General features: G+C 36.1%; 1 protein-coding gene across 1 annotated transcript; it reads left to right on the forward strand.

Annotated features, from left to right (window-relative positions):
* Positions 1-11,432: 11,432 nt before the first annotated feature.
* Positions 11,433-117,377, forward strand: LOC149743814 (uncharacterized). The gene is made up of 4 exons (XM_089906131.1): positions 11,433-11,510; positions 12,868-13,378; positions 19,973-20,063; positions 103,347-117,377. Exons 1-4 carry the CDS (start codon positions 11,433-11,435, stop codon positions 103,492-103,494), a joined length of 828 nt encoding a protein of 275 aa, XP_089762257.1. The 3' UTR covers positions 103,495-117,377.
* The last annotated feature ends 26,802 nt before the right edge of the window (positions 117,378-144,179 follow it).

Here is a 144,179-nt window from a genome sequence, read left to right on the forward strand (position 1 = left end):
AGGTATCTGTTGGGACTGCTAGGCTGGTAGGATTCATGCTTGCAACTGCTGGGAGCCAGCTTTGCTATCATGTGGGGAGAGCTGCTTGAACTAGAAGCCAACACCACAGAGAGCAGACCTGTTTCATTTGAACAGGTGGATCCAGCTGTTCTTGAAGCTGGCCCGGTGGGTGGTAGAGGTCAGGGTGCTGATGGCCAGGAGGGATAATAATTTCCTACCCCTCAAATCTGGGAAATGAAAACAGCAGGGCTGAATGTGCCCACGGGGCATGGCTTCTGTTCAACTGGAAGAGTGGTGAATGGCTATTGGGTGACAAAAACAGTCGGTCTACTATATTCTTACTTTGTTTGCTAATTGTTTTGCTGCATGTAAACTCTTTGTTGCATTAGCTCTTGTTCATGACATCACGTCTGGAGACAGGGTCTGATAGACTTACATGTGGAATTGGAGACTTAAATTTCAAATCTGCCTCTGCCTGGTTGAGTGGTTTTAGGGTCCTCGTAACCTCTACAAAGTTGAGTTTCTGGGTCTGAAACCTAAGGACAGAGGTTATCGTAATCCATTTGGGCTGCTATAACAAAATACCAGAGCCTGGGTAGCTTATGAACAACAGAAATTTATTTCTCATAGTTCTGGAGGTTGGAAGTCTAAGGTCAGGGTGCGAGCAAATTCACAGTCCGGTGAGTATGCTCTACCTGGGTCACAGCTGGCGTGTTTTCTCTGTAACCTCCCATGGCAGAAAAGTCGAGGGACCTCTGTGGGGTCTCTTTTATGAGGGCACTAATTTTGTTCATGAGGGCTCTACCCTCATGACCTTATCACCTCCCAAATGCCACACCTCCTGATACCATCACTTTGGGGGTTAGGATTTCAACATATGAATTTTGGGGAAGGCAAATGTTAAATCTATAGCAGAGTACTTTCCCCATAGGATGGGGGAGAGGGAAAGTATGTAAGCACCTGTCATAGGGCCTGGTGTGGAGCAGGTGCCCCATACAGATGTTATTACAAAATATTGAGTATAGTTCCCTGTGCCACAGAGGAGATCCTTCTATCTATTCTATGCCTTCTTTGAATGACCATAGCACTTGTTGTCTGTATCATTATTATGTCTGTTGTTGCTTTGTGACTGAAAATGAAAAATTTCTATTTGTCCATGTCCTGGCCCTTACATAAAAATGTGTTCATCTATCTAATTCATATTTATTGACTACATCTTAGACACCGTGTTAGCTGCTTGTTCTAGATGTTAGTAAAACATAGACCTTCCTGCTCAAAGGGTCACAGTATTTGTGGGAAAACAAAAAAATGAACAACTTACGTCTCAAATAGCTTTGTACTTCCCAAAGAGAGCACACCTCGTAGGTACAATAAATATATGTATTATACATAAATGTATAAAGAGTTAATGGCATTAAAAACGTGAGATAACTGCTTTTCTATTCTGAGGAAATGAGGATTACATTTCACCAGGAGCTCAATACCACTCTGAGAATGAGGGCTTAACCCCCGACTTGACTCACTGCATCGCTTTCCTATATAAAAATACACAAGTCTGTACATACGCTCTAGAAAAAGGCTTCTCTGGCATGAATTTCAGATAGCAAGAAGAAAACTTCAAGAGGTTCAGAGAAGCATCCAGAAGCTCAGATGACTGTCTGGCACTAATACAACTTGCTTGACAGGAAAATAGAGCTGTAAATCTCACAAAATTAGATGATCTTTTAAGAATTTCAAAACCTCCTGCTATTAATTGGAAATCCTAGAAGAATAGCTTCTTTTAAAATGTACTGATAATATGCTTTACAGCTTACTATTCAGAAGCCTATGTTTTGGCTAAGTGAGCTTCAGGAAGGAAGGAAATTTGTGGTTGACCTCCACTTACTTTGGAACCGCTGGTTCCGAACATCTACTTCTATGCAGAGTCATCTTATCATCTGTAAAATGGAGGCAACTCTAAGACAACAGAGTTACAGAGATGTTGCACAGCTCCATGTGTCATTGTCTTCATTTGTTTCAGAATACCAATGACATCTAAGCTACTACTGAAAGAGTGCTATATTATTTGGGGTCATCTAGTGCAGCTCTGTCAAAGTAAAGAAAAGGGACCTAGAATGACTATAATTTTCCCAAGAGGACACAATTATTTTATGGTAAATCTGGGACAAGAACCCTGATCTCTTTGATCCCATTCCATCGTTCTTTCATTGGGTTCTGAACAACCCAGAGAAATAAAGAGAAATAAAACTCCTGTGTGCTGTGTCACTGGTACAGGACATGGCGAGATTGGAATTGGAGCACTACATATTAAGAGGTATCTGAGAAATTCTTCAAACTAATTGAGATATATACCAGGTACATAGAAAACAGTATGTTTTATGAAGATGATTCTGTGCAATGAACAGAACTGGTAGCACACACTGGAAGGTGAATTCTCGTTTTCTGGCACCTTGAAAACTCCACCTCAACATACACGCTAAAATAAACATTTGAACTGGGTCATATTTAATTCTGCATGCTCTTGTAAGTCAGCAAAATATTCCATATATCATTTAAGTTGTCACTCACTTTTTAACTTGACTTTCAATTTCTAAAAGTCTTTCCAAACATAAAACAGAGGTAGGAAAATGGTATATGGGAAGCTGCAGAGATGAAATAAGCTTATTTCATTAGGCATAAAGATGAATATCCAAACAACTTCTTCATGGCTGAAAGTGTCCAAATCTACTATCTTCATTTTGTAGTCAAGGCTTCCGGAAAAATATGCTAATGGATTCCTAATTACCCAAATGCCCCATATCAGTTTCAGTAGGTATCATTATATATTATGGAAATTTTTCTCAGTGACAGTGAAAGACATCCTGGCTGAGCATCCCCCTGCCCATGACACAGAGATGATGGTCTCAAGCTATCTTGAAGGCATTGGAGCCCACACTATCCGTTACTAATATTAATGGAGGATAAAACTTCATATTCTGTTTGCTCTGTATTTGTTCAATCACTTCTTCCCTTCATTAAACTGGATGGCCCATAATTGAGTCTGTAGTGTGTCTATCATTGGAAACTGAACAAAGTTTTGTTGGTTTTATTAATGTCATACATTTCTAGGGAGGGTCTATTCAATAACTAAGTCTAGTTTCACAGTTACAAATAAATTATGATGTAACTTTGAATAAATTAAGCTCATCATAAAGGAAGGATACTGAGAGTTGCTACTATCCCTTCCTTGAGGGGCTCTTGTAAAGCACTAAGTAAAGTAACAGAGGTGTATATGTATGCATATATTTTCAATGATATTTGTACAGACTTAAAAAGAACTCTACAGAATGCATTATAAAAACCTTAATGCTGTGTGTCCCTAGTTCCCAGCTCTCTCATTAAAACTACTTAAATGAACACAATCTTATCTGTTAGGATAGCTATCAGAGTACTCCACATACTACTTCTTGCAGTACCCTGTCCCAACCACTTGCCATCCTCTTCCCATTAGTCCTCAAGTCAGAAGCTCCGAAGATCTGTTCATTAATTTATGAACACATTTCTTCATCCAGCCAAGAAAATTGATGGATCCCTTAGCAAATTTCAGGCACCATTCTTCAGTATGATTTATAGGCATGTTCAGGAAACACAGCAGTGATGAACACAGATGAATATAGTCTCTCTTGAGCTGAGGGGGGAGACAAAAGTAAATAAGCAAATATAAAATCATAAGTATAGTGCTTCCGTGGTGGCGCAGTGGTTGAAAGTCCCCCTGCCAATGCAGGGGACACGGGTTTGTGCCCCAGTCCGGGAAGATGCCACATGCCGCGGAGCGGCTGGGCCCGTGAGCCATGGCCGCTGAGCCTGCGCGTCCGGAGCCTGTGCTCCGCGTCGGGAGAGGCCACAACAGTGAGAGGCCCGCGTACCGCCAAAAAAAAAAAAAAGCTATGAAAACAAAACCTATGGATGGAGACCTACATGAAAGATGGAAGCGTTTAATAATGGCCAGAGTACATTACTGTGGCAGAAGCAGCAGCCCTTAAGGAGGACAACTTTATAAATTACAAATTGGATTTAAATAGACAGGGAATTGAAAGTGGAGACATTATTTTCTGCAGAAGATGATGGACGGGGAGAACAAAGAAAATAAAACTGAGATTGTTAACAAAATACAATGCTAAGCATATAAGTTAGGACTGAGTCCTTAACTTTCAGTTTTATTAATGAGTGGCTGAGTACAGATTACTGACTACACAGAACCAAGCCTGGGAACACATTTTATATTTATGATCTTTGTGCCTAAAACTAGATTCTCCTGCAATTTAATATGACACTAGGACAATGACTGGCCAAGTTTTAGATTAATCACTCTTACACAAAGATTTTTCATTCATATAATCTCAAACAAATACTGCGTCACCGATTAAGTTCCAGATCCTGTGCACTCTGGCTGAAGATATAAATATCTTGCAAGCCCAGTGTCACTTTCCTCTTTCTCTGGTAATAAATCACACTTTCTATTATGACAATGGCCCCAGTTATCGGCCCAGGAATAAACACTTGACTCAGGAAGAGCCAATTAAAGCCTTCCTTTAGAGTTGATCGAGAGCTTTAAGGTTAGAGTATTTCAATCTTATGAAATTTTTGTAAAACAAAATTATTTCAAAATCTACTAATTATTCTTTAAGTTCTAGAAACTGCATTCTGTGACTAAGAGGACAATTTATTTGCCGTCGTTTCTGCTCTGCCCACTTTATGTTTCTGTTATTGTGAGATAAAGGCAGTGGGGAATGGCAAACCATTTCTGATTCATTCAACACATGAGTGCTTCTTAGGTACAAAACACCATTCTGAACATTGTCCGAGGTAAAAAGATAAATAATACCTAGCCGCTTACCCTCAAGGATCTTCCAGCTTAGCAAGGGAAATAAAATAGGCACACAGATGACTGCAACAAAAAGAAGATAACGATTGCTGCCAGATATTTGGGGAGAATGAGTAGAGCAAAGAGAGAACACAGAATAAGGCAACATTCAACAGTCAGCCAAGAACTATTTGTTGAGCAATTGCAAGCTGTGACCTGGAAATGGAAGAGGAGAACATAGATCTTCACGTGGGCAGGTGAAAAATCAAGTGTTATTACTTGTAACACAGCTCTTCAAATATATTTTTTGGCACCAAGTGCCTACTAAACAGCCTTAAATTAAAAACTAAATAAGGATACAGTCTCTATCAAATATAGCCTGAGGTACTGATGCCTAAATACTAGGATCACAGTATTTGTGTTCCCAAGGATGCCTTTCTATTGCTTTGCTTCTTTCCCCCTTTCCAAATTAGCTAATGCTGCCTTAACAGGATATCTATTTCACTTGTTCCAGCCTTTTTGATCCAATGTATTGAATAGCAGAATAGGTGAGTTACAAGAGGATATTTTGACTTCAAACAACAGAAGTAAAATACTATATAATTGAAAAAAAAGAGGCAATCTTTCAGGCACATGTGGATCCAGGAGTTCACATGTTTTAACCAGGTCCCTTTCTCTCTTCCCCACCCCTTCTTCTCTCTGCCTTTTCTCCTCTCTGGTATCTCTCATTATGGGATTCAAATATTTCCCTGTTTATGTGGGAGCTTCTGGCACAGCTGCGGGCTTATACGCTCGCAGCTCCAGGGCTGGCTGGAAGGGGCGGGCGCATCACAGCATAAGGTTGCACGAGGTGTGCACTTATATAGCAGGGCATCACATCTATGAGTGATGGATGATCACATTGTATACAGGGGTAGCTTCGCATAGCTTTTACATCACTTTTCTTGAAGATGGCAGTAAAATGGTATGTGTTTACAAAATCAAATAGTGTAACATTGTCGAAAGATATACATAAAGCATTTAGAGGAAGGAGGCTCCTTTTTCTTTTAACTCCGGCACGGATTGTCTATTGGACAGTGGTAAGCCTATGTCATCAACCTCGTTACTCCAGCAGAAGTCCAGGGATTAGCCCTGCCTAGCTCTTGTTAGCCTCTATTCCCTTCCTTGAACACTGTAGCCAGAAGGTTTTTTTCCTCCTCAAACCTTAAGTATTGAAACCTGGAGGAGGGGCATGTCTGAAAAGAAAATGATGGACTGGACTCTCCCTAGAAGGAAGATAAATGGGTGGTCAACAAGAAAAAAAAAAAATCCTCTGTACCAGGAAATGTTTGAAGTGTTGTTTGGGTATCAAAAAACGGGTGCCCTACACATAAAGCAACAAAGGATATTGGTCTAAAAAGAACACCATGGCCAAAGGTGCATGGCCTATTTCAACAGAAGATTTGAAAGTTAAAAGTTAACCTGTAAAACATTCAATTCAATTTCATCATTTTACAGATGGGCAAAGTAAAACTCAGGCACAGGAACAGAAGTGCCAAGGTCATACAGGTGGTTGGTGGAAGAGACAACCAACTTCCCAACTTCTGACGTTTTAGGTGTGTGTGTGTGTGTTGTTTTGTTTACGTGCAAGGACATTTTTCTTTAGTACACTAACATTACAACAGAAAGTATAGTCTTGTTTTGGTTTTCTCTGCGCCCTCAATTCTGTATAAGACAGTTTCGCTGCACTCCAACAGAAAGGCTCAGCAAGAGTAGAGACCACCATAAGCAGTACACGTGGGCACCAAGGGCAGATACATTGCCCTTCCTTGTGTAGGAACTAGGGCCACTTGTTGCTTTAATGGGCCAAGTTTGGGCTGGACCTGCAGGAGGGGACACCTTTGAAAAACAGCTTCCTAACTGCACTACAACCTGCTCTGGCATCCTGATTCCACTCCCCAACCCCCCCCAAATCTTCAGCCAGAAAAAAAAAAAAAGAATGGATCACTGGATCGATGGGGAGATTTCTGTCTGCTCCTCCTACTGTCACCTCTTTCTTGCTATTTCCTGCCCGAGGAAACCTGACATCAGCCCAAAAGCATCTCTGGAAATGGGTAGGAGGGAGCCTTACACCTGTCAGCGCCAGAGAAGAAAGTGCGCTCTGCAGAGTTCTCAGTTGTTCCATCTCTTGCGATGAAAGGAAGAAAAGGAGCGAATCCGCCACAGATTTACTGGAGACCAGGGTTACTTCATACGGCTCCGGCCACAGTAACCCCTGAAGACCAAAGATGCATTTCCATTCCCAGCATTTCCTGTTGGCGTCTTTCCCTACAGGCTAGCCCTGTGCCTGGCCCCGGAGAAGTCTCTGCGTAAAGGTTCTTTAGGTCATAGATCAGGCTCCTGTGTGTATGTGTGTTTTTCTTAGGAAAAACTGGCACAGACGAATTAGCAGTAGAGACTGGGGTCTCCCTACTACCCTTCATGCTTGGCGGCATCACCTTCGACTACCTCGCATTCTCCCGGCGCTGACAGCCCCGGCTCCGGACCTCAGGGTTGGAAGCAGTCAGCCCCAGCTAGAACCGCCCTGTCCGGGGCTGATGCCACCCTGTGCCTAGAATGTGCGTGTGGGTGCAGGCGGGCGAGCGAGCGGCTTCTACAGTGAGACCGAAGCAGGAGCTCAGCCTTCGACTGCGACCTGCAATCCCCAGATTCCCTGGGGACCTCGAAACTCCCAATCGGAGTTACTACCCCCCCCCACAGCCGCCCACCCTTTCCCTCCCCCTTTACCTCAGCACGCAGCCCCTCCCTGCGTGATGATGCAAAACCGTGGGAAGGGTGGGCGCTGGGAAGGGTGGGGAGAGCCTGAGAGCGAGCGAGGGTGGGAGGGAGTGGGCCGAGGAGGAGAGGGAGCCGAACGCGCGTTTAAAGCGATAGCCATCCTCGCTCTCTCCCCAGCGCTGGGCTGTTGGAGAGCTCGAGCTGCAAGCCACCGAGCGCGAGCTTGAGCGCGGCGCGCTGGCCGGGGAACCCAAGAGCGCACGGCGCCCCAAGCTGGCAGGCGCCGCGGGGCCCCCCACCCTCGCCGGCTGCCCTTCCCCGGGTGCCCCTACCCTCCTCGCCCGCAGGAGACCCTGGGCTTCCCCGGAGGAGCTCACCCCAAGGGGCCAGGACTCCGGCGAGCCCGCCACCGTCCCCTCGAGTGCCGCCGCCACCACCGCAGCCGCGGGAGCAGCATGGTCCAGCTGGGGAAGCTGCTCCGCGCCCTGACTTTGATGAACTTTCCCTGCTGCGCGCTGGAGGTGCTTCTGTGCGCGCTGGCGGCGGCGGCGCGCGGCCAGGAGATGTACGCCCCGCACTCCATTCGGATCGAGGGGGACGTCACCCTCGGGGGGCTGTTCACGGTGCACGCGAAGGGTCCCAGCGGAGTGCCCTGTGGCGACATCAAGAGGGAGAACGGGATCCACAGGCTGGAAGCGATGCTCTACGCCCTGGACCAGATCAACAGGGATCCCAACCTGCTGCCCAACGTGACGCTGGGAGCGCGGATCCTGGACACTTGTTCCAGGGACACTTATGCGCTCGAACAGTCGCTCACTTTCGTCCAGGCGCTCATCCAGAAGGACACCTCCGAAGTGCGCTGCACCAACGGCGAGCCTCCGGTTTTCGTCAAGTCCGAGAAAGTAGTTGGAGTGATTGGGGCTTCGGGGAGTTCGGTCTCCATCATGGTAGCCAACATCCTGAGGCTTTTCCAGGTAGGGGGGCGCTCCCTCCGGGGCAGAGCGCGCCGTAGCTCCCCGCGCTCTTTTTCCTGAAGGCTGGCTTGGACTCCAGGGGTGCGGGGTCTGGTCAGCCTTCGCTCATTTCCACCCTGGAGATCCTGCCGAATCCCTCCCACCTCACCCGAGGAGGTACTTTCCCTGTTTGATTCATTTCCCTTCCACCTCTCCCCTGTCCGCGCTCCACTCCATCCGGCTTGACTTTCTGGATTTATGGCCCCATTGACAAGAAACAGTCTCCGAAAAACAAGGGGATGATTTAAATGGGTTTGCATTAGAGTGAAATATGGTTCCAAAACAGGCTTGTAAAAGTGCCGGACTCCTATGAGAGCCACTTAGGCGCAAGGAATATGAAAGATGAGAAGACGCCCAGAAACTAGGCATTTCTCAACTCCCCAGCTTCCCTGCCCCAAGCCGCCCGACAAGCTGCAGCTCCCTTGGAAAATTTCGAGAAGAGCTTAGGGAGGCAGTTCTTAAACCGAAGGCTAGTTCTTCACCTACATTTGGACGTGAATTGCCCATTTCGCTCGGGTTGGATTTCCCGACCTGTAACCTGTCTCTGCGAGGGCATGGGGCGGAAGGCGTGGGGACTGTCCTCAAGCGGGGAGAAGCCACCCGCAGACGTGCCCCCAGGTGATTTGCTCTGGGCAGTTGTTTGCACCGTCTAAACTGCCTTTGCGATCCGGCCACTGGCAGGAGCCGGGCGATCAGCTTTCTACTCCTGCCAGCTCAGAGCCCGGAGGTGAGCTCATGCTAACTGCGAAACACAGTCGCTTTTTCTGCACCCACCCTGTGCCCATCCTTTCCCACGACCTCCCTAACGCAGCCCCCAACCCCAGTCCTGGGTTTTGAGGGCGATTCTCAGAGCCAGACAAGAAGGCGCCTGGAGGGAGGCAGTAGGGTGCGCTGAGCAAGGCCGGGCGGTCCTCTAGCTCCGGGTGCAGGCGGGCAACGGCGGAAGATGCGAGGTCGGCGGATCGAGCCAGCTGAGCCGTGGGCGGTGCTGCAGTGCTCTCTCACCGCCTGCTCCCGCAGCCTCGGCCCCACGGCTCCTGTGCCGCCCTAGGTATAGATGGATGGCTTCTGTATGAAGAAATTGAGTTTCAGGGTATGCGTGACTATGGGTTCTCTTGTTTCTCTGTCTTTCTTCCTGTGTGTCTCTCTCCTTGTGTCTCTTTCTCCCTGCTTTTTTTTTTTTTTTTGTCTCTCTGTTTTTATGTTCTCCCTTTCAATTTCTGCCTCTCTTTTCCTTCTCTACCCCTATCTCCAAGTTTTTTGTTCATCTCTGTCTTGAAGTGATCCTTTCCTAATGCACAGCTCTCTCCCTGCCTGGTAGGACCCAAGCTCAGTTAGTCCCTTCTCCAGATGTTCTGGCTGACCCTTATGCTCCCCGTAGCTAAAAAGTTGGCTCCCTCTCAAGTGCCTTTCCTGAAGCATGTTGGGTTTCTGGAGGGGACTCCTTGTGAGATTCAAGCTGTCACTACATCAGCACCCAGGGGTATGAAGTTTGTGTTTGTGCCAGAAGGAGGGGTGTCTGTCTAAAGCTGCAGCCTGGTATGGCCCCTCTGAGCCTCTGAGCATCCCTAGCACCTGTTGAGTATGTCACCTCTAGATGTTTGCAAGGCCAAAAGTGCTTCTGGGCAGCCTTCACTTTGAGGTAATGCTTTCAGGAAGAGCCTGGGTTGTTGTAAGCAAAACCCAGAAGCACTTCCTTTACCTCTGAGCTTAACCTAGAGAACCTGAGGAGGCAGCGCTGCAGGGAGGATGAGGCCAGAAGTCACCTGAGAACCACAGGCGCAACTCACCGTGTTTTTACTGGAGCTCTGGGGGTTGAAGGCACATTTGCTGTTTGACATTTTAAAAATTATTTTGGTGCCTTCACTTGGAGCTTGGGAGCTTGCAGATGGGCCTGCCTGTCGAAAAAAGAGTGAAATCTTAAAGTCAAGAGAGAGCTTGCAGACTAGGCTGAAGGATTGTGTTTGCTGAAAAAGATTCCAGGGGGAGCTGATTCCTTCTCTGGTGTGTGGATCTGAGGCACTTGCAAGAAAAGAGAACGCTTGCCTTATGCTTAGTTTCCCCGTTCCCTGGGCTGGGAAGGAAAGGAACTGAATGCCAGCATTAGCAGTGTGGGTTGGGACCAAAACCATTCAGAGAAAACTCTGTCATTTTCCTCTAATTTGCAAATTGCAGCTATTCATGTTGGATTGAACAGCTGAGGGAAAAGAGCCCCCAGTTTTCACCTGCATTTATTGAGAAGAGGCTGGTAGTAGGAGGGATGCACCAACTTGTAGCTTGTGCTGCAAGCTGGATATAAGCTTGGTGTGAGCATCCTGGTTAACCACTGCCCATGTTCAAATATACAGAGATAGATTCCAACAATCTCTTCCCGCAGCCTTATTTTTGCGTGTGATCTTAGAAGCTCCTGGCATGTAAGTCCAGTCCCCAGTTTCCCAGCCTCTGTAAACCTGCAAAATGAATAGAGAGAATAGTGGAACACAGACCCATTGTTCAAAGACACAGTCACTTTAGGGAAAGAGGAAAAGAACGGGTAGGTGAATCTTCTCTGGGATTGCAGGGTTCAGCTCAATGAAGACGGTCCTGTATAAAAGAAACTTCTCTAAATGGTTGAATTCTTAGCTCTCCAGAGATCTGAGTTTTCTTTTCCCCAGTCCCTGTGGGTTGCTGTGGGGAATGTGCCAAACCTATCATTTGAGATAAAAAGTTATGGTGAGGTAAGCTTCTAGGCTGGGGGAAGGAAGACTTAGTGACTGAAATGGGGGATGCTAAGCACTGGGGGGCAGGAAGGAAGAAGGAGCTAGTAATGGATGTAACAAATGCTGCAGCTGCCGGCAAAGCCTGGATTGAAGTTCCTTCCTGAAAATGAGGACCCGGGCAAGAATGACCACTCAGATGTAAACAGTGTCTCTGACTGGGAATTCTCATCTGCCTGCCGGTGGGCCAGAGCTGAGCAAGTCCTTTCTCTCCTCTGTATGCACACTGAATTGGTTAGTAAGTGACGTGTCAGAGGACAGGAATCATATTCAGTGGATCTTTCAAATCCAGGAGTTTGAGGCTAATGAAATTAGTGTGTGGCCAGGGCTCTGCCAACTAGAATTAAGTCACTGCAGCCACACTGCAATGCATTTTCAGCCTGAAGGGAGCATCAGGGAGGAATTTCGGGAGATTTGTTTCTGAGCCTGTACAAAATAATACTCATAATGCTAAGAAAGATTAAATGTAAATTAATATTGACTACGAGTAACATATTTAAAAAATAATCGCCGAGTGGGGGATGGCTTAAAGTGGAGAGATTATATAATATGGTGTCCAAAGAATAAATCTCCCCTGACCACTGTTTCATGGGCTATAAGTAAGATATATTACAATGGAAAGTAATGGGAACGTTTTTAGTCAAGGCTTCTCTGCTATTGACTTGAGAGCAAATACTCTGAGAGTATAAATTACTCTTGCTATGTGCTGACTCTGAATGAACAATATTTCGTGTGCAGTGACATGGTCTAAGCTATAGACTTGGAATTGAATGGCATCTGTTTCAATTGTTTTGTTCTCTCAAGAGCAACTAGATAGAAAAAAGTGGTCAATTTGACCCTTGTGGGAGCGTGTTGCAAATCTAAACCTGTGTCCCTCATACCATAAATGAAATACATTTGTAAATTTGTAAGTGTTTTCTTTCTGTTCATTGATGCTTGAGTATAATCTCAAACTTTGGGAGCAACATTTTATACATAAGTAGTTGGTTTTCTTCCTTTCTTCTTTCTCTTTCTCCTCTCTCTCCCTCTCTCTGTTTCTATCTCTCTCTCTTTCTCCATCTTATGTAGTTGGATAGAACTGGGCACCTAGGATGATGTGGTGTTACTATAGTGGGATTTTTTTTTTTAAAAAAACAACTCTAACTTACCCTTTTAAAAATTTCATAAATACAGGTGTCAGTGCCATTTGGAATAGTCTCTATAACAATTTCTGTCTCCACATTTACTGTGTTTCAGCAAATTTACCTAATAGATGGTGAGTGAGCAATTTTTAAAGGGGCATTTTTTAGAAGAGCGGAGAGGGAAGGAATAGAGACAGGCACATACTGTATTTGAAGTTACCTCCACGTGTATTTTATGTATGTATACCCATACAATTAAGAAGTCTTTGGATGTTTTATCTTCAAGAATAATTCAGATAATGGATTACTTGAATATCATAAACATTTAGGGTTTAACAGATTTGTTACATATAGACGTTGTATCATGGATTTAAAAGACCATAGCCAGCGGGCAGCGGCGGGCGGAGCGACCGAGGGGCGGCGCGGGCTGGGCGGCGGGTGCGGGGGTCCGTGCTTCCTCGCGGTGGAGGGCTGGGGTTCGCCGAAGACGCCGGGTTGCGCCGCGTTGCCAGGTTACCGAGCGCGTGCCCCGCGCCCGCTCTTCCGCCCGGGCCGCCCTCGGCGCCGCCTTAGCCGCGGTGCGGGCTGCGCGGGGCGCCGGTTCCGCGGAAGCCTGGGTCGGGCGCTGCGTGCGGGACTCTCGTCGCTCGTGGACGGGGCGCGAGCGCGCGGGGGACGTAGGGCGCCGACCTGGGCCTCCCCGGCGCTCCGGCTCCGCTCAGGGCGCCCGCTCAGGGGCCTCCGGCGCGAGGCCCCCTTTGTGGTCAAGATGGCGGCGCCCAGGCGGGCGGCGCCGAGGTGAGCTGGAGTCGGGCCCGGAGAGGGGCGAGTCTGCCACGCCCAGGACTTGGACCCCGGGCAGGTCTCCCGTCTCCCGCGGAGCGGCAGGTGAGTGGGCGCGGCCGCGCGTAGGTCCCTCTCGTGGGGTGGTCAGCTCTCCGTGCGTCCGCAGACTTCTGTCGTCTGATAGTCAGATCTGGGGTGGCCCAGGTTGGAGGCGAGGGTGCTTGATTGGGGAAACCTGAGGGGTTTAAGGACTCTATTGGGATCGTTTCAGACCCCAGCAAGAAGCTGAGCAAGTTTCCTCCTGACTCTCTTCCCGGCTAAGTTTTCTCCCTTCTCTGAAGGCGCCAGCTTTTCTGAATCACCTTGTTACCCGGGGGGATACAGTTGGTGGTTCTGACCGTGGAACGGAGGACCTGGCGCGGGGAAGCCTGAGCTGGTTCTAGTTACTTTGTTTGCAAAGCACTTGTTTTGTCTTTGGAATCTTTGTGTATGTTAACCAACGTTGGGAAGAGCCAGCGTTTTCTCCTCCAAAACACTGTGAGGGGTAACCTTATACGTAAGAAACAAGATGGCGTTCACATCCGTCTCTTTTCCAACCACTGAGTTTTGGTTGTGTTTCCTTTCTTTAAGTTTGTCTCGTTCTGAAGTGATAACAAACAAACAAAAAGACCATAGCCAATTACACAAAGTATACTCTAGTCTCAGTCCTGCCATTAATTAGCTTAAGTCATTTAATTTTTCTAGGCCTCATTTTTCTCGTGTGATGTTTTTTCTTTGAAAAAGTATAGTTTCTAGAAGTCTCTAATCTCTGTGTCATAGTTCAGCTTGGAGAAAACCTGTTCTTATCCAAACTCCATGACATTGTATTTCCAGCTCCAACTTTGGACTTTGAGTGAGTTGGGGGCAACTTTTTCAGGATATTTTCACACAGCTTTTTTAGTTAATACCAGTCTAGCTGACTTGTCATACTCAGACTTTCTTCCATATTCTTTTACCAGTGTGTTCCTTAGTCATATATATAAAGACTGTTGTGGGCAAAATGACCTCCTGGGTCAGCTTACTGCATGGTCATCGACACAGGGCAGGGAGTAAGATTCTGTGGATTTTACAGAAGCAGATACAGGTTTCATTATCCATGTCCTCTCCCCTTTCATCTTACAAAAACAGCAGGCTTTTCTTGGAGAACTGCCAGATAATGCCATCCTGCCTCCTCACGGGCCCCGGGGATGAACTCCAGTAAAGCAGGTGATTGGCTCATGGGTAGGCATCTGACCTCGGCTGAGTCTATCAGACTCCTCCCCAGGACTTTTCTCTCAGAGAAAAATGGAAGAATTGTCTTTTCTCTCTGGAATTTCTAAGCTGGGGAGATATGACTCTGGGACTCCCAGTGACCATCCAGCACAAGAAGAGACTTTCTGTAAAATAAAGTCTTGCAGAGGTAAGCAGGGCTGAGCGATGGAGAGAGAGCTGGAACCCTGCTGATACTCTGGAACTTGCAGATCCAACTGTATCTGAATATGGCTGCATCCCTGAATTTCTAGTACTTGTTTGTTGAGGTGGTTGTTGTTGTTTGGTTTTTGTTTTTAAATTTCCTTTGACTATTTTGAATTTGTTTTCAGTAATGTGCATTTGAAAGCATCATAGCTAAAAGAGCTAATTTCCTACATTAATGTCAGGTTTGCTGAGTGGCATTCCTTAAGTGAAAAATAATATCCGCTATTTTCTTTAAATAAAATCCTTCTAGCTCAGGTTTGAGATACTCAAAACTCTGCCTCCTACCCCCCTCTTTTCCAACATTTACTATATCACCTTGAAGCATTTGTGACCACATCTTTCCCATCTAGACGCAGTTGAGAGAGAGAGCAAAGACTTGTGATATAAACTGCAACCTATATGCCTCCTACCTGGAAGCTTTAGAACATACTTGATTCTTGTCATTAAAGCAAATCTTTTGTTGTTGTCTCCAGGACACAGAAGCATTTTCATGGCATAATGGAGTACAAAGTACATTAAGCCTAACTCTACTTCTCACCCTCTTTTACTTTAAATAGGCAGAAAAGAACAATCTCAAACACATTTTCCCAACAAATAAAATACATATACGATTATGTTTAGAAGACGTTTATGCAACACATAGTTAGACTGATTAATTAATGGACCTTTCGCCAACTGGCACAGTAAATATATATGTTCAATGTGCTTAATTAAAAAGAAGACAATAACATATTTTTACAGGTTAATTATCTGAGAAGAGTATTGTGCCAGCACACTTGATGCTACAGTATTTCATGTTTGACAGGTAATCTTCTTTCAATTATATTTACTGCTAAATGTTTCTTGGATCAAGCTATTAAATTATAAGGTCAAAAGTAAAATGATACGAAATTACAATGATAAAGGGACACATATCCCACTTTATGAGAATAGAAGTTCTAATTTCTTTTCAATACTACTAGTAGTGACCACAGTACTAATTTGAGCCCTTACTATGAGCCACTGTGCCCATATGCATTTAGTTCTTACAGTAGTTCTGCAAAGGGCATATAATAATCCACACTGCAAAGCTGAAGAAAGTGATTCTCATAGCTGAAAGTCACATAGCTGGTGAGTGGCAAAGTCTAGATTCAAACTTAGAGTCGTCTGACAATGCCCAGGTTGTTGACCACTATGTACACTGCTCAATTGTTGCACCAATAAAGAAGTGCTTGAAATAATTATAGATTTGCCTACCCTGAAACTGCAGTGATTTAAAGACATCAAAGTTGCCAGTTGCTTAACCACATCTACTTACAGTAAGAAATTACATTTTATTTCATTTCTAAAACAAGATTAATTCTGCAGGCCCATAGAAACTTGAGCACACAAATCCTACCTCCAAATGAAAGATGCTTGTTTTCCACTATTCAACAGATGGCCCTGTACAGAGGCAATAAATATATAGTAGAATTTTCATTCAAATAAATGAGAAGAGAGGTTTCTTCTTGTCCTGATTCAGTGCCCATCATTATGGATTATGATGGCTCTTCCCAAACTTTACTTCATTCACTCCACTCTTTCTACAAAACTCCAGTAATGGAATCCATCATTCAGATATATGTGCAAAGCGAAAGGACTGTATTAATACAGTTGCTGAAAGTCAAGTTGATAGAGCACGGGAAATACATCCTAATAAATGCAACATTAATGTTTGTGTGGGCCTTGGAGTTAGCGGTAGAAAACTTTTCAGTTTAATGGAATATTTTGCCTCTTGCTGTGGAAGTGTGGCTTAATAGTCTTGTAATTGGTCATTTACAGAATCCTCCATCTCTGGGTTTCATGCTTTCTTTACTCTGCAGCTGTTGATTCCTTCTCTTGTTCTGGATGGAAGATAGCAACGAAGCCACTTCAAAGGGCTCAGCCTGCCTTTTTGTGTTATTGTTTAGATGAAGATATTTCCATTTATTAAAGCACACTATTTAAACATTTTTATCATGTTTCAAAGTTGACTGTGTTCTGAAGGTATGAGCACAGGCAGACATAATGGGGGATGTTTTCCAGGAGAGAACATACCCTTATCAAAGGAATTATCAGAATTTTCATGTATGGATTGAGAATCAAATTCTGGAGTTAGACCTGAATTTAAATTCATACTCACAACTTATTACCAGTCTCATCTTGATCAAACGGTTACCACACTTCTCATCAATTTCCTTATCTTTGAAAGCGGAATAAGAGAAGTATGCCTGGTGGAGTTACACATAAAGCTCATCTGATAGAATATTCATAAGGATTTTGCACAAAATATACATGGATATATTTTAGCACCGAGTTTAGCATGCGATTCGTCTTCAATACATTTAAGAGCTATTATTTTATTATTATTATGCTATCGTTAAATATCACTATTACTTAAATGTCATTATTGCTAAAATTGCTGTAAAACTACCGCAATAACCCATGATGAATTCCCCTCTTCTGTTTCCTTTGTTTAAATGGAAAATATATATATAAATCTAGACAGAGAACACTTTAGTGATCCTATTCAGTGGAGTGAGAATTTCCATGGCACTGATTAAAACAAATCCTGAATTGCATGGACTTAAGATAGCAGAGAGGGGCTTCCCTGGTGGCGCAGTGGTTGAGAGTTTGTGACCCGATCCGGGAAGATCCCACATGCTGCGGAGCGGCTGGGCCTGTGAGCCATGGCTGCTGAGCCTGCGCGTCCGGAGCCTGTGCTCCGCAACGGGAGAGGCTGCAACAGTGAGAGGCCCGCGTACCGCAAAGAAGAAAAAAAAAAAGATAGCAGAGAGGCTAAGAGATTTGAAGTTAGACATCCCCAGGTGTGAATTCTACTGTGACCCTCTTCTAGCTCTAGAACCTTGAGGAAGTTACTTAAACTTTCTGAGCTTCACTACTAGTTTCCTCATCTGTATCTTTTTCAGGACTATTTATCAAGCATCTTCCTGTTCTCTATGCTTGGACGTATCAATGAATAAATCAGACAAGAGCCTTTGCCTGCGTGCTCCTTCTTGCATGCTTTCTCCCTCCTTACACTCTCGTGTGGAAACGGATGTTATAAATAAATTCTGTGCTTTGTCACAAGTTGACGGGCGCTGGGGGATAAGGAAAAGGATGTGAAGCTCACTGAAGAGGCTTGGGTTGGGAGTGCTGGAGGAGTGTACAGGTAGGTTCCGATTTTAAATAGGGTAGTCAGGGTGGATTTTATAAGTTGACATTTGAGCAAAGACTTGAAGTGAGGGAGTTGTCAGAATGTATGATGGGGAGACCACTCCCTGGGAGCAAGAATAACCAGTCCCCAAACTCTAAGGCAGAAATATGCCGGGCAGCTTGGAGGAATATCAAGGAGGCCACCCTGGCTGACTTAGTCAGTGGGGAGGAAGAGACAGCAGGAGGGCTGGAGGTCGGATATGTGATGGGTTGGATTGGGTAAGTCCTGGGAGGCCATCACATGCATTGTGTCTTTTACTCTAAATGTAGGCAGCCAGGGGCAGGATTTTAGCCGAGGTGTGGTATGAACTGTCTCTTGTTTGAAAAGCATAACTCTATCTGTGGCCTTGAGGATGTGGGGAGAGAGTGGAGTCAGGGAGAATCTCGGGAGGCAACTACAGGATCCTCGAGGTCTATGCTGGTGGCCTGCACCAAGCTGCTAGCGGCTGGTAATTCTCAGAAGTGGCACATTGGGAAGGTTGTGACAGCATTTCGTGGTAGATTGAATGCAAGAATGGAAAGGAAGAGGGAGTCAAGGGTGAATTCGAGATTTAGGGCCTGGGAAACTGGAAAGGTGTGGTTACTGTCACCCAAGATGGAAAAAGTTTGGGGTAGAGCATGTTTGGGGGATTAAAGACCAGTTTTGGAGGTATAAGATTTGAGATGTTTTCGTGACGTCCAAGTAGAGATGCTGAGTACACAGTTGGATACACAAGTCTGCAGTTCTGAAGAAAGGTCTGAACTAGAGATACACTTTAATACAATGGAGATATTAAGAATAATGACATGGAAGCGCTATTTTAAAGATAAAATGAAGTCATGCAATTAGCACTCTGTCTTCTCAAAACATTGAATAACTGTTAGCTAAAATAATTACCTGAAATGAAAAAATACCTATAGTTTGTTGTTTGCAGTAAAAGTGAATAAAATGTCACAATTATTTTAATAGTATTTGTGACACAGTAGTTTTAGTTAAGACACCATGACTACAAACATTTACAAGAAACCTTTCCGTCTCCTACTTTTCACTCTGATAGGGTACTTGGAACCATATTTTGTAAGGTTTAAGTTAGTTGCCATAGGGTACCTCTTTAATTAGAAGTAATTCTGAACTTTCTAGTTCCATGCAGTTTTGTATACATATATGTATAATTATTATTTTATGATTTATCAAACTCAGTTGAAAATTTGCATCACTGATATACATTAGAATTTAAGCATTTACCCAGGTATTCAAGGGAAAAAATGTACTTGTCTTGTAATTTCCATAGGGGAAATTACACATCTTCCCTTCACTTTGCAATTGAAAACATGGCAGGGGAAATACTTGTAATTTCCTTAGGGGAAATTACACATCTTCCCTTCACTTTGCAATTGAATTTGCAATTGAATGCAGGGGAAATACTATCTTACTGGTCTTTGAGTTCCCCTTAGCTATCTGCAAGTCCTTAAACAGCCTTTGTGGCTTAACCAAAATTCTCTTCCATCTTCATTCCGCTAACAGATATTGGTCTAAGCATGTGCTTATACTAAAAAATGCATGACCACGTTGTCTCTACACATCTATAATTTTATGTTAACACTATCATTATGTAAGCTATACTTGAATTGTAATTATAACAGATTTTATGTCAACACACATCCATTTCTAGTGTTCATCTGGTGTTCAGGGGGAGAGCAGCATGTCGTAAATTTTATCAAAATATAACATCTGAAGAATAGAACAGAGGGTAATTGTGTAATTCTGTATTCACTCTAATTAAGTTCAGTGGAGTTGGCATAATAGAATTAAGGTGAAAAAAAAAAAAGACATTGAGGTACCATGGCTCCCTCTCCTAACACACCCTTTTTATATCCGAGAGCAGAGACTCAGCACCTTTCTGTACAGAAATGGAGACAGGAAGAGGCCAGAGGATGAATGACAGGCACGAATGAGGTGGAACTTTGAAGAGCAACATGGAAATGAAATAATTCTTTTGTATTTGGTAGGTGGGGAAAATGTACCAGCGTGTATGCCTACTGGGACCACGTTTTCCAGAACAGTTAATCCCAGTGTCAACTATGCTGTCCCACCTTCCTCGTAAGTAGGAACATACTGTTACTTGAATCTTTGCTTCCTGTTTCTTGATACCTGGTTGAGAAGATTATCACAAGAACTGCATCTTGTTAGCAAATACACTGTTTTGAAATGATTGACACTCACTGAAGAGTGGCAACTCCAAGCTTGCTCTCTCTTGATCTTGGAGTATTTAAGTCTGGAGTGCAGGAGTGGGTTATGGGGAAAGACCATTGGAATTCTTATGTCTTCAGCATAATGGTTATAGCATAATGGTTAGGAGTGTAGGTGCTGGTTCCAATCTCTGCTTTCCACTTGCTAACCATATGAGCTTGGGCAATTTACCTGATTACCTGAACCTCAATACTCCTGCCTATAAAATGATGTTAATAATATTTCATCCCCATAGACTTGTTTTCAATGTTAAAATGAAGTCACTTACACCAAGCACTTAATACAATGCCTAGAGCATAGTAAAGTCTATTATTATTACTATTACTACTACTACTATTATTATTATTACTATCACGATGCCAGGTGCTATTTTTCCTATGCCTTATTCCATTATCTTCTGCCCTGTTCCCCCATTTCTGTCTTGTTTCTGTACAAGGGTAGGTTTGTCACAGAGCATTTTCTTTCCCTAGTGTCTGACTCTTAGTCATCAAGGTGACTGGTCCACGACCCCGGCATTCATTGCTGCTCGTTGAAGCAACCCATTTTGAGAAGGGGAGTTGGATATTGATGCCAAGTTGGGTCAAGGAGAGAGAATTTTCTCTCTTCTGCACTCAGAGAGCTAAGTGAAATATTCAGGCCTCAGAAGGAGAATCAGGCAAAGGGCAACATGCTTAATTTCATACCTTAGTGATTAAGAACAAGTCAGACAGGCTGGATTTGAACTCATTTCCGTCATGTACTGACAACGGGATCTTAGGTGCTTTTGTAACCCGTCTGAGGCTCAGTCAACATCTGAAAGAGACGAATAACATTATCAGAACCTAGTGTATAGCCTCGTTGTAATAAGTGAGTAAATCCTTTTAAAACGTTCAGCACGTTGTTTGGCATATAAACACTTAATAAAATTTAGCTTCTTTGACTACTACCGCTGCTAATATTATTAAGTAGCTGAGCAGATCCGAGGCCCATTTTTTTCTTAGATTGCACATAATCATTTGGACAACCAGCTCACATTGATCAACCGTTGCTTATATATAAACCCCCATGAACCCAAAGGTGCTTTAACTCTCTCCCAGTCAGAGCCTGTTCTGGGGGCAGAAGCAACACCGGCACTACCCCCGTCATCTTTGCCTTTATTGTCACTACACTCGCCTGCCGTACTGAGCACTTTCTGTTTGCCAGGCACCAAATTTAGCCCTGCGTATGCACTATATTATGTAGTTCTCACACTCCACTCAGGTGGGAGACATTATCATCATCCCCAGTTTTCAGGTAAAGACGCTGAGGTGTTGGAAAGGTAAGAAACTTGACCCACAGCAAGAGATGGAGCCGGAGTATTCAAACCCTTCTCTCTGACCTCAAGAACCCTTAAATATTAGCATACTACTACATCCTGGTAAGAAAATCTGCTTCCAGCCACTCTGGTGAGAGTAGAAATGATTCTCAGTCCCCACATTCCTCTATTGCCCATGCCACCCTAGCCTCAGGACTAGGGGGGAAAGGAAGTGATCTCTTCAAAGAGCAGCCAAAGGGAACCTACTCCCTTCTGCCTTTTCGTAATCAACTAACCAATATTTTATTTCCTTCTTAAGAGTCCCCACATGTTCCTTTTGGTACTTAGCTTGGCCTTTTAGAATTCTGACATTCTGTACGTGACTCATCCACTGTATTTCATGTTAATTTATTGAGGTCAAGTATAGGGTCTTACTCATCCTGAAGTCCAGTTATCCCCTGTCACATCTAACTCTGTTCTCTTCTTCTTGTAGGACATCTGCAGGTATTTATTTGAATTTTGTTGAATTGTTCTCATCAATAGTACATTAAAAGTTATACAGAAAGTGCTTTCTTATAAGGAAAACCATCTAAATAGATTTCTAGCTCTTTACTTTTTATAGCACTATTGTAGAGATTTTAGATCTCCAGGTAATACTTTTTAGATTGAGTTCTTCATATCATCTTATTTTTACATATAATGATAAATCTGAATTTTCTCTATCAAACCTCCGAGACTTCACTGGCTTGTAACTTAGCTTGTTGATTATGTGTTGTTGACTTTTCCATTTACAATGATATTTGATCCTGGTAAGGATGGGGCTGGGTGGGAAGGTACATCTTAGGGCCATAAATTGGTTTTGTAGAGAACTAACATAAAGATCTAAAGCCTCATCATATTTCTGCAGAACTCATGAATCATTTTATTATAATTCCATTCATTCAGGGAGTATAAAACCATTTTCCAATTGTTATTCCTAATTTGTTCATCTTCTCTTCCTTAGTCTTAGTGAGAAGAGAGCAGGCTGAATGGAAGAAAGTCATTATGACCACTGGGGCCCCTAGGGTAGGCATCAGTCCCAGAGTTTTGTTTTCATCTCTCCGCTATTAATATTGGCTAATGTCTTGAGTGCTTACTTGGTGCAAATTACTTAGCCGACCATGGCAAATGGATTGTGTCATTTCATCCCCTGCTAGTCATACAATTAATGTATGTATTATTATGATATCCCATAATGCATACATGGAACAGAGCCTCAGAAGTAGTTATTTGCTCACCAAAATATGGTAGATGTGGAATTTGGACTCAGGTCTGATAGACTCCTAAATCACTCCTAGTGATTTTTACCACTAAATTAAAGTTGTATACCTCTGGAGAGTAGATAGTTTCTAAAATTTCCTCAGCTCTAACGTTTTATAATTAAATTTTTGTCTGATGGCAAGCTTAACAGTTAAGATGGGTAGGAAGGAATGCCAGCCTGTTGAATGGAATTTCCCTGAAATAAGCCTGTTTTATGACACCAGTTCACTCATTCATTCACTCAGCATGTATTGAATGTTTGCTCTGTGCAAAGGCATTTTAGGCATCACAGTGGAGTGAGCGCCCCTTCCATAGACTCTCCTGCAGCACTCAGAGAAGTCTTGGACTGGTTTGCCTGTTATGGAATGGGGCTTGGTGATAGAAGCCTGGTTTGTCCTCCACTGATATAACTAAGACATACTCATATGAGTTTATAGGCATCTTGAAGCCGTGGGATAGTAACACACATGAATCTTACCATTTTTGCCTGGGATTAATGATATAAAGGCTTTGGATTTGGGTATGGAAAATGGGTGCAGTTATGGGCGTGTTGGTTCTACATATATATGGACATCACGTGTCATCAGCCTGCAGCTACCTGCCATTCCTCACTACTTCTTTTCACAAACCAAACAAGTACCTTCTTATCTCTCCTGTGGATAAGCTCTTGACAGTGGCACTAGGGCCTCCCTCAATAAGTACATCATTGGCTAAACCAGTGCTTTCTCAGATATGCTCATTGAACAGCCCTTAAGGTGGATTGACATTCCACTGCCTAGAATAGAATATGGTGTTCTTTAGAAATCGGGGGGAAAAAATAGGCCACCAGATGTACTTTCTTTACTTTAAATTGTTTATATATATATATATATATATATATATATATGAACAATTGTTATATATGTGTATGTATACTTGTTCATATATATGAATGATTTAAAATTGAAGATATATATATATACACACACATATATATATGTATATTTAAATTTTGGCTTCTGTTAGCAAGTAGTAAATTAAATGATTAGCAGATCCATACTGCAGGGAAATAACCAATCAGATTTCATTCAATAGCTTGCTTTTTTGTAGATTTATGGTTGTGATTTTATATCTGCAGGTATGTTTGCTGAAGAAAATATTTCTACCACTTTACGCAAAATTAAATTCATTTAATACCAATGCGGCATGTCTCAAATGTCTTAATACAGTTTTAATCTTTAATCGCATCAGAAGTATGGAATTAGAAACATACCCCAAAATCATTTGAAGATATAATTACTTTCATTTCCCTTATACTTTTGAGACTTTTGAAAAATAAGTATTTAGTTGTACTTATCTGTTTCTGTCTCTCTAAGGATAGCAAACACTGAAACACAATTATTTTTAAAAGTCAATATTAAAAGTATATTGTCCAAGATGATCAAAACTAAGGAAGTGGCAAAGAAATTCAAAAATTTAAACTTTCAAAGGGTGCTTTTTTTGTGAATGTGTAGTACTTGTTCTTCTGAAGGAATTAATCTTTTTAAAAATTTAATTAACTTATTTTTTATTGAAGTATACTTGGTTTACAGCATTGTGTTAATTACTGCTGTCCAGCAAAGTGACTCTGTTATACATATGTATATACATTCTTTTTCATATTCTTTTCCATTATGGTTTATCACAGGATATTGAATATAGTTCCCTGTGCTATATAGTAGGACCTTGTTGTTTAGCCAATCTATATATACCAGTTTGCATCTGCTAATCCCAAACTCCCAGTTCATCCCTCTCCCACCTGCTTCCCCCTTGGCAGCCACCAGTCTATTCTCTATGTCTCTGATTCTGTTTCTGTTTCATAGATAGGTTCATTTGTGTCATATTTTAGATTCCACATATAAGTGGTATCATGGCATTTGTCTTTCTCTTTCTGACTTACTTTGCTTAGTATGATAATCTCTAGTTGCATCCATGTTGCTGCTGCAAACGGCGTTATTTCATTCTTTTTTTTATGGCTGAGTAGTATTTCATTGTATATATGTACCACATCGTCTTTATCCATTCATCTGTTGATGGACATTTAGGTTGTTTCCATGTCTTGGCTATTGTGAATATTGCTGCTGTGAAGATCAGGGTGAATGTGTCTTTTTGAATTATAGTTTGGTCTGGATATACGCCCAGGAGTGGGATTGCTGGATCATGTGGTAGGTCTATTTTTAGTTTTCTGAGGAACCTCCATACTGTTTTCCACAGTGGCTGCACCAACTTACATTCCCACCAACAGTGTTGTAGGAGGGTTCCCTTTTCTCCACACCCTCTCCAGCATATGTTATTTGTAGACTTTTTAATGATGGCCATTCTGACTGGTGTGAGGTGGTACCTCATGGTAGTTTTGATTTGCATTTCTTTAATAATTGGCAGTGTTGAGCATCTTTTCATGTGCCTATTGGCCATCTGTATTTCTTCTTTGGAGAAATGTCTCTTTAAGTCTTCTGCCTATTTTTTTGATTGGGTTGTTTGCTTCTGTTGTCATCAAGTTGTATGAGCTGTTTGTGTATTTTGGAAATTAAGCCCTTGCTGGTCGCATCATTTGCAAATATTTTCTCCCATTCTGTAGGTAGTCTTTTCATTTTGTTTATGGTTTCCTTTGCTGTGCAAAAGCTTGTAAGTTTGATTCTGTCCCCTTTGTTTATTTTCATTTTTATTTCTATTGTCTTGGGAGACTGACCTAAGAAAACATCGGTATGATTTATGTCAGAGAATATTTTGCCTGTGTTCTCTTCTAGAAGTTTTATGGTGTCATGTCTTATGTTTAAGTCTTTAAGACATTTTGAGTTTATTTTCGTGTGTAGATAGGTTCATTTGTGAAAGGATGTGTTCTAACTTCACTGGTTTATATAAGGCTGTCCAACTTTACCAACACCACTTGCGGAAGAGACTGTCTCTTTCCCATTATATATTCTTGCCTCCTTTGTCAAAGATTAATTGTCAAAGATTAAGTGAGGTGTGTGGGTTTATTTCTGGGCTCTGTATTCTGTTCCATTGATCCATATGTCTGTTTTTGTGCCAATACCACGCTGTTTTGATTACTGTGACTTTGGAGTACTGTCTGAGTCTGGGGTGGCTATGCCTCCAACGTTGTTCTTTTTCTTCAGGATTGCTTTGGCAATTCTGGGTCTTTTATGGTTCTGTATGAATTTTAGGATTATTTGTTCTAATTGTGTGAAAAATGTCATGGGTAATTTGATAGGGATCGCGTTAAATCTGTAGATTGCTTTGGGTAGTATGAGCATTTTAACAATATTAGTTCCTCCAACCCAAGAACATGAGATGTCTTTCCATTTCTTTGAATCATCTTCACTTTCCTTTATTAATGTCTTACAGTTCTCAGCGTATAAGTCTTTTGCCTTCTTGGTGAGGTTTATTCCTAAGTATTTATTTTGGGGGTTGTGATTTTAAAAGGCATTGTTTTTTTACGTTCCCTTTCCGATATTTCATTGTTGCCATAAAGAAATGCCACCAATTTCTGTATGTTAATCTTGTATTCTGCTACCTTGCTGAATTCGTTTATCAGTTGTAGTAGTTTTCATGTAGAGTCTTTAGGGTTCTCTATATATAGAATCATATCATCTGCATCTAATGACAATTTTACCTCTTCCTGAAGGAATTAATCTTGACGTTCTACTAAGACTTTTGGGATACCTGTTTTAATGAGCCATTACTTCCTGCCTGAGATTGCACTATGCACCAGAGATTCTAGAATTAGCATAATAAAACTAATAATGCAAACAACAGCAACAAATCTTCACAAACCTTCCTTGCAAGGAGGTAAAGTCCACTGGAAAAACAGACAAGTGAAACACACATTCAAAATGGCAGTGATTCTCAAACATTTATGTGCTGAAAAATCATGACAAGCATGATAACCAGGGCAATTACTAGACCCCCTTCTCCAGCTGGTCAGGTGTAAGGTCCTGTAACTCAATTTTTGGTGAATGCCTCCAGGAGAGTCTGAGACAGATGTTCTCAGTTGTCGTCAACCTTTAGTGTGCATCAGTGTGCATATCTAACTTTTCTTGGTTGACACTGGGGTCACCCTTCTCCCTGCCAGCCTGTAGCTCTCACTTCAAGGAGCTCAGCTGGTGGTCCACTCTATTGCAGGCTATTCTACAAGTTCCGGACGCCAAGGGAGATTGTCCTCTTGCTGACCCTTCTTCATGGCCCTCCAACCCAGACTTACTTATCCAAGAGCCATATTTAACTCCTTTCAGCAGCCACTCTTCCAAGAAAAGGAGCAGCAAAAGTCCACAGTTCCCAGGCAGAGACCTGTGAGGAGAAGACTTGAAGGTAGGGGAGGGGCAGAGGGGTGAAGATAGAGGATATTTCCCTTGAACTCCTGCAAGTCATGACTAAAGTAGCTCTTTGTGGCATTGGATTTGCTTTAAACAATTAAAAATCAGACTATTGACTAGCACACAAATATTTATAAAATATACAAATAAAACTATTGATATCTTTGAAGCCCATTTTTAAACAAAAGGAACATTTTTAAATGTGCCAGGATATAAATTATGGGTACCTCAGGATTATTATAACTTTTCTATAACATTTTATTAGATCTTTATGGTGTTTTTAAAAATGTTGGCCACTGATACTTGAAATTTGATAGGTATTTATAAAGTTTCCTCAAAGGATTCTTATGACAGCTAAATTTTTTGACTATTTAGACAGACACTTTTGGCTGGCTACTCGGTAAAGTACCACGTGCTGTGATTATTACTTTTTGTGCTTTCCAAGTCAACACCCAGATGCCTGTGAACCTGACCTGCACAGAGTAGTTATTTTGGTTCTTTAAACTGCCTGCCAGACGGTTGCAGTAGCTTTTTCATATGGGCAGATGGCCACTCCAGAACAAATCAAAATATAATATTTGGTCTCTGAACTTACTTCTGAATTCAAATCTTTGAATATGAATGCTAACTCAGATTGAATTTTGGGTTTGACTAATTGTTTTGATGTTCTTAGGCAGTTTTCATGAAACATATTTGATCAAATAACTTAATATGGACTTCACTTCTTATTAGTTGTATAATGTCCCTTCTGGTGTGTTAAATGCAATAAAAATTTGAGCATATATACTAATATGTAGCTCCTACCCAGCATATGATGAACAAAATATGTATTAACAAGAGACATCAATCCATTTCTGAGGTTATGCACGTAGTTTACTGTTGAAATGCGGTAAAACTTTAAAATTTGTAATTTCTGGTCAGAGTTTATGAGAAACATGAATATGAGCAAGATAGGTAAATTTAGTGTTTTTTTAACAAGGTAGGTATGGCACAGACTTCAAACTATAACACAGATTTCAAGCAAACAAGGGTAATTACATTGATTTAAGCAGTTCTTTCCCATTTATTCATATATTTTTTGTCTTAATTCAGACCTAGCTTAATTCACCCCTCCCTCCCTCCCTCCCTCCCTCCTTTCCTCCCTCTCTCCCTTCCTTCCTTCCTTCCTTCCTTCCTTCCTTCCTTCCTTCCTTCCTTCCTTCCTTCCTTCCATCTTTCCTTCCCTTTCTTCTGTTCTGCCTTTCTTTCTCCTATCTCTTTAAACTGCAGTCCTGAGTAAAATGGATGGTTTCAGATTAACCTAATTAATTACAACTAAATAGCCACTTATGTCATTAACCCAGGATACTTCCCTGGGCTACTCAGATCGAAATGTAGGTTTCATATTTTCAATGGAACAATGTTTGTTAGAAAATATATTTCCTATTATAATCTTTATAATGAGAAAAATGCTAATTAAAACCAAAACCATTAGTCACCTGTAAGATTTGAAATATATGAAAAGTTTGATAACACTCTGTTGGTGAGGCTAAGGAGGAAAAAGCAGTCTAATATCTTGTTTTTCAAAATGTAAAATGGGACAACATCCATGGAGAAGATTTTATCAATATCTAACAAAATCATAGCTGTATTTGGCCTTTGATCTATCAATCCCTCTTCCAGGAATCTGTTCCAAAGATCCAAAAAATGACATGTATCAAATGTTCTTCAATGTAACATTATTGGTACTAGTAACAAAATTGAAATCACCCTCAAAATCCAAAATTCTAACACCAAAATCCAACAGTTATATAAACTGCAATATATCTACACAGTGGATTACTATGTACTTGCGCAAAGCAGTTGGGAAGATCTCTACAAAATGGATTAAATGGATTATATATTGTATATTTTGGAGTATAAATTGTTAAGTGATAAAAGGAAGTTGCAGAAAACTGTGTATAGTATGTCACCTTTTGTGTAAGATACCCTCCCTTCCTTCCTTCCTTCTTTCCATCCTTCCTTCCACCCCTTTCTCTCTCTTTCATCTCTGTTTCTTTTCTTTATTATTTCACAGTTTGTGCTTTTTTTTTATATTTGCAAAAATAAATAAGGGAAGGAGAGAAGAAAAACTCATAAAAATTGTTCCCTATAAGGTAACTGTCTCTCCATTCTTAAAAGTGAGACGTTGAAATCGTCTACTATTATTGCACTTCTGTCTATTTTTCTAGTCAATTCTGCCAGTGTTTGTTTTATATATTTAGGTGCTCTGATGTTGCATGAATATATATTTGTAATTGTTATATCTTCCTGGTGATTTGACCTTTTATCATTATATAATGTCCTACTTTGTTTTTGTGATAGTTTTTTGTTCAAATTGACAGTAAATTTTAAGCATAATTAACTGTCATTAGCACAAATTCATGAACTGTATCTTCGCTTTTCTCATTTTTTGAAACCTTATATTTATAATCATAGTTATTTATATTTGATAAATAAAATTATTTATAAAGAATTCAAGTTATAAGTAAATGGAAATGTATCATTCAATTTTTGTTTTCTTGCTAGTGGAGGACATTAAGGAAAACTAAGATTTTTAATTCATAAATATGGTAATAAAATTGAACATGTATTTAAAGTATTGAAATAGTATAACTGAAGAATAAAAGAAACATTATAATAAATGCTTTATTATCATTAATGTTAAATTCTTTTGATTACTGATTTTAATTGAAGATTTTAAAAATACACTAAAAAAATAAAAATACATTATAAATATATTTGCATTATAAATCTATATTTAAAACTTGTAAATGTTGATAGAACTAATTGTCCTGTTGAATAATGGAACAGAGTTCCTCATCTAATTATTTAATTTTTATGATCCTTGTGAAATAACAGTTAACTATTTGAAACGTGCTATTCATTTTTGTATGTGTTTTACAGAAAGAAATTGTATTCTGTCATAGCTTACATTTCTAAATTCAAAAAGGCAAATATTTCAAGGCCTTTATTATCTTGATCATTTTGACACATTTAAAAATCATCCAATTTTAACAAAGATGTCCTTACCAGGAAATGGTAAGTTCTACTGACAAGTTAAAACAAATGATCAATTATTATTTTTAATTATATTTGTTGCTGGGAAAAAGAAATTGTAGAAAACTAGTCAGAGAAGAAGGATTATATCCTTTAATTTGTAATAAATTGATTTGTAAAGACGGGTGATGTGATGCCTAGCTGTGAAAATAAGTAACATGACAAGTAAATATTAAAGCCATGGAAGTGATCTAAAAATACCTGGATAATTATTGCAGATTATATAAATGTGGGTTTCTGGGGTAGGATTGGAGGTACCAGCCACTTTCCACTGGAAACAAAGCTTCAGTGACTTATATTCTATTGCCAGAAGAACTGGGGAATTTAAACATAGAAATAGAGTAATTGGATGATTTATTTCATAAGCATACATTTTTAAATGTTGCTGATGACTTTTCTTGAAAGTAAAGCCAGAAGGATTTTAAGATTCTTAACTGTAAATATTAGAAATGATTATTATAATACTTTCCATGATAAAATTATTTGAAACTTACTCTTGTATATTCCCAATGAAAGGTGATTCTTATTTTTTATTGTGGCTAATTTAATGAAATAATATTTTATACAAAACACAATTTTCCTAACTTGGAAATTATAATTAAGAACACATTTGAGTTTTGAGTGTTGTCATTTAGACTGTGGGCATTATCAGGGCACAATAATCCACTTGGTGAAAATTTAGTCTAGTTGAAGGCCAATTATTTTACTTCCTTGTAATTCACATGATATGTCCTTGCAAATAGAAGCAGCCGCTAGCCAAGTAACTAGGGAGAAACGAAGAGCCTTGGGTGGGTGATATTTCAAATTCAACAGTATAAAGCAAAGAAAAATAACACATTTTAACACATAAAAAATGCTAGAAAAAATGTTTACATGCATGATTCTAGTTTGGTAATTGCTTCTATTCTAAATTTTTTCATATCAATTCAACAATAAGCACCTTCGTATCATGTAAATCACTATCACTTATAAGTAAGTAGGTTGTAGTTTTAAAGTATTTGGTTTTATCAAGTAATATATGCTCATTAAAAAAAATCACATGTTAAAGAATGTTTTATATTAAATATCAACAGAGTCAGATCACTTCTTCACTTCTAAGTCTACTCTCCAGACAAGTTCTTTACAATTGTTTATATTTTGGTTATTTCCCTTCTCAAACAATATATATTTTCTGAATTTATTAATATCAGATAACATTTATTATTCCCCCAATATCAAATATAAATATTTAACTCACTCAGGTCCTCTTCTCCAACTGTTTTAGTCAATTATGTTATTGTTTTGGTTTTTCTGTCAATTATCTTTAGTATAAACAATGTAATTAAACTCAATCATTTTTCTATAGTCCTTTAATTCAGTTTTCATACTTTATATGACAATTTTAATGCCCTTGTTTCTCTACCCAATATTCTTCACAATCTGCTTTGTGTAAGTTACATTTTTATCATAGCTCTTGGATTTTCATTCCATCCTTAAACATAGCATCTTCTTTCCGTGGCCTGAAGATTGACTCAAAATTGAAAGTAAATAAACAATATTTTCATCATTATGGTTGCAATTGAGCAATAAAATACCAATTATCTTCCCATCTTTAGGAGTTCAAATCCAAATGCCCCTTGAGGGAGAATGTTAGGCTGAAAGGATTTCCTCAGTTGGTAAAAAATCATTTAAAATTATATTTGGAAAATAATTTCCATCCTCAGTTTCTGTCATTTTTGGAGGTTATATTGGCCATTTAAAAATTGCATGTACTGCTTTTATTCTCAACATTTTTCAGTTCTAAATCATGCTTATCATTATGTTCTACTACCTTTATTTCTAAAAAGTACCTGTAATGATCTCCACTGGAATTTTATTACCTTCTCTGTTGGGTTTTCTCTTTGTTTTTCTTTTATCATAACTTTCTTTTGCTTAATTTACATATTAGTTTCTTTTCTTCCCTTAAGCTCATAATGAAAGATCTTCATAAACTCTGAAGTTAGCAAATAACATTCTGAGTCCTAAGCACTATAGTTTTGATTTTATAGCTTAGGAATTTCTTTAATCTCCTAAAAATGAAATATTTACATATATATAGACAGTATGTGTTCCCCCAGCTGATTGGTAAATAGGACTCTCTTCTATTTAGGTCTGAACTCAAGTGGGGTATTATAGGATGAGAGGCTACACACAGTAATCTCTTTTTTTCACCTGATCATAGCAGTCTGCCTTGCTGTTGATAGCACAAGCACCAAACTGACAAAGGCTTTACTATGAATCAACATTCAGACTATTGATCTTATTTAGGATTTAAATGTTTTATTTAAATTTTTAAAAAAGTTTCATTTTGAAGTAATTGTAGATTCATTAGCAGTAATAAGAAATAATGCAGAGGGGTCTCATGTACTCATTTCCCAGTTTCTCTCAATGGCGACATCTTAGATTATAGTACAATATCACAACCAGAATACTAATTTTTATGTAAGATGTGTGACAAGTCAAGGCCCAGTTTTTTTTAACCTATCAGATTACTCTAGTACCATTGGTTTAAAAGGCTATCTTTTCTCCATTGAATTGTTCCTTTCACTTTTGTCAAAACTCATTTGGGCATATTTGTGAGTTTATTTCTGAATTTTCTGTTCTCTTCTATTGGCCTATGTGTCTATTCCTCCACTCACACCACACAGTCTTGATTACTAAATATAGTATAAGGATGAATTGGGAGATTGGGATTGACATATATACACTATTGATACTACATATAAAATGGATAACTAATGAGAACCTACTGTATAGCACAGGGAAGTCTACTCAGTGCTCTGTGGTGACCTAAATGGGAAGGAAATCCAAAAAAGAGAGGATATATGTATACGTATAGCTGATTCACTTTGCTGTACAGTAGAAACTAACAAAATATTGTAAAGTGACGATACTCCAAAATAAATAAATAAAGCAGTAATTTAAAAAAGATAAAGATAAAAAATAAGGCTTAAAATTGGGTAGACTGGCTTCTTCTACTATATTCTTCATTTTCCAAATTCTTTTTGTTCTTCTAGTTCCTTTGTTCTTTTCCATATATATTTTTAAATAATCTGGTCTATACAAAAATTCTTGCTGATGTTTTGATGAGAATAGTTTTAAAGTTATATATCAATTTTGGCATAATTGAAATCCTTACTGTTATGAGCTAAATTGACTCTCCCCAAAATTTATGTGTAGAAGTCTTAACCCCCCAGACTTAACAATATGATAATGTGACTATATTTGGGATATGGTCTTTAAAGAGGTATTTAAATTAAAATGAGGTAATTAAGATGGGCTCTAATCCAACCTGATTTGCAATTAGGACAGACACACATAGAGGAAGACTCTGAAGGTACAGAGAAGAGATGGCCATTTAGGAGAAAAGAAGAGAAGCCTTAGGCAAAATAAAACCCTGCTGACATCTTGATCATGGACTTTAATAAGCCTCCAGGATTGTGAGAAAATATATTTATTTTATTTATGCTACCCAGCCTTTGATATTTTGTTATGATGGCCCTTGCAAAACTAACAGTTACCAAGCTGAAGCTTCCAATCTATAAACACTGAATGTCTTCCATTTATTTAGAACCTCTTTGATTTTTTTCATGAGCATTTTATAGTTTTTGATGACAAGTCTTGTAAATATTTGATTATTTGGATATATTTCTATATTTCATTTTTGAGTGATTATAAAAATCTCACTGCCCATAGTTAATTCCTAGCAAATAGGTTTACAATTAATATTTTATGTTTGTTTTATATCCTGTATCCTTGCTTAACTTATTAATTCTAAAAGGGTATTTTTTGAGTATATGTGTATTCCTAGACTTCAGTTTGTATATAATCATATCATCTGCGAATAGAGACAATTTTATTTCTTTCTTACCTACATATCTGTCTTTTAATTGTTTTTCTTGCCTTACTGAACTTGCTAGAACACCTCATACTATGTGAAATGAGTGCGGTGAGAGTGAATATCCTTGCCTTGTTCCTGATCTTGAGGAGGGAAATAATTCAGTCTTTCATCATTAAGTATAAGTTAACTTTGGGATTTTTGGTTTTGGTTTTCTTTTTGTTTTTGATTTCCATAGGTGCTGTTTATCAAGTGGAAGAAGTTATTCTCTATTCCTATTTTTCTGAGAGCTTTTTGTTCGTTTGTTGTTTTTACAACATGAATGGTTGTGAAATTTGTCAAACCCTTTTTCTGCATTGAATTATATGACCATGCAATTTTTTTTTCTTTAGGATTGGGTAAATTACATTGATAATTCTTGAATATTGAACAGGCTTTACATGCTGAGAATGAATATCAATTGGTAATGGTGTATAATTATTTTTATATATTGCTAATTCTATTATTAATATTTTGCTAAGGATTTCTACATTTATTTTATGATGGAAATTGGTGTGTAGTTTTCTTTTTGTGTATTGTGTTTTTCTTGTTTTGGTATTACTATAATAATACCGTCATAGCAATAGAAATAAAAATCCAGTATTTTACTTCAAAAACTGTGATCCTCATGAACAAGATCTGTGATTTCTGTCATTAAAGATGGGGGGATAGGGAACTAACAAGCCATTATTTTTAAGTTTAACACTTGTAATTTATTGTCTGGAATCATATGATCATTTATCATATGTGATTGCCAATAGGTGAATTTTACAACTACAGTAAGGGGTGGTGGGGAAGTACAAAGAGATTCTTCTAATACCAGACACAAAACTGAATTTCTGTGTAATTTAGAACAAATTGATTTAACCTAATGGAATTGAAATCTCTATGCTGTAAAATGGGAATTATGATGCCAACTATTAACAGTATTGGGGAAATCAAATGAAATAATATAAGTAACATCTTGTAAGAACATAGATTTTTTAATAAGCTCGGTGAGAAATTAACTGTATCTCTATTCTCTATCTATCATCTATAGAAATAGAAAAAAATAGAAAGATCGGTGTGGGCTGGGGATAAACAGGATTTCCACTTCCAACATCCATCATGTCCTTAAAAGAGAATGTAGACTAGGCTTTGGTGGGTTTGACAGGAAAGTCAGAATCCAAGTTGCTCATAAATATTTCACAGGAAGGACATAGATGCTGCTTAAAGTTCTTTCTGAATGGTGTTAGGTGACTTGATTCTGAAAAAGCTTTGAGCTTAGAAAAAATGAGCTTTGCGTATTGACAAGAGTCCTCACATGGGAACAGAGTCAAAATTAACAGACTCTGCAACCCAAAGGAGGCTGGCTGAATATTCCCGCTACCTTTGCTCTGATCATGTGACCATCTCACGCTTCTGTCACTTTCATTAAATAAAAATTAATCTTAACATATTTGGGCAGGAGTGGGGGTGGGTTGGCATGGGTGTCTACTCTGTCAATTTAAAAAATATCCTTTAGTTCTCATCACCTAATCAGTTGATTTCAGCTCCATTTTCTCCCTTTTCTTTCTTTATCACTGCCTAACCTTGTCCCCTAGGAGTTTCAGACCTTGTTATTCATAAATGGCATAACTTCGTGCACCCTTTTCCTTTTTACTCAAAAGTTTTCTTTAAAATCAAAGGATTACCTGGCTGATTATAAAATTCTTGCATCACATATTCTTCCTCTTAGTATATTTTAGATACTGATCAAACTGTCTCCTTGCATGAATATTACTGTGAAGATGTCGAATCCATCTTGATATTTCACACTAGTAGGGGGCATGATTTTTTCCCCTCCTACTCCTAGGATTCTTTCTTTGTACCTGAATTTTAACATCCTTACCAGAATATGCTTTGATTTGGAATGGTAGGTATGAATGTTAGGTTTCATTATTTCTTGGAAATCTATGAGCCCCTTCAGTCTACACATTCAACTTGTTTTTATTTCAGAAAAATGTTGAAAAAATTATACTTTAGACTCTTTCTATATTTTCATTTGCTTAGTTCTTCTTAAAAATATCAATAATGCATGTTAGATATACCTTTTTAAAGTCTAGCTTTCCTTCTGTGATCATGTTTACATTCCCCTTTCTCTCTCCCTGCTCCACCTCCCTCCCTCCCGCTCTTTCTTTCTCTCGGAGTCACCCTCATAACTACTTATAAACATCTAACTTTTTCCACCTATAACGGGCATTATTCTCTACACTGGCTTTTCATTTTTTGTCATATTGTGACATTTTGCAACTCAATTCTATATTCTTTGGACATCCTATAAAGTCTCTTTGGAATACTTTTTTCTCATTGTTCAAATTTCACTTATTACTTATAAAGATGGTATTATCTATACATTCTGTGAGAATAATGAGAAGCATTTCTTTCATTCCTTTGTTTTACTGTAACCATCTTTTTATCAGAAATGACCGTTTACTGATTTAAAGAAAAATGTTTTGTGCATAGAGCACATATCATTTCCTTTCTAAGTATGATCCATCTTTGAATTATTTTTGCTGCTTGCCAGAGATGTTGACAACTATGGTAACTGGGACTATCTGGGGCGTGGATTCAGAGGTGTTGACTCCAAACTTTTCCTCAACAAATTGCTTGGGTGACAGAAAAATCTTCTTTGGTATTCAGCGTACATTTGGCAGATGTGAAAACCATTCAGTATTTAAGGATGGGGAAATTTATAGCTGATCACGGGTGACTAGAGTGATGGAATGGCTAAAGGCGTTAAGGGAAGAGGAGGGTTGTTCTTCATAGATCAAGAAACTGTCACTGCCTTAGGCTACAGCTCATGTGACCATTTTCGCCCCAGAGCTGCTGACAGTATGAGGGGTAAGCTCTCTGTCTGTGTCTGCTACTGTTAGAAATGTATTTTGCTATTAAGCAAAAACTCTACCATTGCTGCTAAATTACTCTCAAAGTTGCTGACATTCACTGCTGCCTAAAATCACCTTTAAAAAAACGGCTTTATAAAATATAGGTTAAATATTATAAAATTCACCCATTTCGCGAGCATTTAATTCAATAAATTTTTGTATATTGTAGAGCTGGTCTGCCTTTCTTTGCCTCCACCCCTGCATGCTCTTCTCCTAGAATGGAGGTTCCATGCCAAGAAGACCATGAGCAAGATGCCTTCTTTTGTCATTATGGTCCTGCTACTGTCACAGCCCCTAGGTGCTGAAAGAAACTGAAATAGCAAAGTAATATTCTGTTTCTTCTTTCTTCCTTCTAAATTCCATCTAGTGCCTCCAATTGGCAGAAACCAGAAAGCTAGGTTGTCTGAAATATGTGGCTTGCATGTTTATCCCTCAAAAGTACAGAAGAAAGTGCAGAAAGGAAAGTGTAATATTGAGAGCCCATCATGTTGAAAGCTAGAGTATCCAGAGCACCCCTCAACTTATAAAATCATGGATTGCCTCCTCTATTCCTGTCTTAGCCCATTCAGGCTGCTATAACAAATTACCGTAGACTGGGTGACTTATAAACAACAGAAACTTATTTCTCACACTTCTGGAGGCTGGGAAATTCAAGATCAGGTGCCAGCAGGTTTGGTGTCATTCATTCATGAGGGATCTGCCCTTATGACCTGATCACCAACCAAAGGCCCCACCTTCAAATGACATCCCACTGTAAATTAAGTTTTAACATATGAATGGGGGCACTAACATTTAGTCTATGGCAATGCTTTTCCTTCTCTCCTCTATTCAGCTCTCAGTGAAGTAACTTTCAGGCTAGGAAAGAAAGTGTACAGATGGTTTTATTTATTTTTATTATTTATTTGTTTTTTATTTGCCAGGTATCTGCTTTTCTGTCGCAAATATCTGGGTCCCAACAGGATATATTCCACAGTACCCAGAGCCTTCCTATAACTCTTGATGTCTTAACTGTCATTTTGTAGAGATTATGCAGAATAAGATACTTAATTTTTTTTTTGGAAATGTACAAATATCTTGGAGACTGAGGAAGTTTGTGAAAATAAATATCATGCACTCTTGTTTAGGTTAATATTTCACATTTTTTAGCTAGTATAATTCTATTTGTATATTGAAGGGTTTTTTTTCTATTATATTAAATCTTGAATTTTCTACTATTCTTTTGTTCTTTTAGGCATTTGACAGGGGTCAAAAAGATGAGATTGAAATAAAATGCTTTTATTCCACTGATTTTTAACAGAAAATTTGCATTCTCTACTTCCAGCCTGTCTGAAACCAGTTTCTAATTGTCTCTCAGGAGAAACAATACTGTTCTTTCACCCAGTACTTTTTGTTTGTTGTTGTTGTTCCAAAGTTAATATCATGGGTCTGTCACATAAACAAAATTATAAATTGCAAGTCATTAAGGTATGGTGAATGCCCATCTGTGTAAGAACATATCAAAGAAATGTTTACCCAGTTGGAATATCACTGGCCAATCTACTATCTACTACTGTATATAGTATGTGTATTAATATCCTAGCGCTGCTATAGCAAAATACTACAAGTATATGACTTAAAGCAACAGAAATTTATTTTCTCACAGTTCTGGTGGCTAGAAGTCTGGAATTGATGTGTCAGCAGTGCCAGGCTCCCTCTGGAGACTCTTGGGAAGAATCCTTCATTGCATCTCCCTAACTTCTGATGATCATTGGCAAATACTTGGCATGCCTTGACTCGAAGTTTCATCCCTCCAACCTCTGTCTCCACCATCATATGGCCCTTTACCCTGCGTGTCTACCTCTCTGTGTCTCTTTCTCCTTATAAGGACACTAGTCATTGGACTTAGGGCCCACCTCAGTCCAATATGACCTTACCTTAAGTTGGTTAAATCGCAGAGACCCCGTTTCCAAATAAGGTCACATTCACAGGTGCCTGGGTTCAGGACTTCAATATATCTTTTGGGGGGACACAATTCAGCTCACAACAGTACTAGATATTATTAGTAGCATGGAGCTGGAAGATCTGGTAGATTTTTAGACCAATGGCAGCCAACATATAGTATATTGATATTTATATCAAACTGACTAAAATTACCTTAAAATTTCCAAAAATGAATAAATCTTCAACTTTGAAACTACTCACCTGCTTATTCCATTTTCTATTCAAAATAAATATACAAAGTATGATGTGTGTGTGTGTGTGTGCACATGCTATATGTATCTACATGGATTTATGTGTAGGACTTTTCAGAATCCTCATTTCTAATTTACAATTGTAAAACTGAATTCTGAAGCTTAGACTAGACAGAAATCAGGGCTTCACGTTGAGGTGGTAAAGTTACACATACATCAATTCTGATAACTAAATTATTCAACCAATTACTTTTTTTTCTTTTTTAAATTGAGATACTATTGACATATAACACTGTGTAATTTTAAGGTGTACAATGTGTTGATTTGATGCATTTATATATTGCAATATGATTACCACCATAGTGTTACCTAATACTTTTAATGTGTCATATAATTATCACTTCTTTCTTTGTGATGAGAAGAATGAAGATCTAGTCTCTTGGTAAATTTGAAGTTCATAATACAGTATTGGTGACTATAATTACTATGCTCTACATTAGAACTTCAGGATTTATTTATCTACTAGTTTTAAGTTTGTATCCTTAAATAACATCTCTCCAATCCCCCAACCTTCAGCCCCTGGTAATCACTATTCTACTCTCTGTTTTTACAAGTTTATCTTTGTTAGAATCCACAAATAAGTAATATCATACAGCATTTAATCTTCCTCTGTCTGACTTAGCTCATTTAGCATAATAAATCAGGGTCCATCCATGTTGTTGTAAATGGCAGAATTTCATTTTTTTTATGGCTGAATTATATATATATATTATAATATTAATTATAATATAATATAAATATATATATACATACATATATATTTTACATCTTATTTATTCATCCATTGATGGACACTTCAGTTTTTTCATATCTTGGTTATTCTGAGTAAAGTTGCAATAATGACAGAAGTGCTGATACCTCTTTGATACCTTATTTTGCTGGGAAAAGAATACTCTCTTCGACAAATGGTGTCTGGAAAACTGGATAACCACATGGAGAAAAATGAAATTGTACCTCTATCTTATACTCCTCATAAAAATTAACTCAAAATGGATTAAACACTTCAACATATGACCTGACTATAAAACGTCTGGAAGAAAACATGTAGGGAAAGCTCCTTAACATTGATCTTGGCAATGATTTTTTGGATTTGACACCAAAAACACAAGCAACAAAAGCAGAAATCAACAAGTGGGACTATATCAAACTAAAAAGCTTCTTCACAGCTAAAGAAACAATCAACAAAATGAAAAGGCTACCTACAGAATGGGAGAAAATTTTTGCAAACCATATACAGAGTAAAGGGTTAATGTCCAAAATATATAAGGAACTCATACAACTCAATACAAAATAATCCAACTAAAAAATGGGTAGAAGAACTAAGTAGACATTTTCCTAAGAAGACACCCAAGTGGCCAACAGGTACATGAAAAGATGCTCAACATTCAATCTGGAACAATTCTTGAGTGTACAAATCCTTCACCTCCTTGAACAAACTTATTACCAAGTATTTTATTCTTTTTAATGCAATTGTAAATGAGATCGTTTTCTTAATTTCTCTTTCTGATAGGTATTATTAGTGTATAGAAACACAACTGACCTTTGTATATTGATTTTGTTATCTTGCAACTTTACTGAAACTGTTTATTAGTTATAACAGTCTTTTGGTGAAGTCTATTATAAATATTATATCATATCATCTGCAAGCAGAGACAATTTAAATTATTATTTTCTGATTTGAATGCTTTTTATTTCTTTTTCTTGACTAATTGCTCTGACTAGGACTGCCAGTACTGTGTTAAATAATAGTGAGAACAGGCATTCTTGTCATGTTCCTGATCTTAGAGCAATAGCTTTCGGCTTTTCATCACTGATTGTGATGTTAGCTGTGGGCTTGTTATATAGGGCCTTTATTATGTTGAGATAAATTTCTTCTATATCCACTTTGTTAAGAGTTTTTTATTAGGAAAAGATGTTGAATTTGTCAAATGCTTTTTCTGCATCTATTAAGATAATCACAGGATTTTATCCTTTATTTTGTAATGTGGTGAATCACATTGATTAATTTGCAAGTGTTGACCCATCCTTGCATCCCAGAAGCAAAGCCCACTTCATCATGGTGTATGATCCTTTTAATGTACTGTTGAATTTGATTTACTAATATTTTATTGGGTAATTTTGCATTTATGTTCATCACATATATTGACCTGTAATTTAATTTTTTTGTATATCCTTGTCTGGCTTTGGTATCAGGTAATGATGGCCTTGTAAGATGAATTTCAAAGTGTTCTTTCCTCATCTATGTTTTGGAGAAGTTTGAGAGGGAATGGTATGACTTCTTATAATATCTGGTAGAATTCACCAGTGAAACCATCTGGTCCTATAACCAAAGATAGGAAATCTGAGAGGAATGAAATATTATGATAAAACATCATAGCCTAATTGAAGTTGGGGGACAAAGTCTTGGTTGCTGTGACAGTAAATTACTCTTAGTTTGAGTAAGAGCTTCTCACATACCACTATGTTCTATTTAAACATGACTAGGATTTCGGGTGATCCTATGACCAGAGCTACTCATCATCAACTGGGCATAATCATATCATTAAGCCATAAAGTCACAGCAGAAGTTGACTATATAATGAAAATGATACCTTCAGGATTAGGCCAAACAGTTTGAATTTGACTTCCTATCTTCTAACTGTATTTTTTTTTTCTTTTCTGTCATTATCCAAGATAATTTTCTTTCTCATGAGTAGTCCTAAATGGTTTCTTTACAAATCTATCATGGTAGTTTTGATATTAATTTGGGGGATGGAAATAGCAATAATAATAAATGTATGTAGGGCATTCCAGTGACTTCTGGAGAGACATGTTCTCCTGATCTGAAAGGCAACAGGAAAAGGAGAGAGAGGGCACAGCCTCTGAATGTTTTTATGCTTTTGCAGAAATGCGGTTACCATAGAAATTCAATGCAGAGTCATGTTAAGGGGTTAAAATATACAAGCAACCCATCTTAAACATACTACATAAGGAAAAATCTGAATTTTGTTATATCTAGTGTAACACATTTAAATTAACATTACTATCAAACACTCAGTAATTTGGCATTGTAAATCTCTTAAAAACAAAATTATCATCAACTTCAAACAAATAAGTCTCTCACAGCTTAAAAACAAACAAACAAACAAAAAATGGGGCCTCACGTTAAGATTCAATGTGACTTTTTTCAATTTTGAAAAACTTATGAGTTTAATAGGAGTTAAGAAGAGGAAGGACAGGGGAGAGATTGCTAAAGGATTTCTTCCTGGGGTGATGCAAATATTCCAAAATGAGATAGTGGCGATGCTTGCAGAACTCTGTGAATATACCAAACAATGAACACTTAAGCACTAATGCTAAACATTGCACACTTTAAAGTGGTAAAATGTATGGTAAGTAAACTATATTTCCATAAAGCTGTTACTTTGAGAAAAAACAACTTATAATAGGCAGTCTCTTCCTGGGTGCTGGCATTGTATATAAAGATCGTATATTACCTAGTTCCTGAAATGTGACCACTTTTCTCTCTAATCAAACTCAGGAGTATATTTTTTCTCTTTGAGTAAAATTAAAACAAAATTTTAAAAAGTAAATGATTCAAAACACAATTTAATTTATACCAGAACATGAATTTTATTAATTTGTAATTAATTTAAAAAACTGATTAAGACTGTAACTCTTAAATTTTTACCTATATTTACTTATTCTGTTTCCTTATCCATAAAATGGGGGCATTTATCATATAATAAAAAAAATGGAAAGCAATTAGAACTTTTCCTAGTGCCTAGAAGGTGCTTTGTAAATATTTATTATTATTAATAAGTAATGCACAGGCCATATTCACTTCTCCAATAGAATATTTTTATACTTTACCAAATAAATTTCTTATTTTCCAGTAAGTATTATTTTTTCCTCAATTTTTTTCACAAGCTGTCCACTCGAGAACACAAGAATTTTAAACACCAATCTTCAGCTCAATTAGTTTATAAAGTAGGTGTGAAGTCACAAAACTTCAAGATATTGTTTATTTTTTTCAGAAGTCACAGGTCTTTTCAAGAATTAGGAGGTTCCCATCACATATGAAAACAAAGTAACATTGTTAAAAGAATACCATTCAACTGGCATAAACATTGAAACATTCTTCAGTTTTATAATTTAGTGAATTCTAAGCTCCTATTTACCATTTCCACACCTAAAATCTTGATATTAATCCAATTCCTCATGCTCAGTTCAGTAATGATTATGCATTCTCATTATGAAATTTGGAACTTACCCAGTTGTACCTGTGAGTGGATGGATGCAGCAACCCCAGCCAGACAGAGGGGTGATTACAAGGTCTCAGTCCCTTTAGAAATTTAAGTTTGGGCCACAACAGGGCCAGATTCATGGGCATTTGACCTGGGCAGTCCCACAGGTCAAATGAAGGGCCCCATACTTAAAAGAACCTCATGCTTGGTCTATTGCTCTGCTGTCACTGTTTTGAAATTCTTAGTAATTTTTGAACAAGGAGGCCTACATTTCATTTTGCACTGAACACAGAAAATTATATAGCTAATCCTGGGTCATAAAGCCAGGTAAGCTACCAAATCCTGTGGTAATAATTAAGGGTAGGAGGAAGTTAGTATAGGTGTTTGAGGAGGGAGAGGATGAGTATTAATGGTACCCTGAACCTACCTGCAGCAATGGTGTCTGTACCTCTTCTCACTAACCTCTCATAAGTTTCTCCTCAGAAACACGGACAAGAACTACGGAGGAGGGACTTCCCTGGTGGCACAGTGGTTAAGAATCTGCCAGCCAATGCAGGGTAAACGGGTTTGAGCCCTGGTCCGGAAAGATCCCACGTGCCGCGGAGCAACTAAGCCCGTGTGCCACAACTACTGAGCCTGCACTCTAGAGCCCGTGAGCGACAGCTACTGAGCCCTCATGCCTCAACTACTGAAGTCCGTGTGCCTAGAGTCTGTGCTCCACAACAAGAGAAGCCACTGCAATGAGAAGCCCGCTCATCACAATGAAGAGCAGCCCCCACTCGCCGCATCTAGAGAAAGCCTGCACACAGCAACAAAGACTGGACACGGCCAAAAATTAAAAAAAAATTAATTAAAAAAATGATTCTGGTTCAAAAGAAAAATGCGTATACAAAGCTTAAAAAGAAAATGATGAAGGAGCTGTTTTCCAAACCTCATGCACAGAGAAGAGAATCTGTATGAAGCAAGGGATGGATGGGAGGTGTCTTGCTTACATCTCTATTCAAGGAAGACTTCTGCAGGAAGGATAGCTGGTTGACAGCCTCCAGCTGCCCCAAGATTGGCCAATGTGTTCTTGCCAGACTGCTTCCCCAGTGACTAAGCACTATGACGTACTAGAATCACTATATTCCTGCCCACCCCTAGATTCCTAGAATCCCTGTAATGGTAGACTTTGCTTAGGGAGTCTGATTACCTAGTCAGTTAGCTAGCATCCTCTCTCTCTCTCTCTTTCAAATATATATATAATCGCTATTGGGATCATGGGTAAATTTTTATTTCTTTCACCCTGCTTTGCTTATGTGTATATTATTTTTTTCTGCAAATACATGTGCTACTTCAAGGACTTATAATATTGTTGGAAATCATCAAGAATAACACATTTTGTGATCTGTTTGAAAGGAATAAATGATTTCACCCACCTACATTTACTGACTACTCATGAAATGTAAAGCTTCACCTTACTTTACCGTATCATCAGAAAAATGATTCCAGTTTTGGTACAAAAGGATACTTCCAAGTATCCTTTCTGCAAGGTTGTAGAAAAGCAGCCTCATGTATATTACATGATAGCTTTTACATGAATTACTGCTGCTGCAAATCAATGGGCAATGTATGTGGACAAATACTCAATGTTTTAATGTTTTTTTAAGTATAGGTTGCACTTTTGCATTTCATGGTGCCTTTTAGAATTAACTATATCTTTTTTATTTTTTCTTTAATGTCACAAACTATGTTTTGAAATATTCAAACACATGAGAAAAAGGCTTATTGAAGTAAATATTCTGCAATTAGTATTTCTCATGCCACTTATACCATGATTACATGAAATGTAAAATCACTGCTTTTGAGTATTAGGAAAAAAATAGAAGGAATCATAATTATAGGCAAGTTTTATTAGGAAATGTTTAGGTTAACTCTGAAATTCAAGTATAAATAAGATTTTTTTAAATCTCAGTTTATAGTTATCACAAGTATGTGTGATAAGTTAAGTTTTGCTAACCAGTAAATTGGGGTGGTCCTTGAATCTTCCTTTGGCAGTTCCTCCCCTTCATTTCAGATCAATCAGAAAGTCTTACAGACTCTACGTCCTAAACCTATCTTGAAGCCCTCTCCTCCACCCTATTTCTGCTGGCATTGGGCTCATGCTCATTTTTTCTTCATTTGAGTGCTCACATTCTGGCCTCCCTTCTGACTCTCCACATTGTTGCCAGTGTGATTGTTCTGAAATGGAAATATGGTCATTCCTCTGCAATTCACATCTGTCATTGAGTTCCCAGAGCCTAGCTTGAAGTCAAATAATTGTTGGCAATATATTTGAGAACTTTTTTGATCTTACTCCTGCTTGCTTCTCAGACTCCCTGTCTGCCTACAAGACCTCTCTGCTCTGGCTCTGAATTCCCTGTCATCATTCAAAAGTTCCATGAGTTTTCACAGCCCTGCAAGTTGCATCTTCCGTTGCCACTGCCTGGAATATATTCCCCTCAGCCCAATCCTGAAAAATATAACTCATTTCTCTTTTTTCACCTATATTTTTTCTTAAGTTCATGATTAACATTGCCATTTTAAAAAACCTCAATGCAAAGAATTTAATTTGCACACCATAAAATAATTTAATATTTCTGTATAAAATATTCTTTTATTTCCCATTTCAGAATAACTAAACCATAATATCACATGACAGTTTTTCTCAGCTATTTCACTGATTTTCCCCCAGCAGATAAACAACTTACCTTGAGTTAAACACTTTCTCCTCTGCCCTTTGCTGCATGCCGAATAAAGCTCTAATAAACATCTTCAGGTATTGCATGTGGCAAACATTCTAACATGTCCAGGAAATTCTTAAAGCCAGAGACTCTCTTTGCTCGTTTCCATTCCCTAAATGTCTTGGATACTTGCTACATGGCAAGTACTCATGTAATATTTGTTTAGAGAATGAAAGATAGCAAATAATTGAGAATAAAACTTGATTTTTTAGTGTTATTTTGAAATTTTTTATCAAAATGACAGAACATAACTATTCAGTTATACATTTATCCTTGGTCATGTTCTTGCTTAAATAGTGTAACTATTAACATACAGTTCACTCCAACAGCATTTTTATTTTCCTACGTATTAGGTATTTTGTTGTTTGCTTGGGAAACTCAGATAAATACAACGCTGACTCTCTATTCAATGTTTTCTTATTATAAGTGAGTGATGAAATAATAGTTGGTACTATTCACCGTACTCTGTGCCACCTACTATTTAATCACCTAATAAGATACTTCGAGGTGAAATTTAATCATCAGCAGTCTTATTTTGTGTATGTGTGTAAAATAATTTAAATGCATTCAAAATATGCATTGTGTTGTGGCAATGTAGGTAAATTTATGTATAAAAATCATTGGATATAATGGTTATTCAATTAATATTTTGGATTGATTGAATATATCACTAACATGAATGAGTAATTCATACTACTATAATCCTTTCATTTCAGTTGAGCTCTCTATATTTTTTTCTTTTCTGAAGAGAATGGCACTTCAGTATAATCACAGAAAGAGTGAATAGATGGGATTGCATAGTCTCAATCAACCTACTTTTTACATGCAAAAAATTTAAAAACACATAATTATAAATTTCCTATATTTCACAGTAAACATTATTGTTCAAATCTTAGAGTTACAACAATATAAAATGTTAGTAAAATCAATGTTTTGTTGAAATTATAGTAATTCATGTAAGATTTTTTAGAAACTGACACTAGTGGAAACTCTGAAGTAGTGTAGTTTTTTGGCATTTATTTTTCAAACTTCCAATTGGAAGCTCAATCACAAAGGACCATCCACAGAGCCACACACTATCTACCCTGATTGCATCTCATGATCCTTACTTCCCTGCCTCCACTAAAACACTGAGTTCTTAGTAGTAATTTTTCAGGGTTTTGATCTCTGATCTGTGCCTTATAATTTGATGAAAGTAATTTTTGAAAGGTTAATATGTCAAGACATTTTTTGCAAATGTTCTAAACAGGTTCTCTTGTATTACTATGATTATTAGTTTCATAATGTTGCCATAACAAATTGCCACAAATTCAGAGACTTAACACAGGCATTATCTCACAGTGCCTTCACAGTCTGAAGTCTAGCTTCCTTGGGTCTCAGAAGGCTAAAATCAAGGTGTCTACATGGCTGTGTTCCTTTCTTGATGCTTTAAGGCAGAATCCACATCCTGGCTTGTGTGAGTGATTGGCAGGATTCACTTCCTTGTGGTTGTAGGGCTAAGGTCCCTGTTTTCTTGCTGGTATTGCCAGTTGGCTAGACATCAGGGATCTTTCTCAGCTTCTAGAGGCTGCTAGCCTTCCTTGGCTCCTGGCCCCATTCCTCCATCTTCAAACCAACAAGAGTGGGTCAAGTCCCTTTCATGCCTCAAGTCACTCAAGCTTCATCTCTTTGACTGATGATTCTGTCTTCCTCTTTAGCTTTTAAGGGCTCATATGATTACATTAGGTCCACTCAGGTAATCCAGGATAACCTTCCTAATAGAAAGCAACTGATTAGTAACCTTAATTCCATGTGAAAGACTCTTCTCAGCAGTATCTGTATCAGTGCTTTACTGAACAGCTAGGAAACAAAAAATCTTGGGGAGATATTTTTACAGTTCTGTCAACCACTTCATGTAATGATTTTTTTTTTCCTTCTGGAAAGCATATTGAATAAGTTAACTAAGTAAATATTGAGCATTTTTTTAGCACTTTATCCTATGATGGTTTTCTTTTTCAAAGAAAGAGTACAAACAAGGGAGAAAAACATAAAAGAACATTCTTCATTCTAAGTCTCTCTCTCTCTCTCTCTCTCTCTCTCATTCTCTCTCATCCTCCTCTTCTCTCTTAGTTGTTTTGTTGCTGTTATAAGTTTTTCTTAAACATGCAGCTTCTGACCAATGCCATTGAAGGCCCAGGTACATTCTATCTTCCTGCTTCGCCATTTTTAGCATGTGGATTCCATTCTCCCATTCATAGTATGGTTGATAATCTTCTAACAACCTGCCATTATTCCAAGCATAAAGAAGAAGAAAGGGTGGAAAAAACATAAAGTGCCTAAGGGCAAAAACATAACTGCCTGCCTATGGAGCCTCACCATTCTTCAAAACATTCCCAAAAGCTCAACTCAGTGACTTGTTTCCATCTAATTGTTGGAACCATGCTACATTGCTTTCCTTAGATGAAAGAAGACTAGGAAAACAGTGGGGCTGAATAGACTGGGTTGATGAACACCATTGTATCTGACACACTATCATCAGACAGAAGATAGCATGGTTTATATTTGAATATTTCTTGTCTAACATTGAACAGAGAAAATAAGGAAATTTGTGCTCATCTGACTGAACTGTGCCTTGGTGTCCTGAAATTAATTTTATGTGGATTGAAGAAATCAATAATCACTAAATTTCAGAATGGAATTTCAATTTTCATTTAGTAAATCCTAAACCATATGTAATATTTGTTTAAATTGTTAATCTTTCTCAAAAACTATTGAAGTTTTTAATGTTAACTTTATGGGATTAAGCCAAAGATATCAAGAGTGTTAGAAATTCCATACCCTATATATTGTGAAGTGTGGAATGGTATGAATATATGATCTTTTGTCTTATCACAAATTATAATAAATAAGCTTTTAACTTGACTATCTGTTAAGTTCTGTAGCTTTTCTAAAATTAGGATTAAGTTAAATTTGAGCTAATATATTCTAATCCATGTAAAATTTACATATCTGGTTTTGTGACTTTTTGTGACTATCCTTCAAATCAGCATTTCTATAGCAGAGCCTATCTACCAGAAACAACAAAATTTAAGGCATGTTATTTTGTACTTTCAGTGATCTTAGTCCTTGCACTTAAAAAAACTCCATATCAATATACGTTAATGGGAAGACTTTGTAATGTAACAAAATAATCAACAATGTTTTTTTACTTCACTATTCTCTTGTCTGGGTGGCATAGTGTAGATGATGGGTAATAAAAAAAAAATGAGATTCAAAGCAATTATTTTCCAAACTGCTGGCATTGAAAAAATTGTAGTCATTTGGAAACATTTAGGGCTCTGAGCCAAATGAACTTACTATTATATAAAATGCAAGAATCAAAATACATAACAGTAATCCCTGAATGTCAAGGGCAAATCACTTAGCTATAATAATTTTAAGTCCTTGAGCATTTATTATAAAGCATACTGACAATGTGAATATACACCTGGCTATATATCTCCCAATAACACATTGATTTTCAGCTATTTCAATAATGGAATAGATCTCAGCATAGGACTGTTCTATGATAGAAACAATCATTCTAAGTAAGGTATGTATTTAAGGTTATGTCAAGTTGTGAGAAACTTACTAAGTACTTCTGTTTAAAAAGTTCCCTGTTTAATATGTTAAAACTTTGTTTACAATATTCCAAGGGTATTTTATTCCAAAGGTCTGTCATCATAAAATATTTTCAGTGTAACATTTACTATTATGTGACAATTCAAGCAGGTAATACATACTTAAGAATTTACAGTTTGTCAGAGTCAGATGTGAAGTTGTCTTTCTTAGAAAGTGACATCTAAGAGAAGACTAATGTTCCAAATAATACAATAGTACTGCTATATACAGAAAAAAACACGTTCTTAAAACAACACAAAACAAAACAGAATTGGTAGGATGCTAGAAGAGCAGACACTTGAAGAAGGGTGATTGCAGGCTGGCAATGCCATGTGAAACAACACTGCACTGAAGAAACTGGAGGAGTCTGCATGCCCTGAAGGACTCTTTCATGAACCCCATTGGCCTCTCACAGCAAAGGGTCTGAAAAATCTACTAAGAAGTGCCTATGGTGATACAGACTGGAGAGGGGAACACAGTCATGTGGGTGGGACAAGTATATGCATCCTGATGCTTCCTCCTTATTTCCACCACAAGACAAAAGCTTTAATCAGAAAGAACAGTGACATTACTGGCCTTAGGGTATATTAAGGCCAGTTTTAACGAGCTTATATGATAGGTGAAACAATCATTTGAGGGTACAACCTGATTAATTAAAGGTATATTCATTAAAAATATAACAATGTATATTTTAAATTAGCAGGAAATTACTACAAACTTTATAAGAGATGTATAAGTAATAAGTCAATAGTGGAGGTAAAATGATATACTATATAATGTTTATTTAATGCAAAAGAAGGCAAAGCAAGAGTATATAATAAATTAAATAAATACAAAACAGCTAGCAATTTAGTAAAGTTTTTATCCAATGATATCCATAATCACGTTACTTATGAATGGCTTAAATATAACTTTCTTAAGAATGCAATTGTCAGATTGGATCAGACAGCAAGATCCAATTCTACTGTGTCTATTAGAAATGCAGTTAATATATACTGATAAAGATAAGGTAAAAGTAAAAAGATGGAGAAAGATATGCCATGAAAATATCCCCCAAAACCTTGAATAGCTATGTTAATATCAGAAAAAGCCATCTTCGGAACAAGGAATACTATCCAGAATAAAATGGGACAGTATATCATCATTAAGGGTCAATTCTCCAATAAGACATAATGACCATAAATATATATATATATTACTGATAACAGAGCATCAAAATAAATGAGACAAAAATGGAAGTTAGTAAAACAAGTTGGCAGTTCTAAAATTATAATTGAGACATCAAAAATCCTTTCCCAGTAACTGATAGAACAAATAGGCAGAAAGACAGTAAGAGTATAGAAGATTTGAACACTATCAACCAAATAGTCCTAATTGACATTTATAGAACAATTCACCCAACAGTAGAATACACATTATTTTCAAAGACATATGAATATTCAACAAGATAGACCATATAATAAGCCAATAAAAATATCTCAAACAATTTAAAAGAGTAGAAATCATAGCTACATTTTAATAGCATAATAGAATTTAGCTATAAATCAAACAGGAATAAATCTAAAAAATTCTCAAATCTTTAGATATTAAACATCCCATTTCTAAATAACCCAGGGTTAAAGGGGAAGTCTAAAACCAATGAAAAAATAGTCTGTATGAAATACAGATAAAAATACAACACATCAAAATATGAGGGATACAGCTATAGCAGTGCTTTCAGGGTCATTTATAGTATTGAATACTTATATTAGGAAAGAAGAAATGACTCAGATCAATAATTTAATTTTTCATCTTAAGAAATTTTTTTTTTGTGTGTGTGTGTTACACGGGCCTCTCACTGTTGTGGCCTCTCGCGTTGCGGAGCACAGGCTCTGGACGCGCAGGCTCAGTGGCCATGGCTCACGGGCCCAGCCGCTCCGCGGCATGTGGGATCTTCCCGGACCGGGGCACGAACCCATGTCCCCTGCACCGGCAGGCAGACTCTCAACCACTGCGCCACCAGGGAAGCCCCATCTTAAGAAATTTTTAAAGAAAAATAGAGAAAACTAAACCCAAAGCAAGTAGAAAGAAGTAATAAAGAATGGAGAAGAAATTAATGAAATTGAAAATAGAAAAATTAAAAAAAATCAATGCAAATAAAAGCATATTCTTTGAAAAGTTCAATAAAATCGACAAACTTCTAGTTACAGTGACCAAGAAAAAGGGAGAAGAGCTTCCTATAAGAATGAAAAATTTCAATATCAAGAATGGAAAATAAAGGGACATTGTTACTGGCAACATCGGCTCTAAGAGGAGTCCGGTAGATAGCCTGTGACCTCAGTGTTATCACAGAGTTGGATTTCAGAGTGGTGGATTTGGAGCCCTTAGTCAAGTTCATTCCTGGTATTTGGAAGTAAGTGAAGAAAATTCTCAGTCACAACTGTGAAAACGTCGTTATAAAAATAAAAGGAATATGGGTTGTTCTAGATGACCAGAAAATTCAATATGTGATCTTTTATTAGATCTTGGATCAGAACTAAGAAATAAAAACAACTAGGAAAATATTCAGTGGCATATTTGGAGAAAATTGTTATATTGAACACGTGACATAAATATTAAAGAACATTTTGTATATCAGGCTTAAATTTTCTGGATGTGATAATTACATTACAATTAGATAAAATATCTTAAAAAAATGAAATACAAGCTAAAATATTTGTGTGAAGTATCAGAAACTTAGTTTTAAATAATTGATAAATATGTAATCAAAATGTGTATTGTTGTGAGTGTATGTTTAGGTAGACCGAGGGTGACAGATAAAGGATATATAGCAAATAATGAAACCTGGAAACTCTAGGTAAGGGATATAGGAATGCAAACTTCTAATTTTTGAAGGTCACATATTTTTATACTAAAATTTGGGTTAAAAATAACAACGGTTTACAGTACATTCTTATGGTTAGCAGTTTATAAAAAGCCAACCCACTTCACAGTTCTTATAATTATTTTTTGCTGTCATACTGCTCAAGTGCCTTAGCCATTATAAATCTGAACTCTTCACCTTCCACCTATATCTCATCCAAATGACACATAAAATCTTTAGTGATTGTGCTGTTACATGGTGTTCTTATTGCTTTCAGTTGAGGGTAAAATTCAGTTCCGAAATTCCACCTTGAAGATTAGCATTCTAAGTACACACTGGTAGCTTAGTCTTCCCAGAAAGCTGAGCCTGAGGCAGAGGAGTTATGTTCATTTCTAGGGAGCAGAAGTGAAAGACAAAGTGGCAAGGAGGAAGGGAGAGATGATACAAGTATAGATTATTGAACTGCCTACCACTAAGTAAGACAAATTGCAGAATACCATGATTACTCTCAAAAATCCATACTAGCTTCATTTTGGGTCCTTCTATTGGAAGGGATAAATAGGACTGAATTTACCCACAAATTACTGAATCCTACTGTTCAAAGTTTATCCCTTGGGACATTAACTCCCACATACTTTCAGGTTGTGCAAAGGAATGTGCCAAAAGAGGTCCTGTAACGGCTCAAACAAAGAAGTCGTCAGACAGGGAGTAAGAGGGGCACAGTATGGGCATTTTGCAAAGCACTGTCAGCTTGTGCGTACGTGAAGATTTTTATGGTTCAGCCACAGCTTATGGTCACCCTGGGAACATAGACAGTGAGATGGAGAAGATCGGAAGGATGGAGTGTGCATGTGTGTGTGTGGTGGTGTGGGTCGCGGAGGGAGGGGCTGTGGGTGGTGGAGGCTGGACTTATGGAGTCCTTTGTAACATAGAATAGCAGAAGGGGTGACTTGTCATTTCCAAGATTAGGCTGTAAAAAGACTGGCTTCCATCTTGGCTGCTTTCTCTCATGCTTTCTTGGATTTGATCACCATGTTAGGCCACCTTGTCGAGCAGCCCTGTAGGAGGCTCATGTGTCAAGGGACAGAGACTTGCCAACAACCACATGAATGGACTTGTAACTGGATTTATCCCTCCTCACTTTGAGTCTATAGGTGTGACCAGAGCCCCAGGTGGCCTATGGACTATAATTTCAGTATTGATCTTAGACAAAGGCACTTAACTAAGTCACACTCTGATCCCTGACTCCCAAAAACTGTTAGAAAATACATTTTTATTGTTAGAAACCATTAAAATTAGGTAATTTCTTACACAGCAGTAGGTAATACACTCTCCTGTCTCATTCCCCTTTGTGATCTCTGCCTCAGTCACCAGGCCTTAGGCTCTCCACTGTGCCCTGTTTTCCCTCATGCCTGGAGCTTTCAAATAGTGCCACCCATGTAAAATAATATTCCGTAACACTTCTCGTTAACTGCAGCATTTCTCTAAAATCTGAACTGCTAATCACATGCCCCGTGGCATACATTAAAAGCTTTCTGTATTTTCTTGGGCTTCCCTGGTGGCGCAGTGGTTAAGAGTCTGCCTGCCAATACAGGGGACACGGGTTTGAGCCCTGGTTCGGGAAGATCCCACATGCGGAGCAAATAAACCTGTGGACCACAACTACTGAGCCTGCGTTCTAGAGCCCGCAAGCCACAACTACTGAAGCCCGCGTTCCTAGAGCCTGTGCTCCACAACAAGAGAAGCCACTGCAATGAGAAGCCCTCGCACCGCAACAAAGAGTAGTCCCCGCTCGCCACAACTACAGAAGGCCTGCGTGCAACTAGAGAAAGCCTGTGTGCAGCAACGAATACCCAATGCAGCCAAAAATAAATAAATAAAATAATAAATTTATTGAAAAAAAATCTTTCTGTATTTTCTTAATGGAACCTATCCAATTTGGAATTATATTTCTGTATGATTATTTGGCAAATGCCTGAGATTACCAGTAAATTGTAAGTTTAATGAAGCAAGGTTTTGCTTTTTGTTTTTTTCACTCCAACACTCAATGCAGTGCTTGACACAGCTCTTGATTAATATACATTTTTTCAATTATATGATTATATGAGAGGCATAAGTGGTATAAAATTTTAACAATTTACAGATACATTACCTAGAAAATTTTAGTAATGTAACAAAAAATTAAAATAAGCAATGTGTTAAATTGGTGATCTAATCATATACCAAAATTACTTCTCCTAATAAAAATTGATAAGAAACATCATAGAAAGAAAAAAAAAAACTCTGTTGCAATAGAACAAAAATTTACATATTTAGAAATAACTCATTCAATACATTTTAGAAATTCAATAGATAAAATAGTGAAGCATTATGGAGAGTCTTCAAAAAAGATATGACTAATGGAAGTAAATACCTTGTTCTTGTATGGGAAGAATCAACATCAGAAAGGTGTCTTTCTATTAGTCATGTGATACATTAACATGGTACATAGTAATTATATAAATATATGTTGTTTTCAACTTGCACTATTAAAATTATGATTTTAAATAGAAGTGTCTAGCAGGGAGGATTATGGGAGAAGTCTCTGCTGTCAGAGAGTGCTGATGCTTGCTACTTACAGGACATAGACAAATAGCTTCTCTTTTCTTAGACTAAATTCTTTATCAGAAGTATAAACTTAATTTGTAGGAACTCAGATTTTTATAAGGATTAGTGGAAACCATTAAAAGAAAGTTCATAGCAGACTGACACCTATAAAGCTATTAATTTGTTTGCTCTTGTAATTGTTATTATTACTATTACTCTCATAGTTAGCATTGCTGCAGCATTATCAAATCTGATTAACTATTTCTGTTGAGCTCTTTTATTGAGTGGTAAAATGAGTACATACTCTCTTGGAACAGTGTCTCTCATTAGAATTACCTGGGGATTCTTGTTAGGAATTTAGTTTCTTGTGAATCTCATTAGGATATTTGGAAATGAGGACCAGGAATGCACACTTTAAAAAGAAACCGAGGGCTTCCCTGGTGGCGCAGTGGTTGAGAGCCCGCCTGCCGATGCAGGGGACACAGGTTCGTGCCCCGGTCCGGGAAGATCCCACATGCCGCGGAGCTGCTGGGCCCGTGAGCCATGGCCGCTGAGCCTGCATGTCCAGAGCCTGTGCTCCGCAACGGGAGAGGCCACAACAGTGAGAGGCCCGTGTACTGCAAAAAAAGAACAAAAACAAAAAGAAACTGAGGTGATTTTCCACCCACACTCAAGTTATGATTTGTAAAACTCACTGTATTACCTTTTGAATTAAAGTTACATTCTCTGTGGAATTTCTATTCTACACCCAATTTAAATCTAGGATATGTCTATTTCTAATTATTTCAAACCAATTAACTTTCCTTATTTACTAATAAAATTCACATTTACTTTATTAGTGTATTTTTTTCTTGCTTAATTTTTAAAAACACTTTTAATGTGGATGTATTAATCATACCTTTCATTTTAATTAATGATAAACTGGATTCCAGAAAACTGTATGCAATTTTATTAAAATTAATCATAATGAAGTTAAAATAATCACATTTAAGAATGTGCATTTCCTTCTAATAGGGATTAGATTTCAACTGCTGTTTATATGTCCATGTATAACTCATAGAACCGTACTCTGTATTAAACTCTGATTGTTAACTGTTTTTTCTGTTCCCTCACTGTGATAATATTACCTAAAAAAAAAGAGAGACTTGGGGTTTCAAAATGGCTGACTAAGGCCATGTTTTAATCTCTTCTTCCTTCAAAAATCCCATTGAGATTATAGAAATCACAAAATATAGTAAATAAACAGTTAAAGACTTGGAGGTCCTGAAAAACCAAGAGAAGTCCCTAGTAAGAATCAATTATTCAGTTATTTCTGAAGGATACAGAGCCAATAAGATCAGATTGCCTTGAGAGGATAAACCTAATCTGAAACTTCCACAACCCAATATAAGCAAAATTAAGACACTTCAAAATAATGTGATTTCAAACGTCCTTAAATGCATCAGGTCAAGAAATATATGGGAAACTAGAGAAGACTGTCTTGTAGCCAAGTATGAAAGCTGTTAATTCTGTGCCAGTTACCTCTTAACATTTGCTGTATCTAGAGGATTTGTCCCAGAATACCTCTCCAAAGAGATCAAGTATGGCAGGTTCCCAGAGTGTTGAAGCTGGAAGGAGAAGCTGAGAGGTGTGCTGAGGAAAACTTTTGGTCATCACCATAGAAAAGGCTATTTCTTCCTGTTCAACAGAAAAACCAGACCAGACTCAAGTTCATAATTACAACCACAGCTAGAAATCACATAAAGTAAAAGTGCATCTGCTGTTTGGAAAAGAAAAATATTTAGTGTTGTGCTGAGTGAATAAAAAGAAGCCACTTAAACAACTACTATTGATCAATGCTAACTACTGTTATAAATTTACACAGAAAAATCCATAATGACCAAATATCTGAGGGGAACATAGAAGAGGAACACTGGCTGGAGCTAATGAAAGAACTATCTATTAAGGAAAGAAATTAATGGAAAAATAAACACAAATAACTTAATAAATATGCTTAGTAATGTTTGAGAAGGTAGCATTCCTGCAAAATACGAAACTTTTCTTTAAGGGAGCTTAGGAATTTAAAATAAATGCGTATGCAACCTCAGTAACATATATCCTACTAAGGGATAGAGAGAATATAAGAGCAAAAGGTATTTAGATAAATAAATAGTACAACGTATCACTGAATTAAAAACAACCCCAAAAACCCTGTTAAGATTGATGGTGCTTTCATCTGAAACATTCAGACAAAATTAATGAACAAACAAAATAATAATAAATTGCTACAAACTCCTAGGGAAAAGGAATATTTACACTTTAAAACAGTCACATTTTCTTTATTATCTGATGAGGTAATAAAACATGTATTGAGAGATGAGCCCATTCTCCAAAACAATATAGCGACTTGTGCAAGTGTGGTCAAAAAAAAGATATTGCAAAAACAACTCTGTAACAAATTATGCAAGTATAAAAAAACAAATATATTGAAGAAATATAAAAATTAAAAAATAAAGTACATACATTTTTTTTCAGAAAAAGAAAATTAATCACATAGATAAGGTCAGTAAAACTGATAATAAATTTATATATAAAAAAACTATATATGTATGTACATATATATGTAAATAGCAAAACACAGCTTATGCTAAATTGTGATAGATAATTTTATGTGTCAACTTGCTTGACTGGGCTGAGGGATGCCCAGATACCTTGTGAAACATTATTTCTGGGTATGTCTGTGAGGGTGTTTCTGGAAGAGATTAGCATCTGAATCAGTAGACTGAGTCAAGAAGATGGCCCTCACCAATGGAGGGGGGCATCACGCAATCCACTGAGGGCCTGAATAGAACAAGAAGGCAGAGGAAGGGTGAATTTACTCTCTGTTGGAGCCAGGAGGTCCCTCTTCTGCCCTTAGATATCAATGATTTCGGTTCTCAGGCCTTCAGACTCAGACTGGGACCTACGCCATTGGCTCCCCTCCACTTAGCCTTTGGGTTTGAAGAGGAACTACGTCACCAGTGTTCTGGGCCTCCAGCAAGCCAACTGCAGATCGCGGAACTTCTCAGCCTCCATAATCACGTCACCTTCATAAAAAAATTCTCTCTGCATATCTTTATATCTGCTGCAGGCTCTGTTTTTCTGGAGAAAACTGACTAAAACATAAATACTTTTTGACAACACTACTTTGGAATGTAATGCAATTTAAGTACTAAATATTTGTATTGCAAAATAATACAAGTTCAATGCAATCACAGAAATAAAACATTTTCTAGCTCCTTCAAGCAATGAGTTTTTTAATATATATATATATAACTTATTACATCTTTCCTCATGAATTTAAAAAGATACTGAAACCCAGCAGGACCCTATGGGGCTCCTGGGCACAAAAGCCTTTCTGTATCCCCTTCTCTGAGTTCCAAAGGCCAGGTTCAAACAGTTGCTAATCAGGAGAGGGGGTGGGGGATGCAGAGACAAGGGAGGAGCAGTCTAGAAACAATAGTACAGCCTTGAGGGCAGGGTCCTGGTCCCCCCCCACCCCACCCCCGCAAAGGATATTCATAACAATACCTTTGAGCTCTTCTGCAGAACTAAAACCCTCACCAAATGGAAGATGTTAACTACTTGACGAAGCACTCTTCATTCCAGAGAAGGTAACAGTTTGCCCATCACCACCTGACGCCAGATGATATTTGGATTGAAGGAATGCACAGCCCGATCCTTATCAGCAACCCTGCCCCCTTGACTATAAGACTCTTCACAACCCCCCCTCCCTTTTTGGACACACAGTTTTGAGGACATTATACCGCTGTGTCCCCCTTTGCCTGGCAAAGTAATAAAGCTATTCTTTTCTACTTCACCCAAAGCTCTGTCTCTGAGATTCAATTCCGTGTCAGGGTACAGAGGCTGGATTCGGCTTCAATACCATGCACCCATACGAAAACATACATACACACAAACACATATGTAGATGTGTTTGCTGTTTACTTCTATAAAGAACGGAAGCAAACTATGCACAGTACTCTGAAACCCGCATTTCCCACTTAAACATCAATCAAGATATCATGTGAGGACGGACATACAAGTCACATATAAAAACGGTAATATTTCTGTATTTATATGTACTATCATTTATTCAGCATTTTTACCATTTAAGAACGTTCATGTTGTTTGCTGGTTTTGTTTGTATATATAAAAACTTATAAACAAGAAGAGATATTTTAGATGGTAGGACCAACCCTTGGGTTTAGAGGTAGGGAGGGGAGAAGGATCAAGAAATTCCATGCAAAATGTATTGCTATGTTATAGGAGAAGTTATGCATAGTGATATTTTTGTTATTTGTTTGTTTTACCAGGGATATATACATAGTTGTTTATGCTGCAGTTAAAGTTGTTTTACATTTAGATACGGTCATTTCAGTTACCTGTGATGTCGAAAGCTCAGCTTCTCTGTACACCAGTGCCGAATCGAACCTCGGAGACAGAGCTTTGGATGAGATAGAAGAGGATAGCTTTATAACTTTGCCAGGCAAAGGGGGACACAGGGGGCTTCTGCCTCAAAAAACTGTGTGTCCCCACCCAGGAGGATTTGATAAGGAGTTTTATAACAATGCTTCCCAAGGGTGGGGTTGCTGACAAGATTAGGGTGTGTGCAGGGTCTCAGTGGCGGGTCTCCTAATCTAGATGAGCTTCTCTGCTCCCTTTAATCTTGCCTCAAGTGGTTTTTTGGCTCCTCCTCCCTTGATTAGCAACTGTTTGAATCTGCCCTTTGGAACTCAGGGAAGGTCAAGGAGGCTGGAATCTCGCCGACTAGAAGCAGGGGACAAAAAAGAGACCTCCGTGCCCGGGAGCCTCAAAAGGGCCCTGCTCGGTTTCACATGTACCATTTATAAAGAGAGGATAGACATTTTTAAGTGTTAGAGAAAAATAAGAACCACAAATATAAAATACAAACTATTTCTAGAAAAGTTTTTAAATTGGAATACAAGAAAATGCAGAAACAAGGGAAAAAGCAAAAGAATTTCAATGAAAACCAGATATAAGAGGAAGTATATTATGGATCATAATAATTGTGAATTGATATAAAGCTTGCATTAAAAGACAAATTTTCCTAGACTGACTACTTAAAATTCTATCACTATATTATTTATAGTAGACAAATCAAAACCAAAATTTAAGACATTTAAAAGTATCTCCATTTATAGACCTGGAAATTTTAAGCAAGATTAAAACAAGATTTTCAATGTAAATCTCAGTCAAAATAGAATTTACGGTAAAAATGCTTTAAAAATCAAGGGGTTTGCTTTATATCAGTAAAAATTATGATAAACAAGAACAGAGAAACATCACAAGTGTGTAAAACTTGCACAATATAACACACATGTGAATGAGGGAAATACTCTAAAAAGTGGAATAAGAAATAGAAAATTCTAGCAGTTAAGACATACTTAAGAATTTACAATTTGTTAGAGTCAGATGTGATGCTGTCTTTCTTAGAAAATGACATCTAAGAGGTAACTAATGTTCCAAATAATGCAATAGTGTTACCGAGTCCAAGCTCACTCTGTTCGCCGCACGACAGGCCAATAAATCGGGACAGGAAGTGGTGAGGCAAGGGTTCCCAAAAAAACATCTTATCGGGGTCTGGATGCCAGTTTCTTTTACAGAACAGAGAGGGAGAGAAGGTGAAGAAGTAAAGTAAACAAGGCCATTTATCTTGCAAAATAGGAGGAGATGTGTTAATTTCTTCTTAACTGCAGCCATTCACAAGTGGGCAGGGTCAGATCGGCTCCCTGTGAGCTGAACAAAGGCAGTTTAGTTTAACATTCAGGCAGAGGGGCAGTGTTCCTTGAGGCAGGCCATTATGTATGATATAATAATAAAAGCAATGAAAAGCAAAGGTTAAATTCAAAGAAACAGATCTAACCTGCAGTCCAATTTAGCTCTTCACTGTTACAATAGTACTGTTACATACAGATAAAACAAGTTCTTAAAACAACACAAAAGTAAACAAAATTGGTAGACACAGCAGGAAGCTGGTAAGAAGAATTTAGTTAGAAGGACAGACATTTGAGGAAGGTTAATTGCAGGCTGGGAATGCCATGTGAAACAACCCTGCACTGAAGAAACTGGGGGAGTCTGCATGTCCTGGAGGACTCTTTCTTCATTAAATCCATTGGTCTCTCACAGTAAAGGTCTGAAAGATCAACTAGAAATGCTTATTAGTGATGCAGATTGGAGAGGGGAACACAGCCATGTGGGTGGGACAAGTATATGCATCCTGATGCTTCCCCTTTATTTCCACCACAAGAGAAAAGTCTTTAGCTAAAAAAACAGTGACAATGTTGGCCTTAGGGCATTTTAAGGCCAGTTTTAAAGACTTTATATGACAGGTGAAACAACATATCACCTATAGGTAGAAACTGGTTAACTAAAGGTCTACTAATTAAAGATATAACAATGTATATTTTAAATTCACAGGAAGTCATTACAAACTGTATGACATGTGTAAGTAATAAGTCAATAGGAAACAGTTTTGTTCAAATATAGCAAAGCAAGCAAAAAACTAAGAGGAAAAAACAAAGAAGGGATTATATCATAATAAAACTTGTTTTACTTGATATTAAAAAGTATCTATCCATACCCCTCTATATACTAACCTATAATATATGTGTCTACGATATGAATAACATTCAATCTATTCAAACATCTATAATGTTTTACAGACATAGAATATGGGCACTAAGAAAAATCTCACTAAATTTGCTTAAATGGCAACCATATGGACTATGGGCTGATGAATATATAATATGATAAAAATAGTTCTCAGAAAGACATTGATGTTTCAAGAATTAACTAAAAACCAAGAAATAAATTAGCTAAGCCCTCAATCAAGAAGATAACATAAGAATAATTTTTCCAAGTCATAAAAAGTTTCTGTAACAATTCAGCAGATACTTGGCTTAAAACAAGCAAAATGTGTTCCATTTATTCTCTCACAGTTCTGTCAGTATTACTTAATCTGAGTCATAGTGGCGGCAGGGCCATGGCCCCCCCAGAGGCTCTTAGGAGAATTTTTTCCTTGACTTTTCCAGTTTCTGGTGGCTGCAGGCATCCCGTCAAATGTGGCCCCATCATTCCAGTGTCTTTAAGTATCTCTCTGCTCCATCTTCACGTTGCCTTCTCCCCCATCTGTGTAAAATCTGAGTCCCTTTTATAGGGATACATGTGATGGCATTTAGGATAATCCAACATAATTTTCTGTCTTAAGATCTCAATTTAATCACATCTGCAAATACCCCTGTTTTTTTGCAATATAAGGTAACATTCACAGGCTCCAGGGATTAGGTTGTGAATATTTTGGGGGGAGACATATTTCAGCTTACTACGATGCAATTACAATATTAATAGATACACAGAGATATAATACTTTAATTTTAACTGGTATTGAAAATATTTAATATTTACTTTCAAAATATTTTCAATGACCATAGGAAAGGATTAGAAAAATGTTTCCTTCAGCTGAGAATGTGTATTTATAGAAACCATCACCATCATTCTTCACTCAGGCACTGTGATAAGACAGATGATGCAAATGAATGAACTCTAAATCTCTGAACAAATAATAAATGTTGCTAAAAATCTACTGATTCTACTAGAGAGTCAAGGATGTCAAAATATCATCAGGATAGTATTGGTCATATTTTAAAGTCTACATGTTACCCTGAATCAGGCCTGAGGAACTAGAATTCACTGGTTATGGAGCAGAATTCCATGAGTAGTGGTCATAAATAAGTAAACAAATAAGTTTTTCAAATATCAAACTAAGCTTTCATACTGTTCATTAATCTCACTGAACTAGCATCTGATCCTCAGAGAAATGGTCTCAATCTCATTAAGTTGAGGCAGCTGCCATTCCAAAGAAAATAAACAGAGAGGAAGAATATATTCTATCTATAGGAGTATTTTAAAAGAATGCCCATCAGAAGCTCTGTGGTTTGAACAAGTACAAAAATACATCTATTACATTTAACTGGAATAGGGCAGAGTGAATCAGTTTCCCAGTTCTGAAATGTTAAAGGGCAGACATTTCATTTTATTTCTTCCTGGCTTCTCTACATTAAAAAAAAGATTCCATTCTTGACAGACGGCAGCAGTAGAAGGCCTTGTTACAATGCACGGTCATTCTGGTGAATGACTTTGATTACCCCGGGTCCTGGTGCTGTGAAAATCCGGTAAAACATATAAGAATAGTTTCTTTTTAGTAAAAAAAGGAAAATGCCAGGAAATTCTCTCTTGAAAGAAGAAATATCCCTTCCTATGGAAGTGAGAGAAAAAGCTGAAGCATCCTTATTTTACACAAGGTAAATGCTTTAATGAGAAATGGATAATTTTGTTTTTGAAATTTGAAAGATATACTTTCTCTCTCTTGTTTTTTTTTTCTTAACTTAAATCAACCTGAAATTTTATATGAGTATATAATTTATCTTTAATTCTTTGAATTGAGTCTGTTTTAGAAACAACAACAAAAGTTCTTTACAAAAGACTTTTTAATATAATTAAGATTTATAAGACTGAGCTCCATGAGTTTAGGACTGATGTCTTTTGGAAACTTACAGAAATTCCATAGCTTGGAGAAGGACCTGCCCCTAAATCAGTGCTCCATAAATATTGTTGAATGAATTAATGATAATTTATATTTAGTTTGGACTAAATGACCCTTAAGTAAATGAAAATTAATAAAATAGGTTGTTTTATTGCTAGCTCAAGTCTGTTTCACAGTGAGCCCAGTGAATATTAGATAATATATATTCTGCAACTATTGTGATGCATTTCTAAGTGGTATCCTATTTCTCAATAAAGGATGTCCTTGTGGTTAAGTGGCTTTCGTTGCTTTAAACAACAAAATCCAGTATGTAAAAATGATCGGTGTTGAATTAGTTCATGGTACACCATTATTAGAAACATTTGGGCTTCCCTGGTGGCGCAGTGGTTAAGAATCTTCCTGCCAATGCAGGAGACACGGGTTCATGCCCTGGTCCGGGAAGATCCCACATGCCGTGGAGCAACTAAGCCCGTGGCCACAACTACTGAGCCTGTGCTGTAGAGACCACGAGCCACGACTACTGAAGCTCGCGTGCCTAGAGCCCGTGCTCCGCAACAAGAGAAGCCACCACAATGAGAAGCCCGCGCACCACAAGGAAGAGCAGTCCCCGCTCCTCAAAACTGGAGAAAGCCCGCGCACGGTAACGAAGACCCAATGCAGCCAAAAATAAATAAATTAAATAAATGAAATTTTAAAAAAAAAGAAAGAAACATTCAAAAATATGCTGAAGTTCATAGGCTAAAAACCTAACTTGGAAAATAAAAAGTTAGATTGTTTCAGGAAATATACCAGGACTAACATTTATTTGGTGAAGGGAAATTCTTCTTTCAAAACTGCAATACTGGCAGTACTTTGAGCTATCGGCTATTCACTTAAAAGTGAATGCATGTTGTATTTTGTTTATTAACAAAATGCACATAAAATATTGCCCCCCACACCTAATCACTTATTAATAAGATTTTATTATGATCGTATCTAAAATATTAATTTTATTGATTGTAGCTTTTGAATATGTCTGTTACCCAGTGGAATAATTTCCAAGTCACTGCTAATGTGAAAATGGGCCCAGTCTCACGGTTATCCAAAAATAAGCCCCCAAACCCTTAAAGTATAACACCAGTGACCTTAATTCTTGCATTCAAACTGAAGTATACAAAAGTCTGAAAAACGAGACCCATATTAGAGAGACACATCACGCCATTTTAATTATTTCCAAATAAAAATCTAAAACTTTTTCAAATACACACACATATACAGATGGAGGTGGGGATAAGGTGGTACCAGAGAACCTCTTTAAAGGGATAGATCATGAGATTGAAATCATTTCATTGAAATTTTTCTATAAATAAAGAAGACTCACATTGAACTCGCTGCTGCTTTTACATTTTTACTATATATAATATTGCCAACTTTTTCCATAAAATGAGGCATATGATTATATGTATGTTGAAAATGGTATATAGTAAATATATAAGATTTTTTGATAGTTGCTGATTTTAAGAATTTCTTTTTCTCTTTCATTTCATGTATACCTATTTCTTACATCTTATAGTTGCAGTTATTTTAACTTTCTCTTGAGATTAACTTAGAAATAAATAACTATATTTCAAATTTTTAAAAATCCTATAAGATTTTTTAAGATAAAATCATTAAAAAACATTTGTGTATGAGAGTCTCTTCCACTGAATATCAGAATGTATGAAAAACCCACTCTGGTACAATTATTTGGAAAAACAGAAAGTAACTTCTTAAAAATAAAATAAAGAGAAAAGGCATAAAAGGCAAAATTTTTCAGCCCCAAAGTAACATATTTGTTAACAAAATTATTGCACAAAACAGAAAAGTATAAGGAGAAATAATCACATGTAATAGCACTAGAAATAGTCAGTGTTAAGCTTTTGTTTGCCATCATATAGATGCATTAGTAAAGTTCTTAAATTGTGTGATAAATAGTAGGAACTATAGGAATGTTTGTCTTTGCTATTGTTTTTGTTATTATGTATTTTATCTAAATTATAAGGTTTTTTAGATTTATCTTGTGTTTAAGGCCCAAAGGTTTAGAATATATCATATAGTTATATAATTAGAGAGGTCTTACTAATTTGTATGACATTTTTATTATTCACTATTATCCATTTTCAGAAGGTTTGTAAATTATTCAAATAGAAAACTAATTGGACAGTATACTTCTTGAAATATATTCTTGTTAACAAACTAAGTTACAGCAACTTAGTCATATTAATGCAATACCCAATGTTTGTAATATTATGGATGAGCACTATGTGAGAAAAATACATTTTAAAATATTGTAAAACCACTAGTAAATACAGAGGAAAAGTACTACCTTTTCTTAAAGTTAAAATTAGAAAACAGAGCAAAGGCAAATGTTTATATAGATACCCACAAATAAAAGCATTTGGAAAATAATTGAATCTTAATTCTAACTATACATTACATAAGGTATTACATATACATATAAAGTATTAAGTTACATTGAATATTCTAAAGTCATTACTTTTATAACTTAAAAATTACCTATGAAATAACAACGAAAAAGCTCAAGTTATACATGTGATGGAGAATGATTCAACTCAAAGCTCATAGATAAGTTATTTAAGATCTGGATGAGGATGAAAAAACGTCAAAGCAGAATACAATCTTTGCTACAACCGAGGTGATAATTATTATGGGACTTAAGATGGAGAGATGATCATTTATATCAGGGGATTTAGTTGGGCTTTAGGATGAAGGAGGGAATGTCTGAAATGAAATTTGAGAGGACAATATCATCAGGGAGAAATTTCGGTAAAGTAGGTTAAACAACTATAGAATGTAGATCAATCAAGGGGGAAACACATACATACGGAAAGCATGTTGCGGAAGTGAAAATAATTGTGTTGAGAACTTTTTTGTTTTTATTGTGGTTTCCAGTTGTTATAAAATGCCCCTAGGAAATTAAATGTGAAATGAAAATTTTTATCACTGGATAGGAAAATAGACTAAATATAATCACTAACACACAGTACTTTAATGTAGATAAGGCTGCATTTGAAGTGTTTCTCGTGTATTTATTTATTCTTGACAACAGATATGAATATATTATCTCCATTTTACAGATGAAGAACAAAGACCCAGAGACATTAAATAGCTTGCTCAAGTAAACACAGCCAATAAAAGGCAGATGTATTTATTTTACCCAAATAGTCTGACCTCAAATCTGTGCTCTTAACAATTACACTAAATACTGTTTCTCAAATTTTTAAGAGTAATGTCCTTGAACAAATATAACAACACTTCAAATTCTCATTGTTCTTCCACTTATGAATTCAAGCTATGCCATCTGCATATAATGACAAGTTTACCTCTTCCCTGCCAATTTGAATACAGTTTATTTCTTTTTCTTGTCTGATTGCTGTGCTTAGGACTTCCAATACTATGTTGAAGAGAAGTGGTGAGAGTGGGCATCCTTGTCTTGTTCCAGATGTTAGCAAGAAGGTTTTCAGCTTTTCAGCATTGAGTATTATATTGGCTGTGGGTTTATCATAAATAGCTTTTATTATGTTGAGATATGTTCCCTCTATATCTACTTTCATAAGGGTTTTTATCATGAACTGATGTTGAATTTTATCAAATGATTTTTCTGCATCTATTGAGATGATCATATGGTTTTTATCTTTTCATGATGTGGTGTATCACATTGTTTGATTTGCGTATGTTGAACCATCCTTGTGACCCTGGGGTAAATCCAGCTTGGTTGCAGTATATGATCATTTTTATGTGTTGTTGGATTTGGTTTGCTAATATTCAGTTGAAAATATTTGCATCTATATTCATCAAAGTTATTGGCCTGTAATTTTGTTTTTTGGTAGTGTCTTTGGTTTTGGTATCAGGGTGATGATGGCTTCAAAGAATGTCTTTGGGAGTGTTCCTTCCTCTTTAATATTTTGGAAGAGTTTCAGAAGGATCAGCATAAGTTCTTCTTTGTATGTTTCGTAGAATTTACCTATGACTCCATCTGGCCCTGGACTTTTATTTGTAGGGATTTTTTTTTTAAATCACAGATTCTTTTTCACTTCTAGTGATCTGTCTGTTCAAATTATCTATTTCTTCTTGATTCTGTTTTGGTGGGCTCTATATTTCTCAAAAGTTGTCCATTTCTTCTAGGTTGTCAAATATGTTGGCATACAATTGTTCATAGTGTTCTCTTATGGCTTTTGGTATTTCTGTGATATCAGTTGTGATTTCTCCTCTTTCATTTCTTATTTTGTTTATTTGGGACTTCTCTCTTCTTGGTGAGACTGACCAGAGGTTTGTCAATTTTGTTTACCCTTTCAAAGAACCAGCTCTTGCTTTCATTGATTTTTTTTCTATTTTTTAATCTTTATTTTATTTTTTCCTCTCTTATTATCTCCTTCCTTCTGTTGACTTTAGGTTTTGTTTGTTCTACTTTTTCTACTGCTTTTAAGTGGTAGGTTAGATTGTTTGAGATTTTTCTTGTTTCTTAAAGAAGGTCTGAATTGCTATGAACGTCCCTCTATGCAGTGCTTTTGCTGCATCCTATAGATTTTGCATGATTATGTTTTCATTGTCATTTGCCTCAAGGTGGTTTTTTTTACTTTTTTCTTTGATTTCATTGTTGACCCACTGTTTTTTTAGTAGCATGTTGTTTAGTGGTTTAATTTCCATATAATTGTTTTTTTTCTCATTTCTTTTTCTGTGGTTGACTTCTAGTTTCATTCCATTTTGGTCAGAAAAGATGGTTGAAATGATTTCTATACTCTTAAATTTGTTGAGGCTTGTTTCTCTGCCCTAGTATGTGGTCAATCCTAGACAATGTTCCATGTGCACTTGAAAAGAATGTATATTCTTTTTTTGGATGTAATGTCCTGAAATTTCAATTACATTACTGTTCTATTGTATCATTTATGTTCTCTGTTGCCTTACTGATTTTCTGTCTCAAAAATCTGTCCATTGATGTGAGTGGGGTGTTAAAGTATCCTACTATTATTGTATTCCTGTCAGTTTCTCCCTTTATGTCTGTTAGTATTTGTTTTATGTATTTTGGTGCTCCTATATTGGGTGTATATATGTTGATGAGTGTAATATCCTCTCCTTGTATTGATCCTTTGGGCATTATAGTGTCCTTTATCTTTCTTTATAGCCTTTGTTTTAATGCCTGTTTTGTTTGATATGAGTATTATGACTCCCACTTTCTTTTCATTTCTGTTTGCATGAAATATCTTTCTCCATTCCCTCACTTTCAGTCTATGTGTGTCCTTTGCCCTAAAGTGGGTCTCTTGTAGGGAGTATATTGTAGGCTCTTGTTTTTTTTATCCACTCTGCCACTCTGTGTCTTTTGATTGGAGCATTGATTCTATTGGCATTTAAGGTAATTGTTGATAGATATATATTTATTTCCCCTTTAATCTTGTTTTTCCATTGATTTTATATTTCTTCTTTGCCCCTTCTTGTTTTTCCTTTTGTGCTTCAATTTGTATTATAATTATGTTCTCTTCTTTTTGGTTTCTGTAAATCTATTGTATGTTTTTGATTTGTGCTTACCCTATTTTTCAAGTATAGTATTCCCTTCCTACATCTACTTGCCTTAGACTGGTAGTCATATAGACTCAAACATATTCTAGAAAAAAAATCTATATTTTGTTACTCTTCTCCCCCACACTTTATAATTTTGATGTCTTCTTTTACATCTTCTTGTATATCCTTTTGCTGTTCATTGTGGTTATCATTGCTTTCACAGAATTTTTTTGATATTTTTTAATCTGTGTACTGGCTTATTTAAGTTACTTACTTTTCAATTGTGATTTTCTCTTTCCTATAGATTCCTACTTCTTTTCTATTTAGAGAAGACCTTTCAATATTTCCTTTAGGATAGGTTTAATATTGCTGTATTCTTTTACTTTTTGCTTGTCTGAAAAATTCTTTATCTCTCCTTCTATTCTAAATGATAATCTTGCTGGGTAGAACATCCTAGGTTGCAGATTTTTCCCTTTCAGTACTTTGAATATATCTTGCCACTCCCTTCTGGCCTGCAACATTTCTGTAGAGAAATCAGCTGATAGCTTTATGGTTCTCTTGTAATTAACTCTTTTTCTCTTGCTGCCTTAGAATCCTCTTTAAATTTTGCCATTTTTATTATAATATGTCTTGGTGTAGGTCTGTTTGGGTTTACCTTGTATGGGACCCTCTGTGCTTCCTGTACTTGGATAGCTGTTTCCTTCTTTAGGTTTGGGAAGTTTTCAGCCATAATTTCTTCAAATACATTTTCAATCCCCTTTTCTCTTTCTTCTCCTTCTGGGATCCCTATTATCAGTAGATTGTCCTGCTTTATATTATCCCAAAAGTCTCTTATATTGCTTTCATTTTTTATCATTTGGCTTTCTGTCTGCTGTTCTGATTGGGTGATTTCCATTATTCTATCTTCCAGGTCACTTATTCCTTCTTCTGCATTATTCATTCTGCATTCATTGCCTTTAGTTCAGCTTTCATCTCTGGAAATAAATTTTCTAACTTTTCTTGACTCGTCCTTATAGTTTATAGTTCCTTTTTACAGTAATTTGCATTTCTGTTAATAGCCTTTCTAAATTCCTTCAGTATTTTTATTATCTCCTTTTTGAAATCAATGTCTATTAGACTGAAGAGGTCTGTTTCATTGTTTATTTTTTCAAGAGAATTCTCTTGATGTTTTAATTGAGAATCGTTCCTCTGATTCTTCATTTTACTTTTTTTCTCTTGCTCTATGAGTTTAGGAGAAACAGTTATCTACTGTGATCTTGGGGGACTATTTTTATGTGGGAACATCCCTGTGTCACCTGCATGGGTTTAATATATTTGGTGTGAAGGCCGTTTTTAATATAGATGCCTTGCCACCTCTTTCCTCAGTATATGCTGGCCATTATCCCCTTGATAGGAGGTGTGACTGGTGTTGTGGTGACCAGGTCCTGCACTGGAGGTTGAGCAGGTCCTCCCCTTAGCTCTGTGGTTGTCACTGCCTTGTCAGGGGCAGGATCTGTTCCCGAGGTGTTGGAGTAGAAACCCCAGATCTGTTTCTGAGCTGTGTTTGTGAGCTGCAGTGCGAGGTAGGCAGGATTGGATCACACAATGCCTCATGTCTCTCAGGCACTGTTTCCACAAGGCCACCAGTGCAGTGCGCTGAAGTCAGGTCCATGGACTGCAGTAGTTACGAACCTGGACCCACTCTGGGAGCTATGGAGGCAACTCAGACCCAGGCCCAGGCCAGCCCCCCGTGTGCATGCACCCACAAAGCCCACAGCTGCTAAGGCCAGATCTGTCCCAGCTGCAGGAGCACCCATTGTCTATTTGGTTGTCCCACAGGTGATGAATTTACAAAGCCAGAGGCGGAGGTGTAAATCCATAGTGCACGCAGCCATGTTGAGAGATTTCAGCCCTGCTTCCTGAGTCACACAGCCCCTGGGGCTCAGCTGTGGTTTCAACCCCACCTCTGTGAGTGGGCAACCCACTGATGCCTGCTCCCAGGGCCCGCTGAGGTGGTGGTTGGAACAGGAACCCTCCTAGGAGGCAGCTGGGGTGCACAGGGCAGTGACACGTGCATCCACGTAGGTCTCTCTCTTTTCTGCCTGCCATAGATAGTGGGCTGCATTCTGCAGAAGGAGCAAAAGGAGCCTCTGAAGCTCCTTTTCTGTCCTGGCTGATCTCCCTGCCAGTGAGGGGGCTTCCCAGAGTGTGGTAACCTTCCCTCTTTTTCAGCTCCCTCCCAAGTGTGCAGGTCCCGTCCTGCTTCCTCTTTTTTTTCCTGTCATCCTACCTGGTTACGTAGAGATCTTTCTTGTCCTTTCAGGTATTTGAGGTCTTCTGCTGGTGTTCAGTAGGTGTTCTGTGAGAATTGTTCCATTTGTAGGTGTATTTTTGATGTATCTGTGGGAGGAGGTGAGTTCCACGTCCTACGACTCCACTGTCTTGAGTGGAGCACTACCTTTCAATTTGATAAGTCATTTATGAAAAACCTAGAACTAGTATATATTTAATGTTGAAGGACTGAACAATTTCATTCTAAGTTTTGCAACAGGGCAAAGATGCCCCACTCTAAAACTGTCTTCAAACCATATGATAATCTTTGTAAAAAAAAAAAAAAAACACCAAAATCAAACTGAAAGAAATCTAAATATATACAATAAAGTAAAGTGATCATGGCAAGATTCAAAATAAAAGAGCAATAGATATTTTTTAATCGCAGTTTTAGACACCATGGACAAAATATTTCAATATAAAATTAACATAATGACATCATTTACAGTAGTATGAAAATCAAAATACTTAGGAATGAATTTGACAAAATAACTAAACTATAAATTACAGCTAGCTATGAACTACTTACTACTCAATAGACGAGTAACCTTGAAAAATTAAAATTTAAATAAACAGATTATTGAACTACATACATAGCTTGGAAGACTTTATAGCTTCGTTTCTATCCCAGTCATAATCTCAGCAAGAAATTTTGTAAACTTGACAAACTTTACAATTTATTGGAAATGCCATTTACCTAGAATAGCCAGAAGTATTTTGAAAAATAATTTAAAGGTGGTCGGACACTTACCTTTTCACTTTCAAGACTTACTATAAAACTGTAGTAATCATGGCATTGGCATGAGAGCATTTTATTGTATTTGACTTATATTAAAATATTTAATTAAAAATCTAAAGAATATGGGCTTCCCTGGTGGCGCAGTGGTTGAGAGTCCACCTGCCAATGCAGGGGACACGGGTTCGTGCCCCGGTCCGGGAAGATCCCACATGCCGCGGAGCAGCTGGGCCCGTGAGCCATGGCCGCTGAGCCTGTGCGTCCGGAGCCTGTGCTCCACAACGTGAGAGGCCACAACAGTGAGAGGCCCGCGTACCTCAAAAAAAAAAAAAAATCTAAAGAATAGTGATGTGTAATTACAGTGACAGCTTCTCTCTCCTATAATCTAGCAAAGTATCATTCCTTACATTTAAAACATGTCAGAAATATTATGTTTCATCTGAAAGGCATATTCTTGCTGGGATGGGTAAATTTTGATGTTTCCCTTTAATAACTATTTTCCCACCATTGTATTGTGCTTCTCGAATAACACTAAAAATGAGGCTGACAGAGACTCTTGCCTTCCTGTCCTCCAAACATTCATTTGCAGTTCATACTTCCTTGTGTCCTCATCCACCAATGATATACCTGTTGGACAAAGAATTAATGATCCTCAGCACTACAAGCTGTAAACAGCATATGGAGACTGAAGAGAGCAAAATATTTTGATAACAGGGCGACTTAAAGAACGCGCTGAAACTGTGGCCAGAGCAATAACCAACTCTTTTCTCTGTAGCCCGAGGGGGGGAAAAATTCACTTTTTAAAGTAAAATTTTAAATTTTACTGTAACTTGTATGTTATATCAAGATGAAGTAGAAACAGCCAACCTCTCAGGCCATAGAAGATGATTTAATCAGGAAAAGACTGAATTGTGAAATGAGTCTACTTTCAGTTCTTATCTAACTCATGTACTTTGTGAAGTTTTTCTCCCATACCCTTAGACCCGGTCTCTCAGGTTTCCAAATGTTGCTGCTACCAGATTGCTACAGAGACTGTTTTTTTGCCCCAGGTCCCTTCATACTGTCCTCATTCCACAGCTGCAGGTTCTGACCATCTGGCAGGCTCCTTCTAAATAGTATCAGTGTGTCATCTGTTACATCTCACATCCCCTGAGGATATCTTGAACAATTGCTCATCCTAAGCAATAATCACACCTCTTAAGGCCAAGAACAAGTTGTTTATATATCTGCACTGCCCCCAGCATTATCTAGGCATTTAAATTGAAAACTTAAATAAGCATTCTACAGCTAGCTATTAACTGCTACTCAATAGACCAGTAACCTCTAGGTGTGTCGGCCAGATAATATTAATGCAAACTACAAGAAACCATCCCAGGTTATTTTGTTCTGGTGGGCATTAATCAAGAAAAGTGATATATCGCTTCGGGTACAGAGATGAATTATGTGGAAATGTTAGGACATCTTTGTATAACAGGCTTCCCCTTCAAGTGACGTCTTCTTTTGAGCAATGAAAGTGTTGAGTAATGAGCACAGATTTCATGGAATTTTAAGAGAGAAAATTAAACTTAGAAGCCAATCGTGTCCAAATGTCCTCACCTAGTTCTCTCCTGTATAATCGAGCAAACCATTAAATCTGACCTCGTGTGACCTTCTAAGAACTTTATAAATATAATGTTGTATTGAGAATGAAAAGGTGTTCTAGCAAATCTATGAATAAAGAGAATAAGTTCTTAAACACCCCCAGATAATACCGATGACATTTTGCACAGGGTTGATATGGAAGCAGAGGTGTGAGGTTTGAGAAACCACTGGTGATAGCAGTAAAGCATCTAACCTAAAAGCTCTGACCCCCTTGGTAGAATGAATGTCGTATCAGAACAGAAAAAGTAAATATGTGTGTACATATATGATTACATATGTCTACATGTTGTGCTTTAACAGAAATGGTACTTTTCAACAATGGATTCTTTTCCACCAGAATTACTCATATTTGATTTTAAAACTAAATGCCAACAATTTGCTACTTGGTTTGCATCCCCTTGCCAAATTCATTGCCTATAAAATGAGTTGCAGGCTGCACAGAGGGGGCGCTTTCCAGTTGTGTCTTCCTTTGCCACAGCCACAGCCATCACACACATACACACAGGCCCACACCAATGTATCTTCCATCTCCCTAGCCGACAAAACCTTCTTCAGGGTAGATTCTCCAATTGCTGAGTCTGAATTGAGCACGGTAGAGACAGTGGTGCAGGCGGTGGAAATGTCTTCATCATGAGATGACAGGAGTAAAAATATTTTCTGTGTATAAAACGCTTTTTTTAACAGAAGGCAGAATATCTATAATTGTAATCCATTTACTCATTATAAAATATTTTGTAATTAGGAATTGAGTAACAAAATATTTTTAATTTTGCCAATGAATGTAGGTATCATTAGCCAGATTATGGGAAAGGAGAATTACATGTCGAAGCTATTTTGCAGCATTAAAATCCTCCCTTTGGAGGTCAATCCAAATTGAATATTATACTTGATTTTATAACTCCCCATCAGTGATATGATCCGAGGTCTTGGTGATAGCATTAGGCAATATGGCTTTGTGTGTAGCCACATTACCACAATTATGCAAAGACTACATTGTCTAATCTTCCAGTTTCCTAAGTCAGTTCATCTTGAGTGATCTTTTATGTAGCTATGAGTGTGGTCACTTTAGTCACTGAAAAATGTCTCCTATTTTCAGGAACTTTGTTGAAATATTATTTGCAATATTATTCAGACTTGATATAAAACACAAGTAAATTATTCATAAAAAATAACAAAAACAAAAAAGCAACACTATCCATATGCATATGTCTGCAATCAGTTTGACCTATGAAAGTAGAGGTCAGAAAACTGAAAGTAGAGTTGGCTGTCATTCACATAAAGTGTTGTACTATTTGGACTCTTGGAGCCACTCTTTTATTTATTAGATAGAATCCATAGATAGAAGAAAGAAATGGTGGAATACAGTTCTAGTAAAGAATATGTGTATTTACTGGAAGATAGAATAGAAATAAAAAAAATAAAGAAATGAGGGAAATAGTTTTCAGAAGAAATAGAAGAGGGGTCAATCATAAACCTAGGCAAGTAAGCATTTAAAAAAAAAAAAAACCAAAAATATATGGTTCATGGGGTGGAATACCAGGTTGAAAGTGAAGTGATAGGACTTGAAAAATGTCATTATCGTTGGTGTCTGTTTTCAGTTGTCCTTCATAAACCATAGAATAAATTCACCACTGAATGTTAATAACACCTTACCATCTACCTTCTGGTAACACCAAACACAAATCTAGGTAATTGCATTTCCTTAACGGTGCACTTATTGGTTTTTCAAAGTCATGTTCTTAAGTGCTATACTATGTTGGAATTTCCTGTTGAACAGAGCCATAGCCTTTTGAAACAAATTGTTTCATGAGAGCAGAGACGTAGACTGGAACCAAAATAACAGTTTACTGATGGTGATAAAAATTGAAAACAGGTTGCAAGAAATAAATTTGGACACCTAAAGATATATTTCTATACTCTTACCCAAATCCTCATAATGAAACTGGAAAACATGGGGCAAATACACATTATTTCCTATGGAGAATAAAGAATTATTTTACATACATACCTGTGTACATACACAAATATGAAAATATATATACATAGTATAAATTGAAAATGTCATAAATATATTAATTTTATAAACATAATGAGGGATCTTAAGGACAAGGCAAATGGAAAAAGCTATTCACTAATTCATAATAAAATATTATTAAATATTGTATCCTTCTGCAATATTAATTACATATTTCCTCAATTGTAAGATGCACATTTTCCCATATCTTTATGTATCTGTAGGTAGGACACATCTTAAGTTCAACGGCATATTAAAATTGTCATTGGCAGGTGATAGTCACAATGACACCAGTGTCACAGCCTGCATATGGGGGAACCTTACTATTTTTGTTAGTGTGACTAGACACCCTCAGCCATTTGAAATTTCAATCAACAATAATTTAAGGATTATTTGAAGAGAAACCATGAGTCTTGCCTACTGTCCTGCAAACATTTCATTGTCACATTTAGAGGAGGTAAAAAATCAGGATCTCAAAAATTGGGGGACAGATATAAATGTATTGGGGAGAAAAAATCTCAGCTATTATAAAACATTTTTTTTAATGCCATACCACTAACAGTACTGACAGCACAGAGGAGGATATGGAATGGAAAACAGACGTTAAAAACTTTAGGAGAAAAATTATTTGGAAGAGTTGGATTCTATAAGTGAAAAAATATATGAGTTGATTATATTATAGAAATCTATGTCTAAATATAAATGAGTTATTTTGTAAATAAGTCATAAGAAAGCACCATGTTATAGATAATTGTCATTTTTGTCTCTTTTTTCAATAATATTAGCCCTACATAAAATAATTGTGTATTTTAAAATGATGGTATCTAAGATTTGATAAAACGTGTCTAACAGCCTAGAATTTTTCACTCAGGACAAAAGGGTGTTTTAAACTCATAAGTACAAATGTAGTAGTCAAAAAGCAAGAAGAAGAGTATCAACTGAAGAGAAAACACAACCTAAAAGTTGCATATTAAGTTTTATTTGGATGTCTTACTGAATACTATAGCCTGGGAGACAGGCCTCTCAGGTATCTCTTTGGAGCAGTTCCTTAGAGTTAAGGGAGGAGCCAGGAGTTTTTTGCTGGGGGGAAAAAAACATGTAGTTGAAGATCAAAAGATTACTGCTAATCACAAAGAACAGACATCTCAAGTTAATAATTTTAGTGCTTTTCTATGTAGAGGAAGATGCAAGATTCTGGATTCATTGGAACTATTCCTTAGATATGAAGCTTAACTATCTAGGGCCAGTATCCAAAGTCCAGAATGCTTCCTGTTTGTCTCTATCCTGAATTCCTTTCAGGGCATACCATGGGTGGAAGGGAGCAGCTGTAGTGGCTGATGGCTTGATCCTTGTAGAAGAAAGATAGGCAACATTCTTTCTTTACTGGAATGGCAGGCAACAATCCCTGTCTGCAAGAGAAGTCAGAAAACTATTATCCTGCACTAAAATGTTTCCAGTTTTTAAGTAAAGTTAAAAGTTGTGAAGTTTGAAATGGATAACATTTTATGTTGTATTTTAAACAGTTATATTGTAATATGGGTATGAGAATTTCTTGTACTAATTATATTGAATTATGGTTATTTTCATCAATTACCCATTTTTCAGGGGCATTGGGAGACTACCTGTTAAAAAATTTAATTTTTGTTACACCACCTGAAGTTTAATTACAGCTAGCCAGCTCAATAACCTGTTGTTTTATTACAATGTTTGCAAATTTCATTTTAAGAAATTAATACATCCGAGTCTCAGAATCAGCAAATAGTATTGCAATACAATTCACATGTTAATGTAATATTTATATAGTAATATAAGAACAGATTTAACATAATTTATAGATATAACTCCAAGAAGCTAATGATATTTGAATCATCTAAAATAATTATATATGCACATGTATGTCTTCAGGTGGAACTTCATTTTATTTTGTCATTTTAACTAATATTTTTAAAGTTTTTTACTGGTTCATATTTAATCCCAATTAATTAATGTTTATTTTTAAATCACTGTAAGAAGAAACACTGCTTTTTGCATATAGTTTAAGTCTAACATCTGCCAATTATTTATATATATACACTTAATTTTAGCTCCAATTATGCCAACTTCTTGAGAAAATTGCTTGTAAAAGGTATCACTGGCACTTGAAAATCAAGGGAAGACTCAACCCTAAAATATTCATTAACCTACTGGTTAAATTTCAGAGAATAGTTATCTCTTTTGTTTGAAAACTTTTACTAGATCAATTTGTTATTTTCAGAATAACCTAGGTAATTACTATAGCGGAGAAAATTTGGCACCCCAAAATGTCTGTTTGGCATGTGAATTATTTTGAGCTGAAAACAAGGCCAAACAGACTCAGGAAGAGACTTTGACCTTTCCCCTAACTGCCTAAAGAATGTAGATAGAGGACTTGTTCCAGGAAGGGAGCTAACACCGTACATAAGTATAGGATGAGCTAGGTGTTTAGACAGGGAAGAGTCTATCAAAATTTATTTAAAATTCCTATGTCCCATTGTCTTTGTATGGCCCACTAAACGCTTATTTATGGAACACTTGCTTATGAAATATTTGCTTTTCCATCTCCTTGTGAATTCCCTTCCTTCCCAAACCACTACCCCCAACATCTTTTGTCTTTAGCTCAAGATGGTATTTAAGGTATTTCAGTCATTTTGGTGAGTTACTCTGGAATTTTTCTGGGTCTCTCCAAAGTATGTATGTTATTAAGCTTTTGTTTGACTTTCTCCTGTTAAACTCTGTCACATCAATTTAAGTCTTAGACCTGCCAGAAGAATCCAGAAGGGTAAAAGAAAATTTCTTTCTCCCCAACATTACCTTTCTAGAAATTTTTGAAGGATTTTGAAGGGCAAGACTAACGGCAGGTCAAGCTGAAAGTAATCGGAGTTCCCTGTCTGTGTTTCTGTTACTGAACTCAGGTTCAGCTGCTCACTGCTTGAAAGCCAATACTCGGAAAGACAAGTGTTGGTTGGAAACAAAAGTTTGCTTTGTTCAGGAGGCTGGCAACCTGGAGAGAAGGCAGACTCATGTCCAAAAATCAACTCCATGAGCTGTTTGTAAATTTTGGAGACTAATCCCTTGTCAGATCATTTGCAAATATTTTCTCCCAATCTGTGGGTTGTCTTTTCATTTTGTTTATGGTCTCCTTTTGGCCATGCAAAAGCTTTTGAGTTTAATTAGGTCCCATTTGTTTATTTTTGCTTTTATTTCTATTATTCTGGGAAATGGATCAAAAAAGATATTGTTGCGATTCATGTCAGAGAGTGTTCTGCCTATGTTTTCCTCTAGGAGTTTTATAGTGTCCAATCTCACATTTAGGTCTTTAAACCATTTTGAGCTTATTTTTGTGTATGGTGTTAAAGAATGATCTAATTTCATTTTTTTAGATGTAGCTGTCCAGTTTTCCCAAAACAATTTGTTGAAGAGACTTTCCTTCTACCACTGTGTAGTCTTGTCTCCTTTGTTGTAGATTAATTGACCATAGGTGCATGGGTTTATTTCTGGGCTTTCTATCCTGTTCCAGTGATCTATATTTCTATTTTTGTGCCAGCACCATACTGTTTTTATGACTATAGCTTTGTAGTATACTCTGAAGTCAGGGAGCCTGATTCCTCCAGCTCCATTTTTCTTAAGATTGCTTTAGCTCTTTGGAGTCTTTTGTGTCTCCATACAAATTTCAAGATATTTTTGTTCTAGTTCTATGAAAAATGCCATTGGTAAGAGGCTTAATATCATCAAAACAAACAACCCAATCAACAACTGGGCAGAAGACCTAAATAGACATTTCTCCAAAGAAGACATGCAGATGGCCAAGAGACACATGAAAAGATGTTCAACGTCACTAATTATTAGAGACGTGCAAATCAAAACTACAATGAGGTATCACCTTAACCAGTCAAAATGGCTATCATCAAAAAATTCACAAACAATAAATGCTGGAGAGTGTGTAGACAGAAGGGAACCCTCCTACACTGTTGGTGGGAATGTACATTGGTACAGCCACTATGGAGAACAGTATGGGGGTTCCTTAAGAAACTAAAAATAGAGCTACCATATGACACTGCAATCCCACTCCTGGGCATATACCTGGAGAAAAACATGGTCTGAAAGGATATATGCACCCCAGTGTTCATTGCAGCACTTTTTACAAATAGCCAAGACATGGAAGCAACCTAAATGTCCTTCAACAGAGGAATGGATAAAGAAGATGAAGATGTGGTACATACATATAATGGACTATTACTCAGCCATTAAAAAGAATGAAATGCCATTTGCAGCTACATGGATGGACCTAGAGACTGTTATACTGACTGAAGTAAGTCAGAGAAAGAGAAATATTGTATGATATCCCTTATATGTGGAATCTAAAAAGAAATGATACTAAGGAATTTACTTACAAACAGAAACAGACTCACAGACTTAGAGAACAAACTTATGGTTACTGGGGGGATGGAGTGGGGGAAAGCATAGTTAGGGAGTTTGGGATCGACTGCTGTATTTAAAGTGGATAGCCAACAAGGACCTACTGTATAGCACAGGGAATTCTGCTCGATGTTATGTGGCAGCCTGGATGGGAGCCGAGTTTGGAGGAGAATGGATACATGTATATGTATGGCTGAGTCGCTTTGCTGTGCACCTGAAACTATCACAACTTTATTAATAGGCTGTACTCCAACATAAAATAAAAGGTTAAAAACAAACTAAAAAACAAAAATCAACTCCAAAGATTCTGCTGAACCATGAATGTTTTTACAGGGAGAATCATTTGCGGAGGGGATCAGAGTCTTCCTTATCTTCCACTGTTTGCAGACTTTCTTTTGATTGGTTTGTGGTGAGGTAAGAGGGCAGTGCTCCAGGAATCTTGTGCTCAGTCTGAAGTTATCATCCTCCACCTGGGCTGGGACCTTTGTTCCCACAGAAGAACTTAAAGATATTGTTATATATATTCCTTGAAGAGGAACCAGGACCCTGCCCCATGACTGAACTATTGTTTCTTTACTGCTGCTACTTTGTTTCTGCATTCCTGCCCTTCCCTGATAAGCAACTATTTGAATATTCCCTTTGGAACTCAAGGAAGGTCAAGGAGGGTGAAGCCTTTTCTCTACAGACAAGAAAATGGGGGACCTGGAAAGGATTTGTACCCAGGAGGGCCCCATATGGTCCTGCTCCATTTCATTTCTTCAACAACTTCAGAGCTTTTCTTTCTCTCTTTTAGAGTATTCACGGATTGGATAGGACTAAATTTTAGGAGACCACACACCTAGTGATTTATCTTTTGTTTGCAACATGTGTATTCCCAGCCCTGGTGAGGAAGAAAGTAAAGCCAGGTATTTGTCAAATTGACTTGATTCACCTGATTGTTTTTTCCTACTTTTCCTAGGTGTTGACCATTCTTAAAGTTAGGTAGGTAATATAGTATAGGTAACCAGTAAGTAAAAGCTTTCCAGAAGCTAATTTTTCAATGTCAATTCAAATTCCTCTGTTGGAAGATTTAGGCAGTGATTGTATATCCCACATCTGCTATTATTTCTTCGCTTCCCTGTCTTTTATTTTCCACTTTGTACCTTTCTCCACTAATGAATCATGTAAACAAAATGAAAGCAACATGAATTTGTTTTGTTCCAGTTTCCCAGGTTGGCCTTTCATTTCAATTCAGTGAATGAGTAGGTCAAGTCAGTAAAAAATACCTAATTTTACTAAAAGACTGTCTTAGAAATCACCGTATAAAAACACACTTCAGGGCTTCCCTGGTGGCGCAGTGGTTGAGAATCCGCCTGCTGATGCAGGGGACACGGGTTCGTGCCCGGTCCGGGAAGATACCACATGCCGCGGAGCGGCTAGGCCCGTGAGCCATGGCCGTTGAGCCTGCGCTGCGGAGCCTGTGCTCCGCAACAGGAGAGTCCACAACAGTGAGAGGCCCACATACCGAAAAAAACAAGCAAGCAAAAACCACTTCAAAAAGAATAATGGATGCTTAATCCACTAGTTTGAGTGTCAGAGCTATTGGACCATAGTGTACAAGAAAGTTTATATTAGGGTATTTCTGTTACAGCATCACTGGAGAGAAAATATTTACATAAAGAAACACTTAAGTGAATATGGATTTATGCATTCTGTAATTCTGTTTAAAGGTGTTCAAATTCTTTGAATCCATATAAATTGGCATGTCTACTGTTTAAATTTTACTACCAGAACATGCAAAGCCCTTTACAAACTCCTGTTTTTTCCAAGCTGACCCCACCTTATACTTTATGAAATATTACTTATCTTTCAAGACATAGCTCAGGTATCACATCCTCCAGCACATCTTCTGCAAGCTAGAATGGATTGTCAATCTTTACATTTAATCTGTGACCCATTTGAATTCATCTCCCTTCTCTTATACTCTTTAAATGCTTTATAAATATGTCTTTTCCTACTATACAGCCTTTAAGGTATTGCATCCTAACCTTTATCTAGTCATGGGTTTATTTGAGATAGCCATCCTTGAAGTGGATGCCTCTTTGAAGTGGATGCCTTAGCAATCAAAGCATAAGTCAGGCACTTGCATTACCCCAAAAAACCCCCCAAAACAACCTGCCAAGGCGTACACTACAACCATGCACTACTCCTTTAAAAACACTGAATGAGGGCTTCCCTGGTGGTGCAGTGGTTGAGAGTCCGCCTGCCAATGCAGGGGATACGGGTTCGTGTCCCAGTACGGGAAGATCCCACATGCCGTGGAGCGGCTGGGCCCGTGAGCCATGGCCGCTGAGCCTGCGGATCCGGAGCCTGTGCTCCGCAACGGGAGAGGCCACAGCAGTGAGAGGCCCGCGTACCACAAAAAAAAAAAAAAAAAAACACTGAATGATAAAGAATCCCAGGGGCAACACACATTATTTCTCTAAATATTGGAAAAAGAAGTTTTGATTTCCAATAACTGACATTTCAAGAACACTATGGTCAGTACATAAGCAAGATGATCTGAAAAGTTAATATAGACTATTTGATTGCTTCAGTTTTACCTTTTATGTAAAAAGCTTTTTCAGGAAATGCAACAAACCGAGAAGAACTGGTAATCTACTCTTTATAGCCTGGCTAATACCTTCTTCATAATCTCAGTTTTAGAGTTCAGCAAGGCAGAGTAAATATCGCTATAAAATGGAAATCAGTATACATTTACTATTTTGCCACAAAATTATTTGAATTTGCCAACATTCAGCCATGATTTAGTGATGTATGCTTTGAACTTACTAGTTATTAAGCAGACTTATGAGAACAATGAGAATCTCATCCTTTTGAAGGTGAAAGAACCCAGAAGAAAAATTGTTCACATTCTAACAGTGAGAAACAGTCAGTTAATCTACAGAATCATGTTTCCTTGAACCTGTAGAGAGCTGATATTTCAAGGCAAACAAGTAAAATAAATTCCAGAGGGTGTTGAGTCTCCTCAAAGATAAGGCACATAAGCTTTTTCACTTTGGTAGATAATGAGCCTGCCTAAGGCTGGAGAAAGAAAACCAAGAAACTACTCCTGTCTCACCATGAGCCTTCAGTTAATAAGAAGAAACCATTATCTACTGTTGGCTCAGGTAGAAGAATGCAAGAGAATCACTTTCTGGTGCATGTGTGTTAGACCTGCTGAAAGCTGAGGGTAGGAAAGGAAAAGTGAGAAAAATGCTCTGGATCTCTAAAACTCCACAAAATGCAATATAAAGTGGAATTTTTAAATAGCAGTAATCTCAAAGCAATCGTAGCTCATGCCATCTCCCCCCAAATAAGAAGCTTAATTGACCATATTGACCTTGCACTTCACGAAAAAGTTCCATCAAAGGAGAGATGGGTGTGCACATTACCAAGTATAATATTTTTCTCAGCCTCTCTAATTTGATACACATTTTTGGCGTTTATTCAAAAATTGAAACACTGAAAAAGAAAACAGCATCAAAACTGACTTATTAAGACATAAAGCCATTAATAGCTCTAGAGCCATAGAAGAAAAAGATTTTGGAAGTAACAGACAAGAAAATTAAAATAACTCTGAACTATGTTAAAGTGCCAAGTGGGAATGATAGGAGAAAAAAGAGATGAGGAATTTTAAGACAAATGGAAATTGTAGATAAAGAATAAAATGAAAACACAATTTTTTAAAAGCACTATTTCAGAGGTGAATTCCTACCATGGACTACTTTGGATACCTCAGAGAAAATCTGTATACTTGAAAACAGGACAACAGAAATTACAAAAACAAACACAAAGCAAAAGAGAGGGAAAAGACAAAAAAATCAATAAAGAGCATCCAAGAGCTGTGGAACAATATCAAATAATCTAACATATAGTTGAAGTCCAGGAAGATGATGGTTAGGAATCCAAGCTGACTAAGACAGTTTGCAAATATTTATTTTTGTAGAAACTACCCAACTATCTTCAAAATTGGCTGTGCCATTTTGCATTTCCACTAGCAGTGAATGAGAGAGAATTCCTGGTGCTCCAAATCCTTGCCAGCATTTGATGTCAGTGTTCTGGATTTGGGCCACCTAATAGGTGTGTAGTGGTATCTCATTGTTTTAATTTGCATTTCTGTAATGACTATGATGTGGAGTATCTTTCAATGTGCTTATTTTCCATCGGTATATCTTCTTTGGTGAGGTGCCTGTTAAAGTATTGGGCCCATTTTTAAATGCGGTAGTTTGTTTTCCTATCGTTGGTTTTAAGAGTTCTTTGTATATTTGGAATAAGAGTCCATAAGATGTGCTGCACATATTTTTGCCCAGTCTGTGGCTTGTCTTGACATTTTCTTTACATTGTATTTTATAGAACAGAAGCTTCTAATCATAATGAAGTTTAGTTTATCCTTTCTTTCATAGATTGTACTTCTGGTGTCATATCTAAAAAGTCATCTCCATACCCAAGGTTCTCTAGATTTTCTAAGTTACCTTCAGGAGTTTTATAGTTGTGCATTTTACTTTGAGGTCCATGACCCATTTTGAGTTAATTTTTGGGACAGTCTTAAGTTCTGTATCTAGATCCATTTTTTGGATGTCGATGTCATGTTGTTTCAGCACCATTGTTGGAAAATTCTTTGAACCATTGTGTTGCCTTTTTTTCCTTTGTCAAAGGTAAGTTAACTATATTAATAGGGGTTTATTTCTGGGCTCTCTATTTTGTTCAGTTGATCTGTTTGTATATTCTCTTGCCAACACCACACTTGTCTTGGTGAGTCTTGAAGATGGGTACTATCAGCCTTCTAACTTTGTTGTTTTCCTTAGTCTATTCTGGGTCTCTTGCTTTTCCATATAAACTTTAGTATCAATTTATGAATATTAACAAAATAACTTGGTGGCATTTTGATTGAGATATATTGAAGCTATAGGTCAACTTCAGAAGAGCTGACATCTTGGCAGTATTGAGTCATCGTATTCATAAACATAGAGTATCTCTCCATTTATTTAGTTCTTTTCATTTATTTCAGTAGTTTTGCACTTTTCCTCAAATAGATCTTGTATCTATATTGTTAGATTTTTATATAAGTATTTCATTTGAGAGGGCTGCTAATACAACTGGTATCATGTTTTTAACTTCAAACTCCACTTGTTTATGTCTCATATATAGGTAGGTCATTGAGTTTTATAAATTAACCTTGTGTCCTGCAACCTTGCTATAATTGCTTATTAGTTCCAGAAGTTGTTTGTTGATTCTTTCAAATTTTCTACATAGCTAATCAAGTCACTTGTGAATAAAGACAACTTCATTTCGTCCCAATATGTATAACTTTTATTTCCTTTTCTTGTCTTTCTGCATTAGCTAGTTATTCCAGTATGATGTTGAAGGACAGTAATGAGAGGGGATATCCTTGTCTTGTTCCTGATATTAGTGGGAAAGCTTGAAATTTTTCATCACTAAGTAGGATTTTAGCTGTAAGTTTTGGCAGATGTTTTGTCAAGTTAAGGATGTTTACTAAGAGTTTTTATGAATGAGTGTTGGATTTTCTCAAATTCTGTTTCTCCATCTGTTGATATGATCATGTGATTTTTCTTCTTTAGTGTGTTGACATGATGGATTGCATTAATTCATTTTCAAACATTAAACCAGTCTTGCATACCTGGAATAAACCCCACTTGTTTGTAGTGTATAATTCTTTTTACATATTGTTGGATTTAATTTGCTAAAATTTTGTTGAGGATTTTTTGCATCTGTGTTAATTTCATTATCATATCTTTGTCTAGTTTAAGTATTAGTGTAATGCTGACCTCATCAAATGAGTCAGTATTTTTTCTGCTTCTATCTTTTTAAAGAGGTAAGAGAGCTGGTATCATTTCTTCCTTAAGTGTTTGGTGGAATTCATCAGTGAATCCATCTGGACCTGGTGCTTTCTGTTTTGGAAGTTTATTAATTATTGACTCAATTTCTTTAATGTTATAGGCCTATTCATATTGTCTAATTTTATGTGAGTTTCTCAGATTATCTTTCAAGAAATTAATCCACTTCATCAAGGTTATTAAATTTTTTCATTGAATTGTTCATAATATTACTTTATTATCCTTTAATGTCCATGGAATCTGTAGTGATGTCCCCTTTCATTTCTGATATTAATAAGTTGTGTCCTCTCCCTTTTTTTCTTAGTTACTTGGCTGGAGGCTTATTGATTTTCTTCATCTTTTCAGAGAACCAGCTTTTGGTTTCATTGATCTTTCTCAACTGGTTTCCTGTTTTTAATTTTATTCATTTCTGCTCTAATTTTACTAATTCTTCTGCTTACTTTGGAGTTAATTGCTCTTCATTTTTCAGTTGCCTTAGGTAGAAGCTTAGATTATTAATTTCATTTCTTTCTTCTTCTCCAATATGTGTATTCAATGCTTTAAATTCCCAATTAAGTACTGACTTTGCCACATCTCATGTTTCTTTGATTTTTAACAAATGATTTGTCATTCTTCGTGACATAATTCTAAATTCTAAATTTTTTTTTCAGTTTATATACTTGAAAATAAATTTGTTTTTCAGAAATAGCCATTCCTTTTTCTCAGTTATGTTGTTTTTTTTTTTTTTTTTTGCGGTACGTGGGCCTCTCACTGTTGTGGCCTCTCCCGTTGCGGAGCACAGGCTCCGGACGCTCAGGCTTAGCGACCATGGCTCACGGGCCTAGCCATTCCGTGGCATGTGGGATCTCCCTGGACTGGGGCACGAACCTGTGTCCCCTGCATCGGCAGGCAGACTCTCAACCACTGCGTCACCAGGGAAGCCCTCAGTTATGTTTTTATTTGAAATTTGGAAATACATTTTTTTTTTTTAGTTCTGGGTGTTTGCTTTTGTTTTTGCTCTAATTGTATTTTCTTGATAATTCTTTATTTCATTTTTCTGTCTCTTTAATTATTTCATTTTGGCCTTTCTCCATTAGGTTACAATAGATAAGATTTTTCTCTACTTACTCAGGATGACATGGTTTCCTAATACCTGTAGAACTCAATTTGTTGACATTATGGAGCAATAGCCAAGCAGCAGGAGTAAGAGGAATAGAAGCTTCTGCTCTTATAGGCTGGGAAAAAATTAACCAGTGTATTGTATTCCTCCAGCATGTTCTCTTTTCTCAGGTTCATCCAGATGCAAAAGACAGTTCATTCAAAACTTAAACGTTTGTGAAGAATTTACATTACCAATGCAAGTTTTGGTTTATCCATGTTAGGCAGATTGAGTGCTTTCCCTTTCCCCACCCCCAACAAATCCTGTACACTTGATTAGAAAAAGGTTTCTTAAACCACCATGCATTCTATTACCTATCATGTCACCAAAATTTTGGTCCTGTGTCAGCTTTCTTACCCTTGAGTTCCTGGATATGTTGATTCTTGATGCCTTAGAAAGCCCACTCAATTTTCTGCCACTGTCCCCTTATTTATGGTATTACATCCATAAAGGTAATTGGCAGAAAAAGGGTGTCTTGACTGCACATTTAATCTCTTTTTCCAGAATGTGTTTTAAAAAATAAGTCCATTTGGTGTATTAGCTTATCTGCTGTCTTAATAAATTTTCACAAACTTAGTGTCTTAAAAAACACGAATTTATTATCTTACTGTTCCATAGGTAATAAGTCTGATATGAGTCTCACTGGGCTATAAACAAGGTGTCTGCAGGGCTGCATTCCTTCCTAGAGTTTCTGGGGACAAATCTGTTTCCCTGTCTTTTCTAGCTCCTAGAACCCCCTTCTTCCATTTCTGAAACCAGAAATATTGCATCATTCTCTGCCTTTCTTCCATAGTCACTCTTCTGTTTCCCTCTTCCACTTTTAAACAACCTTGTAATTATATTATGTTTATCTGAATAATCTGCAAAAATCTCCCTATTTCAAGGTCAATTGATTATCGACCTTAATTTCATTTGAAGCCTGAATTATTTTGTAATGTAGCCTAAAGTATTCACAATTATAAGATTTAATATATAGGCCGTTTCAGGAGGCCATTATTTTCACTATCACATTTTAATTTTAAAATATATTTAATTTGTACACACACACATATATGTATATGACTTATATAATCATAACTTTGTGTTACGTAATTATAGTGAATTTAAATTGGTTAAAAAGATAGATTTAAAAATTGAGAATATAACAATCTATAAATTGATAACTAGTCAGTATTAATTTATGGGTTGGAAAATCATATTGTTATAAAAATATAACCAATAAAAAGAGTTCAAAAGCCTTTCTCTAATATCATAAAATTTCTCTATAGTTGAAATTAATCACTCATAATTTTAGTTTTGTATTTCTTTTCTGTTTTCAAATACAGTAAATTGATAAAATAATATTAAATAGAAATTATTGATAGTCAACTTAGCCTTAATGTAAATATAAGGTAATAGTTCATGGTATTTTAAATTTTCTAGGCATGTATTGCTAAAAGGCTTTCTTTACTCAAAGCTGATAATTTATAAAATAAAACACTGTGTACTCATTTTTATTGCTTGACACTTCCTAATTTATGGTAAGTGATAAGTCACAAGCCATGTTAAAACATAGCATCAACATTGCAGTCTATAACAAGATGACAAAGATATAAAGATAACATTATTTGGCATTGATGTTGTGCTTTCAGCATTTGTTTAGAAAATGTAATCTAAAAGCCCATTAATTACATTGTTAACAAAAGAGCAGGCTTTAAAAAAAAGTTTTTTTTAGGAGTGGCAAATGCAGATAATATATTGGAGAAAAGAATAGCATATATTGAAGAATAATTATGTTATCTTCATTAGCTCTTTGGAGTTACACTAATTATATCGACTAATTTTGTTGACTTTAAAAAAATAGACACATCAGTACTAATTAGATATTTTAAAGAATTCTAAGCCTAAAGGAGGTAAAGGCTATTACCTCCTCTACATTGCTATTTTCCTAAACACTTGACTTTCCTATGTTAACACTATATGATCACATAGAGAATTATAAGTTTGGTGAATAAAAAGTAAAATTCAATGTAACACCTCTCATATTATTTCAAAATATAAATCACAGTTTCAGGTTATTTATAGCTCTCATTTGATCTATAGGATTTGACATCATTTTGGCAGTAAGGAACTAAACTTCTCTCCCATCATGAATGGCCCTTCCAGGGAATTTCTGTGAACATCATTTTATGTCAGATGTACTAAAGTTATAAATGGGCATCCTGAAAGAAAGTGGCAGAGAGTAAATGTAATTATGTACCATAAAATATGAGAGTATAGACAGGAAATTTTTTATTACTCATCCAAATATTTATATATAATGTGGAATTATTATTTGAAAGTTTAACTTAAGCAAATGTTAGTTTGTAAATAATAATAAGGAATCATTTAACTAATGGGGTATATTTTATATTGTGTTATTATTTATTGACCTAAAATTTGATTAGGGAAAATGGTTCTAAAAAATAAATCTGGATTGCATGCAGAGGCACATTTTTAGTTGACTGTTATTATTTGGTATGTTGGAAGTTGAAGTAGCCATGAATGTTGTAGAATGTAATAATATATATATATATTTATAATAATATAATAATGTATGTAATAATATTACATGTATATAATAATATATATATATAATTGACATATACATGTTCCTGGTGTACAACATAATGATTCAATATTTGATATATTGTGTGAAGGATTATCACAATAAGTCTAGTTTATATCCATCACCATACATAGTTACAAAAGTCTTTTTCTTGAGATGAGGACATTTAAGATTTACAGTTAAGTCCCCTACATATGAACCTTCAAGTTGCGAACCTTCAAAGATGCAGACGTGTGTTCACATGTCCAATCATGTGAGTTCTATTTGTGGAGGCACCGTTAGTTTTTGAGGCACAGGACCTAAATGTAGAATGGTACACGAAGGCTGAAGCCACTGTTTGGAATGTAATACAGTGCTACCGTGTCATCTATGATGGGAAAAAAAGAGCCTAGTATTCAGACATCACTGGATTGTTTTTTCAAGAGGGTAGATAGAATTGAATCCAGCAAGGAACCAGAACCTGTGCCATCAACGTCAGGCGTGAGTGAAATTGCAGCTTGCCCTCTGTCTCCTATTGCTGACGATCCTTCAGCTCTACCATCTCCCACCTCCTCTCCTTCCTCCAGTCAGTAACTCTTCTTGCCTGTTCACTCAATGCCAGCCCCTGTATGCCAGCTGTTGTACTGTACTACTGTACTTTCCAAGGTACTGTACTGTAAGATTAAAAGTGTTTATATTTTGTGTTTGTTTCTAATGTATTATTTGTGTGAAAAGTATTATAAACCTATTACGGTACAGTACTGTATAGCCGATTGTGTTGTGTACCTAGGCTAACTTGGTGGACTTATGAACAAAATGGACTTATGAATGTGCTCTCGGAATGGAACTTGTTCGTATGTAGGGGACTTACTGTATGCTCTTAGCAATTTTCCAATATGCAATACAGTATTATTAACTATAGTCACCATGTTGTACATCCCCATGACTTATTTATTTTATAACTGGAAGTTTGTACCTTTGATCCCCTTCACTCATTTCACATATCTCCCACCCACTGTCTCTGGCAACCGCCAATCTGTTCTCTGTATCTATGAGCTTGTTTTAGTTGTTGTTTATTCATTCATTCGTTTTAAATTCCAGATATAACTGAGGTCACTTGGCATTGGTCTTTCTCTGTCATTTAGCATAATACCCTCAAAGACCATGTGTGTTATTGCAGATGGCAAGATTTCATTCTTTTTAATGGCTGAGTAGTATCTCGTGTGTGTGTGTGTGTGTGTGTGTGTGTATATATGTATGTATGTATACCACTTCTTCTTTAACCATTCATCCATTGATGGACATCTAGGTTGTTTCCATACCTTGGCTATTGTAAATAATGCTGCAATGAATACTGGGCTTGTATATCTTTCTGAGTTAATGTTTTCATTTTCACTGGATAGATACCCAGAAGTAGAATTGCTGACTCTATTTTCAGTTTTTCAAGGAACTGTTTTCCATATTGGCTGTACCAATTTATATTCCCACCAACAGTGCATGAGGGTTCCCTTTTTCCACATCCTGGCCAACACTTATTTCTTGTCATTTTGATAATAGCCATTCTAACAGGTGAGAGGTGACATCTCATAGTTTTGATTTGCATTTCCATGAAGATTAATATTTTGAGCATCTTTTCTTGTATATATTGGCACATCTGTGTTTCATCTTTGAAAAGTCTGTTTAGATCTGCCCAGTTTTTAAACAAATTGTTTGGGATTATTTCTATTGAGTTGTATGAGTTGTTTATATATTGTAGATATTAGCCCCTTACCAGATATAGGATTAGCAAATATTTTCTTCCTTTTAGTAGGTTGGCTTTTCATTTTGTTCATGGTTCCCTTTGCCTTGCAAAAGATTTTTAGTATGATATAGTCCATTTGTTTGTTTTTCCTTTTGGTTGTCAGATTGAAAAATCTTTACCAAGGCTTATGTCAAGTAGCTTACCATCTATGTTTTCTTCTACAGGTTCTATGGTTTCAGGTCTTACATTCAAATCTTTAATCCATTTTGAGTTAATCTCCATGTATAGTGTAAAGTAGTGGTCAAGTTTCATTCTTTTTCATGTTGTTTATCAATTTTCTCAACACCATTTATTGAAGAGATTGTCCTTTGCACATTGTATAATCTTGGCTCCTTTGTCATAAATTAATTGATCACATATGCATGGGTTTATTTCTGGGCTGTCCATTCTGTTCCATCTATCTATGTGTCTGTTTTTATGCCAATACCATACTGTTTTAATTACTATAGCTTTGTAATATAGTTTGAAATCAGGGAGCAAGATGCCTTCATCTTTGTGCCTCTTTCTCAAGATTTCTTTATCTCTTTGAGGTCTTTTGTGGTTTCTTACAAGTTTTAGGAATATATGTTCTGTTTCTCTGAAAAATGCCATTTGAGTTTTGATAGAAATTGCATTGAATCTGTAGATTGCTTTGGAGTACACATATTTTATCAATATTGATTCTTTCAATCCAAGAGCACAGAATATCTTTCCATTTATTTGTATCTTTTTCAATTTATTTCATTAAGGACTTGTTTTCAATATGCAAGTCTATTATCTCCTTGGTTAAATTTATTCCTAGGTATTTCATTCTTTTTGATGCAGTTGTAAATGGGATCATTTTCTTCATTTCTCTTTGATAGTTTGTTTTTAGTGTATAAAAATACAACAGATTTTTGGATATTGATTTTGTTCCCTGTGGCGTTAGTGAATTTGTTTATTCGAATAGTTTTTTTTGGTGAAGTCTTTATTATTTTGCTGTATATAAAATTATATTGTCTGCAGATAGTGACAGTATTACTCCCTTCTTTCTGATTTGGATGACTTTTATTTCTTTTTCTTGTCTAATTGCTCTGTCTTAGGACTTCTGATACTAAGTTGAATAAAAATGGCAAGAGTGGACATTTTTGTTGGTTTCTGATCTTAGAGGAAAAGCATTCAGCGTTTCTTTGTTGAGTATGATGTTAGCTGTGTACTTGGCATATATTGCCTTTATTATTGTTGAGTTATGTTTCTTCTATACCCACTTTGTTTAGAGGTTTTTTATCATAAATGAATGTCAAAGGCTTTTTCTTCATCTATTGAGATGATCATATGATTTTTACCTTTCATTTTGTTAATGTGGACTATCATCTTGATTTGTGGCTGTTGAACCATCCTTGTATCCCTGGAATAAATCCCACTTGATTTTGGTGTATGATCTTTTTAATGTATTGTTTTGGTTTCTAATATTTTTATTGAGGATTTTTACATCTATATTCATCAGCAGTATTTTCCTATAATCTTTTTTGTGTGTGGTGTCCTTGTCAAGTTTTGGTATCGTGGTAATGCTGGACCCATAAAATGAGTTTGGGAGCATTCCCACTACAATTTTTTGGGATTGTTTGTGAGGGATAGTTATTAACTCTTCTTTGAATATTTGGTAGAATTCACCTGTGAAACTGTTTGATCCTGGACTTTGTTTGATGGGGGTCTTTTTCTTACTGATTCAATCTCCTTACTAGTAACTGGTCTATTTAGATTTTCTGTTTCTTCAAAATTCAGTCTTGGAAGATTGTATGTTTTGGGAATTTATCTATTTCTTCTGCATTGTCCAATCTGTTGGTGTGTAATTATTCATATTAGTCTCCTATGAGTCTTTGAATATTTTGGTTTTCAGTTATAATTTTTCCTTTTTCATTTCTAATTTTATCCTCTTTTTTTGTTTGTTTTAGTGAGTCTAGTTAAAGGTTTGTCAATTTTATCTTTCAGAGAATCAGCTCTTAATTTTAAAATTTTTTTCTACTCTTTAAGACTCTATTTCATTTATTTTCTCTTTTTATTATCTTCTTACCTTTATTATTTCCTTTCTTCTACTAACTCTGGCTTCATTTTTTCTTCCTTTTCTAGTTTCTTGGGTTGTAATGTTCAATTGTTTTTTTGAGACTTTTCTGGTCATTTGAGGTAGTCTGTATCACTATGAATGTCCCTCTTAGAATTGCTTTTGCTGCATCACATAGATTTTGGCATATGGTATTTTCATTTTTATTTCTCTCAAGTTATAGTTTGACTTCTCTTTGATTTCTTTGACTCATTGCTTTTTCAGTAGCATGTTGTTTAACCACATATTTATTATTTTTTTCAAGTTTTTTCTTGTTATTGATTTCTAGTTTATTACCTTTATGGATGGAAAAATGCTTGATATGATTTCAGTCATCTTAAATTTGCTGAGACTTTTTTTGTGGTCTAACATGTGATCTATCCTGAAGAATGTTCCATGTGTACGTGAAAACAATGTGTATTCTGCTTTGGGATGGAATATTCTGTATATATCTATTAAGTCTCTCTAGTCTAATTTGTCATTTAAGGCCTGTGTTTCCTTGTTGACTTTTCAGTCTGGGTGTCCTATTTGCAGTCTGGGTGTCCTAAGATTTGCTGTCAATTTCTCCCTTTGTCTGTTAATATTAGCTTTATATATATGTACATCAATACTGGGTGCATGAAAATTTACAAATGTTATATTTCTCGTTGGATTGACCCCTTTATTATTATGTAATGCAAATCTTTGTTTTTAATGACAGTCTTTGTTTTAAAGTGAATTTTGTCTCTGATATAAATACAGCTATCCCAGATTTCTTTTAGTTTCAATTTGCATGAAACATCTTTTTCCATCTTTTCACTTTAAGTCTGTGTGTCCTTATATCTGAAGTAAGTCCCTTGTAGGCAGCTACAGATGGCTCTTTTTAAAATTCATTTAGCCACTGTATCTTTTGATTCAAGAATTATTCCATTTTTATTTAAAGTAGTTATTGTTAGTTATGTACTTATTGCCATTTTGTTAATTATTTTCTGGCTGTTTCATAATTCTTGTTTCTTTCTTCTCTTGCTCTCTTCCTTTTTGTTTGATGCCTTTTTTTAGTGTTGTGCTTAGATTTCTTTCTCATTATCTTTTTTGTTTCTACTATAGGTTTTTGCTTTGTGGATACCCTAAGGCTCACATAACAGCTTTCATTTAACAATCTATTTTAAATTGATAGCAAGTTAAGTATGAACACATTCTAAAACTTTACATTTTTACTCCCTATCCCTGTGTTTTATGTTTTTGATGTCATTTTTATATCTTTGTATTTTGTGTATCCCTTAACTAATTATAGTTACAGTTTTTTTTTACTTTTGTCTTTGAACCTTCCTACTAGCTTTATAGTTAATCCACTATCTTTACTATAAATTTACCTTTACCAGTGAGATTTTTACTTTTCTTGTTGTTGTTACTAATTAGTGCTCTTTTTTTCCAGCTTAAAGAAGTCACTTTAACATTTCTTATTAAAGTCTTGTTTAGTGGTGATGAACTCCTTTAGCCTTTCCTTTATGGAAAACTCTTTTCTCTCCAATTCTGAATAAGAAGTTTGCTGAGTAGAATATTCTTGGTTGGAAGGTTTTTCTTTCAGCATTTTGAATATATTGTGCCACTTCCTCTGATATACAAAGTTCTGCTGAAAAAATCTGCTCATAGGCTTATGGGAGTTTCCTTGTACATAACAAGAAGTTTTTCTCCTGTTGTTTTTAATATTCTCTCTTGTCTTTACCTTTTGACACTTTAATTATAATATGTCTTGGCTTGTGTCTCTTTGGGTTTATCTTATTTGGAACTTTCCAGTTCCTGGATATGAATGTTTGTCTTCTTTCCCCAGTTAGGGTAGTTTTCAGTCATTATTTCTCCAAATAATATTTCTACTCCTTTCCCTCTCTCTTCTCCTTCTGGGAGCCCTATGATGTGAATGGTAGTCTGTTTTAAGTGGTGCGATATGTCCTTTGAGCTATCTTTACTTTTTTAAAAAAATTCTTTTCTCTTTTTCTGCTCTGACAGGGTGAGTTCTACTGCCTTGTCTTGAGATGACTGGTGCTTTCTCCAGTTTCATCTAGTCTGCTCTTGAACCCTTTTAGTGTGTTTTTCAGTTTAGTTATTACATTTTTCAGCTCTGTGACTTCTGTTTGATACTTTCTTATATTTTCCATCTCTTCGTTCATGTTCTTACTATGTTCATCTATTCTGTCCATTCAGTGAGCATCTTTATGTCTATAACTTTGAATTCTTTATCAGATGAATTACTTATCTCTGTTTCATTAAGGTTTTTTTCTAGAGTTTTATCTGGTTCTTTCATCTGGAACATATTGCTTTGTTTCTTCATTTTGCTTTACTTTCTGTGTTTGTTTCTGTGTATTAGGTGGAAGAGCTACCTTTCCCAGACTTGAAGGAGTGGCTTTGTGTAGGAGATGAAACTTGTCATTCAACCTTGTTCTTACTCTTGGTTGTCTCTGAAATCTATGTGATTGTCCAAGCTTCCTGATTTATTCTTCATAGATTCCAGTAGTTAAGGATGTGCAACACCTGTCAGTGTTCAAAAAAAATTTTTTTTTAGTCTGTACTTAATTTCAGTCTGTTTGGGAGCCAGTTTCTCAGGCAGCAGCTTCTAAATTATGCAAATATATACAGTCCTCTGGGACCTCAATTTTAAACCCTGCTGACCTCCAGACCAGTTGATCCAGAAGTGTTTCCTTGACAGTGGTTGCAAAAATCAGGGTTTTAGACAAGTGTAAAAGCTCGTTTCTGGGAGGTACCAGTGAGCTGTAGCAAGGCCAAGGGAGAGTGCGAAGATCATGTTCCCTGGGCTATGTTTCCTGAGATCTCTTCTGTAGCCTCTAGATGTGTGGTAAACCTGAAGCCTGCCCCTCAGGTTGAAGCTCCAGGACAAGTAAATAAATTCCTTTTTCATAGGAAGACTGGGATTATGTCTCATTTTGCTTTCTGTGGTATGCCCTGTGGGGTGGTAGCCTGCCAAGAACTCTCTCTCCAATTGTTTCAGTCCTGTAGGACTCAGAAACACTAACTCTGCTGGCTACTAGTGCCAGATGCTCAAGGGACATTCCCTGTGTGGACTGTGTGTGCCTGCCAGCTTTAGCAGTGACACAGGAGAATGTGGAGGTACAGCCTGCCTGCTGGTTTTGGCAAGGCTGCAAAAGAGTATGGGGGGAGGGCATGCCCCCTGGCTTAACAGGGCTGCAGGAGAGTATGGAGGCAGGGTGTGCCTGCTGCTGTTAACAAGGTAGAAGGAGAGTGCAAAACTGGTACCCACCACCACCTCCATCCCTAGAGAGAACCCCAACAGGCCCTTGCCCCTTCAGCACACACTTTAAGATTAGCAAATGAATCTCCTTTGCATATAGTCTAGGTGCTTTTCAAATTGTTGTTTTTGTGCTGGGTCCTGGGGTGAGTAAGCCTGCACACAAGCCCTTTAAGAGAGCAGGATCTCAATTCCATATAGCTCTTTGGGTCTCCTGGACATAAGCCCCACTGGTTTTCAAAGCCAGACAATTTGGGGGCTTATCTTTCCAGTGCAGGTCCCAAGGTTTGGAGAGCCTGACATGGGGAAAAAATCCCTCACTCCTCAGGGAAAAGCTCTTTACTTGTGAGATTCCTCCTGATTGTAGGTCACTGTGCTGGGGGTGAGGTTTTGGCAATCTACCTCTCTTACCTGTCTCAATGTGGCTCTTTTTTCCTTTGTTCTGGAAAAACTATTCAGCTAGTTTTCAGGTCTTTTCAAAGGGAATTTTTCCATATGTAACTAGATTTGGTGTGTCCATGGGAGGAGTTCAGGATCTTCCTACACCCCTGTCTTGAACAGCTGCCTCTGAGTAAAAGTTTTAGAGGACAATGCATCGTTCACTCAGACATTATGGAGTATGTGTGCAGGTAGATCACAGTTCATTCTGGGTCTCTGGGCCCTCCAACCACTGCTGACCTTATATAGCATAAGTAAAGTGTAACTTTTTTGTGTTGCCACTGAGATTTGGGGGTGTTTATTATACTTCAGCCTACACTAGCCCATTCTGAGTGCTACAGTTGGTGATACAGGTTTGAAATAGTAAAGTTAAAATGTCTCCATATTTCAGAAGATAGAAGAATTTCATAGTGACAGACATCTGTTAGTAAGAGCTAACTCCTAGTGATAAAGTGAATGTAGATACCAAAGAGCCAGTAGAGTCACAGTAGTCTGAACCAGAAATATTTTGTTGGTCTTAATTGTGGAGTTTCCAGAATCAAAAGTTATGAATGGCCACTTAAGTTTCAACTTAGCTTATATAACCTCAAATTTCCATGTTTGTAAGGTATATCCTAAGCCACCACAACAGACCCTTGACCCCTAAGCCAATTTCTAGCTCTAGATAAGTTAATAGACCTAAAATCAATTGAGAAATGGAAGTTTAGACACACCTGAAGGAGACCACACAGTAACACTATAAATATATACTAAGGTTATTTCTCTTAATTATTACCAAGGGACTCTAGACAACTGTCAAAGTCATTGGATATGGAAAAAAAATTCAGCACTTTGAGGAAATATTAGACCTGAATCTGAGCTATTATAAATTCTTGTGAACTAAAGAAAATTTGTAGTTTATAACTAAGTTTGAGAGCATATGGGACTTAGGTGATAATTACAATTTTGAGAGAAATGCCTCAGTATGTTGTAAATCAACTATACTCTAATAAAAATTCAAAAAAAAAACCTGTAGCCATACCCATACACAACTATTCAGATTTTCCATTTTTATGATAATATTTCATCTGATTTAAGTGGAAACTATCAACTCTTTAGATTTTTCTATATACACTCAATTGTGTACTGAAAGTTAAGAGCTAATTTTTTTTTTTTTTTTTTGCGGTACACGGGCCTTTCACTGTTGTGGCCTCTCCCGTTGCAGAGCACAGGCTCCGGACGCACAGGCTCAGCGGGCATGGCTCATGGGCCTAGCTGCTCTGTGGCATGTGAGATCTTCCTGGACCGGGGCACAAACCCGTGTCCCCTGCATCGGCAGGTGGACTCTCAACCACTGCACCACCAGGGAAGCCCCAAGAGCTAATTTTTTTTTTTTAAGAGCTAATTTTTGATGCTTTAAAAACAAAAAAAAAAGAAGAAATGCCTCAGTATGTCCAAATATATCACCACATATATTCTCACTGTAATTTCTGGGACTTTGTAATTGTAAACATATATAAATATATAAATATAAATATATATAGCTTATTTTGGAATCTGTATTTTGGAAGAAGAGTCAGATGGAAATCCCTAGAGTTTACAGTCCATTTAAAAAAACAACAAACCAAAACAAACAACACACATACAACCCTCTACAAATGGATCATTCTTGGAGGAACTGCAGAGATCTGTCCACATTAAAACCTTGAAATACATGAAAATGATGATTGCTAACACAGTCTCATTAAATTATCCACTTCAATTGGCTCAATAGACAGATGGGAATTAGAGAATGACAGATAATCATCAGTTTAATTGGGTGATGAATCTGCTTACAGATGCTGTCCAGATGTAGTCTCCCTACTTGAGCAAATTAATAAAGCTACTTTTATCTTGTATTATATATCTATTGATGAGATTAGTTTTTTTCCCACCCTTGTGATAAGAATTAATAAGAGGAGGAAATGTTCTCAAAAGACAGTGACAAAAGTACATATTTCATTCTACTCTTAGGGAATGAATTACCCCTCTAGTTTTGTACCAAAATTGAGTCTCTAGGAAGGATAATTGCTCATCATCACAGATATTCTGTTCAACATGTTGATGACATCATCCCTCACGACCTGAAGGGCAAGTATCCAGACCTTCTAAGAGAGCTATGATTAAGTCAATTGTCACAAAAGAGAGAGATGCTTTAGGGATAATTCAGTGGTCTGACACTTCTTTAAAGTTTCTTGTCCAACCAGTGGTGTAGACAGGGTAAAATATTACCTTATAATTGAAGGAAAAAGTTATACTCTATCCCTTCCAGCACTAAGAGGACTAAGTTTTAGTTGGACTGCCTTTGAGGAAAAATATATTCTATTTAGATATGCTATTTTTACCTATTTAGTAAGTAACTAAAGAAGTTTCCAGCTCTGAATGCATTCAGAAGGGTTTCCAGCTTTTCACACAGTGGTAGAAGCATTTGACTACGTGGACTATATGGACTAGTTGTGGAGACATGATTAATTCAGTGTCTAAGGCAAATTCTGTTGCAGCATGGGACCCATAGCAATCATACAACTGTGCTTTACTGTTTTTGGTCAATAAATCTTCTCATTTATTTTTAAATCTTATTTTTAAATCTTCTCATTTATATTAGGGCCAGTGGAAAACCACTGGCCCTAATATAACATGAAGCCCAAGTGAACATGAAATCCAGGCTGCCTCTCCCAAACTTACTCTGACCCACCTAGCCGTTACATTAGGTAAATCTAATTAACAATGCCAATTAAAGTGTACAAAAGAGATTGGGCGCAAGCATGTCCTGAAGCCATATGTATACTGTGTAAGCAGATTCTTCACCTTCCCACAGTGACTTTTCCTGCTGAAATATCCTATACGTGTGCTGCAGTGGGGGTTATTTTTAACTAGTTGCCTGCTGAGGGTAAAAAACAATTGGAGTTTGGTAAACGGAGAGTTATTTAATTTATTCCCATCAGCCAGAGTGACCTGCTACAAATTTATATCCCGGCTCATTAGAATCTCTGAAGCACCACAAAGCTGTCAAATACAAAGATTTATCTTTAAACAGTACATCTCTACTCTGCTTCGAGTGTGAGCTCCTGTATATAAAGAACAAATGAATTCATAGGAAGGTGGAGTTTGGGGACATCTCAGAATAAGTTAAGGGTTTGCCCCTTAGGACTTCTATAGTGAAGATACCTTGAATAGAAAGGTTAGCAAAATGACTTACTGTCTGAATGTTAGTAAGCTTTTATCCCAGTTCTAGATAGTCTTGTCCAATGAGCTCATGATCAAATTGTCATGATGGTAAAAATGAAAACTGAATAATATGCATGGGTTAAGTACATTTAACTTGTACTTAATTTTACTGCTAAATGTTTCATTTGCTGGCAGAAGGACAATTCATTGGTTTCTATACTTAATCATACTTTGGAAATGCCAGCCATTTACCTACCAGCAAATTGACAGTACCAAACTCCTCCCATCGTGAAATGGAGTATTATTTACTCTTACTGAAAGAGACACTTACTCTAAACTAAGGTGTGATTTCCATCTGTGCATTAATCTACCATCTGTGAGCATACTAAATATCACTAATACAAAATATATTTTCCTATATAACGTTTCCCTGACCAAAGATATGTAAAGCGTCCAATTAAAAAATTCCATTAATTGGTATCTTGGAGACAGTATTTCGTGAAGTTGAGATATACAAATGTATGCTATGCTCTGACCCAACACACAAGATTTCTTTTCTTCCATTATCAGAATATTTAGGTACGGAACAAAGAAACATAAATAGGGGGGAAATCTCTTAAGATTACATCTAATGACCCACTTACAAAAAGTGCTTTCGTTTTCAGATACTCTGGGCTCTGATAGTTACAATATTTTATGTTTTAATAAATGCTTAATATTTTATTAAATAAATGCAAGCATTCAAGGAGAAAAATATTGCCAAGAGTCTAAGAACAGAGATGTGTGAAAATGTTTGCCTAGTTTAAAAATTTTAAAGTAGTTCAATATTGATAGATAATTTATAACCATTCAAAATATATATTGAATACATACTCAATGATAAACATTCTTAGATGTTTAGATGCTTAAAAATGACTACTGAACAAAAAAATTCGAAGATCCACATCTGTTAGAATAATAAAATTGTTTTATACCAGAGTTTTGGGGTGGTTTATTATGTAGCATTAGATAATGAAGGTTTTTTTTTAAAGTTAATGAAAAGCCATCATTTTTCAAGACACATATTTTGTGTATAGGATAATAGTCAAATTGAATATGGCTGTGGTAGAAATCACTACTCTTGCATCTTTCAAGTCCTTGAAGGCAGCATTACTCTTTGGAGTCCCTCTATATTTGCCTTTAGCTTACTACTTGTGTAGATAAAGGCATTTGGCCTTCCCTACAGTATAAATCATCATTCCATGGATCATAAAAACCAATGAGAAATTGCTGCCAGTTGTTCAGTATGTCTGTTGAAACAATACATTCTGGAACTGGGGAAATAACCACAGAGAGGTTTGAGGAAGACCTGGGCCAACTGTAAAATGAACCCCAGTTGAAACTCTATTGATTACCAGATATTCGTAAAGCTATTCTCTGACTGGTTGAATACAATGACAGTTTTGGTCTCCAGATAGTAGTTTCAGTTTAAAGCCAGCATTTCATAAACTCTGTTTATTTCCCCTTCGCTAATGTACAATTACCCTTGTAAATTGTCCTCAGGTGCCTCTTTTGTAACTGTGGTAAGAACATGGGGTATGAAATCTATCCTATTAAAAAAAAAATTTAAGTGTATGATACAGTATTGTTAACTATAGGCACAATGTTGCACAGCAGATCTCTAAAACATTCACCTTGCATAGGAATTTTATATGTGTTGAATAGCAACTCTGTATTTTTACTTCCCTTAGCCCCTAACAACAACCATTCTACACTGTTTCTATTATTTTGATTACTTTAGATACCTCGTATAAATGAATTATGCAGTACTTTTCCTTCTGTGACTGGCTAATTTCTCTTAGCATAATGTCCTCAGGGTTCATCTGTGTTGCTATCTATGGCTGGATTTTCTTTTAAGGTCTACTAAAGGGAAAATTACAGGGTAACACATGGTTAAGTAGCAGGATGCTTCTGTAAGAGGATATAACTTCACCTTTATTTAAAGTTCTTTGACTCTGTTAGCTGGCTCAAGTCTTGGAATTAAGTACTATAATTGTAACCAATATAGTGACTCTAGTCAATTCTGTTTAACAGATATGGATATTTCCTGCATATGCAAAACAAATATAACTTCTGTAGGCTGCCCATCTGTTTCCATTGTTGGGATCTTGGTCAACCAGCCACATCAAAAATCTCTGTGACCCAAACGATTCTAATTCTTTGACTCTGCTGCCCATTATGGTAACCATGCCATTTGGCCACAGCCACCACAGATTCTGTCATCTCCATTCATTTCAGTGAGCTCAGTTTCATGGCATCACTTCCACTGGCATTCTCTGCCTGCAGATAGTAGCCCCATGTTGTTTGAAAATGCTGAGAAATCTCAATCACAGTCTTTATAAAGAACTCTTTTTTCCTTCTAGAGAAAATGGGTAGAGAATGATTAAACAAGTTTTGTATGATAGATCCACTTTAAATTTCTGATTTCTCTCACTCCCTCTTTTTCTCTTGACATCTTTTTCTACAGAATAACAAGGAAGTTCAGGAGTTTCAACTATATTTTGTTAAATCACCTTTGGGTTTATGATTACATCAGCCAACCAAGAAAAACGCTAATCATTCCCAGGCACTTGAGTCAACACATGGAAACCAGAATTTCTCCTTGTTCTGCATAAATCAGCACATTTCAAGCTGATCCAACACTACATTCCTTAGATCCTGATACAACTCCTTTAAGACCTGTTCCTATATTTTTTCCACAGGCTTAGTATTAAAAACATATTCAGAAAAAGGTAAAATTTGAAATGTTAATTATAATTTTATGAATTTGGATGATATAAGCAAATGATAAGCAAATCCCAGGGAAGTAGAAAATCGAAAATAATTATATGACTAAAAATTAAAGAATTTGAAAAGAAGAATTAATAGAAAAAACAATCAAAAACATTAGAAATTCTTTAAAAATACCAATAAATTTGAAATAGGAATTAAAAATTAAACTAAAAAGGATTGTCAAAATACCAAACTCAGGAATGCAGGTTTTATTCCTCCAGATTCTACTGATACTAAAAAGATAAAAAATAATAATAAACGTGTGTAAGTAAATCAATTTAAAAATTAAATAAAATTACAAATCCAGAAAAAAAGAGAACTTAAAACCAACAAAATAATAAATTTAACACACACATGTGCATGTGTGCACACCCACACACATATATAATTCCAGACCAAAATTATTTAAATGATTTAAGGGTGAATTGTGTCAAACATTTAATAAGCAAATAACACAAAACAATGAAATATGGAAAATGAAGCATTTTCCAACAAATTTTATGAAAACCCAATAACTTTGCTAAAACTAAACAAATAAAATAAAAGACAAACCTGAAAAAGGTAGATCATTTTGGTTAATAGCTCAATTTCTGTCATGAACATGATATAAAAATCCTAAGCAAAATATTAACATATCAAACTTATTGATACATAGGACACTATGCCATGGCAACTCTAGTTTCCAAGAACTTAAGGAACCTAAAAGAACCTCAGGAACCTAAATAAGACATTAGGAATAGCTAAGTAAATGGAATATATGAAGTTCATAAAGCTGAAGCTTTTAAATGGAAACAACTTTAATCTTCTTCAAACATGAATAATTACTTTAGTCCCAGTAAAAGTCTTAGCAGATGTGTGTAAATTCACAATCCAAATTACATATCAAATTGCGAGCATCCCATGATAACCTAAACATGTTTGAAAGAACAAATTTGAGGACTTAGGGTAGCTTTTTGAAAATTGTTAATATCTATTTAAGATAGTGTGGTTATTGTCACAGGAATAGCTAATTAGATCAAAGACACCAAATACAGAGATCAGTACACATAAGGTTGCACTACAATACATTGTGAAAGGGATGGTGCTGATACATTCGATTTCCATATGGAAACAGTGAATGGTGTATCAAAGATTCTAGAAAGCAATAGTATAGCCTCTTCAAGTTCAGATGGACAAGTATTTCTTTAAAAGGACTCAAATTTCTTGCTGTAAAAAAAGATAAATGAATTCCATTAAAAAATTTTAAGAATTTTGGTGCATCGAAAGGCATACAGAAAAAAATAATAAAAAGGGCAAAGAATAAAAGTGGAAGAAATATATATGTAATGTTTTATATATATGTATAATGTATAAATGTATGTTATATATGTGTGCATATGTACACACACACATTGGGAAAAAATGATTATTATTACTTTAATTTTTCTTCTCATCCTCACACTGTCCTCTGTTTCTTGGTCTGCAATCACACATATGTTGGACAAATGGAAATTTCCTCATGGATTACAGAGGCTCTGGTACTTTTTAAAAAATACTTCTATTTTGTTATCTTGCTATGCCTTTACATTTACTGATACACTTTTGGGAAATTTTCTGCCTCTTGTCATATTTTGGTAGGATACTGGTCATGATATTTTCTTGTTGAGTGACTGGATTTTGTTTTCTTTCTTAAAGAGTGCTGTAGTTTGTTTTGTCTGGCTGTTAAATTATTTGCAAGTCAATGTGATACTAGCTGTTGTAGAGAATATAAACTGTAACATTTACTCCAGGGATAGTTCAGCCCTATTACTAAGACATGAGTCTTCTGGTGTCTCCACTAAAGGGCCCAGGTGGTCACCAAAAACTATTCATTTGGCCTGTAAATACCTCCAACAGCTACTTGCCCTGCGTGATTAGTGAAAATAGTTTTAAGTTTACAATTTTTCACTTTTTCTTTTCCTGGGCTTTTAGAATTATTCTCCACACTTGCATAATTTCATATTCAGCAAATATCAATTGGGACACTAAGCCTATTTCTGGATTTATTTTTCTTCGTAGTTCCCTTTTTCTAGAACCTAACTTTGTAAGTTTCAGCCATCTCAGCCTCTCCAGATTTCTAGTCTCTACCTCCTCATCTCAGTAAGGCTTTGGACTCTGCTTGGTTTCCCATACCTGATCTTAGAATAAAAAAAAAACACAATGTAATAGGCAGAAAACCTGAGTTAATATCAAAGATAACATTTGTTTTCTTTGTGTCTGTAATCAAAATCATACTTTAGTGTCTAGTGCCTGAAACATTCGTTTGTCTCTTGTCAAGCTTTTTTTGTTTGTTTTTACTATAGTTATTTTTAGGGCATAAGTATGTCTTGTTCTTGTTACTTAATCATGATGTAATTGGATAAATTACCTTAAATGTAGACAAATAAAATGAGAATTAAAAGTATGGTTTCACAGTATTTTATATTTTATAAATACAAGTGCAATGCAGTCATTATTCTCAACATAAATGTTATTAATTCTCCTAAAAGCTAGCATGACAGAATTTTGGCAATTGGCATGTCACCTAAGTAAATAAGTAATACCTGAGGCATATTAATTTTTTATGGTTTTTATTGTAACTAATGACAAACCTGTGAGTAACTTGGTGGAAAAAAATTTTTTTAATGAAATATCACTGTTTTATGTGATCTTCATGTGAAGAGAAATTATATCATTTCCCATCACGTATTATATTTTAATAAAGTCAAGAAAAAATAAGCATAACATTGGTTAAAAAGTAATCATTCTTTTCAAAAATCTTCATGTTAATTCATAGATTTTACACTGCAGTCAAACAGAAACATATATATATATATATACATAAATATATGTATGTATAGTTGAAATGTCAGAATAACCCAGAACAGTACACAGTAGGCAAACTACATCATTCTTTATTGTTAAAATACTGGTTTCCTACTTAATAACATATTTAAGGTTCTTACTTAATCCCTCAAATAATTTTAAGTGAGTGTATTTATTTGTTCTGATGGTTTTATAAATATGATAATTTAAACCAATACATTTCTTCTTTTTGCATTAAAATGTCATTTATTTGTTAAATTTGTCTAACACGCTGGTAAAAGTAAGAAATCATTTTGTGTAGCATGCTGGTAAAAGTAAGAAAAGCTCAGTTTGAAAGAACTATGTTATTTCACATTAATGTTTTTAAGAAGCTAAGCCTTGCAACTATACTACTTGTGGCAGATTGACTCATCTTTCTTTAAAGAGCATAATTAGATATTACAAGCACTCCTTTTTTGTTTTTCCTTTTTTTAAACATTTTTATTGGAGTATAATTGCTTTACAATGGTGTGTTAGTTTCTGCTTTATAACAAAGTGAATCAGTTATACATATACATATATCCCCATATCTCTTCCCTCTTCTGTCTCCCTCCCTCCCACCCTCCCTATCCCGCCCTTCTAGCTGGCCACAAAGCACCGAGCGGATCTCCCTGTGCTATGTGACTGCTTCCCACTAGCTATGTATTTTACATTTGGTAGTGTATATGTCCATATATACGCTACCACTCTCTCACTTTGTCCCAGCTTACCCTTCCCCCTCCCCCTGTCCTCAAGTCCATTCTCTAGTAGGTCTGCGTCTTTATTCCCGTCTTGCCTCTAGGTTCTTCATGACATTTTATATATATGTGTTAGCATACGGTATTTGTTTTTCTCTTTCTGACTTACTTCACTCTATATGACAGACTCTAGGTCCATCCACCTCGCTACAAATAACTCAATTTCGTTTTTTTATGGCTGAGTAATATTCCATTGTATATGTGTGCCACATCTTCTTTATCCATTCATCTGTTGATGGACACTTAGGTTGCTTCCATGACCTGGCTATTGTAAATAGAGCTGCGATGAACATTGTGGTACATGACTTTTTGAATTATGGTTTTCTCAGGGTATAGGCACAGTAGTGGGATTGCTGGGTCGTATGGTAGTTCTATTTGTAGTCTTGTTTTTGTTTTTGTTTTTTTGTGGTACGCAGGCCTCTCACTGTTGTGGCCTCTCCTGTTGCGGAGCACAGGCTCCGGACGCGCAGGCTCAGCGGCCATGGCTCATGGGCCTAGCCACTCCACAGTATGTGGGATCTTCCCAGACCGGGGCACGAACCCGTGTCCCCTGCATCGGCAGGCAGACTCTCAACCACTGTGCCACCAGGGAAGCCCTAATCATTTGTTTTTATATGTAGTCTGGAACTTTTCCACAAGTAAATCATGTATATTAGAATATTTCTGTCCCCATTGGCATAAAGTAAAGGGAATGCTTTATGATATTTGGCTACCCTTTTCAGTGTTTCACAAAGGTATTGGAATCTATGATATCTTCTCTGTGTCTTGCATCCTTACAAATTTTAGGTGGATTCTGTCTGTCTGGATAACTATATAACAGTGATGGTGATGACAGCAGTTATGAATGCCAATCCTCTTAACAAACATAATTTACTTTTTCTCAATTTATTCATACTTTGCTTTCAGATTTATCCAATATGCATATAGGAAAGATAATAGCACATGGACAAATTAATATGAGCACAGTGCATTCCAGGTGGCTTACTCTGGGAGGAAAGAATTGTGACCAGAAATGAGTTTTCTCAAATCTGTACAAAAAGAGCATTTCAGAACAATACAATTTAATGTAATGTAATGGACATATATAGTTATAGAATTTTAAAATTAGTATTCGTATTAAAAAAGATTGATTTTAAAATTAGTATTCGTATTAAAAAAGATTGATTAAATAATGCAAGAAGGGCTTCCCTAGTGGCGCAGTGGTTGAGAGTCCGCCTGCTGATGCAGGGAATGCGGGTTCGTGCCCCGGTCCAGGAGGGTCCCGCCTGCCGCAGAGCGGCTGGGCCCGTGGGCTGTGGCCGCTGGGCCTTTGCATCTGGAGCCTGTGCTCCGCAATGGGAGAGGCCGCAGCAGTGAGAGGCCCAAGTACCTAAAAAATAAAAAAATATAATACAAGAAAAGGACTCAATGAGTTAATTACTGACATTAAAAATAAATGTATATATGCAAGTCTTACTATACAAGGCATAAAAGAAAATACACTATAAAATTCTGATTATAAATATTCAGATATAAATCTAAATTCCATTTTCCCCAAAGGCTTGTGGTTTTGATGGCATTATTTTGGATAGTACATTAATTTTAATCAACATGTATGTCAGGTTTTAGCAAAGCTGGATGTAATTGTTATGAATTTGCTGAAATGAAGTGATAAATGAAAGAAATAGAGGAAGAGAGGATGAAGCAGAATGGAAGACAGGAGAGAGGGATGGAGAGAAATGTAGAAAGAAAGTTCCAGGCACTGTGGTAGGGAACTTAGCATGTATTAGTTTATAGAGACAGAGGGACAAATAACTTAAGTATTGATGGATATATATTAGATAGGTAGAGAGTAATGTGGAGGGTGTTAGTGGTGGGATGAGCATCATGATCAATATTTGGGAGTTGAAATGAGTACTGTAGAAAGATCAGCTCTCTAATCAGTGTACCTTTACTCCCAGAGCATGGGATTTTTCTAAGAGCAGTTGTTAAGCTTTGAGAATATTGTTGATTTAGTTCTGTCTTCCTGTTGAATATCAGCTTTCCAAAGGAGTAACACATTTATCTGAATTTCTATCTTCAGTGTGTAACATTTCAGTGTCTTGTAAAATCAGTGTCTGATGTATAGAATATCAATAGATTGATAGTGAGCAAATTAATGGGAGAGTCAACATAGGGAAGCAATGTTGAATAATTTTGAAATGCAAACTGACTTCTAGTTTTGGAAGCCTTTAATGTAACATTAAATGTTTAGCTCCATTAATCTATAACGATTGACCAGCTGACATATATTGAGACTCTGATGTGCCAAGCAGCTAGCTACTAGACAAAGTTAAAAGAGAAAACAAGATTCCTCCTAGAGTAGTGGGAAAAAAACATACAAATAGAAAAGTTCAATAAATTCCCATATGGGCTATGAATCATTTATGTAGTTGCCATATTAGGACACTCTTATGGGTTGAATTATGTTTCCCTAAAATTCATATGTTGAAGTCCTAAACTCCAGTATCTCAGAATGTGACTTGATCTGGAGATAGGATCTTTATAGACTTAATAAAATTAAAATGAGGTCATTAGGATGGGCCCTAATCCAATATAGAAGGGAAAAGTTGGACATACACACACAGAGGGAAGATAATGTGAAGAGACATAGGAAGAAGACAGCCATCTACAGGTCAAGGAGAAAGCTCTAGAACAGAAACTTCCCTCACAGCTCTCAGAAAGAACTAACCCTGCCGACACTTTGGTTTTGAAATTTTGGTCTTCAGAATGGTGAGAAAATAAATTTCTGTTGTTTAAGGCCATACAGTCTGTAATACTTTGTAACAACAGCCCTAGACAATTAGTACAGGCACTCTGACAGATATTGTGTATTGGTTCCAAGTTCTGTTCCCATCCTCCTTAGCTCTCCACAGTTTCACAGGGGACCTAAAAACCACACTGCCTAGACTCCCTCAACAGCTGTTTTCTACTCAGTTGCTGTTATTGGGATTCCCTGATAGGAAATAAGGGAATATAAAAGAGAAAGTGTCATTTCTCACTCTGACTGCAGTAGAAGAATCAGCAGATTTGGGTACCTCCAGGAAACTGTGGGCTGCAACACCATTGGCAGCACAACAGGGGAGGCTCCAGATGAAAAGGTAGACTAGTGGGCTCCAGCTAGCATGGTAGCATCTTCCACATTTCTATGAAATCTTCGTTTTTCCTTTTTGCAATTTTAGGCCATCTAAAATAATTTGTGACTAAATGTTTATGTGCTTGAAACATCCAGAAGATGTTTTAGTTCTCCTGTCTGTACACTGACTGATACAGAATAGACTACAGAAATGAGTAGAAGAGAGAGAAATTCAGATGAAGAAACACCTTCAATGGGGAAATAGGACTACAGGCTAGAAGGTGTGAAAGTTTCCAACTGGTTGTGGTAACAGTACATAATATAATAAAATTACAATAGCCTACTTTGTTGAATAGAATGTGTTTGGAGGTGAGGATGGTAATATAGGGGTAGGCCAAATCAAAAAGGGCAGCACAGGTAGATTAAGGAGGTTTGATTTCTCCATAGTAGTTTATATTTTCATATTTGTCAACAGCTTTGATGTTGTAAAATTTTTATGAGGAAGGACAGGCAGGCATTATTATTTCCATGTTACAAAAAAGCAAATTACAGGTCAGTTGAAGTTAGCCAGTTGTATGGCTAATTTAATATTCGAGTTTTACTATTTCTTTTTTCACAATTTTTAAAAAAATTAACAAAAACATATTTTTGAGGCATTACAACTGTCTTATATTGATTTGGTTCTGAATATCATTCCCTGTAATGTTATCCAACATGTTTTAGCCTGTTTCTCAATATTATTTTTTAAGAAGATATTACAGCTTCTTTCTTATTCAACTACTTTAAAAAGTAGTTGAAACATGTTAATCTTAAATCTCAATTCTCTATGTTTTCTTCAAATTTTATTTAAAAAATCTTATTTATGCAGATGTTATAAAGTAAATTCAAATGCAAACTATCAGTAGAGAATATACAAGGGAAGGATGGAGAGTCTCTTTTATGCTAAAAATGAATGTCTAGATATTAGTCCGTTCAAGAAATATTTAACTCTATTACAAACTAATTTATGGTAGCATTCAAGAAATGATGTGGAAGCTGAAAGTCATTCTGCTTTACAAACTTCAATCCACATAAGTAAACTTACTTGAGACGATATAGTTTGACAAAGAACATCCTTGAATATCAGAGACCATAAACTATATACCTGGGGAAAAGCCAACCTCAAAAGAATTTCAGAGCATAAGAAGTGTATAAAAATGAGCAGGAATTAATTACATTTCTGTAATTGTGTGTGTGACTGCCAGCACAGACTGCCCTGCATTTGATCTCTTCTTTATAAATTATGTCAGTGTACATAAAAACACATTTGACTTCCTGGGAAGCAATTAAATCAATAGAAAAGGTAATAATTATATTAGACTTAGGCTAATATTTTAAAACATTTAGGAAAATGGACATTGTGAAATGACACTAGCCACAGTAATAAATATTCTTAGGTTAACTGATATGTACACATGGGTTTTCATTTCTCAGTAATGAGAGTGGGCAATGAGCTCATTCTCTAGTGGAAGAAAATATTGAATTTATATTCTGGATAAGTCACCAACTGGATAAACTTCAGTGAGACATTTAAACTCTGTAAATTGAATTACTTATTTATAAAAATATGGGATAAAAAACCTCAAACATTTGTGATGACTGAGATCTTATTTAACATATTAAGATTTAGGAAGTGCTCAATAAATATTTGTTAATAGCCTATTTTCAAAATGCTTTCATCTTTTATGAAAGGAATTATATATGGTAAAAAACTGTTTGGAGGAGAAATAACAGTGAGCCTGATAATGGTAATAAAAATGTCAATTGTTAATGTTCATTATATTTAGTTTATTTTGTTGCTAAAGTCAGCCTTAAAAAATTGGAACTTTCTACCTCAGTCTATCCTTAGCTTTGCAGTACAAATTCAAGTGTTTTCACTTATCACAATTTAGAATTCTTAGTAAATATTTCACAGTAAACTCGAGGAAAAGGCTACCCATAAATTAAAGAGTGATTAAGATACATAAAATTTAACTTTTATTATTTCCTAAATTAGTAATTTTATTTTCCTCTCTGTTTTTTTCTACATGACACCAAAATAAACTAAGTGCAACTAATTAGAGGGTGATAGGCTTATGGACAAAACCTATGGTGATAGGTTTTGTGTGGATCTATAGTGGTGTAAGGCCAGGGGAGGGGGATGTTGAAATTTTCAATAAAGGCAAGATAGATCTGAGTGAGAAGGCAACATTTGAGTGAAGTTATGTAATAAGAGTGTGATCCAAATGAATTTCTGGTACAGGAAAGCTCTAGTAGGAGGGAAGAGCCAATGCAGGAGGAGGGCCTGATGCAGAATTATGCCTGGAATCTTTGGGGAATATCAAGTTCAGTTTGAACAAATGGGAAACTAAAAGGAGAATGAAGTAAGAGAAGTCAGTGGGAAGTAGGGAGAGAATGGGTGCAAACATTTAGGGCTTCTTAGGTACCTGCTACTGAGAGATAATATATTATCATGGTTGGAAGCGTAGACTCTGCAAAAAGACTTCCTGGCCTCAAATCATATACTACCATTATTAGCCAGAGTATGGGTCAAGAAAATGATCTTTTTGTGCTTTAGTTACTCCATTTGTAAAATTGTGATAATGCTGCCAACATAATAAGATTGTTCTTAGCTATTATTTTATACTAGAGACATAGGGAGCCATAGACTTTTTAGCAGAGCAGCAATATAATCTGACTTATTAAAAATTTACTCTGGTTCAAGTATTGATAATATGCAGTAGGAAGGAAGCATGAAAAAGTAAAACTAAGAACACTCAGGAAGCTATTACAATAATTCATGTGAGAGACAATTGAATACCTTGTGCTGATAGTGGGGGTATTGAGAAGTTTTAGATTTTAGACATATGTTGACGAAATGTAAACAGGAGTTAATGACTGATTGGATATGGAACTATGATAAACAAGAGTCAAGGAAAACTTCAGTATTTTTCACCTGAGCAACAGAAATGATGGGACCACCTGAAATGGAGAAGAGTGGTATAGAACAAAAAATGAGATATAAAGCCAGTAAGTTTTGAAAGTAGAAAATTTGAGCTTTCTATCACATACTGATTGGACAGTTGGATATAAATATTGACTAGACAGTTGGATTGTATGAGTGGACAGGGAATAAGGCTTGAAATATAAATTCTTAAATGTCAGAATATTGATGATATTTAACCCATGAAACTATATGAATTCATGGAGTAAGTCGACATGCACACACATGCTATATATATATATATATATATATATATATGTAATTTCCTAAGGAGATATATACCCACACACTTTCTTGAACATAATTGATGAACTGATGTGTTTTATAATATACACCTGGAAGAAAACCCTTAACAATATAGTGACTTCTGTTATGAATCAGTCATTAAATTATACAAGTTTCTTCCTGGGCAAACTTGTCTTGTGTATATTATTTGGCAAGTGGTAGATACTTGAAAAACAGAGAAAGCCAGTATCTATTTCTGAATCATGGCTTATAGCATGAAAGGATAAATTGAGTGAAGGGTCAGTAGAGCAGAGCTGAGCACAAGATCTCTCCTGCTGTGAACACAGACTTGCCATGGATGTCACATTCAGCTTCTTGAGTAGCTTCAAAGTGTCACTATGAGCCATCCTCACCATCAACTGAAAAAGACAGCCTCACAAATCAACCAGACCTCTAATGCTGAATTCCTAAGGAGGTGCATGAAAGTAGGTAAAGCTAGAAATTGTTTCTCGGTTTATTACAGAGAATCCGCTAAAGGATAAGCTGGGAGCACAATGTCAAGCAAAAAGATATAACTTAAGACACATTAGAATATTTCCACCTGGTAGATGAGAAGATAGAAAAAAACAGTTTATTTTGAGGACTGAGAAAATCTTTGCCTAGTGCAGCAAACCAATAACCAATGTAAATATAGGTCTAAAGGATTGATTGAGTTGTGAACAAATATAGTAGCACTAAAAGCTTAGAGATTTTCATAAAGGGTACTGAAAAAGGAAATACACCCCAGTCCTATTTAGTAAGTTCTTTATCTTGATGAACACATATCACTATTAAGAAATATAAATTATGGTTTCTTTATAACATTACTTAAATTGTGTGTTGGACTTCAGTAATAGAATTGCAATTATTTATTTTTATTCTGAAAAACTAGATTATAGATAAAATGATTTAAAAATTTATGCAATAGTTTGCAAAAAAAAAGGGGGGGGCATTCTAAATGCCAGAAGTGAAGAATGCACTGAGCACTAGACAGAGGTAAATAAGATAATACAGCAACAGTCCTGTGAAATTATTGAAATAGTGATGGTTTGAGTACTGTGCTTTCAGGCGTACAAAATTCCTATAGAGTAGATTCTGTCAAAGGCCTTTAGTATTAGTGGTAAGGGAACTAACTAAATCTGCCACCAGAGAAAATTAAGCTTGCCTTTGTCATAACTCTGTGTGGGGCAACAATTCTCACAAGAAATCAAAAGAGTAGCCCTGCAACTTTGATGTGTTTGAACATGAATTTACACTATGCTCATAATATGGGGATATCCTAAGCTGAGATAGTAGCAATTAAACAATGATCCTGGTGTCATGAAAATCCTAGGGAGTCTAGAAATCAAATGCAAAATTGCTCTGGAGGGACACATTGGTCCATGTAGGATTTATAAAGGAGAAAATCAAAAGAGGCCAGATTAAGATGAGCTCACAAGCTCAAAATCAGAAATTACAAAGTTCATAGTAAGTGAAAGTCATCAGTCACAAGCACCAGGAGAACTCAAGCTATTGGATTTAAAACCTCAAAGTAAAACCCAAGAGCATGAGATCATGGGATGACAGAAAAACTGCACACACATGTATACATACATATAGCCTAAATGTCTAAAAGGATTAAAGAGATAGCAGTGCCTTCTGCTTACATGCAGTAAGCTTGGGAAGACAGAACCTTAATTTAGCAGTGGGGAAATTTAAGAATGAAGTAAACCCATCCCCATAGAGCTTCCAGAAGCCATACTAATTGGTGACAGTAAACTCTGAAAGGTAAAGGAAGGTGACCTTTACAGCAGGTGGACCGGTTGAAAGTCTAATTGAGAAGAAATTATACCCAAGTATCCTCCCCCATTCCAAGCAGGCAGGAGATTGTAACTTCCCTACTTAAGAGAAGACTCAGAATTATACTCTAGAGTGTAAAATATAAATTTTCTTTCTTGGAGGAAAAGTTGAAGCTTGGGAGACGATCACATGAGGATTAAGGAACACCCAAGGGCTTTTTCTGCTATTTGGTATTCTAACTGGGACAAAGGTATTCACACTTAAGGCAGGAGACGGACATTATCTTCTCTACAATATATGGGAAGTCCAAGCAAATGAAAAAATAACTAAATAAAAAATATTATCACCAGGGATATCTACAATAAGTGCCAGCAAGATCAGTCTACAGTAAGGATAGAGAGGCCAAGTATTGCCACACACCTGTTAGTTGACCTTGCTTTTTAGTATCCCTATCTTATACATAAGATGCTTGATCAAGATCACCAGGAAAGAAAATAATATGAAAACAAACCAAAGCAACTTGAGAGAATCAGTTTATTTATGGGGAAGAAATACTACTATTATCCTTAAAGATATGAGAGAATACTGCATCCTTCAAAAGTCAGATGTAATATACCTTTATATTAATATATAATACATATATATGGCATAAATATATATATGTGTGTGTGTGTATATATATATATATATATATATATATATATATATACACACACTTCTGATACAATGCTGAATAGAAAGCAGACAGTCTTGTTCCTGAGCTCAAGGGGAAAGTATTCGATCTTCCATCGTAAGGAAGATATTTGTTGTAGCCTTATCAAAGATGCTCTATATCAGGATAAGGATGTCTCTGTGGCAGCCAGGGGAGTGCTCCACTCAGAACTCTCTTCAAGAGAGAATCTGTGTTGGAAAGAGTAAAGTTACTTGAGAGCCTCCAATTGCCATAACTTAAGGATCTTCCAGAACATTTTATCAAACCACACTCTTCCCAGACTACTCCCAGCCAATGACTGAACATGGTTCAGGTACTTGAGCTATGATACATATTCCTGCCTAATATGTGATTCCTTAAATGGGACATCTTTGTCCTGAGGCTCTGATCATCCTGGCCAATACTTTGTCAGAGCTGCATCACAGGCTGAAGCTCTTTCTATCCTTCCTTTTCTTCTCTCCCTGCATTTAGGTTTGAGGGTCCATTTTTCTCTATGCTCCATTTTTCCACTACTGCTCCATTTTCCTCTATGCTCCCCAGTGTAGAATTCTATACCTAGTTAAATATCATTTAAAATGGAAACAAAATAAATATTTTATAACATGAAATATGAGATAATTATCTCCAGGAGATCCATACTGAAAAATGTTAAATGTTGTTCTTCAGACAAAAAGAAAGTAACAACCAAATGGAAATAGGGATCTACACAAAAGAATAAAGAGTACTTGGAATAAACATGGGTCAGAAAATAGACTCTGCTTAAATTATACTAATTTAGAGTTGTTTTTATGGTCCATCTTATTAATTACCTTAGTTAATGTACTATGTACACTTGAGAGGAATATTTAAGCTTCAGTGGTAAGTTGTATTTGTCCTTTAGATGTCAGTTAGGTCAATTAGATCCACAGAACTTAAGTTGGTTGATAGTACTGATCAAATATCTGTATCTTTACTCATTTGTCTACACTTTCTCTATCAATTACTAAGAGAGTATTATTGAAATATTTAACATTTATTATGGATTTGTCTACTATTTTTAGCTTTGTCAATTTTTCTTCAAGTATCTTATAGCTCTGTTAGTGGGTAAACACTTAGGATTGTTAGATCTTCTTGAATAATTGATCCTCCTTTAATTATAAAATACCCTTTTTAACTCTGGTAATACATTTGACTTGAAATCTACCTTGTCAGGTATTATTATAGCCACTACAGCCTACTTTAGCTTAGTGTTTTCATAGTATGTAATTTTCAACATTTTAGTTTCAGCCACTATGTCTTTTTTTTTTAATGTGTTTCTTATAAGCAACATATAATGTGGTTTTACTTCATCATCTGGTCTGAAAATCCTTGCCTTTTCATGAAGAATCTTAATTCAAACATATAAAATTAATAATGGATTTGTCTGGGTTAAGATTCCTGTCTTGGTATTTGGTTTTAATTTATCCCATTTGTTTTTGTTTTTGATTTTTTTTTTGTTCATCCTCTTGAACAATTTTATACAAGTTTCCTGGTTAAATATTTTATTCTTCTTCATTAACAATCTTGTCTCTTATTTTCCTGGCAATACCTTTTTTTTAAAAAAAAATTTAATTTTTTATACAATTTTTAAAAGTTACTTTCCATTTACAGTTATTACAAAATATTGGCTATATTCCCCGTGTTGTACAATACCTCTTTCATCCTATCTTACATCCAATAGTTTGTACCTCCCACTCCCCTACCCCTACATTACCCTTCACCTCTCCCACTGGTAACCACTAGTTTATTCTCTTTATCTCTGAGTCTGCTTATTTTTTTAATATTCACCAGTTTGTTGTATCTTTTAGATTCCACATATAAGTCATCTCATACCATATTTGTCTCTCTGTCTCACTTGTTTTACTTAGCATAATGCTCTCCAAGTCCATCCATGTTGCTGCAAATGACAAAATTCTGATCATTTTTATGGCTCAGTAGTATTCCATTGTGTGTATATATATACCATATCTTCTTTATCCATTCATCTATTGATGGACACTTAGGCTGCTACCATATCTTGGCAATTGTAAATAATGCTGCTATGAACATTGGGGTACATGTATCTCTTCAAATTAGTGTTTTTGTTTTTATTTCTTTGGTTTTTGTCCTCTGCCTATTTGTGGTGAGTGTACCCTTTATTGACTTATTATCTATATATTTTTGAGTTTGCTATGCTAGAGATATTAATACATAATAATATGATATTTCATAATCATTTTACAAAACATCAAACCATATCACAGTAAAATATATTTACTTCCCTTCAAATATTTGTGGACATCTTATATTTTACTTCCTTCTGTATTATAAACCCTCTAACATTTTACTCTAAAGAGTCACTAGGTTTTTAACAATTTAAAAAATATAAAAATACAAATACTAAAACAATGATGTTCTGTTATTTCCCTAGAGATATTCTTTTTCTGGGTCTTCATCACATATATAAATCTGGCTTTTTATCTGTTTTCCATTCCACTTGAAGAATTTAGTTTAACCATTTATTATAGTGCATTTACTAGATGCAAATACTTTCAGGCTTTGCCTGGAAATGTCCTTTAAAATCCATTAAAATTTAAGCAATATTTTTACTGAATATAAAATTGTAGCTAAAAATTAGTATTTATTTTCTATTTATTTATGTTTTATTTTTTATTTATTTATGTTTTCCCTGATGGGATGTTGACATCATTAGTCACTCATTTTGTTGTTCTACTATATGTAATGAGTATTTTTAGCCTTGTCCCTTAAGATTTATCCTTTTTTGGTTTTAAATAATTAATTTATAACATGCTGGGTGTGGTTTCCTTTGTATATTATTTGCTTGGAGTTTTGCTGAATTTCTTGCACATATACAATAATATCTTTCATCAATCTGGAAATCCCCAACTCTTTATTTCTTCAAAAAGTTCTTCTGGTTTATCCTATCTTTCCTCTCCTTCTTGGATACTAGTTACATACAAGTTTTTCATTTGCTGATGTAACACATATCAGCCATGCTCTATTCTTCTTTGTTTCTCACTCTTTTTTCTCTTTCTGTTCCACTTTGACTAGTTATTTTCAACCTGTCTTCAAGTTTTCTGGCCTTCCTATTTCAAATCCAGTCTGAAGTTAAGGCTATCTAGTGGAAAATATTCAAAATGAAACACAGAGAGGAAAGAATAAGGCAGCACAGAAAGGAGCATTATAGACAAGTGCAAAGCGGTGAAAAAGTTTAGCCTGCATACAATTTGATTTATAGGGGAAAAGGAGAGAAGAAAATGGAGTAGAAGTAATATCTGAAGATATATTCACCATGAATTTTCTAAAACTGAAGAAAGATACCAAAACACAGATTCATAAAGCATTGTGAACACCAAGTAGTATAAATGAAAATAAAATGACATCTATAAACATCATAGTAAAATATTTGGGAAAAACAGGGAAAATATTCAAGAAAACAATTTTTTAAAGACAGTATTTTAAATTAAGAACCAGTAAAACTGACATCTGACTTCTCAGCAAAATCAGTGGAATTCAGAAGACAGTGGAATTATATCATTAAAGCAGTGCAATAAATATAAAATTCTACAAGTAGTAATCTTCAAAAATTAAGATATTTTATAATACTTTAAAACAAACAAAAATAAAAGTAATATTTCATCAGCATTCCTATACTACAACACAATTCTGTAGAGTGAAGGAAAAATGATCCCAGTCAGATATGGGGATTAAGGGGAAAAAGGTGTACTTGACAAGGAATTGAATGTCAGGGTAGACAAGTTTGAAATTTTTAAATTAATGTGCCAAGTAGATGAATGGGTTGATAAAATGAATTTAAAGCAGACAAAGATAAATTAACAGAGAACTAATATACAAAGAAGATAGCTGTATAAAGGGAATAGAAACAATTATTCTACCACTTTATATTTTTAACTATCCCAACTTTAAAAAGTGATGAGATTATGTGAATTGAAAGGGACCATTCGTTTTCAGGGAAGTGAAATGTTGAGGAGCAATGTCCAGGCTGCCAGTATATTGTTCCAGGGAAAGTTAATGAAAAGTGAAGCAGGTTGAAACCAATCTTATTTTTTTGGTTTTTTGTTTAATTAAAGTGCATTTTAAATAGTTGATCATAAACAAGGGGAAGGGAAGCACAATAGCAAAATAAAAGCAAAACTATCATAGCTTTCTGAAAATTTTCTTCAAAATATGTCTGGTTTAGTACCTTCTGATTTACTCATATCCAAGATGAGAGATGGGTCTCAAAATTTCAAGTTTGTTTTCTTAAGTCCATTAGTGTCCATTTATTGGATTCTATTGAAATGTGACACTAGTATTGCCCACCCTTACTTAATTGCACTCTCCATAACTACCAGCTGATCTACTTGACAATCTAAAATCGTCATCATTCTTACAATACTAAAGTTTTGACTGCATTTATCTCTACATTCAGTATTTCTCAGGTGGATCAACCTCCCAGAATGCAATGTTACATTATTGGCCCCTCTCACTCACATCCTGTCTTGTTTCTTAAAGTGTCACCACACAGGGACATAAAATAAAAGAGCTACTAATAAAGGATAGGTACAAAATCCATTTTTGAAGAAAAGTGTGGCTGCCATACAGCAGCAATTGCAAGAGAGGTGTGGCTATTTGGGTTTGTAACCAGCTTGAAGGCAGTAGAAAAGCTTTTTTTTTATCAAGCAGCAAAATTTCTGTATAGATGAATTAGTCAATTGTATCCTTTATTTATTGCCTATAAAATGTATTTATCTATGAAACCTTGAAAAACTGTTTAACACTTTTCATTGTATCTGTGACTTTGTGTGCCTTAATTTATCATTTTTCAAGTGTATTTAAAATATGTCTTTTATCTCATTTGATTCTTACTCAATGCTCTGAGATAAACTAAGTGTTACTAGCCACATTTTAAACATAAAGAAACTAGAGACTAGTGAGGTTTTAATAGCTTGCCCTGGTGAAAGAAAGAAAACGGGATTGCAGAGGTTGTTGTCATTTCTATTGGGTTGGCCAAAAAGTTCATTTGGGCTTTTCTGAAACATCTACTCCTGCCTCTCTGTCTTAAGAATAAAATGAGGCCAACTGCTTTTTTTGAAACATATTTGGATAAAATATAGATCCAGCTTTTAAAGTCTATACTTCTAATTGCATCTATTGATATTGTCATTTAATTTGCTTTTAGTAGGCTACAGTTTGAATGTATGGGAGACTTTTTGTGTATTCTTATGTTTCGATTATTTCCCCCAGGATTCCTTCCTTCCAGAGTATGATCTTATTTAATCAAAGAGAAATAGTCCATCATCTCAGTACTTAACCCTAATATAATGTGCATCCTCAGCAAACAATATATAAAACATGATGCCAATATAATATATACTGGTTTCTATCATGAGAATAATGTTATGGAAAAGTAGCAATGGCAATGTTTTACTGAGTGCTTACTATGTGTCAGAATATTTCTCTGTCTTTTACATACATTAGATCATTTAATTCTAAAAAAAAAAGAGCAAAATAAATTAGAAAGGTATTATTGATTGGTATCCATCCTCTAGAGATGAGGAGTCATTGGGAGGAAAGCAAATAATTTGCCCAAGGTCATCCAGCTAGTAAGGACAAGGTTAGGATCAAAACCTAGGCAGTCTGGTCCCTGCTCCTCTACCTTCACACTCATCCACATTTCCATGTCCAGCTCCCAAATCTGCTTCTCCCCAACTTGTCTTATAAGCAGATTGAAAAGGAATTCCTTGATACTCCTATAAAACTCAGCAGTTTCCTCTAGGTTGCAACAAGATGTGCTGTATTTCCTGTTTTTGGCTTCATCACACTAAGCTCCTTGACCTTATTTACACTTTGCAACCCAAGCACATCCCTAGGTAAGAATTTTTACTCAATAAACTATGGTTGAATAATAAATGATAGGATGAACACATTATCAAATTTTATTGAACACCTGCTATGTACTGGGCATGATCTAGATACAGTGAAAGCAGCATTAAACAAAAAACTAGCAAAATATTTTGTTGCCATGGAGATTATAATTGTTCCAAAGGTCTTAAACAGCTTCATATGATCCTGAAAGACTAAATCCTATTTCAAATTAGTTGAGTTTCCTGGCATCTGAGGCTGAAATAGACAATATTTACTAATTTCAAAATGATGCAAATGTCAGTTCATTTAATTTTTTTAGAAGTCTAAACCTGTGAACCAAGCTTGTCAAGATGGTGCAACATAAGTCTTTCTCCATACAGTTTAATTAGACTTTGTTAAGTAGAGTCATTTGTGCTTTTACTTACCACTTTTTTTAATCCCACATTAAATAGGGCTACTCTGCTGTCCTTATCTACTTTTTCTTTCTGTATTTTGTTTCCACTCTGTATAAACACCTAGTCTTTGACTATTTCAATTCAATCATAAATTTAGTTTAAAAAAATCTTCTTCTGCATGATCAAACCTATTTGAAGTGCAGGAATCAGAAATCATCCTGGTCGATCTTATAGTTTTTGTCAGAACTGAATTTACCTCTGAGAAGGGAGCTAAGTGATTCATTGAAATATTGTAGAGTTGTCTCCTAAAAACCTCAGTATACTTGTGTGATTCAACTCATCACAAAAATCATCTATTATTTAAAAAATATATGTACTTAGCAAAGGAAATAATTTATTATATCATCTCTGAATAGATAAGTTCAGTTTTTACTACCTTTAATATCACTTGTATATATATGAACGTTTGCTAATTTATTTATAAAAATACATTTTAAAAAATGCTTTAATTTTTCTATGCTTTGTCATTTTACGTTCTATAGCAATAGGGTGCTACAAACTACGAGCCAAATTATGTGTCCGAATTTACTTAGAGTTTGTGTACTTTCTGTGATACCTTGTGTTTTCTTTCTTTTTAAAGTTATCTGGTTGATTCCCGTTGGTGTGTTGAAAGACTTACCATTTCTCAACCATATAATTTTAGGCCTTTTACTTAATATCGTAATGGCTTATTCCCTACTACCACCACTAATGTAGAGATAATAATACTTGCCTCAAAAGGTTATGGAAAGTGTCATAATATTAAACAACTAAATGTGTGAAGTATTGCCTAACATGTAGTTAAGTATTTATTAAATCTAGTTTTATTTTCATATCCTGATTTCATTCATTCATTCATGAAATCTTTTTGGATAACTTTTCATGCCAAGAACTGCATAATGGTTGGAAATTTTAAAAATACATATATATATAATAAAGCATTCTCTACTTCATGGTGCTCCCTGGGTATCATAGGCGTTTAAGATGATGACACAATACAATATGCTGAATGTCAGAAGTGGAATTATCTGCAGTCCCAAAGTAGGCCATTCCATGTGTACGGGCACACAAAGAAGGGGCATTGATCCCAGTTAGAGAACTAGAGGGAAAGGAAGGAGAGGAATTGGGATTGGTAGGAAAGAACAAGAAAAGCAGGTACGTAGGATGAAAATGTGGTGACCACTAAAATCGCTGATGTAAATAGAGAAATCTAGAAAGCAGTTGAGATACATGTCAGAATCTAGAGAATTATTCTAAGCATGAAGTATACTTGGAGATGTAATCAACATCTAGAGTGAATAATAGCATCAGGGGAGGAGGGCAAGTAGAGTGAAACAGCCAGTTAGTGGCTAGCGAAGGGAAAGCTAGGGAACCCTAGCCTTTAAGGAGCATGGAGAGGAACTCTTGAAGAGTGAGAGGAGGCAGCCAGAGCTGTCTCAAAACTACATGATGGGGCTTCCCTGGTGGCACAGTGGTTGAGAGTCTGCCTACGAATGCTGGGGACAGGGGTTTGTGCCCCGGTCCGGGAAGATCCCACATGCCGCGGAGCGGCTGCGCCCGTGAGCCATGGCCGCTGAGCCTGCGTGTCCGGAGCCTGTGTCTGCAATGGGAGAGGCCACAACAGTGAGAGGCCTGCGTACTGCAAAACAAAAAACAAAAAAAACAAAACAAAAAAACTACAAGATGGGTATAAAGTTTCCAAATACATAAGAACTGAGGAGCAAAAAATTTTGCAAAAAGGTCAGTTGATTTATATAAGGATTGAAAACCTTTTCAGATTTAGAATTAGAAGTTCCCCAGAGACTTCATTTTTTTTAGTAGTAATTTTTAAAAATTTTATTGGAGTATAGTTAATTTACAGTGTTGTGTTGGTTTCAGGTATACAGCAGATTGATTCAGTTATACGTATGTTCATTCTTTTTCAAATTCTTCTCTCATATAGGTTATCACAAAATATTGAGTAGAGTTCCTTGTGCTATACAGGAGGTCCTTGTTAGTTATCTATTTTATATTTAGTAGTGTGTGTATGATAATCCCAAGCTCCTGATTTATCCCCCCCCCCCATTTTTCCTCTTTGGTAAACATAAGTCTGTTTTCAATATCTGTAAGTCTGTTTCTGCTTTGTAAATAAGTTATTTTGTGTCATTTTTTAAAAATTAGATTCCTTACATAAGTGATATCACATGATATTCGTCTTTGTCTGACATACTTCACTTAGTATGATAATCTCTAGGTCCATCCATGTTGCTGCAAATGGCATTATTTTGTTCCTTTTTATAGCTGAGCAATATTCCATTGCATACATGTACCACATCTTCTTTATCCATTCCTCTGTCAATGGACATTTAAGTTGCTTCCCTGTCTTGACTACTGTAAATAGTGCTGCAACGAACACTGAGGTGCATGTATCTTTTCGAATTATGGTTTTCTCCAGATATATGCCCAAGAGTGGGATTGCTGGCTCACACATTAGTTCTATTTTTAGTTTTTTAAGGAACTTCCATACTGTTCTCCATAGTAGTTGTACCAACTTACATTCCCACCAACAATGTAGGAGGATTCCCTTTTCTCCACACCCTCTTCAGCATTTATTGTTTGTAGACTTTTTGGTGATGGCCATTGATTTTACATTTCTCTGATAATTAGTGATGTTGATCATCTTTTCATGTACTTTTTGGCCATCTATATGTCTTCTTTCGAGAAATTCCATAATGATGAATATAAAAGCATCAAATCTCTTTGGACAAAAAAGTGTAGAGACTGTGAATGGCCTGTGTAGTGGAAAATACAAAACAGTGGAGGAAAGTGTAAGATATGGCATTCACAAAAACTGATCTAATTATATGCATAGAAGGATGGTTTATTATTGCCAAGTAAAGGACCTGACAATTATCATCCTGTTTTTCTTTCTTTTTATCCTCTCTCCAGAGACTTTAAAATTTGAAAATTTCAGTAAGATTATTTTCTAGATTATTTCAGTAGAGTAAATGTAAACTACTCTCTCAAAACACAAGATAAAAAGAGAACATATAGGTAAATTTTTCCATTTGGATTATCAGTCAATATTATCACTAAATATTGACCACATGCAATTTAAAAGCCTGTTTCTATATTTTTTCTATTTAATGTTTCTAAATATGAATATGTAAATTGTAAATGTAAATTTTTAAAAATTGTTATTAAATCTAAATATTTTCTGAAAAGTGAAGATATTCCTTTTAAGTTCTTTGCTCAAACTCTCCTATTTGATAAATTCTCTAGTTGGATTTTAATGGAATTTTTCTTCCAAATTGTGCATTTTTCCTATATAAAATTCAGGTCATTATCATTCATTTCTGCATTAAATTTCTTAATCTTTGAAAATTTTTTCATTTAAAAATTAATAACCTATATTCTGTATAAAATTCATATTCAATTTTTCAGAATAAAGAAAAAATTGAGTATTAGGACTTCAAATTGTAAAAATTTACATATACATTTTAAAATGTTTATCTTTGCTATGATTTTTTCACAATCTATTGTTTTTTTCTTTACAGGTACCCACTTACTTCCTGACCTAGTAAGGCAGCTATTCTATTTCATATACAAATGAAGAGAGGAAGGACGAGCAAATCTGAAATGTTAATTGTATGTGCTTTAAAAAGTCAAACAAAAACCCTTAAATGATCTTGGTGCTTAGACTATAAATTCAGTGACCCTATTTTGGTCTTTTTGGTGGTTAGTTTCTTAAAGTCTGAATATCATGTATGCTGAGTTGATAGTTATGGATTTTTTAAAAATCATAAACCACTCAGGTGATTGTGGGCTTCTATACTTTTTCTGCACCTATTATTCCTATATTCTACCCTGTCTTAATTTTTTTTTAAGTTATAAAAGGAATTCTTTGTATCATCTTTTTGTATTCTCTCTCCCACGTCTGCCTCTAACTGTAACCCATTCTCTCTCTATTATCACTTAATTTTAGCCTCTAATTATGTCCCTGCTGTCTTTTTATTTCTCCCTCTTTGTCCATATTAGCCCTTTGAACCATAACTTTCTGAGAAGATGGAAATGCCCTCCATCTGCACTGTTCAATATGGTAATGAGTAGCCATGTGTAAATACTGAGCACCTGAAATGAGGCTAGCAAGTCTGAGGAAGTGAATTTTTAATTTTATTTAATTTTAATTAATTGAAATTTGAATAACTTCACATGGCTAATGGTTACCATATAGGACAGTGCAGCTTTATACCCCTTATTCGTTCTCATTTTCTCATTCTTTCTCCTCTGCCTTGGTATATATTTCTTCTTTGTCTCTGTCTCTAATTCTAACTGTAGTTATTTTTTTTTTTCAGAACTTAGGGTCACTTGCTTAACCCAAATGAAAGGCAGAAGCTATACTTCAAGTGCAACCACAAGGCAATGATCCTGTTCATAACATTAACTCCTCTTCCAGCACCTCCAGGGGCTGCTGACTGGAGCTGTTTGAATCTTTTGCTGGTTCAGTTGTGATAAACTCTGAGGGGGTTTATCATACACTACTTTTTTTTTTGGTTATTGTTCTTGAACTCCACAAAAATCAGAAGCCATTAGGACACTTTCAAGTTTATGATTCTTGAAGTGAGTTGAAGGCAAGGAAATGTTGCAAATGACTTTAAGCTTGAACAATGTAGGCCTTTACTCTCATGATCTTTTACTCTTTCCAACATTGTTCCTCGCATTATTTGCCCTAACTCACTTATCGATCTTATACATTTTGCATCTCCTTTCAGATACTACTCTATTAAAATACATCTTCAGTCTATTCTTTCAATACTTAAGCCATGTCCAAAATTTGATATATCCCATATTTTAGAGATCAGGTGAAGCCTCAACTGAAGCAAAGACCATTCAGTTTTAACTTTTACAGCATTATTTCTAAAACCACTGTATTATAAAGCTGTTTACTTTTCAAATTCTTAGATCCATGGGAAATTTTATTTTTGCTTATATACATTGTAGGATTTACTGCTTCGTTTAAGAAAAGTTAACTTACTAATCAGGAAAATGAATCAAAAGCCTTTAAGTATTTTGTATAACACTAGTAAGAACAGGCTAAGGATTTTTTAAAAGGGCTGGCTAAGCTTGGTCCCAGAAAACTTGTGAGCACATTACAATTGCATGTTAAATTGTAATCTCTCAGTAAACTGATTCTGTCATTTTAAATTGTGTGAATCTGTGCCTTCCTAATGATTTTATTTTTCTTTGTGATAGAATGCCTCCTTTTCCCTTTCTGTCACATATACATGTGCAGACACACACACAAAGGTTTTCAAATTCTTGTGCTGGATTTGAAAAGCTCTGAAAGCCAACCAAACTAGTTTCACTCCCTTTGAAATAAAATAAGCAACCTGTCATCTACTGAGTTTAAAGCACTATTCCAAAAATATGTTCAATAAAATTTATATGTTTTAAAGTTTAACTTTGGATTTTTTTCTTTTTGTTTTGTTGCTTTTTAAAAATGGAGACATTCATATTTCATGGCTATTTTTTTGGAAGAATTTTCAGAAACATTTTAAAGAAGAAACTTTAAATTTAATTCAAAATTAATTTATTTATACATTCACGTTTATAGACAAGTTTTAAGATTCCTGAGAAGCCCCAGTTTCCCAAACAATACTAACACATTTATTTTCACCACAAAATGAAATCGATCCAAAAAAATGACTTTTATGATTCTATAAAACCAATGCTTATCATCTTACCAACAATGACCAAAACTATATTTGCCTCTGAGAGGTGGGATAGGGAGGGTGGGAGGGAGGTGCAAGAGGGAGAAGATATAGGGATATATGTATATGTATAGCTGATTCACTTTGTTATACAGCAGAAACTAACACACCATTGTAAAGCAATCATACTCCAATAAAGATGTTAAAAATAATAAAAGCTAAAGTGATATACACAGTGTTTCACTGCTCCAACTTCAGGTAGTGGGTAAATAAGAATGACAGTAAAATACAGTGTGTGACAGGATGAAGTCAGGTAACAGGAATCCAGTAGATCTTACTGAAGTCACCATTCATCCTGCTTATACAGGTAACAAAGCTTGGCTGACATGCAGGTGATAGATGGCTGGCTCTATCCACTCACTGAGTGGAACATGTAGATGAATAATCGTGATTCAGATCTGTGCCTTAGTTATTCAACAAGTTACTCTGTATAGTGATTTTGGGGGGTATCTTGTGGGTATCACAAGAATAAACACAAAAGTAAAATCTGCCAATATTAAATATGTAAATTCTAATTTTTTCTTATCTGGACTATTGTCTCCTGTAAATAAGAAAATTTAAAAACTGTCAGTGTTGGCTAAGAGAGTTTCATATATACTGTATCCATACTTTTTGTGCTCTTACTGTTGTTTTAAGATTTTATGATTTTTCTTGTTTCTGTTAACTCAGGCCAATTAAAGCAATTCCTTTTGTGGGCATTTGGGTCATTGTTTTCAAGTTTATTGATTCAATCGCATTCTATAAATATTTGTGAAAAATCACTTCTTGTCATACTCCATGCCAGATGCTGGCAAAATAAAGATAAATGAGGCACAATTACTATGGTGAAGGAAGTAACTAGATACCATAGTAGATGATGGAGTTCTACAACTTGAGTATGGAAGAGGGCTGCAGCCTGTAGTACCTTATTACCCACAGAATTATGAAGACAGAACACATCAGTGTGGAGATTTTGGTGTGTATATTAGATGTCACCTCCAGAAAGAATTGCAGTCTTTTTTTCCAGTTTGCCTGGTGCTATTAAGAAAGTACAGATCCACTGAATTCTGAATACTAATCTTGTGACAAGTACTTTCAAATGTATGACAACTATAGGTTTCATGTTGTGGACAGCTTGGCTACAAAACACTAAATAAATGGAGAGCCTAAGTATAGTGACACTAGGTGGGAACACTTAGGCTTTCCTGAGAGTAGAGTAATGAGTATCCACACAGATCTGCATTGCTATCAAGGAGCAAGGCTAACAGTTTCATTGATGTCACTCCCCACTCCTTGATTGCAAGTCTGTTAAATAAAACAATGTAGGCTGTCTTGGACACATCATGTGCTATGTAAGATATTAAGTTTCAATTCCTTGTCCCATAAAGTTGACAAGTTCTTATATTATACCATAAAAAATCCTCTGTCTCTAGCAGAAACCAATCAACATATAGGAAAGAGAAGATACTTAATATTATAAAAAGAATGTAAAGTTAAAGGCAATGTAGTAAAGAATTATTGGCAAACAGTTGCTATTTGTGTTGATCTTTCCTTTCTTTCCAAGTTTTGATTTTAGATTTTAAGGATTTTTAGGTTAGCAACATCATATCTAGGTTTTCTCATATTTTTGTATATCAGCAAGATTTCACACTTCTTGACATGTTATGATTTTAGACGTTTGTGCTTTAAGAGTCCCCCCAAAATGTATCTTGGGTATTGAAATTCACAGAACAGGGACCATGTCTTATTTTTTTTTGTATCCCTCACACATTGCTTTGTAAATAACTATTTATTTACTAAGATATAGGGTTTACTAAATAATATCTGAATGACAAGTCAAAAATAAGTAGTTTTTTTTTCTAATTTGTCCAGGCACTTAGGAAAAATTCTCGCTAACAATTTATAGCATAACACCAAATGTAACACGTAGGGAACATAATGCATATTTAAATGCTATGTAAGCGGGATTAGACATGAATTATCTGTGGAAAGATCATGTTTTCCTTAATTTACAATCCCTAGGTACATATTATTTATTATATGTGAAACAGTGTTCTAACACACTGTTTTTCCAAATAGTCTGAGACTTGGTAGGTAAATTAAATTTCACTGGTGCTACTTTCACTGGCCTAAGTCATTCCTAGTGGTGGCTCACACTCCTGTTTCTTGAATTCAATGCTGCCCACAACCTGGGGTTATGCTTTTGTTATTTGATAAAGCAATGACCATGTTATTGAGGAATAAACATCTAAGTCCCTAAAATAAGCTCATATTTTTCTCCACTTACCCCAAACATAACTACCGTGTAATATAATAGATGCTGAAGAACTGAACATTTCCCACTGACCCTTGCTAAACACTAGACCCAACTATTCCTCACTACCCCTCTTTTTTAAAATTAATTTTTTATACTGGAGTATAGTTGATTTACAATGTTGCATTAGTCTCAGGTGTATACCTATTCAGTTATACAAATACATATATCCATTCTTTTTCAGATTCTTTTCCCATATAGGTTATTACAGAATATTGAGTAGAGTTCCCTGTGCTATACAGGAGGTCCTTGTTGGTTATCTATTTTATATATAGTAGTGTGTATATGTTAATCCCAAACTCCTAATTTATCCCTACCCCACCACGTTTCTCCTTTGGTAAGCATAAGTTTTCAAAGCCTGTGAGTCTGTTTCTGTTTTGTAAATAAGTTAATTTGTATCATTTTTTAAGATTCCACATATAAGTGATATCATATGATATTTGTCTTTATCTGACTGACTTCACTTAATATGATAATCTCTAGGTCCATCCATGTTGCTGCAAATGGCATAATTTTGTTCTATTCTATGGCTAATATTCCATTGTATATATATACCACATCTTTATCCATTCCTCTGTCAGTGGACATTTAAGTTGCTTCCATGTCTTGACTATTGTAAATAGTGCTGCAGTGAACACTGGGGTGCATGTATCTTTTCGAATTATGGTTTTCTCCAGATATATGCCCAGGAGTGGGATTGCTGGCTCACATGTTAGTTCTATTTTTAGTCTTTTAAGGAACTTCCATACTGTTCTCCATAGTGGTTGTACCAATTTACATTCCCACCAACAGTATAGGAGGATTCCCTTTTCTCCACACCCTCTCCAGCATTTATTTTTTGTTTGTAGAACTTTTGATGATGGCCATTCTGACCGGTGTGAGGTGATACCTCATTGTAGTTTTCATTTGACCACTCCTCTTGTTATACCCAAGTTGACTCACCAACAGAGGCTAAGCCTGGCTTCAGACATAATGTCTTTATATATGATCCTGTATTTGTCATAACCACATACAAATACTCAGAACAAACAAATCTGACTGATCATCTTCAATCTAAGGTATATAGATTTGGCTGAGAATCAGAGCATGGCCAAGGAAGACAGAAGGAGAAACCAGAAAGTAGTTAGCTGAAATACAGGGCAAAGCTGATGAAATTGGAAACTTGAATTTATGTGGTTTTCAAGGTCACATATAATCTTTATCAAAATTGTCTATATTGGTTGCTGAGAAGTTATTAACAAAGATTGAAATCAGATATATATATATATTAATCTATATTTATCCCCTTTTCTATAAGTTATTTACATGTTAAAATGACCAAAAATTTTTGTTATATAAAGGAATGATCAGGGTTGAATCTGGAAACAATTTTAACTTTTATCTTTTGCACTCTCCTATATAGTAATATACACATATGTATATCTTTATTTTACTGTGTATATGTTTATATACATATATGTACATATATAAAATATATCCATATGTGTGTCTATACACACACACATATATGCAAAGATGCACATTTTCTAGAAATATATCCCAAAATTTCTATCCCTGTGCTTCTCCTAAGTGTATAGTACCCCAAGTTAGTTTTCTTTGACTCTTAGAAGCATGTAATCTGTTGGAAGAGAAGATATTGCATTAATAAGTAATTTTTATCTTTAAATGTATAACTTCCTATGGATACTTACATTTGTATACTCAAAAATAGTTCAAGTCAACAAAACCCAGTAGCAAAAACTACAGTTGATGGCCAGATCTTGTTCCGTAATACCATTCTCCAAAATGCAACCAGTACTCTTTGGAGAAATGGCTGTTTCTAGGACTGGGACAGAAAATGTGTATGATGATTGTAGAGTATTTTGTAGTGCCAGAGAGTAAGGAAGTGCACACACACACACACACACACACACACACAATGATGAAGAAATACAAAAGTGATACAGGGGCCAGCCAAAAGACCTGGCACAATTTGAGAAACAAAATAGAATACTTTTAGATTATAAGGTATAAAATATCCATGCATTCATGTTGATATAAAGAAATGGTTGAATAAATGAGGAATAATAGACAAATTTCCTGCACAGAAGAATTTAAAACCATTTATGTAGATATGCTACCCTTCAGAAGGTACAGATTAACTCCCCACAGCTTAAGTGTGAGCTGTGCATAGTGACTGTTTTCAGGAGTACAGTATGGAAAGGGAAGAAAGTTACTTGACAGTGGAGAAACCTAATAAACACTACCTCAAGTTACATGAACAAGGTTAGCATCAAAAATGGTGTCATATTGACAGTATATACTCATGAAGCAATGTGCTAAGGATGGCATTTTACTTCTGAGATCTTCCTCCAAAAAATACACAACCCCAGTCTAATCATGGGACAAAAGTCAGACAAATCCCAATTGAGAGACATTCTACAAAATGGTGAACAGTAATCAAAACTGTTAAGATCATCAAAACCAAGGAATGTCTGAGAAACTGTCATAGACAAGAGGAGTCTAAAGAAACAACACTATTAGATGCAAGATGGTATCCTGGATGAAATCCTGAAACTGAAATGGGGCATTAAGAAAAAAATGAGGAAATCATAATAAAGCATGAACTTCAGTTAATAAAATATATCAATATTAATTGTGACAAATGTATCATACTAATATAAGATTTTAATAATATGGGGGACTGGGCATGGGGTATATGGGAACTCTTTATCTTCACAATAATTCTGTAAATCTAAAATTGTTCTAAGTTTATTAACACAAATAACTCAATTTACCAGAAAAATTATATTTATATCAGTCCTTAAAGCATATTTTTGTGTATATGTATTAGTTCATAATGTTATTTGCTTTCACCCACTATTCCATATCCCTTGGGGTATAGTATGCTTTTCTTCTGCACAGATTAGGGATTTGCCTTTGACTTGGTTTGTTCAATGATCTGTGAGTGGTGTTGGTTCTTGTGTGGTTTGGCTTGAACTCTTTTACTCCTGGGTCGACCATGAAAGTAATATCCCTGGGTAGTGCTTGCCCACGGAGAATGCGAACACATGTGGAATATATCTGAACCCTACTCAAATCCCAGAGCCAAGTTGAGCTCACTGAAATATGATGCAGTGTCACCCAGTTGTTAAACAGACCATGAGTAGAAGAATAAATGCTTGCTAGATAGGCCACTGAATTTTCTGGTGGCCTGTTAGTTTATTGCAACAATAACAGAATAATTTAGTGTGTAACACAAATCTTCATGGAGATGACCGTTGCTCTTTGCTGTAATGTATGTGCATCCCTATTAATTGTGTGTGTGTGTGTTCAGTATGAGCACAAGTCAAATTTCTAAAAAACTTGTTCTACTGGGAAAATGCCAGCTAAGTGTATAATACTATTATAACTAGTATTCAATAAATCAGTAAAACCATATGTAACTGACATACTTTGATTATAGTCTTTTATTTAGGAAATAATTTTAGTTCATCATAGTTACGTGGTTTTTTTATTCAAGATTTTGTGAAGCAGACCCAGTCCAATTTCACAGTCATGCCATTTGTAAAATGGTGTAATCCAGTGAATTATGAATGTTGGAATGGACTCATATATTAGGGGCTCTCTCTCTCTGTGAATATTGAAATGTATTTTGCTGATATAAGTGATAATTGTTTAAAAAGAAATTTAACAGCATCAGCAGTAAATGAAGTACTATTTGAATATATGTATATGTCTTGATTTTTTAAATACATGGTGCATACTCACGATATGTTTTTGTGCATATATAACGTCATGCATTTAACACACAGAGATATATAAAATCTCATGTACGCCTCCCTCCAAATATGTATAAATGAGTAAATACCTAGGCAGTGAGCTAGATGGCGATATAGCATATAAAAATGTAATTTTACTTTAGAATCCATGGATTATGACCCCATAGGTCTAGGTCTTGAGAAACTCTAGCAACAATAGTCTGTATGAAATGCATTAAGTATTATTTTTCTCTTATTGAATAGAATTTAATTGTAAATATATGGAATATAATCTTCCTGAGTCACATAAAAATGGCACTGATAGTAAAGGAAAAAGTTTTAGCAAAGAGTATTTCTGTTATGCTCCTTATATGTTGAAACATTTTTCATAAGAGTTTATATAGTTAAATACTGAACTATCAAAATGTGTTATTTTTGGCAATGTGCTTTGCTGATGAGATAAGCATATGTTTATTGTTTTAATTTATATATTTCACTTTTTATTTTTACAAGCTTCTTTCTTTGAATAATGAAAAATATTGGGGGCATAATATTTAACTTAATATATGATATTACGTTGAATGGCAAGTAAAGTGTTTAAAAGTTTTTCTTACTGTGGTTATTATATTAGCCATAATTTCAGGTTTCAGGGCCAAAAGAAGGATATCCTAAAAAGCACAGAATGTTTCATAGCTTTCCATCCTTCTTAACCTTCTACATTGTCCTCCTGGTAACACATCACATGTCAGGAGATCATTAGGCAAATGCAGATAGTTGGCAATTTTGATTAAACGTGAAAAAAACTATTTTGTAAAGAAATAAAAACATGTATCATAGTGGACTAAGTGTCCCTAATAACTGTGAGTAGGTTGACACATATAGTAACTAGAAAATGACTCTAAAATAAGACATTCTGTACACACACAGACACACACCCATAATTCCATTGATTTTTAAGTTACATGTAGCATCCTGAAGGAAAACTAACAAGAATAGTAAGTCAATACTTTTACAAAGGTCTGAAAATTTAAGGGACAAACTTAACAGTAATATCCAACATCAAATGTATGTGTGCAAAGCATTTCCTGAACAGAAAGGAAAGAAAAGGCATGGTGAGAATAGGTTGAGGATGGAATAATAATATTTGTGGACAGGGAAATTATTTGTCCAGTACTGTGTTAGTTTTCTTAATATTGACTATAATTGTATCAAAACTCCTTTCATATTTATTTTCTAGCCATCTTTCAAATATGCCACTGAGAATTATTCTATTCCCAAAGTGATTTTCAATGTGTTTATTGAGATGTCAAATACCATAAAATTTGTGGCCCTTGTTTTCTAACAGCCACCATCGTGGAGGGTAAAAGTAGTTGGCTCTGTACTTTCATGATGCTGGATGTCAGCAGTGGAGGATTCCATGCTTTATAGTAGGAGATATGAACCTCCCTCCCCATTTTTTAAAAAATATTTATTTATTTATTTTTGGCTGCGTTGGGTCTTCATTGCTGCACGCAGGCTTTCTCTACTTGCGGCAAGAGGGGGCTACTGTTCGTTGCAGTGCACGGGCTTCTCATTGCGGTGGCTTCTCTTGTTGTGGAGCACAGGCTGTAGGTGCACAGGCTTCAGTAGTTGTGGCACGTGGGCTCAGTAGTTGTGGCTCGCGGGCTCTAGGGCGCAGGCGCTCAGCAGTTGTGGTGCACGGGCTTAGTTGCTCCGTGGCATGTGGGATCTTCCTGGACCAGGGCTTGAACCCGTGTCCCCTGCATTGGCAGGCGGATTCTTAACCACTGCGCCACCAGGGAAGCCCTCCCTCCCCATTGTTTTTACCCACTCTGTTATCTTATCACTCTTAGTCTTCAGTTGGCTCTATACTTAGGGCCACACGGAGACAATTCAGGTATCCCTTTTAAGTTGCACCCTATTAACAGAGCCTACTGAATTGAGAAGTAGGAGTGTAAGGCCAATTAATAATCAAATGCTTTTGCTTTTTGTTTTTGTTCATGTTTGATGTTTTTCTCTGTTGAGAATCTCAGGAGAAGGAGTGTTGTCTTATCTGGTAACAATCCAGTATTCAGTAGTCTTAGGATCATCATATCTTATATTACATTTTGCCTAAAATGTATAATTGTGGGCTCTAAAAATAAATCTAAGATTAAAATATGATTGAAGTAAAAAATATATATATAAACAACATTTTTGAATGCTGTCAGAGACAATTTTCTTAAATAATTTTCTCTAAAAGAGAATAATAATGGTGGTTGAAAATGTTGTTTCATGATCCAGGCAATGCAGGAAAGCAAAATTTTAGAATTGCTTAGAAAATAACACATTGATTAGAATTAAAAATTTTATTTTCTGCTTTTTAAAAAAATTTTGGGTTTTAGTGTCTTCACTCCTTTATGTCTTGCCTACTTTTGACTTTTTCTTTTTACCTGGATTCAGTTGTCATCTCCTAGATGAACCAATCTTGCTTACCTAAACAAGTTATACTTAATTAATTGTAATATTTGTACTAGTGTTATAAGCTGAACTGTGTTCCTCCAAATTCATATGTTCAAGTCCTAACCTCCAGTACCTCAGGAAATGACTATATATGGAGGTAGGTAGTTAAGTTAAAAATGAGGCTGGTTTGGTGGGCCCTAATCTATTCTGACTTGTGTCTTTATAAAAAGAGGAGATTATAACATACAGAGAGACACCAGGGGCACATGTGCACAAAGGGAAGACCAGGTGAAGACACAGAGAGAAGGTGGCTATTTGCAAGCCAAGGAAAGAGATCTCAGAAGAAAATAGACCTGACCATATATTGATCATGGCTTCTAGCCTCCAGGATAGTGAAAAAATAAATTAGTCTTCTTTAAGCCACCTAGTCGGTGGTATGTTGTTATGGCAGCCCTTGCAAACTAATACAAATAGTAAGCATTAACCTTAACATTTTGGAATGTTGACTAATACTTTATACATTTTACGAGTCAATGCTCATGTGAAAAGTAGTTTTTCAATCACATAGCACATTTCTCTTCTTAGGAAATAGTAAGATGGGCTGTTTTGCCCAAGAATCATGGTAGTTCAATATTACTGGCATGGTGCACATTTGATCATGCTCTTGAGTTTCCTCCAGTTAAATATTATGAAAATGTAGATGTCCAACATGACTAATGATATCACTAGTTTATTCCTTTTGTATGTCCTGAATTTACATTTTACAATTTGATTGTATTAATCAGTAAATATATATATATATATACATTTAAAAAATTCTCTCTCTATATATAGATATAGATAGAGTTTTAATACTTTCAAAGCAAACGAAAACCCTGCCGCCCTCCACATAAAAGAGTTTGTTTCCTTATTGAACAATTTGTTTTCTGCTTTGTTTACTAAGTTCCTAAAATATCACAATAATATAAGGCAGGTCATAGAGGAATTAATTTCTAATATAGCAAAATTAACTTTAGTGTTAAATAAAACCCACCAATATTCATTCATTTATTCAAAAAAATACTCAGCACCTCTTAGGTACTAAGCACTGTGTTTTACATTGCAGATACAATTTTGAACCAGACAGAAATGGCCCCTAATCCCCTAGAGTACAAACCATATTGACTGAATAGAGCGTGATTTTCTTTTCCCGACACTGATGAGTAAAAAAGTTTTGAAACAGTGCCATTTATTAATAGTCTTTTATACCTAATGATTATCTAATTTATACTTATACCTCAGAAAACCAAACATTAATAATTTAACCTGTTATTATGATTTAATAGAAGAGATTGCAAAATTTGGAACAAAGACATTCCTTAGTTTACAACCTAGCTTTGCTGTGTCATAGTTTTATTATTTTGGGCAAATTACTTAAACTATTCAAACCTGTTTGCTTATGTGTAAGCCCTCATTATTAATATTTACTTTGAAGCTTGACTTAAAGTCAGAGATCATAAGAAGTACATGGTGGGCCTATAATAATTATTACCTTTATTTTTATATTAAAATTAATAGTATTAGGTTTAATCAGATAAAATTATGTCAGAACACATATGTCAGAATTACTTTCAAAGCAATCTTGGGTTCCAGATCAAGCTACTTGCTTTTTGATGGTCAGGCTTTTAACCATTGTGCATTTTACTTAGCAAATATATAAATTTTTTAAGAGACAAACAAAAAAACCTTTTATTATATTCACCAGAATTAAACACAGTATCCGATATGGCAATATGGTTCCAGTTTTTCATTTCCAAGTGTCATTCTAACAAGATTCAAATATAATATTTGTTAGTGAGGTTCTATATAAATTCACTAATGAGAACAGTTGTGTTGTTTTAGCTTAATTTTTTTTCTGCCTCACATTGTGCCTGAGAATTCTTTTTTATTCTTATGGTGTGTGTGTGTGTGTGTGTGTGTGTGTGTGTGTGTGTGCATGCATGCATGCATGCATGCATGTGTTTGTGTGTGTTTAGTGTCCTGTTCTGATTCTATTACCCTAGGGCTTGATTTTCTTTTGTGAGTTTTGAGATTCCGTAGAAAGAAGACTGCTTTCAACATGTAAATGCTTCTGCCACTTTACGTTTAGTGAAGCAGGTCGTTTTAGCTTCCTTCCAGCAGTAAGATTCATTATTTTAGTGAGTTTTGACATAGGCTCTGATTGGTTAAAAAATCCATGTTCATCATTTGCAGTTTTACTTTTGTTTTGGTATTAGGAAGAATATAGAACATATTCAGCAGTAAAACCCTAGTCAAGTGATTTAATCTGTAAGAAAAATAAGCCTTACCTTGAAATGCTTTTAAATATGTTTTTTGTTTATTTAGGGGTTGGAGGAGGGAAAGGTCACTGTTAATAGAGAGCTTTAACCAATTCTGACAAATCTGTAAACTAAAATGATGGTTCATCATAAGATTATGAAAACTCCTAAAAAGGGCACAATGGAAATATTTAAACTTTCTACTTTAGGATAAATGGTATTAAATCATGACCCTCATAGTCATCCTACATAAAGTTATGCTGCGATCACTGATCTTTCCTCAATCTCCTCTGGAAAGTGGTATCAACAACATTGACACATTAAAAAAGGAAAGATAAACCCACTAGCATTTGATGAGTTAATGTGATAATAATTGGCATTATGCTATTCATTTAGAAGTATTTAGAAAAAGAGTAAAAACCTGCAGAAACCTATCACCTTTATATGAGGCTCCCAAGCTGTCTCTAAGCAGACTGGCTGTGCCTCAGTGGTCACATGAAGCCCCCTTTGTCATATGACTTTAGGGGCATGAACATATAACTACCCTCTTGAAAACTGTATCTGAATTTAAGCTTTAAATGATACTAATTAAAATGGTACTAATTAAACGTAAATGGTACAGTTACTCTCACAAGAATAGGTACAAAATATTTTTGAAGTAATCTGCACTTCTCAAATTTAGGACTATGTTTCTAATTATTTTTGTATATTTTCTTGAACATTCTTGTTTTTCTTATCTTCCAAATGATGCGCCACTGGTTCTTTTTTTTTTTTTTATCTTTATTTTTGGCTGCGTTGGGTCTTTGTTGTTACGCGTGGGCTTTCTCTAGTTGCAGCGAGCGGAGGCTACTCTTTGTTGTGGTCCGCAGGCTTCTCATTGCGGTGGCTTCTCTTGTTGCAGACCATGGGCTCTAGGCATGCGGGCTTCAGTAATTGTGGCATGGGGGCTCAGTAGTTGTGGCACATGGGCTTAGTTGCTCCGTGGCATGGGAGATCTTCCCGGACCAGAGCTCAACCCCATGTCACCTGCATTGGCAGGCGGATTCTTAACCACTGTGCCACCAGGGAAGTCCCATTCCACTGGTTCTTGTTTTGGATTTTCATATTACCATTAGTCGTTTTAGTGACTCTAATTCTTATTGAAAAAATTAAAAAGCTACATACCCATTCCTAACAAAAACAATTGGACTTCCCAAAAAACATAAATGGACTCCATAGATCAAGAATCCCAACTTTGACAACCTTTAATAAACTTAGAAAATGATAACCCATTTGTCTTAATATATTTATTCTAATATTTTCTACAATATACATTTTTGAGGCTGCTAAATACTGTGTGTGTGTGTGTGTATACACACACACACATATATATTTCTGAGATTAAATTTGACCAGCTCCTAAATCTGAGACTTGGAAGATTTGGATATACTTTTCTCTCTCTCTTTTTTTTTTTTTTTTTTTTGCGGTATGCGGGCCTCTCACTGTTGTGGCCTCTCCCGTTGCAGAGCACAGGCTCCGGACGTACAGGCTCAGCGGCCATGGCCCACGGGCCCAGCCGCTCCACGGCATGTGGGATCCTCCCGGACCAGGGCACAAACCCGTGTCCCCTGCATCGGCAGGCAGACTCTCAACCACTGCGCCACCAGGGAAGCCCCTACTTTTCTCTTTATGTTAGAAAATGAAAGTCCCTTTGCACGCCATGGAAAAATACACAATTCCCAGGCTTTTAAAATACTATATCCCATATAGTAGTATTTATTGATTTATTACAATATAACACAATTTCCACTTCATTGAGTGGACATTTATTACTATCTAGCCTTCAAGTTAATTTCAGTGATATTATTAGGTCAGTTTTAACTTTTTGCACAAAATGTGAGCCCATATCCATTATTGGATGTCATTAACGTATCTAAAGGTGTAATCTGGCCATTGAATGTGAAAATAGGTATGCTTTTCTTCGCCTGTCAGTGCTATTAAACTACAGTATTTTTCACTTCCATAGTAATTTAACTGTATTTTTTTACTTGATGTTTCTACTATGATTTTTTTAAATTGAGCTTCATACTATGTCTGCCATCAAATTTCATCCAAAAACCTATCTCTGCCAGACTCAAATGGATACAATTATTTTCCTAGAAAAAATGTGAGCCTGGAATATGTCCACTTTGCTTCCGTTTGAACTAATCTAAGCTTTTATGATTTTAAAGTTCTCCATGGATATTCTTGGGCATGTCAGAGATCTTTTACCTTTGTTCATCAGTATATGTTGCTGTGAGTTGGTTCTGGTTTGTTAAGCACTTTAAAGAAATGGAAAACTTTAAATTCTACAGGGTTAAGAAAGGGAATCTTATAGAAGAAAATATGCTTTACTGTTATCCATGAATTTAATCTTTATCTTTTAAATATTTATTATTTATACTAAGTGAATTTAACAATATATGTGATCAATAATGAACTTTTAAATATAGAAAGATGTGTGGAGAACATGAACTGAACATTTTATGACTATTTGACCAATGTGAAACTATCCCTGGCTAAAGAAATTTCATTTTCTGGCTCCTAAATCTTGAAATAAAGAATGTTTAACATAAAAACATCTTTATAATTGGCTCTAATATGGGCAGAAGGAGACCGAACACACAATTAATACATAATCTCAATTTAGGAATGATTTCAGAAATTTCTGGAAAAACAAGTGATTTCACAAGAAAAATAATAGTTGTAGAGCATCTTGGTCTGATTTCTCTGAGCTTTATTTGCAAAGGAAAGAAGTTATGAACGACTGTTGAAAGAAGGTAAAGTCCTATCTGATCCAAAAAGACTAAGCTTCCTGAAACACTATTTTTTATAATACAGTCAGGCCACCATTCAGTATGGTGTTAAAATAACAATCTGAACTCTTTTATTTAACTGAATATTCGCAAATAATAGATTTTCCTGTGACCTCACCAAGCTCTACAATGTCAAGGCTACCTCCTTAAGAAAGGAGGCAGAATTAATGCCCAAGCATGCCTTCCAGTTATATCTCACTTTGGCTTTCCTGTGTCCAAGGAAATACATTTCTGTCTCTTGTACCCTGCTTTGAGTGGCATTAATTTCTATTGATTGATTATTCCATTTCTAATTATTTCCATAAATGATACAGGGAAAAACATTAAATACATTTTATCTTCTAATTTGTGTCTGTAAGATATTTCGAGTAATCCACCTATTTGTTATTTGTGTTAAAATTTGACAGGTCAATTTGCCCAAATAAGGGTAACCTGGATGCCTCAGGATCTGAAAATAATATCAAATGAAAAATGATTTAAGAGTTGGAAAAGGCATTTAATCAAAAATCATGTGACATATACGGACACCTTATCTTTGATAAAGGTGCCAGGAAAGTACAGTGGAGAAAGGACAGCCTCTTCAATAAATGGTGCTGGGAAAACTGGACAGGTACATGTAAAAGTATGAGATTAGAACACTCCCTAACACCATACACAAAAATAAGCTCAAAATGGATTAAAGACCTAAATGTAAGGCCAGAAACTATCAAACTCTTAGAGGAAAACATAGGCAGAACACTCTATGACATAAATCACAGCAAGATCCTTTCTGACCCACCTCCTAGAGTAATGGAAATAAAAACAAAAATAAACAAATGGGACCTAACGAAACTTAAAAGCTTTTGCACAGCAAAGGAAATGATAAACAAGACCAAAAGACAACCCTCAGAATGGGAGAAAATATTTGCAAATGAAGCAACTGACAAAGGATTTATCTCCAAAATTTACAAGCAGCTCATGCAGCTCAATAACAAAAAAACAAACAACCCAATCCAAAAATGGGCAGAAGACCTAAATAGACATTTCTCCAAAGAAGATATACAGAATGCCAACAAACACATGAAAGAATGCTCAACATCATCAATCATTAGAGAAATGCAAATCAAAACTACAATGAGATATCATCTCACACCAGTCAGAGTGGCCATCATCAAAAAATCTAGAAACAATAAATGCTGGAGAGGGTGTGGAGAAAAGGGAACACTCTTGCACTGCTGGTGGGAATGTGAATTGGTTCAGCCACTATGGAGAACAGTATGGAGGTTCCTTAAAAAACTACAAATAGAATTACCATATGACCCAGCAATCCCACTACTGGGCATATACCCTGAGAAAACCAAAATTCAAAGAGTCATGTACCAAAATGTTCATTGCAGCTCTATTTACAATAGCCCGGAGATGGAAACAACCTAAGTGCCCATCATCGGATGAATGGATAAAGAAGATGTGGCACATATATACAATGGAATATTACTCAGCCTTAAAAAGAAATGAAATTGAGCTATTTGTAATGAGATGGATAGACCTAAAGTCTGTCATACAGAGTGAAGTAAGTCAGAAAGAAAAAGACAAATACCGTATGCTAACACATATATATGGAATTTAAGAAAAAAAAAAGGTCATGAAGAACCTAGGGGTAAGACAGGAATAAAGACACAGACCTACTGGAGAACGGACTTGAGGATATGGGGAGGGGGAAGGGTGAGCTTTGACAGGGCGAGAGAGAGTCATGGACATATACACACTAACAAACGTAGTAAGGTAGATAGCTAGTGGGAAGCAGCCGCATGGCACAGGGATATTAGCTCGGTGCTTTGTGACAGCCTGGAGGGGTGGGATATGGAGAGTGGGAGGGAGGGAGACGCAAGAGGCAAGACATATGGGAACATATGTATATGTATAACTGATTCACTTTGTTATAAAGCAGAAACTAACACACCATTGTAAAGCAATTATACCCCAATAAAGATGTTAAAAAAAAATCATGTGACATAAAAACCATGAATTTTTATCATCTGGAATCCTAAATTCCTGCTTCCAGCTCCACTATCTAGAGCCAAACCTGGCTAGTTCAAATCAGACAGGTTTAATTTTTCCCATATTGTGGAAGAGATACTCATATGCCTAAGAAGTTCAGTAAAAGACTGATGCAAAATAAAATCTTACCACATGGTGAGGGACATGAATATATCCTGATAAATTGTGGGAAGAAGGCAGAGGTTAAGCAAACAGTAAAATAGTGACCCCGTCTGCTCATATTACCTATGTAACTTGGAAGAGAATTAAAAGTTATCAAATGCTTTACAGAACATTGTCTTTAATATCCTATTCAAAATCAGTGCTTCAACTTGTCTTAGTAACAGAATATCTATTCCCATTTCC

The sequence above is a fragment of the Delphinapterus leucas genome, unplaced genomic scaffold (genome assembly GCF_059928025.1).
Source record: "Delphinapterus leucas isolate spDelLeu-1000000601 "Yukka" unplaced genomic scaffold, BTC_Dleu_Yukka2 spDelLeu_asBTCV2_sq69, whole genome shotgun sequence".
Lineage (NCBI taxonomy): Eukaryota > Metazoa > Chordata > Mammalia > Artiodactyla > Monodontidae > Delphinapterus > Delphinapterus leucas.

Coding starts and splice junctions, on each gene's coding strand:
- LOC149743814 (XM_089906131.1), top strand. CDS start 11,433: ATGCTGCAGCTGCCGGCAAAGCCTGGATTGAAGTTCCTTCCTGAAAAT. Junction 11,511..12,867: donor GCAAGAATGACCACTCAGAT/GTAAACAGTGTC, acceptor TGGATTTAAAAG/ACCATAGCCAGCGGGCAGCG. Junction 20,064..103,346: donor TATGCTGTCCCACCTTCCTC/GTAAGTAGGAAC, acceptor CTTTTTCTACAG/AATAACAAGGAAGTTCAGGA.